This window comes from Fundulus heteroclitus, chromosome 10 (assembly GCF_011125445.2).
Source record: "Fundulus heteroclitus isolate FHET01 chromosome 10, MU-UCD_Fhet_4.1, whole genome shotgun sequence".
Classification (NCBI taxonomy): domain Eukaryota; kingdom Metazoa; phylum Chordata; class Actinopteri; order Cyprinodontiformes; family Fundulidae; genus Fundulus; species Fundulus heteroclitus.
In genome coordinates this window covers 10,279,383-10,423,561 of record NC_046370.1, presented here as the reverse complement: position 1 = coordinate 10,423,561, position 144,179 = coordinate 10,279,383, and the positions used below count along the sequence as shown (strand labels likewise).

The following is a 144,179-nucleotide window of genomic DNA, read 5'->3' as shown; positions in this document are numbered from 1 at the left end:
TAACGTTAATGTTTTCTTTTGGCAGCCATATTTTCTTTTGGCAGCCATATTCACGGCGTACATGTCGTAGTTGCTGGATGCACGTGTGACCTGCGTGTTGCAGCCGTTTCTGTTGACAGCACTGCTGATGCCTTATTTCAGAAAGACGTCAGACCTTAAAAGGGAACTGACCACTCTAGACTAATGTTGATTAAAAGGGATTTAGGTTTAACTCCATTAGCAAGATTAGTCATTTTAATCTTTCTGATGAAAAGATTACGGATAAGGTTTCTAAATTTTAGGAAATTTTTATTTCATAAGTGTTTTTACTGTCCTCTTCTTGATTCTTATGCTTTCTCTGTTGCTTTAGCTTAAGTGCAGCTTCCCCCGACTCCTCCGCCGGCCGCTAAGGAGGAGCGGAGGTGGGCGAGCAGTCACTGTGATCGCCCTGTTAGAGTTCTCCTCAGTTTAACCGTCCTGTTCTGCTGCAACGAAAAGAATTTTGGAGGAAATTACTTTTTATTTTTATTGCATTCAGTTTTTTTTTTGGAAAACAAATAAAATGTTCATAAAAAGGCGAGTGTTTTTCTTTATTTTCGTCCTAGGACAGCTTTTACCAGGAGATCAGCTCATGCTCAACATGTATACATAAGAAGGTTCTGGGACATTTCCAGTAGGTTTTCTCTAGATACTGCAGATTTTATGCAAAATTAACTTTTTGCAAATTTTTGCACTCTCAACTGCTCCTAGTAACAGTCAAAAAAAAAAAACATCCACCTGTTTTGCTGTCTGGAAAACAAACAGTTTCAAAAACCTCCCGATTACTATGTCACAGTTGGTGCTAGCCCCGCCCCTCACTTAGCAACTCAAGCGGAGCTTCGCCCACCTCAGCCTGTTTTACCGCTGTATATGCTGTACAACAGCTGTTCGGCATGAACTTGATTTTTATTTAGCACAAACAAACGCTAAAGGTGCATTCACATGGAGCGCAAATTTGTCAGGCCGAGAAACAGATTTACATGAAATTCCTACACAGGTGCCACATGGGAGTGATGTGTCGCAAAGCTCTAAGCAAGTCCACATAGGCAATTCTGGTGACGCAAAACGCGTGATTCTGGCGTTTAAAGCGAAGTCAGAGCGAAACGAGACCTATGATGGAGGCAAAGTGAGGCAAATCTGAGCTTGTCGCCTCAACCAATCAGGAACTGGATGTAGCTGTGACGTGGTGCGAAGGACTGCCTCAGGGTTTGTATCTGTTTGCAGCTTTTTACGTATAAACTATAAACATTGAGTTGGGGGTGAGGCCAGCTACAGCTTATTTGCATAAAAGTGAAAACGGCTCATTGTGAAAGAAGTTAAAAAATAGGTAGAACTGAGGATGTAAACTCATTTTCTGAGAATTAATTTGTGCAAAAAATGTCATGAACATACTTTCTACAGCCCACAGACCTATCCCTATGTAGAGGGTTGGAATTTTGTAGATGTAAAAACGGGCACCCCATACAATTTAATTTTATTTGCTTTACATAAAATACACAAATATTTATACGGTACCATCTTAACTGAAAAATGAGTGGCCGCTATATCTATGCTTGCCACCAGAGGGCGCACAATACGCAACTGATAGAGTTGACGGTTTTTTGTGCGAGACTTCCGGTTTGTTACTTCCTCTGCATTAGCTAGCTAGCTGAAAAGCGGCTAATGCAACAAGACTTTGTATCTAATTACTTTTCATTGTAACTTTGAGGAAGACCGGGATAGTTTGTACAGTTAGAGATTGTCATATTAACTGGTGTAAAACAAAGGTTTACGTGGAGCAGGAGTGTTTTAATCACTGACCGTGTACAAGAGCTGTGGATGCGAGGCGCCTTACGACCTTTACACCCAGCAGAAGAATGAAAAATCCCTTATCCTGTGGTTAAAATCTTTAAATTTGTAGAAGTGAGCATAGGCTATGTTTGTACTTTTCATTTTGTGGACAAAAAGACCTTCAGAAGACCACACAATACCAGAAAAATGGCTACAAAATTCCAATAAAAACTCCAAGGAGTCTGTGTCAAAAGGAGAGCAGACACAGGTAAGCTAAGGGATGTTTTAGATAGCCAACTTTAACTCTAATTCCATAGTTTGTGCCCATCTTGATAAAACGTATTTCTCACATGAAGCCAGCCGTCTTTTAGGTTTGTTCTCTCAGTATATTATTATCTGTATATTTTTCATCCCTGCTGTTAGGCCTATGGGGCTCCGTATGGAAAGTTATACAATGAAAGATGTACAGTAAAATATATTTAGCCTGTCATAAGAGATAAAAGGCAGGGTTCATTTTTCATATTTTTGTTATTCATAAATTTATAAACAAGTCATAGTTCCAAATTAAATATTTAATTAGCAAGCTAAATATTTAGCTCCATAGTAAACGTTTAGTTTGTAAACTAAACATTTAATTTGGGGCTAAATATTTAGTTTGGGACTATCTGATTGGCCTAAACCGCAGAGAGGAGAGACATTCAGCGTAGATGAACACACAGACCTTAGCTAAAACGAAACATAACCCTTCATTCCTTTCCTTTTCATCACACTCATCACACTGGTATATTTGGTATAAGATCCACACCCAAAAACTTCCAGTTTCTCATAATTACATGCATACTAGTTTCCCAAAGCTTATCTCACACATAAGGGAAGAATTGATTTTTATTAATTTTATGTCTATGTTCTAAGTGGCTTTAAATACTCAAAAAGACTTTAAAACTCTTCAATAATGTTCAGGCTTGTATTGCATCATCTACATTTGTTTGTAGAGAATTTTCCAAGTTAAATATTTAATTATGAAGCTAAATATTTAGCTCCATAGTAAACGTTTAGTTTGTAAACTAAACATTTAATTTGGGGCTAAATATATAGTTTGAAAACTAAAGAGGAAGCATCATGAATCCCCTTTTAAAGTATGATAATTTGCTTTTAGCATTTTCAAGGGTCAGGAAATACTTCTAAGTGTATCGTTATATAATCTGACCCAATCTGTATAATATGATTGAACTTGACTTTGTAAAGTGCCTTGAGATGACATGTTTCATGATTTGGCGCTATATAAATAAAATTGAATTGAATTGAATCGTTACACATATTTGGACAGGTGGAGGTCAACCTGAAATCTTGTTTATGACAAGACCTCAGCAACAGTAACAATTACCTCTCTATGGCTATTGCTGATGTCTTTCCATATTAGCATTGTAGCAACAAGCACCTGTTTCCTCCACATCAGCAAACAGCCCAAACTCCAGCTTGTACAGGGATGGTCAAAATTGTTGGTGATCAGTTAATCATTTCCATTAATTATAAACTTATGTGTAGATATTTTCATTATATGGAAAAGCTCAGGTTAGTCAGATTAGATGGAGATTACTTGTCAACATCAAGCTTCAAATCTCACCATAGATTCTCACTTGGGTTTATGTCCACTACTCCAGGCTACAAATTCTTCAGTCTTTTACAAGTTTTATTCCAGGATTGAGCTGTTTCCTTCAACTCCATGTCCCTGCCAAAGAAATGCATCCCTTTCCTTTACCATGTTTAATGATTGAGGCGATCTGTTCACTGAGTCAGTTTTGATGTCATATAGCATTTCCATCTGAACCAAGAAGTTATTTATTTATTTTATTTTTTTTGTCTGCTTCTTCCAAATACCAAATTTTGTATCACACACCTTAATACAGGTTAACACATATTTTTTTAAAGCTTTACTTTTTGACACCTTGTTTGTAAATCACATTTTAAACCGGCTCCACAACAAATCAAGACGTCGACACCATAGCTGGATTTCAACAAAACCTTTTTTTTTTTTTTATTTCCACATTTACCGTTTATAAAATCAGCGAGTATGACGTGATGCCAACTTAAACACAGTGCGTGACTCGGGTTAGTCGTGTGTTGTGTGGAGGGCGTTTGTGTTTCTATTTCTCTGAAGTGTTTGTGTCTCTTTGTGTGTTTTGAATGGGGGCGTCGTTGATCTGTAAGGCAACATGCAGTCGTCAGTTTCTGTTGACTTCAAATTAAAAAATGCACACACGCTTTTCTGGCTGGACCTCCTCTAATGTGACACACACACACGTACACACACTCGTAAAGCGATGAATGCTGATCCTGGGTGGAGAATTGATGGTGTGATGCTCAGCGATGGGGAAAGGGACTATCTGATTGGCCTAAACAGCAGAGAGGAGAGACATTCAGCGTAGATGAACACACAGAGCTTAGCTAAAACGAAACATAACCCTTCATTCCTTTCCTTTTCATCACACTCATCACACTGGTATATTTGGTATAAGATCCACACCCAAAAACTTCCAGTTTCTCATAATTACATGCATACTAGTTTCCCAAAGCTTATCGCACACATTAGGGAAAAATTGATTTTTATTCATTTTATGTCTCTGTTCTAAGTGGCTTTAAACACTCAAAAAGACTTTAAAACTCTTTAATAATTTTTGGGCTTGTATGGCATCATCTGCATTTGTTTGTAGAGCATTTTCTGTTGAAATGAGCTCATCTATTACTAGAAGTGAGCGCTTTTCTTTCTGCCCATGAGATTTCAACTCATAACCTAGAATATCCTGATTAAAATTCAATTTCTGTTTAAACAGATGAAGCAAATAGAATTTGACGCTCATAAACCAGTCATGATTGAGGTAATATGAGTCTTTTCTTAGCTCAATAGGTCAAATTAACAAAACAATAATAATCCGTATTTTTCATGTTTACTAATCATTGATTTTGAAGGATGAAACTTTAGAAGGCAACTGGCCTTCCTCTCTTGCTTTTTGGAGATGTTTCTCCCTCTCATCCATCAGGATCCTTCAAGTCTGGACCTGGTTGGAAGAATCAATTTATAACTTGCAGTCAGAACAATCCCTCTACGTTAAGATCACTAATCGGGCCACTAAGGTCACATGACTCACTGGACAAACCTCGATTTGGTTCAATGTTTGGTTTGTTGTCGCTTAACGACCCAAACATTTCACCTAACGATGTCAGCATACGTGTTCTGGTCAAAAGCCTTTAGGTGTGAATGGCTGTGAGACTGCTTGAGGAGACACTTAAGATACTTGATTCAGAAGGTCTTCAGCTTCGGGTTCATAGTTTTCCAAAAATGCTCGCTGCCTGCGTACGCTTGATGGTTTTCATTAAAACAGCTCACGCTGAATGTCAGAGATTGTCCAGTTGTACAAGTTGCAGGGAAGCTTCCTCTTCGCCCAAATCTAACCAAACCAAAGCAAACTGATTGTTGAACGCCCAAAGATCTGTCCCTCCCCTGCCCCGACTCTGCAGACACAAACACGTCACGGCATGGACCGACGTCTGAAAGTGCTCATGCATAACATCACATTGCATTGTGCATCACTTCTACTGCGCTAACTGTGTTTCTAAATGCTGAAGCGGACACATACACACAAAGCCGGACTTTGCGACACGTAACAGCCGTCCTATAGAGAACACCATGGGGAACACCTGCTCATGCATTCTACTGACACAAACTGAAGCGCGGGCCTTTAAAGCATGAATCCCTGCTGAAAACACATGCACACAAGCTTGGACATGGACACACGGCCTGCAGCACACGCACACACCCTCTCCTGGTATTCCTTCAGTTTCACAATGACTTCAATAAACTAAAAATTACCTGAAACACAAACTCAACAGAGCAGCTACTGAAGATGTTTATGTTTACCTGATATTTGTTTATAATTAGAAACAAAATGTCTTTTACAATAAAATTATCCTTTTTTTTGTCCCCAAATTTGAAATGATCTGTATCAGCAGCAAATTTACAGCTAAACTAAAACACATGTATACTCAACCAAAAAAAAATCTCCTCTACTGATTTGAATAAGAAGATGATAACACTTTCTTATCAGATACATTTTCTAAATTATGAGCTTAATTGCCTTTTACCAACTGGGTATGTCCTAATAAAGCAATAATAATGATATGTCCTTCTCTTTAATAGGAAATATTTCCACGGTTTCTAGGGTTTAAAATTTTAGCATTGTGACGACCCTCTTTTCTATGCTGCTCACCTTTACATGTTCAACTATTCAAATGATGTAGGACTAATTTCCACAAGTCATAAACCATTGTCCAGATCTGATAAAAGGTTTATAGCTACATTATATGCTTAAAAAACCCATAAAAAAAACCATTCGATCATGATAAAAAAATTTTTATCCTCATAATGTTTTGATTTTTCTTTTTGTAGATAAATACAGCCCCAGCGCTTTTAGCGATTAGCAGATATAACCACTGAGCTATATAATACACTGGAGTGCTGATTTTGCCGAAAAACTGAAGTCACTGGCCGCAATCTTGCTACTCCCTACTCTCACAGAATCCCATAGGATTGGGTTGGAATAACAAGCAGTTTTCTGGCTGAGTGAAAACGTTTCACAAGTAATTCTACAGTCAGTGGATGTACTAACACTATCAGCTACTAGGAAATTAGGTGCTGAAATATTTTACATGTTACTCATATTAAATATATATAAATGTATATATAAGTACGTGTATATGTATATATGTATATATATGTATACACATATGTAAATATATGTTTTTGTATATTGTTATTTATATATTTATAAATTTTAAACATATATATTTAAATGAATAAAATGCAAAATATTTCAGCACATGACTTTCTCAGTACTTGATAGTTTTAGAACATAACATAAAACTATATGGCATTTGACATTTTAAAAGTCTTAAGCCCCCCCTGAACATGAAAAAATCCTCGTTATTCGATGCTGTAGCGCACATATTCCCTAGTTACTGGGGGGAAATAGGGAGTACCAATATGGCGGCTGGTGGCTTCAAAGCGACTCGTTCAAACAGACGGTGATTAGCACTCCAGTGTATTATATAGCTCAGTGGATATAACAGATGTGGCGTCATCTAGCGACGATTTTTGTGTGTTTTTTTTCACTGGATATTGGACCATTCTTCATTCTTTCGCTGGGAGGTGCTAATGGCCATTAGTCGGTAACTTGTTTTAACCACTGCTGTGCGTGCGCAGTATGTACTTCCGTTAAAATCGTAAATAATCACGAAAGGCTATATTTACTTACAAACTGAGCAAAAACAAAGCATAAAGCTTCAAAATTGCAACCAATACGCCAGCAGGATGTGATAAAGTTTCATAAAAGCTTTGTATGCAACCAGAGTGAGCTATGGATGTATAAATAAAAAAAAAAAGTCAAATAATGTGGCTATGCACCTTGAACTGTGCATTAAAGGCTCAAATCCTCCAAGAGGAAACTGAAAGTTCACAGAAGGATTTTTGTTCTGACTGAAAATACTCAATGTTCTGCGCTTTATGGAGACTTGTTGAAATCTGTTCTGTCCAGTTTTCAGTCTGAGGAAAATATTAACCTTTTTTAATGTTAAGAGTTTCTATCAAAAAAGATACAAGGTATTTAAAAATTCATGTCCTGTGCTCTAACATTTGATTTATTTTGGTATAATTGTCAAAGAAAATCAGCAGGCAGGATTTTGATTAAATAGTATATTTTTATTTGTTAACTATTTACTAGAAAGACAAGCAAAGGAAAATAGGCATTTGTGTTTTTATTTACGTATACATATAAACAGAGAGACAAAAGCAGATGAGGGGATTACAAACTTTAACTGTGAGATGTGAGTACATGTTCACTGGGAGCAAGTTTTAACAAAATTACTTTTTGCTCCACGAAAATGAAGAGTTTAAATGTTCCTGTTCACAGTTTACATATTCCAATAAAGGCAATTATTTCATAGAAAAACCTCTTGTTGAACAGTAATCAAATAAAATCCTAAAATACATCTTTAGTTGCAGAAGACAATTTTTTTTCAAGACAATGAACAAAAACCCGAGGTTACATGATGTTTTCCTTCTTCTTACAGGACATGTACCTGAATGCTGGTGGTGTGACCGTATCGTATTTCGAGTGGCTGAAGAATCTCAATCATGTCAGTTATGGCAGACTGACCTTCAAGTACGAGAGAGACTCCAACTACCACCTTCTCAGTGAGTACAAAACCCTCCCCAATCCCCCCATAACTCCCAGAACATGGTTGTGACACAAAAAAGGTTGTGAGAAAAATCAATAAAGTAATACACCAGATATCAAAAGAAGAAGAAAGGTGCGTTCACATTGGCGTTGCAGTGTTGTCACTTTTCGCCGGCCGTTCGCATGGTAGGCGACAGGAATTGCACAGCAGGCGACAAGCCAGAATTACAGCAGTAAAATGGCGCTTTCCTTCACCCCACGTCGCAGCCACATCCAGTTCCTAATTGGTTGCCGTGGCACGACACAAAAGTTCAGCTTTGTCAACTTCAACAACTGTGTCGCTAGAATTGCCTCTGTGGCTTCGCTTAGAGCCGCTTTGTGACGCATCGCACCTGTGTGGCACCTGTGCGTATGGATACCATGTAAATCTGTCGCTTGGCTTGACACATTCACGCTCAATGTGAACGCACCTTAATAGCCCGAAATTCCCTGTGTTTCTTATCTCTACAGTGATCTTAAGGGGGGTTGTTTTTGTGGTCACTGTCTTTCAACTTGTGTCTAATTTGTGTTATTTGTTTGATTCAGGTTTAAAACACGACGCAAAAGCGCTCTAAACCTGTTTGCAAATGTTTGTCTTCTTACATCATTCCCATGTATCTCACACTTATGGTCTGTAGGATACAACATAATTGTGCCTGCTGTATCTGTTTTCCATTTATAGCAGAGGATATTAGGTGGTCCAAATTCCTCTGTTAAACTCTCTCTCCAGATTTCTGGATCTTCAGTGTGAAACATGAGACTGTTTTCACATGTATAAAGAGTTTCTGGGTTCTCTTTCATTTGTTGGGCCCGTTCTTTTTGTTTTCGTGCTTTTGAAGCACCATCAGTGTATTCAAATTCCTGCGGCATCTACATTAAAGGGCAAAAACAAGAAAGACATATTAGAAATGTACTTATTACATGATTAAATGGAGCTAAGGTCAGATGTTTTTTGTAACATAAAGTGAGATGCAGTTGGACATAAGGTTCATATGAAAATGGCCTAAGAAGCTTCACACGGTAGGGAATTGAATCAGCTTTTTTTTGTTTACTTAATCTGGCTTTTGGACACAGATCACAGTAAAAGTTAGCTGTACTTACGTTGGTGGCCATGTTTTGCAGCAGTTTACGTGTCAAACAGAGTGACTTGAGTCAAAGACGTACAGGCAGACTCCAGCTGTTTCCTGGAAGCACAGAGAGAAACCTCAGAATTGGACTCAAAACCTTTTTACGGATACAGTACATCTGAGGTTAACCCTTACCGGGCTATCAACACTGTTTTTGTTTTAAAGAACACAAAGGTTACTAAATATTCCCTAAATATTAATTGGTTCAGTGTTATGTGCCTTCCTAAAACAAATATTTAAGAAAAAAAATTCTGAAAATAGGCAAAAAGGACCGAAATTGACAAACGATGTTTGTTAAAACATATGATAGTCTTGGATCTTTACTTTGTTTCTCAAAAATCCATTACTATTGTAACAGAAAACAAAATAATAATAGTGTAAACATAAACTCAGACATTCTTACCCAGTTGAATGGTCCAGGTGTGGTTCTGCAAGCAGCATCCAAGAGATGTTGGTGTGTCTCCAGCCTTTTCCTCATTATTTATACCTTCTCTGTATTTGATACGCAGCCAATCATGATCAGGTACAGTCATCTTTCACTGTGTATGATAGGATAGGATAGAAATGTACTTTTGTAGAACAAGTTTAACTTGATCCTCTGGATATGAAATGCAAACGTGTAGGTGGTGTTTAGTTCTTTGTTATTTTCTCTCTGCTGGCTTTGTTATAAAAAATGTGACCCAGGGTTGGTTGACCAGATTTTCCACATTGTTTCTATCCAATCTTTCTGTTCCACGTCTGTGATCTAAGAAATAAAAAAGATATCCAACATTTTTATTGGTTATCTTTCAATACTCAGCACTGTGAGCAGACGTTTCTATCGCCCTGCTGTGTAATATATACTCATCTACTGCAGGTCCAGTTTCTGTCTCCTGTAGTTTCTACTCTTTTCAAAGATAAATGCTGCATCTTTCATAATTTTTACATTTCAGCTAATTTCTGCCAACAAGTCTTATGTGTCATGCCTGCCGCACCACAGAGGGATTTAAAACGAAAGTTACGTATGTAACTACGGTTCTATGAATCCCGGATGACCGCCAGAGGCGGTGCTGAAAGCACTGAATGTTCCCTTCGGGCATGCGCAGTTCGAGTAATTATACCAACAGAGTCACACCTGTGACGGCGGATGACCACTCGGAGGCTATATAGCCTGCTGTCATCCTTGGCTCTGTTCCTACAGAATCTTCTCGCAGAATCAAGGATACTGAGTGACAGAGAAGCTCTGGCGGTCATCCGGGATTCATAGAACCGTAGTTACATACGTAACTTTCGTTCTATTTCATCCCTCCTGACCGCCAGAGGCGGTGCTGAAAGCACTGAATGACTAATGCCAACTATGTCACAAGGAATCCTGAGCACATACCTCACTGAGAGGGCCCAGCAGAACCTTGTAAAAGAACCTGACCCAGTGGATGAGGGACAGTCACATTGACGTTGTAGAACCTCGTGAAGGTGGTCGGGGAAGCCCATGATGCAGCAGCACATATTGCTTCCAGAGGGACCCCTCTCAAAGCCGCCCAGGAAGCAGAGACGCTCCTGGTGGAATGTGCCCTCACCCTGACTGGCAGGGAGCGGCGACCTACAGCGTAGGCGTGGCAGATGGCACTCACTATCCAATGAGACAGACGCTGCTTGGAAAGAGGGTAGCCTAACCTCGGACCCCCATAACACAGAAAAAGCTGGTCTGAGCGTCTTAGACTTGCGGTGGCAGAAATATATGCTTCCAATGCCCTTACTGGGCACAATAACTCAGACCCCTCGGTTGCACCTGACTGGGGCTGAAACCGAGCAGGAGAACCTGTGGCCATGGATGAGCCAGCGCATCCTGGCCCAGTGCGCCCCTGACCCCTGTCAGGGAATACCATAGGGGGCACTGGGTTGACTCCTCTGTGGCAAACAGATCTACCTCTGCCTGGCCAAAGAGGTTCCAGATCTTGCGCACTACGTCGCGGTGAAGAGACCACTCTCCCGGAGCAGGTGCCTGGCGGGATAGAGAGTCTGCAACATGGTTCTGCCGCCCTGGTAGATATGCTGCGCGCAGGGTGGACAGACGGGGAAACGCCCATTCCAGGAGATCCCTGGACACCTCCAGGAGACGTGCTGACCTGGTGCCTCCCTGGTGGTTGATATGGTAAACAACAGAGGTGTTGTCCGTTCGAACCAACACATGCCGTCCTTCTAGGTGGGGCAGAAGGCACCTGAGGGCCATGTGCACAGCCCGCAGCTCCAGCACGTTTATGTGCTCGGTGCGCTCCCTTGGTCCCCAGAGACCCCGAACCGCTCTGTGTTGCCACACGGCGCCCCAGCCCTTGGGGCTGGCATCCGTGGTGACCACTTCCCTTCGAGACACCACTAACCCCATTGGAACGCCACAGGACAAGAGGGTCCTGTCCTGCCAATGAGCTAGGGCACGGAGGCACAGCCTCGTCACCATGAGCCTGTGACGTCTGTGCAGCCTGGCATCTAGGTGAAAGCTGTTGAGCCACCGCTGCAAAGGGCGCAGAAGGAGCAAACCCAAGGGCACGACACGAGTGACCGATGTCAGTTTGCCCAGCATTCGCAGGAAGATGCTGTAAGGAAACTGCCTGCCCAGCCTGAATCGACCGACAAACTGGAGTATGTCGTCCACCCTGCGAACAGACGGACGGGCCTTCATGGTAGTGGAGTCCAGATGCATCCCAAGAAAGGTGGTTGTCTGAGATGGAACCAGACAACTCTTTGCAAGGTTGACTTTGAGGCCCAACCGTGACACCTGTAGAAGAAGCCGGGACGTATCCCGAGAGGCAGCTACCTGAGTGGGAGCACAGAGAAGCCAGTCGTCCAGGTATGGCAGAATCCTTACTCCGGAGGCCTGCAGAGGAGAGAGGGCCGCTTTCACGCAACGAGTAAACACCCTCGGGGAAAGGGAGAGCCCGAATGGGAGCACCCGGAATTGCCAATGGCGACCCTGATAAGCAAACCTGAGAAAGCGGCGATGTTCTGCCGCAATAGGTACATGGAAGTAGGCATCTGTCAGATCTACTGACGTAAACCAATCCCCTGCCACGACAGTCTGAAGGACCTCTGCTGTGGTGAGCATGTGGAATGGAAGGACTTTCAGGTACTGATTGAGTCCCCTTAAATCTAGAACGGGGCGAAAACCGCCAGTCTTCTTTGCCACGAGGAAGTACGTGGAATAGTAGCCTCTGGGTTGCCGCAGAGGATCCACAGCCTCGATTGCTCCCTTGGCTAGGAGGGCGGAAAGCTCCTGGTCTAGTGCCAAGGATTTCACCGGGTCAGTGATAATGGTCATTTTGACCCGGCGTGAGAGAGGGGGCCGCCGTCGGAACTGGAGTCTGTAGCCATGGGTTAGGGTGGCAACCACCCATGGATCCACAGAGTGAGCAGCCCAGAAACGTAGCTGCTGATGGGAAAAATGTCCGACGGCTGGCCCGGTGGCGTCATCTTCTATCCCCTCGGCCTCTGGGAGCCCTGGGGGGAGGACGTCCAGGATCTGAGGCCCGGGTCGGTCTAGCTGGGCGGCCGACTGGCCTACGAAAGTCCCTGCTGGGTCTCTGCCGCAGATCACGGGGATAGGAACCACCAGATCCATCACCAGTCTGAGGCCGTGGCCGAACGCTGGGGGTAGTAGCAGGGCGCCCTGAACGCTGAGGAAAGGGGGGTACGCTCCTGCGAAGGCCAGAAAGCTGGTGGCTGGTCTGACGCGCCTGAATAGTCCGCTCCAGTGCCTCCAGGGCAGCTGACCCAAACAACTCCCCTGGCACGACCGGGACACCCCTGAGGGTCCTACGGCAAGCCTCCGTGAGAGGAGACTGTGCAAGCCACACCTGTCTACGAGCTTGGACAAGGAATGACATGACTCGACCGAGCTCTCTGGTCATCAGCGCAAAGGCCTGCAACGCTGCATCACTAAAGCCAACCGCTGCAGCTGCACCACCAGCGTCCTGAACGGATGTAGAGAGGGCGAACATGAGGTGCGCCAGGGAGTTGCCAAGACGTCCCGCACGCGCTCCTGCATTGTATGCCTTACACAAGAGGTCATCTGTAACCCGGCATTGAGTCCGTGGGCACCTGACCTCAGGACGTAGGGCCGCATCTGGTGACACAATCAGTGAAGCAACAGCTGGTTCAACTGCTGGCATACGGTCCAGGCCGGCTTTCACCGACTCGTGCATGGCAGCCAACTCCCGACCGTCTGAGGCGAGCCGTGATAACGCTCTCGGGTCCCGCCAGCAAGCGTGCAACTCCTTAAGGTACTCCTCTGATGGAGGTACAGAAAATGGAGTAGGGGCCCGTCCGCGCCTGAAAAAGGCACTCCCGGAGTCGGACACCTCTCCTTGCGGGAGTTCTAGCTGCAGCTGCTTCAGGGCCATGGACATGACATCCCGCATGGAACTGTCACTGGCCTCCCCAACTGCACTCCGGGATGAAAACGACCCATTGTCAGAGGCTTGAGAGGACCCTGCCTCCTCCTCATCTCTGAAATGAGAAGCAGAGGCAGCCAGAGATATGACGTCCTCCTCCGCAACTAGTTCAGGCATGGGTGGGGAGGAGAGCCCAGCCACTGGAAGAGAGGTATCAGACTGATGTGTCTGCAGCAAGGACTTCATCTCTGCCAACTCCGCTGACAACTGTTCCACCCTTGTGGCCAGGCCCTGGTCAAGTTTGGCCCGTCTCCTCCGAGGAGGGGGTGCTGAGACCGCAGACCCACCACGGCGCTTAGAACGCCTGGGGGGATCCACCTGTCCAGAGGGCGGAAGGTCAGAACCCTCCTGGGGGCACAACTGTGCCAACCGGGCCACCCTCACTGCATGTGGCATAAAACTGCAATTCATGCAGGGGTTCTCGGACAACGCCTCCACAAGGTGCTCATGTCCAAGGCAGGTAGGGCACAGGTCGTGGCCATCCTCTGCCTGGAGGGCAGCCCCACAATCCCTGCAGCTATGGAAGCCATCCATGTCTAAGGTCGGCAAGGCTCAACCCAATTAAATGAAAATGCGCTAAAATCGGGAGAGGGGGCCCGAACGCAGCCGTCACCAGTTATGGCAGAGCCAAGAAATAGGCTGCAAACACAAGGAGGCTGATATTGGGAGAGGGGGCGAACACGCTACCGTCACCAGGTATAAAACCAATAAATCAAAGGCGCTAACAACGTTAGCCGTACTTCGCACTTGAGTAAATCAACTTATTAGTCACACTGGGAGAGGGGGCGGACACGCTGCCGTCATCAGGTATAAACTGGTAAACCAAAAGGAGCTAACAACGTTAGTCGTTTTTTTGACCTCGGTAAATTAACTTATTAGTCACACTGGGAGAGGGGGCGGACACGCTGCCGTCACCAGATATAAACTGGTAAACCGAAATGGGCTAACAACATTAGCCGTACTTCACACTTGAATAAATCAATTTATTAGTCACACTGGGAGAGGGGGCGAACACGCTACCGTCACCAGGTATAAAACCAATAAATCAAAGGCGCTAACAACGTTAGCCGTCTTTTACACTTCAGTAAATCAACTTATTAGTCGCACTGGGAGAGGGGGCGAACACGCTGCCGTCACCAGGTATAAACTGGTAAACCGAAATGGGCTAACAACATTAGCCGTACACAATCAACAGCCCCAGCTGTAGGTAACAGGGTAACGAAAAGCCGTGAGCTGGGAGAGGGGGCGCGAACGCTACCGTCACCAACAAACAGCTTACTTACCTTCCAAAGAACTTCCACAATCAACCCGTTGCAGCCCTGGGAGGGCGGAGGAAAAACCGCAACTCCGCGCGTTGGGGCGTCACACAACGGGGAAGTTAGCGAACCGCTTGCGAGAAGAAAAAAGGAACAGAGCCAAGGATGACAGCAGGCTATATAGCCTCCGAGTGGTCATCCGGCGTCATCCGGAACTGCTCCCTTGTTACAAAGCAGATATTTTTTACTGGATCTGTACCAGAAAGTCCATATAAAAAGCGTCTGTCTGTCACTAAACTCAGTCAGTTGCTCTAAAAGTTTCATATTTCCTTTACAGATTTGAGTCTTGATTAAACGTTTCATGAATTGTTATAACCGGGACTCAGAATGTCAACACGGAATAACATATTAGACGTGAAGTGTAACGTTTCAACAACAGGTGTAATTGTTACTGTTTCCATTGTGTGTTTAATAATTCCTGTTTGCAGGGCGCCTCAGAGAAGGACATCGTTCACTCTGGGCTGGCTTACACGATGGAGCGATCTGCCCGGGTGAGTTTGGCTCCAGTTAGGAAGGCCGATCTGACCAGTTAATATCACGCTTCAAAAAACAAAATCAAAACTTGTTACAGTTCTTTAATTTCTGCAGTTCATGAATCTACAGAAAATCGTTTAAATGAGACTTTTGAAAACGTAATTGAAGGCAATACTAATAATGTGCTGCTTCTTACTTTGTTTCAGGTTATTGAATCCTACATTTGCCGATGATCATTTACTTTTAATAACTTTTAACAACAAAAAGGTTTCAGCTTTCCATTTATGATGTACAGTAAAGGCAGTTTAAATTAAAGCTGTAGGAAAAACGAAACTTCAGGATATGATGTGAAGATTAATTTCTGTTTATCCTCCCTTTCCTCCTTGTAGTGTATTGTTTAAAGCCTCAGCAATGTAGCTTTACCTGCTATAATGCATGTGAACTTGGGTGTTTTCCATTTTTAAATGAGATCTAAAAGAAATCAGGACTCCTTAACATGAAGAATGTGCAGGAACCATGAAAATCAGCCTGTTTTCTAATTACTTGTGTCCCTGAGTCCAAGTTCCAGTAAACTTTACCTTGTCTACTTTTTCCATACAGGAGAGCAGCTTTATTATATTTGTTTGTTTCTAAATATGTGCTGCTTTTCTTGCTGCTTATTGGTTTTGCGCCATTTAAAATGATACAAATATCATCATATTGTAGTGGTGAAATACATATTTTTTCTTTTTTATGTAAAGAAAATCCCATGGGTTTAAGACAAATTAACAATTCCCTCTAACACCTGCCTTCGTCTGACTTTGCAGCAAATCATGCGCACAGCCAGCAAGTACAACCTGGGTCTGGACCTGCGGACGGCCGCCTACGTCAACGCCATCGAGAAGGTCTTCAAGGTCTACAACGAAGCTGGGCTCACCTTCACATAAACGGCCCCTCCTGAACGTGCACTGTTCTCCTCTTCCTCCGCTCTTCCTGCCATTCATCCCTCTCTCCAGCTTCCCTCTACCTCCTCAAACAGCCTTCTGAACATATCACTGTTTACCACACATGCATCCACAACCGTGCGTTTTCCCCTGCGATATTTGTGCAGCCGTAGAGAAGCCGCCCTGTTCTTGTTCCCGCCTGAAGTTAACCTAAGTTGGAGCGGAGACCTGTGTTTGTAAAGAAGCGAAGGACTCTGTCGCTCCTTCCGCAGTCAGATTAACATTAATGTTTTCTTTTGGCAGCCATATTCACGGCGTACATGTCGTAGTTGCTGGATGCACGCGTGACCTGCGTGTTGCAGCCGTTTCTGTTGACAGCACTGCTGATGCCTTATTTCAGAAAGACGTCAGACCTTAAAAGGGAACTGACCACTCTAGACTAATGTTGATTAAAAGGGATTTAGGTTTAACTCCATTAGCAAGATTAGTCATTTTAATCTTTCTGATGAAAAGATTAGGGATAAGGTTTCTAAATTTTAGGAAATTTTTATTTCATAAGTGTTTTTACTGTCTTCTTGATTCTTGAGCTTTCTCTGTTGCTTTAGCTTAAGTGCAGCTTCCCCCGACTCCTCCACCGGCCGCTAAGGAGGAGCGGAGGTGGGCGAGCAGTCACTGTGATCGCCCTGTTAGAGTTCTCCTCAGTTTAACCGTCCTGTTCTGCTGCAACGAAAAGAATTTTGGAGGAAATTACTTTTTATTTTTATTGCATTCAGTTTTTTTTTTTTTTGGAAAACAAATAAAATGTTCATAAAAAGTCGAGTGTTTTTCTTTGTTCTCCTCCTAGAACAGCTTTTATCAGCTCATGCATGATATATATACATAAGAAGGTTCTGGGACATTTCCAGCAGGTTTTCTCCAGATAGTGTAGTAGACCTGTTAAGCAAAATTAACTTTTTGTTAAGTTTTTGTACTTCCATTTGGGTCTCAACTACTTCTAAAAACAGTAAAAAAAAAAAAAAGATCCACCTGTTTTTTGTTTTGTTTTTTGTTGCACTAAGAAAATGTTTTGCTGTCTGGAAAACGAACAGTTTCAAAAACCTCCCGATTACTATGTCACAGTTGGTGCTAGCCCCGCCCCTCACTTAGCAACTCAAGCGGAGCTTCGCCCACTTCAGCCTGTTTTACCGCTGTATATGTTGTACAACAGCTGTTCGGCATGAACTTGATTTTTATTTAGCACAAACAAACGCTAAAGGTGCATTCACATGGAGCGCAAATTTGTCAGGCCGAGAAACAGATTTACATGAAATCCCTACACAGGTGCCACATGGGAGTGATGTGTCGCAAAGCTCTAAGCAAGTCCACAGAGGCAATTCTGGCGACGCAAAACGTGTGATTCTGGCGTTTAAAGCGAAGTCAGAGCGACACGAGACCTATGATGGAGGCAAAGTGAGGCAAATCTGAGCTTGTCGCCTCAACCAATCAGGAACTGGATGTAGCTGTGATGTGGTGCGAAGGACTGCCTGAGGGTTGTACCCATTTGTATCTGTTTGTAGCTTTTTATGTATAAAATTTAATCATTGAATTGAGGGCGAGGCCTCAACTTAATTCTTATTTGCATAAAAGTGAAAACAGCTCATTGTGAAAGAAGTTAAAAAATAGGCAGAACTGAGGAGGGGAACTCATTTTCTGAGAATGATTTTGTGCAAAAAATGTCATGAACATGCTTTCTGCAGCCCACAGACCTATCCCTATGTAGAGCGTTGGAATTTTGTAGATGTAAAAACGGGCACCCCATATAATTTAATTTTATTTGCTTTACATAAAATACACAAATATTTATACAGTACCATCTTAACTGAAAAATGAGTGGCCGCTATATCTATGCTTGCCACCAGAGGGCGCACAATACGCAACTGATAGAGTGTAGAGCTGCGCCTCTCCTCTCGCGAGCTCTATCCGCCTTATTTTCAACGGAAAAAGTGAGTTGACGTTTTTTGTGCGAGACTTCCGGTTTGTTACTTCCTGTCACTGGCTAGCTAGCTGAAAAGCGGCTAATGCAACACGACTTTGTATCTAATTACTTTTCATTGTAACTTTGAGGAAGACCGAGGTAGTTTGTACAGTTAGAGATTGTCATATTAACTGGTGTAAAGCAAAGGTTTACGTGGAGCATGTTGAGAATTAAAAATATATCTTAGTTGGGGTTACTGAGGAAAGCAGAGTTGGGTCTGTCCTTTCCTGTTTCAGCGTAAGATAAACATGGAGTTTTATTGCCCTGAGGGGGTGGTCAGCAGGAGAGGGGGTCAGTCATCCTCCCTCTGAGCCATGCAGGAGGAGTTTTAAAGTTGATAAAAGGAATGTCTTGGTAAAACTTACTTCAGACAGACAGACTTATCCACCGGTGAGAACAACATCTTGTAATGGTATGTACTCTGTCTCCATATTTAATTTCTATGAATTAAATATGTATTTAAACCGTTCTACCTCTGATCAATGATTCCTTATTTTATTGTCAAATTTTAAACCGGGGTAAAAATGGGCCTTTAGTAGCGAAGCAGGATTAGGCCAATAATAAAATATCACAATTTGGTCAGCCGTGACCCGGATTTTGACATTAAAGTGGAGGAACATTTTGAATTTGGGCACGAAGAAGTAATCACTTGCAGCAAAACAGGGTCGACCCGAAAAAAGTAAGGAGATTTTGATTCTCCTATTGGCTAAAGATTAGATGTAGGCTAAATCAAGTGTTGCTGTAAATGAGAAGCTTTCTTCTCAAAATATCAGAGGCTGAACGGTATAACTAGGTTTGAATGGAATTTATGTTGAAACCGAGAAATGACTGAATGGGATTTATGTGTTTGTTTACGTCAGAAAAACTTAGAATTGGATATTAACCTAAATGCCAAGAAGCCTTGAAATGGTGAGGCGAAAAATAAAATAAAACGAAATAAAAAAGATAAAAACATAGACAAAAAAAAAGGGATATGTTCTAGGATTGGCCAAACGACAACCAGACTGACAAACTGGTAATTTTATGGCTGAGGTGTGCGCTGCCTCTTGAGAACTAGGGACACTCAAAAAGTAGCAGGGAATAGGACGGCCGAGAATACGTAACATCTTTAAGTTGAGGCTAAGAGCAGCAAGACCTTAAGAGTGAGCTGTTATAGAAAGATAAGAGATTAAAAAAGGGGCCCCAGGAAAACAATAGAAGTTTGTTTTCTAGTTTTCGAAAAACTGGGTTTTTCGAGAACACGACGATTAGACGAGGAGATTTTAACATAAGGAAACGTTTCGTCGAGTGGAAGGGTATTAAAAGGAGAAGACCCTCTGCGCGCGCAAGGCTGTCTGTCTTAAATGTTATATTTGTTATGTCTTGTCTGATGTTTTGAATGTCTCGGTAATATGGGATCCATGGTTTTGAGAGAAGGAGAGATTGGTTGGACCCTGCAACTCAGCGGAGAGTGTGAGTGTGTGTGTGTGTGTGTCTTCATGAGGGTGTGAATTTCTCCGCGTGCATGGGCCTGAAGATAAGAGCAGTGACTGGGGTGCAGTTTAATTTTGTTAAGTAAAAGTGATAAGTAAAAATATGGGTGAAAATAAAAACTTAAGGGGAATTTGGAAATCATTAGAAAAAAGGTTGATGCATTAATAATGTTTGTTGAAGTACAGGATAATTTCAATGCAGTAACGCGATTTGAGGTATTGGCTGCAAGCTGAATGTGTGAGTTGCATTGGAGAGCATGAACAGCTGCGTTTTGGTGAGTTTTGGAGAAAACTTTTTATTTTGAACTGTAGTCTAAAAGTTAGAAAGTGGTTAGAAGTTTGGAAAAGTTGTTAAAAAATTTGGCAGAACATTGAACATTTGTTTGAGGCATTATAAATTGGGAAAACACAAAAAAGGGAACATGCCTTCTGTTAGAGTGTAATTTTAACTAGCATTATCTATTGCAAAATAGCGTTTTAAAATGCCTAATGAATATATATACTTTCAGACATGAAATATAATTTGCGATTAAATAGTGATTAAATGGTTTTCATTGTTTGATAGCCCTAGTTATAATAAATAAATAAATAAATATAATTCATCAGACTTAAATCTGGCTGATTAATAGGGAGCAGAAAATAGCCACCCTATAAACTTTTGCTCGCTTGCAGGCCTGGGAAAAAACACAAGTAAGCAGAACTACACAGAGTTAGAAGTTAAGGTTAAACGGTACCTTAATAGTGTGTGCAAACTGATCTTGCGGTTAATTTGACAGATTTTGTTAACACTGCATTTAGTCATGAGTCAGTTTTGAAGTTATCCTCAAATGAAGCGGCTAAAATTGAGGAATTTATGACTAATGTTATTGGTTTGCATTGTTTTATTATAGATACTGATATTGCAGAACGGCAGAAACTAGTAGATTCAGAAAATATTACGGGATCATCACAGGACGGTCCCCAAATTATTCATTATATGTAATCACATTTTCATGGTCCCACAAAATGCAGATGCCCTTGTTACACAGTAATTTAGAGCCCGAGGAATCTTTTTTTTCTTTGTTCATTTGGTAATGTGCAAATTCTGGTGAATAAACTTTTCAATATCAGTTGCTGGTGATTGTTTGTGGCCGGCAGTATTTGACTTAACAATTTACTAAACACAGGCGCATAACTGATTTTAGAGCTGTTTTAAAATGTACCTTTGGTGTTTTTTATATTTTTTCCTTGATAGATGGAGTTACACAGCATTTTCTTTATACACTTTAGCAGAAGGTTCCTGAGTTTGACTGGGACTCTTGATATCTTCTGAAAAAAATCAGTAGGATGGATCAAACACACAGGTGTGGATCCTAAATAAATCAGTCCAATTTAGGGGAATTATTTAGAGTAATAGTGTTTAAAAAAACAAAAAAACGTGCCCTCTTCAATATCTCAGCTGATGATTTTATATCTTGATATGCTCGCTCAGACAATATTTGATACACCATTTGCCTGTGACTCAAAGGAAGGGTGATACACAATGTTTGAGTTTGTTAATTACTAAAAGTTGGTAAAATTACAGTTATTGGAAAACAATATAGGAAGGAGTGAGAGTAAGCAGCTGATTCCATCGAGACCTGTCCCTATTTTAATTTAAGGTGGGGGAGCTCCCTCCCCCCTGTTTTTCTTTTTCTATCTTAATTTTGTTACAGGTCTGTTCGTTCTGGAGTATGGACACGTCTGACATGAGACGCAGATCGGTGCCGATTTGGGGTTGGAAGAATAAAACTGAGCATTTACAGCCGATATGTGTGTCGTGGGGCACCCATCACATCTGGGACAGTTGCTTACGCTGGACACTGGGCCAAGGACTGTTTCACATCACTAAATCCTGGCAAGAAGTCCCAATACCACCTCACCTTCAAGAAGGTCAGTGCCCCATCTAGGGGATAACGCTCCCATGAACAATGTTTCCTCACCCTGGAGAAGTGGCCAGCGCTCATGAACAGCGCAGATCCCAAGCTGTCAAGGGAAGTGACTGTATGAATTTTTGCGCACATTGGAGCCACCTGTTTCATCAAACACTGAGTTGTGGACTGAGACTTTGTCACTGAGGTGCTTGCAGAGACGTTGCAGCGACCTACTGCCACACTGGGGGAAGAGATGTACAGTTCCATGCATGGGAGCCTTTGAATATGAAGTCTCACCTCCATCTCGTGTTTGCTTGATCTGTCACATGTCATTCCGGGTCCATCTCAGGTGCCGCAGCCTGGTATCAAACTTTTTTTTTTAAGGTACTTCAGACTGATTTTTCTACCAATATACTTTTGACCAAATTTTATGGAATGTGATTTCTAATATTTTTTCTGTGTCTCCAACTTTTTGTTGAGCTTCTAGGCAAAGGTGCAGGTAATAACTTCTTAAGGCAGCCGATTGAGCAGATACGAACACTACAGGTTTGCGGTTTTGAAAACTATACTACTGTCTCTTAAATTTTTTACTATATAACTGATATGTTCCTTTTAAACATGAGTTTTAATTCTATTATGTCCAGGACCGTATTGCTCATAATTGACAGCAGAAGGTGTATTTTACCATCACAATTATTAGCAGACAATCCACAGGGGTGGGAATACTTTTATGTGCTACACTTATACTTAGGTCTCTCTGAGTTCTGGTTGACAACTGCATGTCATACATTTTCACAAGGGGGGTTGCAACGTCCTGAGGGGACAGGTTTATTACATGGGCCTCTCGGTAAGCACAGATGTGTCCTGCTTGGGACATTCTGTTTCTAAACAACATAGGTTAAACGGATCTGTTAGGTTATTTCTTAAATAGCTCTCAAGTATTGAGATTTTTCTATTGTATAATATAACTGTTGCATGCTAAAACTTATCAGATTTCCACCAGACTTTGCCGTTACCAGGTGTTTTATTCAGGTAAAACCCAATATTTTATCAGTATGTAAGTACCTTGGAACGTTCAGCATTTTCATACCATCAACTTGCTGTGAGCACATTAGAATAATCATTATTTCAATGGGTACACTGATCTTTTTGGAGGACTTCTTGTAGATCTGTGGGATTATGAAATTGCATTATGTTTTGATCTGAATCCGGGATATAGGGCAGTGTTTTTCATACTTCAATTCAGATAATTATTTGCAGTTAATTGATTCCCTGTGGTGACTAATACTATTCTTTGTTAATGTTTTGTAACAAAATTAATTTTGTTCCAAGCAGAGGGATATGACATAAACATTTATATGATAACACTATATCGTAAAGTTATATAGATCTTAAACTTTATATCAACCCTTGGCACAAGTAATTTAAGGGAAGGATTCTTGTGCAGGACACCACGGAGGTATGTAACTGCGTTGTAAATCAGATAACGGTTGTTTAAACAAAAAGAAACCCCCCACAAAAGACCTTACCCATGGCTCTCTGGAATGTTTGTTAAGTGACTCCCAAAACAGAACTATAAATTAGATTTAATTAGCGGAGTGTCAGACACCACGTATCTGCTATAGATAGATTCTATGAGGGGGTTCTTGGATAAAGGCTTAAACAGTTTAAGCAGAACAATAAAGTGAATGTTAAATTAAACAGAAAAACTACATAAACTACAAAAAACTGGATAAACAGAGATAAACAGAGGGTAACTTATTGCATATTTAGTTTACTTTAAAATCATTGGTATGTCAGGTAGGTTTGTTAAGGATTCAAAGCCACGTATATCTGTTGCAGTAAACTGGATCAGGATTTGTAACAACTGGATAAAACAAAATGAGGGTTTGCTTTTCCTCTCAGATTAAAAATAGGAACTTTTTTACAGCATAGACATCTGAGGAAATGGTACAGAAGTGAGGTGTGGTGACTGCTGAAAGGTTTTGTGTGGAGTGACTGCTGAATGGTAATCTTTAATCTTTAATCCAGAGAACATTCTGACATTCTTACAGGAAAATGTACTTTGATTTCAAACTAAATTAACTAATTTTGGATTCCACAGACATGGCGATTCCCACCGGAGGTATAAAGTTTTTGTGCAGGCATTCTTTTGCAGGACAATCAGAGGCCCAGCGTCAGGAAAGAGGAATTGCAATAAAATGTCTCATTAACTATTACATTTCTAAAATAGGTTTCTCATAGGCTGGAGGGGAAACAACAAGAAGGTTGGTTCAGATTAATGGGGAGAATTCTAAACACAATTGGTTAAAGTTCTGTGCACAGACTACATTGAAATTGTGGTGGAAAAGATGTGAAGTGTTTTCTTTTGGGAGTGTTCAGTTAATTTCATTACAGGATATGATTCCATATGACTGAAAGGAGCTTTTCGGGACCGAAGTCAACCTCCGGAATTACAGGTAGCACACGACATTTGATATTTAAACGATTGTCGTGTAAGTTTCAGGTTGTATTGGAGACATTAAATTAGGAGAAACGGGAGGGGAAGTCCACTCACCCCCGACTTCGAAGGAGTGCACGCTAAGGTTATCGACAAGCAGATGTGGTGGGCCAGAGGTCAGGGGCCCATCAGACTCCAGGAGCCGTGTGTACCAGCCACCAGAGGGTTCCAGGGAGACATCACCGGAACAACTTATCTCGCAGAGCCACCCACGGAGGGGCAGCTGGAATTTTATTTTGTTTTCGTTTTTTATTTTTAATAAAGATTAACATACAGTTCTGTGGAGACCGCGGTTGGAACACTGACTCTTTAAACCATCTTCTTTAAAGGCGAGAAGAAGACATCTTCGAGACGCAAGACATCATTACAACAATTGAATGCATTGTGTAAAAAAGAAAAAAGAAAATGAGAGTTTTGTAACCACTGCATATGTCTTATAAGTTCCATATTCATAAGGTGTTCAATATTAGTATCGTTAGAATCTTGGTTTGGCATTGCATGAAAATCTGTTTTTTATTCTGTGGTTTGATCTGAGTGTAGTGCTTTCATGGGTTATCTTTATTTCTAAGAAGACATTTTGTTAATCTAGGTTAGGACTCTTAAAGTCATATTTAGATCATATAATAGTTTCTGGTAGTTGCACATTTATCTTAGCCTTGCACCTCTCGGATAAAGGTGCTTACTTTTCTTAATTCTAGTAGGTTAGAGATTCAGATAGGTTTAGTAGCTTTTTAGCTTATACTTGGGTTATTTTACATTTAAGGGGAACATTTGAACTTCATTTGATTTCATAAGTCGCCAACAGAGGGGACAGTGGGTTACAATATTACATCTTATCATTTACATTTTGTTTAAGGGTTTCAAGACATAGACTTAGTTTAGCCTAGTTATTGGTTTGATCTTTGAGGGATCAAAACAGAGGGGTTGTTGAGAATTAAAAATATATCTTAGTTGGGGTTACTGAGGAAAGCAGAGTTGGGTCTGTCCTTTCCTGTTTCAGCGTAAGATAAACATGGAGTTTTATTGCCCTGAGGGGGTGGTCAGCAGGAGAGGGGGTCAGTCATCCTCCCTCTGAGCCATGCAGGAGGAGTTTTAAAGTTGATAAAAGGAATGTCTTGGTAAAACTTACTTCAGACAGACAGACTTATCCACCGGTGAGAACAACATCTTGTAATGGTATGTACTCTGTCTCCATATTTAATTTCTATGAATTAAATATGTATTTAAACCGTTCTACCTCTGATCAATGATTCCTTATTTTATTGTCAAATCTTAAACCGGGGTAAAAATGGGCCTTTAGTAGCGAAGCAGGATTAGGCCAATAATAAAATATCACAAGCAGGAGTGTTTTAATCACTGACCGTGTACAAGAGCTGTGGATGCGAGGCGCCTTACGACCTTTACACCCAGCAGAAGAATGAAAAATCCCTTCTCCTGTGGTTAAAATCTTTAAATTTGTAGAAGTGAGCGTAGGCTATGTTTGTACTTTTCATTTTGTGGACAAAAAGACCTTCAGAAGACCACACAATACCAGAAAAATGGCTGGGCTACGATGTTCCATTAAAAATCCAAGGAGTCTGTGTCAAAAGGAGAGCAGACACAGGTAAGCTAAGGGATGTTTATGATAGCCAACTTTAACTCTAATTCCATAGTTTGTGCCCATCTTGATAAAACGTATTTTCTCACAAGAAGCCAGCCGTCTTTTAGGTTTGTTCTCTCAGTATATTATTATCTGTATATTTTTCATCCCTGCTGTTAGGCCTATGGGGCTCCGTATGTAAAGTTATACAATGAAAGATCAAAGATGTACAGTAAAATATATTTAGCCTGTCATAAGAGATAAAAGGCAGGGTTCATTTTTCATATTTTTGTTATTCATAAATTTATAAACAAGTCATAGTTCCAAATTAAATATTTAATTAGCAAGCTAAATATTTAGCTCCATAGTAAACGTTTAGTTTGTAAACTAGACATTTAATTTGGGGCTAAATATTTAGTTTGGGACTATCTGATTGGCCTAAACAGCAGAGAGGAGAGACATTCAGCTTAGATGAACACACAGAGCTTAGCTAAAACGAAACATAACCCTTCATTCCTTTCCTTTTCATCACACTCATCACACTGGTATATTTGGTATAAGATCCACACCCAAAAACTTCCAGTTTCTCATAATTACATGCACACTAGTTTCCCAAAGCTTATCTCACACATAAGGGAGGAATTGATTTTTATTAATTTTATGTCTATGTTCTAAGTGGCTTTAAATACTCAAAAAGACTTTAATAATTTCGTGCTTGTTTGGCATCATCTGCATTTGTTTGTAGAGCATTTTCTGTTAAAATGAGCTCATCTATTACTAGAAGTGAGCGCTTTTCTTTCTGCCCAAGTGATTTCAACTCATAACCTAAAATATCCTGATAAAAAGATGAAGCAGATAGAATTTGACTCTCATAAACCAGTCATGATTGAGGTAATATGAGTCTTTTCTTAGCTCGAAAGGTCAAATTACCTTAAGTATTTTTGGTTCAGTACCAAAACAATAATAATCTGTATTTTTCATATTTACTAATCGTTGATTTTGAAGGATGAAACTTTAGCCGTGTTGGAAAATATTTTATCTTAAATCTAATAGTGCTTAAGTAGAAGGCAACTGGCCTTCCTCTCTTGCTTTTTGGAGATGTTTCCCCCTCTCATCCATCAGGATCCTTCAAGTCTGGACCTGGTTGGAAGAATCAATTTATAACTTGCAGTCAGAAAAATCCCTCTAAGTTAAGGTCACTAATCGGGCGACTAAGGTCACATGACTCACTAAACAAACCTCGATTTAGTTCAATGTTTGGTTCGTTGTCGCTTACCAACCTAAACATGTCACCTAACGATGTCAGCATGCGTGTTCTGGTCAAAAGCTTTAAGGTGTGAATGGCTGTGAGACTGCTTAAGGAGACGAGTCAAAGGTGCTTTGATGGCGACGCCTAACATTCATCTTGATAATGTGTATTTTCTCACTGAAGCCAGCCATTTTACAGCAAAATATATTTAGCCTGTCATAAGAGATAAAAGGCAGGGTTCATTTTTCATATTTTTGTTATTCATAAATTTATAAACAAGTCATAGTTCCAAGTTAACTATTTAATTAGCAAGCTAAATATTTAGCTCCATAGTAAATGTTTAGTTTGTAAACTAAATATTTAATTTGGGGCTAAATATTTAGTTTGAAAACTAAAAAGGAAGCATCATGGGTCCCCTTTAAAAGTATGAAAATTTGCTTTTAGCGTTTTCAAGGGTCTGGAAAAAACTTCTAAGTGTATCGTTACACATATTTGGACAGGTGGAGGTCAACCTGAAATCTTGTTTATGACAATTCCTCAGCAACAGTAACAATTACCTCTCTATGGCTATTGCTGAGGTCTTTCCATATTAGCATTGTAGCAACAAGCACCTGTTTTCTCTACATCAGCAAATAGCCCAAACTCCAGCTTGTACAGGGATGGTCAAAATTGTTGGTGATCAATTAATCATGTCCATTAATTATAAACTTATGTGTAGATATTTTCATTATATGGAAAAGCTCAGGTTAGTCAGATTAGATGGAGATTGCTTGTCAACATCAAGCTTCAAATCTCACCATAGATTCTCACTTGGGTTTATGTCCACTACTCCAGGCTACAAATTCTTCAGTCTTTTACAAGTTTTATTCCAGGATTGAGCTGTTTCCTTCAACTCCATGTCCCTGCCAAAGAAAAGCATCCCTTTCCTTTACCATGTTTAATGATTGAGGCGATCTGTTCACTGAGTCAGTTTTGATGTCATATAGCATTTCCATCTGAACCAAGAAGTTATTTATTTTATTTTTTTTTGTCTGCTTCTTCCAAATACCAAATTTTGTATCACACACCTTAATACAGGTTAACACATATTTTTTTAAAGCTTTACTTTTTGACACCTTTTTTGTAAATCACATTTTAAACCGGCTCCACAACAAATCAAGACGTCGACACCATAGCTGGATTTCAACAAAACCTTTTTTTATTTTTTTTTTATTTCCACATTTACCGTTTATAAAATCAGCGAGTATGACGTGATGCCAACTTAAACACAGTGCGTGACTCGGGTTAGTCGTGTGTTGTGTGGAGGGCGTTTGTGTTTCTATTTCTCTGAAGTGTTTGTGTCTCTGTGTGTGTTTTGAATGGGGGCGTCGTTGATCTGTAAGGCAACATGCAGTCGTCAGTTTCTGTTGACTTCAAATTAAAAAATGCACACACGCTTTTCTGGCTGGACCTCCTCTATTGTGACACACACACACGTACGCACACTCGTAAAGCGATGAATGCTGATCCTGGGTGGAGAATTGATGGTGTGATGCTCAGCGATGGGGAAAGGGACTATCTGATTGGCCTAAACAGCAGAGAGGAGAGACATTCAGCGTAGATGAACACACAGAGCTTAACTAAAACGAAACATAACCCTTCATTCCTTTCCTTTTCATCACACTCATCACACTGGTATATTTGGTAAAAGATCCACACCCAAAAACTTCCAGTTTCTCATAATTACATGCATACTAGTTTCCCAAAGCTTATCGCACACATTAGGGAAAAATTGATTTTTATTCATTTTATGTCTCTGTTCTAAGTGGCTTTAAACACTCAAAAAGACTTTAAAACTCTTTAATAATTTTTGGGCTTGTATGGCATCATCTGCATTTGTTTGTAGAGCATTTTCTGTTGAAATGAGCTCATCTATTACTAGAAGTGAGCTCTTTTCTTTCTGCCCATGTGATTTCAACTCATAACCTAGAATATCCTGATAAAAATTATATTTCTGTTTAAACAGATGAAGCAAATAGAATTTGACGCTCATAAACCAGTCATGATTGAGGTAATATGAGTCTTTTCTTAGCTCAATAGGTCAAATTAACAAAACAATAATAATCCGTATTTTTCATGTTTACTAATCATTGATTTTGAAGGATGAAACTTTAGAAGGCAACTGGCCTTCCTCTCTTGCTTTTTGGAGATGTTTCTCCCTCTCATCCATCAGGATCCTTCAAGTCTGGACCTGGTTGGAAGAATCAATTTATAACTTGCAGTCAGAACAATCCCTCTACGTTAAGATCACTAATCGGGCCACTAAGGTCACATGACTCACTGGACAAACCTCGATTTGGTTCAATGTTTGGTTTGTTGTCGCTTAACGACCCAAACATTTCACCTAACGATGTCAGCATACGTGTTCTGGTCAAAAGCCTTTAGGTGTGAATGGCTGTGAGACTGCTTGAGGAGACACTTAAGATACTTGATTCAGAAGGTCTTCAGCTTCGGGTTCATAGTTTTCCAAAAATGCTCGCTGCCTGCGTACGCTTGATGGTTTTCATTAAAACAGCTCACGCTGAATGTCAGAGATTGTCCAGTTGTACAAGTTGCAGGGAAGCTTCCTCTTCGCCCAAATCTAACCAAACCAAAGCAAACTGATTGTTGAACGCCCAAAGATCTGTCCCTCCCCTGCCCCGACTCTGCAGACACAAACACGTCACGGCATGGACCGACGTCTGAAAGTGCTCATGCATAACATCACATTGCATTGTGCATCACTTCTACTGCGCTAACTGTGTTTCTAAATGCTGAAGCGGACACATACACACAAAGCAAAGGACTTTGCGACACGTAACAGCCGTCCTATAGAGAACACCATGGGGAACACCTGCTCATGCATTCTACTGACACAAACTGAAGCGCGGGCCTTTAAAGCATGAATCCCTGCTGAAAACACATGCACACAAGCTTGGACATGGACACACGGCCTGCAGCACACGCACACACCCTCTCCTGGTATTCCTTCAGTTTCACAATGACTTCAATAAACTAAAAATTACCTGAAACACAAACTCAACAGAGCAGCTACTGAAGATGTTTATGTTTACCTGATATTTGTTTATAATTAGAAACAAAATGTCTTTTACAATAAAATTATCCTTTTTTTTGTCCCCAAATTTGAAATGATCTGTATCAGCAGCAAATTTACAGCTAAACTAAAACACATGTATACTCAACCAAAAAAAAATCTCCTCTACTGATTTGAATAAGAAGATGATAACACTTTCTTATCAGATACATTTTCTAAATTATGAGCTTAATTGCCTTTTACCAACTGGGTATGTCCTAATAAAGCAATAATAATGATATGTCCTTCTCTTTAATAGGAAATATTTCCACGGTTTCTAGGGTTTAAAATTTTAGCATTGTGACGACCCTCTTTTCTATGCTGCTCACCTTTACATGTTCAACTATTCAAATGATGTAGGACTAATTTCCACAAGTCATAAACCATTGTCCAGATCTGATAAAAGGTTTATAGCTACATTATATGCTTAAAAAACCCATAAAAAAAAACATTCGATCATGATAAAAAAATTTTTATCCTCATAATGTTTTGATTTTTCTTTTTGTAGATAAATACAGCCCCAGCGCTTTTAGCGATTAGCAGATATAACCACTGAGCTATATAATACACTGGAGTGCTGATTTTGCCGAAAAACTGAAGTCACTGGCCGCCATCTTGCTACTCCCTACTCTCACAGAATCCCATAGGATTTGGTTGGAATAACAAGCAGTTTTCTGGCTGAGTGAAAACGTTTCACAAGTAATTCTACAGTCAGTGGATGTACTAACACTATCAGCTACTAGGAAATTAGGTGCTGAAATATTTTACATGTTACTCATATTAAATATATATAAATGTATATATAAGTACGTGTATATGTATATATGTATATATATGTATACACATATGTAAATATATGTTTTTGTATATTGTTATTTATATATTTATAAATTTTAAACATATATATTTAAATGAATAAAATGCAAAATATTTCAGCACATGACTTTCTCAGTACTTGATAGTTTTAGAACATAACATAAAACTATATGGCATTTGACATTTTAAAAGTCTTAAGCCCCCCCTGAACATGAGAAAATCCTCGTTATTCGATGCTGTAGCGCACATATTCCCTAGTTACTGGGGGGAAATAGGGAGTACCAATATGGCGGCTGGTGGCTTCACAGCGACTCGTTCAAACAGACGGTGATTAGCACTCCAGTGTATTATATAGCTCAGTGGATATAACAGATGTGGCGTCATCTAGCGACGATTTTTGTGTGTTTTTTTTCACTGGATATTGGACCATTCTTCATTCTTTCGCTGGGAGGTGCTAATGGCCATTAGTCGGTAACTTGTTTTAACCACTGCTGTGCGTGCGCAGTATGTACTTCCGTTAAAATCGTAAATAATCACGAAAGGCTATATTTACTTACAAACTAAGCAAAAACAAAGCATAAAGCTTCAAAATTGCAACCAATACGCCAGCAGGATGTGATAAAGTTTCATAAAAGCTTTGTATGCAACCAGAGTGAGCTATGGATGTATAAATAAATAAAAAAAGTCAAATAATGTGGCTATGCACCTTGAACTGTGCATTAAAGGCTCAAATCCTCCAAGAGGAAACTGAAAGTTCACAGAAGGATTTTTGTTCTGACTGAAAATACTCAATGTTCTGCGCTTTATGGAGACTTGTTGAAATCTGTTTCTGTCCAGTTTTCAGTCTGAGGAGAATACTAACCTTTTTTTAATGTTAAGAGTTTCTTTCAAAAAAGATACAAGATATTTAAAAATGCATGTCCTGTGCTCTAACGTTTGATTTATTTTGGTATAATTGTCAAAGAAAATCAGCAGGCAGGATTTTGATTAAATAGTATCTTTTTATTTGTTAACTATTTACTAGAAAGACAAGCAAAGGAAAATAGGCATTTGTGTTTTTATTCACGTATACATATAAACAGAGAGACAAAAGCAGATGAGGGGATTACAAACTTTAACTGTGAGATGTGAGTACATGTTCACTGGGAGCAAGTTTTAACAAAATTACTTTTTGCTCCACGAAAATGAAGAGTTTAAATGTTCCTGTTCACAGTTTACATATGAAAATAAAGGCAATTATTTCATAGAAAAACCTCTTGTTGAACAGTAATCAAATAAAATCCTAAAATACATCTTTAGTTGCAGAAGACAATTTTTTTTCAAGACAATGAACAAAAATCCGAGGTTACATGATGTTTTCCTTCTTCTTACAGGACATGTACCTGAATGCTGGTGGTGTGACCGTATCGTATTTCGAGTGGCTGAAGAATCTCAATCATGTCAGTTATGGCAGACTGACCTTCAAGTACGAGAGAGACTCCAACTACCACCTTCTCAGTGAGTACAAAACCCTCCCCAATCCCCCCATAACTCCCAGAACATGGTTGTGACACAAAAAAGGTTGTGAGAAAAATCAATAAAGTAATACACCAGATATCATAAGAAGAAGAAAGGTGCGTTCACATTGGCGTTGCAGTGTTGTCACTTTTCGCCGGCCGTTCACATGGTAGGTGACAGCAATTGCACAGCAGGTGACAAGCCAGAATTACAGCAGTAAAATGGCGCTTTCCTTCACCCCACGTCGCAGCCACATCCAGTTCCTGATTGGTTGCCGTGGCACGACACAAAAGTTCAGCTTTGTCAACTTCAACAATTGTGTCGCTAGAATTGCCTCTGTGGCTTCGCTTAGAGCCGCTTTGTGACGCATCGCACCTGTGTGGCACCTGTGCGTATGGATACCATGTAAATCTGTCGCTCGGCTCGATACATTCACGCTCAATGTGAACGCACCTTAATAGCCCGAAATTCCCTGTGTTTCTTATCTCTACAGTGATCTTAAGGGGGGTTGTTTTTGTGGTCACTGTCTTTCAACTTGTGTCTAATTTGTGTTATTTTTTTGATTCAGGTTTAAAACACGACGCAAAAGCGCTCTAAACTTTTTTGCAAATTTTTGTCTTCTTACATCATTCCCATGTATCACACACTTATTGCCTGTAGGATACAACATAATTGTGCCTGCTTTATCTGTTTTCCATTTATAGCAGATTGTATCAGGTGCTCCAAATTTCTCTGTTAAACTTTCTATCCAGTTTTGGGGATTTTCAGCATGAAACATGAGAACGTTTTCACATGTATAAAGAGTTTCTGGGTTCTCTTTCATTTGTTGGGCCCGATCTTTTTGTTTTCGTGCTTTTGAAGCACCATCAGTGTATTCAAATTCCTGCAGCATCTACATTAAAGGGCAAAAACAAGAAAGACATATTAGAAATGTACTTATTACATGATTAAATGGAGCTAAGGTCAGATGTTTTTTGTAACATAAGGTGAGATGCAGTTGGACATAAGGTTCATATGAAAATGGCCTAAGAAGCTTCACACAGTAGGGAATTGAATCAGCTTTTTTTGTTTACTTAATCTGGCTTTTGGACACAGATCACAGTAAAAGTTAGCTGTACTTACGATGTTGGCCATGTTTTGCAGCAGTTTACGTGTCAAACAGAGTGACTTGAGTCAAAGACGTACAGGCCGAGTCCAGCTGTTTCCTGGAAGCACAGAGAGAAACCTCAGAATTGGACTCAAAACCTTTTTACGGATGCAGTACATCTGAGGTTAACCCTTACCGGGCTATCAACACTGTTTTTGTTTTAAAGAACACAAAGGTTACTAAATATTCCCTAAATATTAATTGGTTCAGTGTTATGTGCCTTCCTAAAACAAATATTTAAGAAAGAAATTTCTGAAAATAGGCAAAAAGGACCGAAATTGACAAACGATGTTTGTTAAAACATATGATCGTCTTGGATCTTTACTTTGTTTCTCACAAATCCATTACTATTGCAACAGAAAACAAAATAATAATAGTGTAAACATAAACTCAGATATTCTTACCCAGTTGAATGGTTCAGGTGTGGTTCTGCAAGCAGCATCCAAGAGATGTTGGTGTGTCTCCAGCCTTTTCCTCATTATTTATACCTTCTCTGTATTTGATATGCAGCCAATCATGATCAGGTACAGTCATCTTTCACTGAGTATGATAGGATAGGATAGAAATGTACTTTTGTGGAACAAGTTTAACTTGATCCTCTGGATATGAAATGCAAACGTGTAGCTGGTGTTTAGTTCTTTGTTATTTTCTCTCTGCTGGCTTTGTCATAAAAAATGTGACCCAGGGTTGGTTGACCAGATTTTCCACATTGTTTCTATACCATCTTTCTGTTCCACGTCTTTGATCTAAGAAATAAAAAAGATATCCAACATTTTTATTGGTTATCTTTCAATACTCAGCACTCTGAGCGGACGTTTCTATTGCCCTGCTGTTTAACACGTACTCATCTACTGCAGGTCCAGTTTCTGTCTCCAGTAGTTTCTACTCTTTTCAAAGATAAATGCTGCATTTTTCATAATTTTTACATTTCAGCTAATTTCTGCCAACAAGTCTAATGTGCCATGCCTGTTGCACCACAGAGGGATTTAAAACTAAACTGAACGTTTTTTATTCCCGTCCACAGTGTCTGTGCAGGAGAGTTTAGAGAGGAAGTTTGGAAAGCAGGGAGGACCCATCCCCATCGTTCCTACTGCTGATTTCCAGGCCAGAATTGCTGTGAGTAACATCTGTTCTCCAAAAACTAAAGCCGCTTAAAAACAGGAACTGCTCCCTTGTTACAAAGCAGATATTTTTTACTGGATCTGTACCAGAAAGTCCATATAAAAAGCGTCTGTCTGACACTAAACTCAGTCAGTTGCTCTAAAAGTTTCATATTACTTTTACAGATTTGAGTCTTGATTAAAAGTTTCATTAATTGTTATAACCAGGACTCAGAATGACAACATTGAATAACTTAATAGACGTGAAGTGTAACGTTTCAACAACAGGTGTAATTGTTACTGTTTCCATTGTGTGTTTGATAATTCCTGTTTGCAGGGCGCCTCAGAGAAGGACATCGTTCACTCTGGGCTGGCTTACACGATGGAGCGATCTGCCCGGGTGAGTTTGGCTCCAGTTAGGAAGGCCGATCTGACCAGTTAATATCCTGCTTCAAAAAACAAAATCAAACTTGTTACAGTTCTTTAATTTCTGCAGTTCATGAATCTACAGAAAATCGTTTAAACTAGACTTTTGAAAACGTAATTGAAGGCAATATTAATAATGTGCTGCTTCTTACTTTGTTTCAGCTTATTGAATTCTACATTTGCTGATGATCATTTACTTTTAATAACTTTTAACAACAAAAAGGTTTCAGCTTTCCATTTATGATGTACAGTAAAGGCAGTTTAAATTAAAGCTGGAGCAGTGTAGGAAAAACGAAACTTCAGGATATGATGTGAAGATTAATTTCTGTCTATCCTCCCTTTCCTCCTTGTAGTGTATTGTATTGTTTAAAGCCTCAGCAATGTAGCTTTACCTGCTATAATGCATGTGAACTTGGGTGTTTTCCATTTTTAAATGAGATCTAAAAGAAATCAGGACTCCTTAACATGAAGAATGTGCAGGAACCATGAAAATCAGCCTGTTTTCTAATTACTTGTGTCCCTGAGTCCAAGTTCCAGTAAACTTTACCTTGTCTACTTTTTCCATACAGGAGAGCAGCTTTATTATATTTGTTTGTTTCTAAATATGTGCTGCTTTTCTTGCTGCTTATTGGTTTTGCGCCATTTAAAATGATACAAATATCATCATATTGTAGTGGTGAAATACATATTTTTTCTTTTTTATGTAAAGAAAATCCCATGGGTTTAAGACAAATTAACAATTCCCTCTAACACCTGCCTTCGTCTGACTTTGCAGCAAATCATGCGCACAGCCAGCAAGTACAACCTGGGTCTGGACCTGCGGACGGCCGCCTACGTCAACGCCATCGAGAAGGTCTTCAAGGTCTACAACGAAGCTGGGCTCACCTTCACATAAACGGCCCCTCCTGAACGTGCACTGTTCTCCTCTTCCTCCGCTCTTCATCCCTCTCTCCAGCTTCCCTCTACCTCCTCAAACAGCCTTCTGAACATATCACTGTTTACCACACATGCATCCACAGCCGTGCGTTTTCCCCTGCGATATTTGTGCAGCCGTAGAGAAGCCGCCCTGTTCTTGTTCCCGCCTGAAGTTAACCTGAGTTGGAGCGGAGATCTGTGTTTGTAAAGAAGCGAAGGACTCTGTCGCTCCTTCCGCAGTCAGATTAACGTTAATGTTTTCTTTTGGCAGCCATGTTTTCTTTTGGCAGCCATATTCACGGCGTACATGTCGTAGTTGCTGGATGCACGCGTGACCTGCGTGTTGCAGCCGTTTCTGTTGACAGCACTGCTGATGCCTTATTTCAGAAAGACGTCAGACCTTAAAAGGGAACTGACCACTCTAGACTAATGTTGATTAAAAGGGATTTAGGTTTAACTCCATTAGCAAGATTAGTCATTTTAATCTTTCTGATGAAAAGATTAGGGATAAGGTTTCTAAATTTTACGAAATTTTTATTTCATAAGTGTTTTTACTGTCCTCTTCTTGATTCTTGAGCTTTCTCTGTTGCTTTAGCTTAAGTGCAGCTTCCCCCGACTCCTCCGCCGGCCGCTAAGGAGGAGCGGAGGTGGGCGAGCAGTCACTGTGATCGCCCTGTTAGAGTTCTCCTCAGTTTAACCGTCCTGTTCTGCTGCAACGAAAAGAATTTTGGAGGAAATTACTTTTTATTTTTATTGCATTCAGTTTTTTTTTTGGAAAACAAATAAAATGTTCATAAAAAGTCGAGTGTTTTTCTTTGTTCTCCTCCTAGAACAGCTTTTATCAGCTCATGCATGACATATATACATAAGAAGGTTCTGGCACATTTCCAGTAGGTTTTCTCTAGATACTGTAGATTTTATGCAAAATTAACTTTTTGCAAATTTTTGCACTCTCAACTGCTCCTAGTAATAGTAAAAAAAAAAACATCCACCTGTTTTGCTGTCTGGAGAACGAACAGTTTCAAAAACCTCCCGATTATTATGTCACAGTTGGTGCTAGCCCCGCCCCTCACTTAGCAACTCAAGCGGAGCTTCGCCCACTTCAGCCTGTTTTACCGCTGTATATGCTGTACAACAGCTGTTCGGCATGAACTTGATTTTTATTTAGCACAAACAAATGCTAAAGGTGCATTCACACGGAGCGCAAATTTGTCAGGCCGAGAAACAGATTTACATGACATCCCTACACAGGTGCCACATGGGAGTGGTGTGTCGCAAAGCTCTAAGCAAGTCCACAGAGGCAATTCTGGCGACGCAAAACGCGTGATTCTGGCGTTTAAAGCGAAGTCAGAGCGACACGAGACCTATGATGGAGGCAAAGTGAGGCAAATCTGAGCTTGTCGCCTCAACCAATCAGGAACTGGATGTGGCTGTGACGTGGTGCGAAGGACTGCCTCAGGGTTTGTATCTGTTTGCAGCTTTTTACGTATAAACTATAAACATTGAGTTGGGGGTGAGGCCAGCTACAGCTTATTTGCATAAAAGTGAAAACGACTCATTGTGAAAGAAGTTAAAAAATAGGCAGAACTGAGGAGGGGAAATCATGTTCTGAGAATGAATTTGTGCAAAAAATGTCATCATGAACATACTTTCTACAGCCCACAGACCTATCCTTATGTAGAGGGTTGGAATTTTGTAGAAGTAAAAACGGGCACCCCATACAATTTAATTTGCTTTACATAAAATACACAAATATTTATGCTGTACCATCTTAACTGAAAAATGAGTGGCCGCTATATCTATGCTTGCCACCAGAGGGCGCACAATACGCAACTGATAGAGTTGACGTTTTTTTTGTGCGAGACTTCCGGTTTGTTACTTCCTCTGCATTAGCTGAAAAGCGGCTAATGCAACAAGACTTTGTATCTAATTACTTTTCATTGTAACTTTGAGGAAGACCGGGATAGTTTGTACAGTTAGAGATTGTCATATTAACTGGTGTAAAACAAGGGTTTACGTGGAGCAGGAGTGTTTTAATCACTGACCGTGTACAAGAGCTGTGGATGCGAGGCGCCTTACGACCTTTACACCCAGCAGAAGAATGAAAAATCCCTTCTCCTGTGGTTAAAATCTTTAAATTTGTAGAAGTGAGCGTAGGCTATGTTTGTACTTTTCATTTTGTGGACAAAAAGACCTTCAGAAGACCACACAATACCAGAAAAATGGCTACAAAATTCCAATAAAAACTCCAAGGAGTCTGTGTCAAAAGGAGAGCAGACAGGTAAGCTAAGGGATGTTTATGATAGCCAACTTTAACTCTAATTCCATAGTTTGTGCCCATCTTGATAAAACATATTTTCTCACATGAAGCCAGCCATCTTTTAGGTTTGTTTTCTCAGTATATTATTATCTGTATATTTTTCATCCCTGCTGTTAGGCCTATGGGGTTCCGTATGTAAAGTTATACAACGAAAGATTTACAGCAAAATATATTTAGCCTGTTATAAGAGATAAAAGGTAGGGTTCATTTTTCATATTTTTGTTATTTATAAATTTATACACAAGTCATAGTTCCAAATTAAATATTTAATTAGCAAGCTAAATATTTAGCTCCATAGTAAACGTTTAGTTTGTAAACTAGACATTTAATTTGGGGCTAAATATTTAGTTTGGGACTATCTGATTGGCCTAAACCGCAGAGAGGAGAGACATTCAGCGTAGATGAACACACAGAGCTTAGCTAAAACGAAACATAACCCTTCATTCCTTTCCTTTTCATCACACTCATCACACTGGTATATTTGGTATAAGATCCACACCCAAAAACTTCCAGTTTCTCATAATTACATGCATACTAGTTTCCCAAAGCTTATCTCACACATAAGGGAAGAATTGATTTTTATTCATTTTATCTCTATGTTCTAAGTGGCTTTAAATACTCAAAAAGACTTTAAAACTCTTCAATAATGTTCAGGCTTGTATTGCATCATCTACATTTGTTTGTAGAGAATTTTCCAAGTTAAATATTTAATTATCAAGCTAAATATTTAGCTCCATAGTAAACGTTTAGTTTGTAAACTAAACATTTAATTTGGGGCTAAATATTTAGTTTGAAAACTAAAGAGGAAGCATCATGAATCCCCTTTTAAAGTATGAAAATGTGCTTTTAGCATTTTCAAGGGTCAGGAAATACTTCTAAGTGTATCATTACGCATATTTGGACAGGTGGAGGTCAACCTGAAATCTTGTTTATGACAATTCCTCAGCAACAGTAACAATTACCTCTCTATGGCTATTGCTGAGGTCTTTCCATATTAGCATTGTAGCAACAAGCACCTGTTTTCTCTACATCAGCAAACAGCCCAAACTCCAGCTTGTACAGGGATGGTCAAAATTGTTGGTGATCAGTTAATCATGTCCATTAATTATAAACTTATGTGTAGATATTTTCATTATATGGAAAAGCTCAGGTTAGTCAGATTAGATGGAGATTACTTGTCAACATCAAGCTTCAAATCTCACCATAGATTCTCACTTGAGTTTATGTCCACTACTCCAGGCTACAAATTCTTCAGTCTTTTACAAGTTTTATTCCAGGATTGAGCTGTTTCCTTCAACTCCATGTCCCTGCCAAAGAAATGCATCCCTTTCCTTTACCATGTTTAATGATTGAGGCGATCTGTTCACTGAGTCAGTTTTGATGTCATATAGCATTTCCATCTGAACCAAGAAGTTATTTATTTATTTATTTATTTATTTTTGTCTGCTTCTTCCAAATACCAAATTTTGTATCACACACCTTAATACAGGTTAACACATATATTTTTTAAAGCTTTACTTTTTGACACCTTGTTTGTAAATCACATTTTAAACCGGCTCCACAACAAATCAAGACGTCGACACCATAGCTGGATTTCAACAAAACCTTTTTTTTTTTTTTTTATTTCCACATTTACCGTTTATAAAATCAGCGATTATGACGTGATGCCAACTTAAACACAGTGCGTGACTCGGGTTAGTCGTGTGTTGTGTGGAGGGCGTTTGTGTTTCTATTTCTCTGAAGTGTTTGTGTCTCTGTGTGTGTTTTGAATGGGGGCGTCGTTGATCTGTAAGGCAACATGCAGTCGTCAGTTTCTGTTGACTTCAAATTAAAAAATGCACACACGCTTTTCTGGCTGGACCTCCTCTAATGTGACACACACACACACGTACGCACACTCGTAAAGCGATGAATGCTGATCCTGGGTGGATAATTGATGGTGTGATGCTCAGCGATGGGGAAAGGGACTATCTGATTGGCCTAAACAGCAGAGAGGAGAGACATTCAGCGTAGATGAACACACAGAGCTTAGCTAAAACAAAACATAACCCTTCATTCCTTTCCTTTTCATCACACTCATCACACTGGTATATTTGGTAAAAGATCCACACCCAAAAACTTCCAGTTTCTCATAATTACATGCATACTAGTTTCCCAAAGCTTATCTCACACATAAGGGAAGAATTGATTTTTATTCATTTTATGTCTCTGTTCTAAGTGGCTTTAAACACTCAAAAAGACTTTAAAACTCTTTAATAATTTTCGGGCTTTTAATGCCTCATCTGCTTTGTTTGTAGAGCATTTTCTGTTGAAATGAGCTCATCTATTACTAGAAGTGAGCGCTTTTCTTTCTGCCCAAGTGATTTCAACTCATAACCTAAAATATCCAGATAAAAATTCAATTTCTGTTTAAACAGATGAAGCAAATAGAATTTGACGCTCATAAACCAGTCATGATTGAGGTAATATGAGTAATTTCTTAGCTCAATAGGTCAAATTAACAAAAATATAATAATCTGTATTTTTCATGTTTACTAATCGTTGATTTTGAAGGATGAAACGTTAGTTGTGTTGGAAAATGTTTTATCTTAAATCTAATAGTGCTTAAGTAGAAGGCAACTGGCCTTCCTCTCTTGCTTTTTGGAGATGTTTCTCCCTCTCATCCATCAGGATCCTTCAAGTCTGGACCTGGTTGGAAGAATCAAGCTTATAACTTGCAGTCAGAACAATCCCTCTAAGTTAAGATCACTAATCGGGCCACTAAGGTCACATGACTCACTGGACAAACCTCGATTTGGTTCAATGTTTGGTTCGTTGTCGCTTAACGACCCAAACATTTCACCTAACGATGTCAGCATACGTGTCCTGGTCAAAAGTTTCAAGGTGTGACTGACTGTGAGACTGCTTGAGGAGACACTTAAGATACTTGATTCAGAAGGTCTTCAGCTTCGAGTTCATGGTTTTCCAAATGCTCGCTGCTTGCGTACGCTTGATGGTTTTCATTAAAACAGCTCACGCTGAAGGTCAGATAAGAGATTGTCCAGTTGTACAAGTTGCAGGGAAGCTTCCTCTTCGCCCAAATCTAACCAAACCAAAGCAAACTGATTGTTGAACGCCCAAAGATCTGTCCCCCCCTGCCCCGACTCTGCAGACACAAACACGTCACGGCATGGACCGACGTCTGAAAGTGCTCATGCATAACATCACATTGCATTGTGCATCACTTCTACTGCGCTAACTGTGTTTCTAAATGCTGAAGCGGACACATACACACAAAGCCGGACTTTGCGACACGTAACAGCCGTCCTATAGAGAACACCATGGGGAACACCTGCTCATGCATTCTACTGACACAAACTGAAGCGCGGGCCTTTAAAGCATGAATCCCTGCTGAAAACACATGCACACAAGCTTGGACATGGACACACGGCCTGCAGCACACGCACACACCCTCTCCTGGTATTCCTTCGGTTTCACAATGACTTCAATAAACCAAAAATTACCTGAAACACAAACTCAACAGAGCAGCTACTGAAGATGTTTATGTTTACCTGATATTTGTTTATAATTAGAAACAAAATGTCTTTTACAATAAAATTATCCTTTTTTTTGTCCCCAAATTTGAAATGATCTGTATCAGCAGCAAATTTACAGCTAAACTAAAACACATGTATACTCAACCAAAAAAAAAATCTCCTCTACTGATTTGAATAACAAGAAGATAACACTTTCTTATCAGATACATTTTCTAAATTATGAGCTTAATTGCCTTTTACCAACTGGGTTTGTCCTAATAAAGCAACAATAATGATATGTCCTCCTCTTTAATAGGAAATATTTCCACGGTTTCGAAAATGGTGTCGAACATACAGCATTATTCTCAGTATTGTTATCGTTTGTAGGGTTTAAAATTTTAGTATTGTGACGACCCTCTTTCCTATGCTGCTCACCTTTACATGTTTAACTATTCAAATGATGTAGGACTAATTTCCACAAGTCATGAACCATTGTCCAGATCTGATAAAAGGTTTATAGCTACATTATATGCTTAAAAAACCCACAAAAAAAACATTCGATCATGATAAAAAAAATGTTATCCTCATAATGTTTTGATTTTTCTTTTTGTAGATAAATATAGCCCCAGCGCCAGTCACGATTAGCAGATATAACAGACGTGGCGTCATCTAGCGACTATATCACAGAACTATCATAATGCCGGTTTGCTTAATTAATAAATCAATATTAAATAATGCCGGCTCAAGCCTGACCTTCTGCAATGCCTCGCAGTAAAGTGGCAGCTTGGCGTGATCAAAGACCAAACATTATTAATTAATTAAAATGATCTACAGCAACTCTAGGAGCCTCATATCAGAACATTTACTCACGTCAGTCAAGTCTGTGGTCACATCTGAGCCTCGGCAGTTTTAGTGTCCGCTTCAGTGAACACCAATGATCATACAATATTCCCAGAGACATTTCAGTCTTTTCCCTATTTAAATAATTGTTTTGTGTTTTTTTTCCACTGGATATTGGACCATTCTTCATTGTTTCGCTGGGAGGTTCTAATGGTCATTAGTCGCCAACTTGTTTTAACCACTGCTGTGCATGCGCAGTATGTACTTCCGTTAAAATCGTAAATAATTACGAAAGGCTATATTTACTTACAAACTGAGCAAAAACAAAGCATAAAGCTTCAAAATTGCAACCAATACGCCAGCAGGATGTGATAATGTTTCATAAAAGCTTTGTATGCAACCAGAGTGAGCTATGGATGTATAAATAATAAAAAAAAGTCAAATAACGTGGCTATGCACCTTTAGCTGTGCATTAAAGGCTAAATCCTCCAAGAGGAAACTGAAAGTTCACAGAAGGATTTTTGTTCTGACTGAAAATACTCAATGTTCTGCGCTTTATGGAGACTTGTTGAAATCTGTTCTGTCCAGTTTTCAGTCTGAGGAGAATATTAACCTTTTTTTAATGTTAAGAGTTTCTTTCAAAATAAATACAAGATATTTAAAAATTCATGTCCTGTGCTCTACCGTTTGATTTATTTTGGTATAATTGTCAAAGAAAATCAGCAGGCAGGATTTTGAGCAAATAGTATCTTTTTATTTGTTAACTATTTACTAGAAAGATAAACAAAGGAAAATAGGCATTTTGTGTTTTTATTTACGTATACATATAAACACAGAGACAAAAGCAGATGAGGGGATTACAAACTTTAACTGTGAGATGTGAGTACATGTTCACTGGGAGCAAGTTTTAACAAAATTACTTTTTGCTCCACGAAAATGAAGAGTTTAAATGTTCCTGTTCACAGTTTACATATGAAAATAAAGGCAATTATTTCATAGAAAAACCTCTTGTTGAACAGTAATCAAATAAAATCCTAAAATACATCTTTAGTTGCAGAAGACAATTTTTTTTCAAGACAATGAACAAAACCCGAGGTTACATGATGTTTTCCTTCTTCTTGCAGGACATGTACCTGAATGCTGGTGGTGTGACCGTATCGTATTTCGAGTGGCTGAAGAATCTCAATCATGTCAGTTATGGCAGACTGACCTTCAAGTACGAGAGAGACTCCAACTACCACCTTCTCAGTGAGTACAAAACCCTCCCCAATCCCCCCATAACTCCCAGAACATGGTTGTGACACAAAAAAGGTTGTGAGAAAAATCAATAAAGTAATCCACCAGATATCATAAGAAGAAGAAAGGTGCGTTCACATTGGTGCCGCAGTGTTGTCACTTTTTGCCGGCTGTTCGCATGGTAGGCGACAGCAATTGCACAGCAGGTGACAAGCCAGAATTACAGCAGTAAAATGGAGCTTTCCTTCACCCCACGTCACAGCCACATCCAGTTCCTGATTGGTTGCCGTGGCACGACACAAAAGTTCAGCTTTATCAACTCCAACAACTGTGGCTGTGTCAACAACTGTGTCGCTAGAATTGCCTCTGTGGCTTCGCTTAGAGCCGTTTTGTGACGCATCGCACCTGTATACCATGTAAATCTGTTGCTTGGCTCAGATTATTCACGCTCAATGTGAACGCACCTTAATAGCCCGAAATTCCCTGATATTTTATTTAAGTGTTTTTTTATCTCTACAATTATCTTAAGGGGGGTTGTTTTTGTCGTCACTGGCTGTCAACTTGTTGTCTAATTTGTGTTATTTGTTCGATTCCGGATGTTTCCAACACGATCCAAAAGCGCTCCAAACCTGTTTAAAAATCCTTGTCTTTTTTCATCCTTCCCATATATCACACACTTCTTGGTTTTACGATATAACTGAATGGTGCCTGCATCGTTTGTTTTCCATATATAGTAACTGTCAGTTGTTTCAGGGTTTCTTCCAAATTCCTCTGTTAAACTCTCTCTCCAGATTTCTGGATCTTCAGTGTGAAACACGAGACTGTTTCCATATGTATAAAGAGTTTCTGGGTTCTCTTCCATTTGTTGGGCCCGTTCTCTTTGTTTTCGTGCTTTTGAAGCACCATCAGTGTATTCAAATTCCTGTGGCATCTACATTAAAGGGCAAAAACAAGAAAGACATATTAGAAATGTACTTATTACATGATTAAATGGAGCTAAGGTCAGATGTTTTTTGTAACATAAAGTGAGATGCAGTTGGACATAAGGTTTATATGAAAATGGCCTAAGAAGCTTCACACAGTAGGGAATTGAATCAGCTTTTTTTTTTTTTTTACTTAATCTGGCTTTTGGACACAGATCACAGTAAAAGTTAGCTGTACTTACGATGTTGGCCATGTTTTGCAGCAGTTTACGTGTCAAACAGAGTGACTTGAGTCAAAGACGTACAGGCCGAGTCCAGCTGTTTCCTGGAAGCACAGAGAGAAACCTCAGAATTGGACTCAAAACCTTTTTACGGATACAGTACATCTGAATTTAACCCTTACCGGGCTACCAACACTGTTTTTGTTTTAAAGAACACAAAGGTTACTAAATATTCCCTAAATATTAATTGGTTCAGTGTTATGTGCCTTCCTAAAACAAATATTTAAGAAAGAAATTTCTGAAAATAGGCAAAAAGGACCGAAATTGACAAATGATGTTTGTTAAAACATATGATAGTCTTGGATCTTTACTTTGTTTCTCACAAATCCATTACTATTGTAACAGAAAACAAAATAATAATAGTGTAAACATAAACTCAGATATTCTTACCCAGTTGAATGGTTCAGGTGTGGTTCTGCCAGCAGCATCCAAGAGATGTTGGTGTGTCTCCAGCTTTTTCCTCATTATTTATACCTTCTCTGTATTTGATATGCAGCCAATCATGATCAGGTACAGTCATCTTTCACTGAGTATGATAGGATAGGATAGAAATGTACTTTTGTAGAACAAGTTTAACTTGATCCTCTGGATATCAAATGCAAACGTGTAGGTGGTGTTTAGTTCTTTGTTATTTTCTCTCTGCTGGCTTTGTCATAAAAAATGTGACCCAGGGTTGGTTGACCAGATTTTCCACATTGTTTCTATCCAAACCTTTTGTTCCACGTCTTTGATCTAAGAAATAAAACATAACATAAAAAAAAGATAAAAATAAAACATTAGTTATCTTTCAATACTCAGCACTGTGGGGCAGACATTTCTATTGCCCTGCTGTGTAACACGTACTCATCTACTGCAGGTCCAGTTTCTGTCTCCTGTAGTTTCTACTCTTTTCAAAGATAAATGCTGCATCTTTCATAATTTTTACATTTCAGGTAATTTCTGCCAACAAGTCTTATGTGTCATGCCTGCCGCACCACAGAGGGATTTAAAACTAAACTAAACTGAACTCCCCCCCACAGTGTCTGTGCAGGAGAGTTTAGAGAGGAAGTTTGGAAAGCAGGGAGGACCCATCCCCATCGTTCCTACTGCTGATTTCCAGGCCAGAATTGCTGTGAGTAACATCTGTTCTCCAAAAACTAAAGCAGCTTAAAAACAGGAACTGCTCCCTTGTTACAAAGCAGATATTTTTTACTGGATCTGTACCAGAAAGTCCATATAAAAAGTGTCTGTCTGACACTAAACTCAGTCAGTTGCTCTAAAAGTTTCATATTACTTTTACAGATTTGAGTCTTGATTAAAAGTTTCATTAATTGTTATAACCAGGACTCAGAATGACAACATTGAATAACTTAATAGACGTGAAGTGTAACGTTTCAACAACAGGTGTAATTGTTACTGTTTCCATTGTGTGTTTGATAATTCCTGTTTGCAGGGCGCCTCAGAGAAGGACATCGTTCACTCTGGGCTGGCTTACACGATGGAGCGATCTGCCCGGGTGAGTTTGGCTCCAGTTAGGAAGGCCGATCTGACCAGTTAATATCACGCTTCAAAAAAACAAAATCAAAACTTGCTACAGTTCTTTAATTTCTGCAGTTCATGAATCTACAGAAAATCGTTTAAACGAGACTTTTGAAAACGTAATTGAAGGCAATATTAATAATGTGCTGCTTCTTACTTTGTTTCAGCTTATTGAATTCTACATTTGCTGATGATCATTTACTTTTAATAACTTTTAACAACAAAAAGGTTTCAGCTTTCCATTTATGATGTACAGTAAAGGCAGTTTAAATTAAAGCTGGAGCAGTGTAGGAAAAACAAAACTTCAGGATATGATGTGAAGATTAATTTCTGTTTATCCTCCCTTTCCTCCTTGTAGTGTAGTGTATTGTTTAAAGCCTCAGCAATGTAGCTTTACCTGCTATAATGCATGTGAACTTGGGTGTTTTCCATTTTTAAATGAGATCTAAAAGAAATCAGGACTCCTTAACATGAAGAATGTGCAGGAACCATGAAAATCAGCCTGTTTTCTAATTACTTGTGTCCCTGAGTCCAAGTTCCAGTAAACTTTACCTTGTCTACTTTTTCCATACAGGAGAGCAGCTTTATTATATTTGTTTGTTTCTAAATATTTGCTGCTTTTCTTGCTGTATATTGGTTTTGCGCCAGTTAAAATGATACAAATATCATCATATTGTAGTGATGAAATACATATTTTTTCTTTTTTATGTAAAGAAAATCCCATGGGTTTAAGACAAATTAACAATTCCCTCTAACACCTGCCTTCGTCTGACTTTGCAGCAAATCATGCGCACAGCCAGCAAGTACAACCTGGGTCTGGACCTGCGGACGGCCGCCTACGTCAACGCCATCGAGAAGGTCTTCAAGGTCTACAACGAAGCTGGGCTCACCTTCACATAAACGGCCCCTCCTGAACGTGCACTGTTCTCCTCTTCCTCCGCTCTTCATCCCTCTCTCCAGCTTCCCTCTACCTCCTCAAACAGCCTTCTGAACATATCACCGTTTACCACACATGCATCCACAGCCGTGCGTTTTCCCCTGCGATATTTGTGCAGCCGTAGAGAAGCCGCCCTGTTCTTGTTCCCGCCTGAAGTTAACCTGAGTTGGAGCGGAGACCTGTGTTTGTAAAGAAGCGAAGGACTCTGTCGCTCCTTCCGCAGTCAGATTAACGTTAATGTTTTCTTTTGGCAGCCATATTCACGGCGTACATGTCGTAGTTGCTGGATGCACGTGTGACCTGCGTGTTGCAGCCGTTTCTGTTGACAGCACTGCTGATGCCTTATTTCAGAAAGACGTCAGACCTTAAAAGGGAACTGACCACTCTAGACTAATGTTGATTAAAAGGGATTTAGGTTTAACTCCATTAGCAAGATTAGTCATTTTAATCTTTCTGATGAAAAGATTAGGGATAAGGTTTCAAAATTTTAGGACATTTTTATTTCATAAGTGTTTTTACTGTCCTCTTCTTGATTCTTGAGCTTTCTCTGTTGCTTTAGCTTAAGTGCAGCTTCCCCCGACTCCTCCGCCGGCCGCTAAGGAGGAGCGGAGGTGGGCGAGCAGTCACTGTGACCTCCCTGTTAGAGTTCTCCTCAGTTTAACCGTCCTGTTCTGCTGCAACGAAAAGAATTTTGGAGGAAATTACTTTTTATTTTTATTGCATTCAGTTTTTTTTTTTGGAAAACAAATAAAATGTTCATAAAAAGTCGAGTGTTTTTCTTTGTTCTCCTCCTAGAACAGCTTTTATCAGCTCATGCATGACATATATACATAAGAAGGTTCTGGGACATTCCAGTAGCTTTTCTCTAGATACTGTAGGAGACCTATTATGCAAAATTAACCTTTTAAGTTTTTGTACTTCCATTTGGGTCTCAACTGCTTCTAAAAACAGTCAAAAAAAAGATCCACCTGTTTTTTGTTTTGTTTTTTGTTGCACTAAGAAAATGTTTTGTTGTCTGGAGAACGAACGGTTTCAAAAACCTCCCGATTACTATGTCACAGTTGGTGCCAGACCCGCCCCTCACTTAGCAACTCAAGTGGAGCTTCGCCCACTTCAGCCTGTTTTACCGCTGTATATGCTGTACAACAGCTGTTCGGCATGAACTTGATTTTTATTTAGCACAAACAAACGCTAAAGGTGCATTCACATGGAGTGCAAATTTGTCAGGCCGAGAAACAGATTTACATGAAATTCCTACACAGGTGCCACACCGGAGTGATGTGTCTCAAAGCTCTAAGCAAGTCCACAGAGGCAATTCTGGCGACGCAAAATGCGTGATTCTGGCGATTAAAGCGAGATCAGAGTGACACGAGACCTATGATGGAGGCAAAGTGAGGCAAATCTGAGCTTGTCGCCTCAACCAATCAGGAACTGGATGTAGCTGTGACGTGGTGCGAAGGACTGCCTGAGGGTTGTACCCATTTGTATCTGTTTGTAGCTTTTTATGTATAAAATTTAAACATTGAGTTGAGGGCGAGGCCTCAACTCAACTCTTATTTGCATAAAAGTGAAAACAGCTTATTGTGAAAGAAGTTCAAAAATAGGCAGAACTGAGGAGGGGAACTCATTTTCTGAGAATGATTTTGTGCAAAAAATGAACATGCTTTCTACGTTGGAATTTTGTAGATGTAAAAACGGGCACCCCATACAATTTAATTTTATTTGCTTTACATAAAATACACAAATATTTATACAGTACCATCTTAACTGAAAAATGAGTGGCCGCTATATCTATGCTTGCCACCAGAGGGCGCACAATACGCAACTGATAGAGTTGACGTTTTTTTGTGCGAGACTTCCGGTTTGTTACTTCCTCTGCATTAGCTAGCTAGCTGAAAAGCGGCTAATGCAACAAGACTTTGTATCTAATTACTTTTCATTGTAACTTTGAGGAAGACCGAGATAGTTTGTACAGTTAGAGATTGTCATATTAACTGGTGTAAAACAAAGGTTTACGTGGAGCAGGAGTGTTTTAATCACTGACCGTGTACAAGAGCTGTGGATGCGAGGCGCCTTACGACCTTTACACCCAGCAGAAGAATGAAAAATCCCTTCTCCTGTGGTTAAAATCTTTAAATTTGTAGAAGTGAGCGTAGGCTATGTTTGTACTTTTCATTTTGTGGACAAAAAGACCTTCAGAAGACCACACAATACCAGAAAAATGGCTGGGCTACGATGTTCCATTAAAAACTCCAAGGAGTCTGTGTCAAAAGGAGAGCAGACAGGTAAGCTAAGGGATGTTTTAGATAGCCAACTTTAACTTGAATTCCATATTTTGTGTCCATCTTGATAAAACGTATTTTCTCACAAGAAGCCAGCCGTCTTTTAGGTTTTTTTTCTCGCAGTATATTATCTGTATATTTTTTATCCTTGCTGTTAGGCCTATGGGGTTCCGTTTGTAAAATTATACAATGAAAGATTTATGGCAAAATATAATTAGCCTGTCATAAGAGATAAAAGGCAGGGTTCATTTTTTCATATTTTTGTTATTCATAAATTTATAAACAAGTCATAGTTCCAAGTTAAATATTTAATTAGCATGCTAAATATTTAGCTCCATAGTAAACTTTTAGTTTGTAAACTAAACATTTAATTTGAGGCTAAATATTTAGTTTGGGACTATCTGATTGGCCTAAACAGCAGAGAGTAGAGACATTTAGCTTAGATGAACACACAGAGCTTAGCTAAAACGAAACATAACCCTTCATTCCTTTCCTTTTCATCACACTCATCACACTGGTATATTTGGTATAAGATCCACACCCAAAAACTTCCAGTTTCTCATAATTACATGCATACTAGTTTCCCAAAGCTTATCTCACACATAAGGGAAGAATTGATTTTTATTCATTTTATCTCTATGTTCTAAGTGGCTTTAAATACTCAAAAAGACTTTAAAACTCTTCAATAATGTTCAGGCTTGTATTGCATCATCTACATTTGTTTGTAGAGAATTTTCCAAGTTAAATATTTAATTATCAAGCTAAATATTTAGCTCCATAGTAAACGTTTAGTTTGTAAACTAAACATTTAATTTGGGGCTAAATATTTAGTTTGAAAACTAAAAAGGAAGCATCATGGGTCCCCTTTTAAAGTATGAAAATGTGCTTTTAGCGTTTTCAAGGGTCTGGAAAAACTTCTAAGTGTATCGTTACACATATTTGGACAGGTGGAGGTCAACCTGAAATCTTGTTTATGACAAGACCTCAGCAACAGTAACAATTACCTCTCTATGGCTATTGCTGATGTCTTTCCATATTAGCATTGTAGCAACAAGCACCTGTTTTCTCTACATCAGCAAATAGCCCAAACTCCAGCTTGTACAGGGATGGTCAAAATTGTTGGTGATCAATTAATCATGTCCATTAATTATAAACTTATGTGCAGATATTTTCATTATATGGAAAAGCTCAGGTTAGTCAGATTAGATGGAGATTGCTTGTCAACATCAAGCTTCAAATCTCACCATAGATTCTCACTTGGGTTTATGTCCACTACTCCAGGCTACAAATTCTTCAGTCTTTTACAAGTTTTATTCCAGGATTGAGCTGTTTCCTTCAACTCCATGTCCCTGCCAAAGAAATGCATCCCTTTCCTTTACCATGTTTATTGATTGAGGCGATCTGTTCACTGAGTCAGTTTTGATGTCATATAGCATTTCCATCTGAACCAAGAAGTTATTTATTTATTTATTTTTTTGTCTGCTTCTTCCAAATACCAAATTTTGTATCACACACCTTAATACAGGTTAACACATATTTTTTTAAAGCTTTACTTTTTGACACCTTGTTTGTAAATCACATTTTAAACCAGCTCCACAACAAATCAAGACGTCGACACCATAGCTGGATTTCAACAAAACCTTTTTTTTTTTTTTTATTTCCACATTTACCGTTTATAAAATCAGCGATTATGACGTGATGCCAACTTAAACACAGTGCGTGACTCGGGTTAGTCGTGTGTTGTGTGGAGGGCGTTTGTGTTGCTATTTCTCTGAAGTGTTTGTGTCTCTGTGTGTGTTTTGAATGGGGGCGTCGTTGATCTGTAAGGCAACATGCAGTCGTCAGTTTCTGTTGACTTCAAATTAAAAAATGCACACACGCTTTTCTGGCTGGACCTCCTCTATTGTGACACACACACACGTACGCACACTCGTAAAGCGATGAATGCTGATCCTGGGTGGAGAATTGATGGTGTGATGCTCAGCGATGGGGAAAGGGACTATCTGATTGGCCTAAACAGCAGAGAGGAGAGACATTCAGCGTAGATGAACACACAGAGCTTAACTAAAACGAAACATAACCCTTCATTCCTTTCCTTTTCATCACACTCATCACACTGGTATATTTGGTATAAGATCCACACCCAAAAACTTCCAGTTTCTCATAATTACATGCATACTAGTTTCCCAAAGCTTATCTCACACATAAGGGAATAATTGATTTTTATTCATTTTATATCTATGTTCTAAGTGGCTTTAAATACTCAAAAAGACTTTAAAACTCTTTAATAATTTTCGTGCTTGTATGGCATCATCTACATTTGTTTGTAAAGCATTTTCTGTTGAAATGAGCTCATCTATTACTAGAAGTGAGCGCTTTTCTTTCTGCCCAAGTGATTTAAACTCATAACCTAAAATATCCAGATAAAAATTCAATTTCTGTTTAAACAGATGAAGCAAATAGAATTTGCTGCTCATAAACCAGTCATGATTGAGGTAATATGAGTCTTTTCTTAGCTCAAAAGGTTACATTAACTTAATTATTTTTGGTTCAGTACCAAAACAATAATAATCTGTATTTTTCATGTTTACTAATCGTTTATTTTGAAGGATGAAACTTTAGTCGTGTTGGAAAATGTTTTATCTTAAATCTAATAGCTCATCAGTGGTGTAGATTCTTAAGTAGAAGGCAACTGGCCTTCATCTCTTGCTTTTTGGAGATGTTTCTCCCTCTCATCCATCAGGATCCTTCAAGTCTGGACCTGGTTGGAAGAATCAAGCTTATAACTTGCAGTCAGAACAATCCCTCTATGTTAAGATCACTAATCGGGCCACTAAGGTCACATGACTCACTGGACAAACCTCGATTTGGTTCAATGTTTGGTTCGTTGTCGCTTAACGACCCAAACATTTCACCTAACGATGTCAGCATACGTGTCCTGGTCAAAAGTTTCAAGGTGTGACTGACTGCGAGACTGCTTGAGGAGACACTTAAGATACTTGATTCAGAAGGTCTTCAGCTTCGGGTTCATGGTTTTCCAAAAATGCTCGCTGCCTGCGTACGCTTGATGGTTTTGATTAAAACAGCTCACGCTGAAGGTCAGATAAGAGATTGTCCAGTTGTACAAGTTGCAGGGAAGCTTCCTCTTCGCCCAAATCTAACCAAACCAAAGCAAACTGATTGTTGAACGCCCAAAGATCTGTCCCCCCCTGCCCCGACTCTGCAGACACAAACACGTCACGGCATGGACCGACGTCTGAAAGTGCTCATGCATAACATCACATTGCATTGTGCATCACTTCTACTGCGCTAACTGTGTTTCTAAATGCTGAAGCGGACACATACACACAAAGCCGGACTTTGCGACACGTAACAGCCGTCCTATAGAGAACACCATGGGGAACACCTGCTCATGCATTCTACTGACACAAACTGAAGCGCGGGCCTTTAAAGCATGAATCCCTGCTGAAAACACATGCACACAAGCTTGGACATGGACACACGGCCTGCAGCACACGCACACATCCTCTCCTGGTATTCCTTCGGTTTCACAATGACTTCTTCATATACTAAAACAGGCTTTTCTCTTATAATCTCCTACAGCTACTTGTTTGCCCTGTGTGTGGTCTGCTGGTATTTATAGTATGTATTGAATGTGAGTGTCTCATGCTGGCGCCTTATTGAGGTTTGTCTCCTTGTGTTTGGGGGAAAAGGGTGTAATAAATTTCTCAGTCGGGCTGCAAAGACACTGGGGTTTATCTACACGAACACACAGGTGAGGCGACGGGAAGCAGAGGAAAAGCCACGGGCTGCAGGAAGTTAGACGGTGAGGGGACAAGTGGCGCGAGGAGGGGGGTGGGGTGGGCGAGGTACGGCGTCTGGAAGAGTCTGTTCCCATTTTGGTTCCGAAAAGTCACAAAAAAATATGCTGAACATCTGAAGTCTGGTACGGCGAGGCGAGGAAGGCAAGGGGCAGCTGAAGGGTCCAGAAGAGGACTAGTAGCCCTAAAAGAGAGAAAACGTGGGAATGACAGAAGTCATGATTAGTGGAAGACAGATTTAGAGCTTTTCTTGACCACAGGAAAAAACACAGAAATGATTAATAATCAGCCTACGTACAATTTTTGATACTTAAGCCTTTTATTTTACAAAGATTATCCTCATAAATGGTGGATGACATCCTTTTTAGCCATTTCAATTTAGCCATTTCAATTTTGCCAGTTTTTGTTGTAGATGTGGTAAAATTATCTCAAAACCTGGGTGCTAATACTTTATACAGCTTATTTTTATGAATAGGACAGGAAATTTATCTCTATTGTAGATATGCGTATGCTTAAACAGATAACTATTTTCATGTTGCCATTTGCTGACTTATGACATCCATTAACTTCACCTTAGGGTAAGTTTGCTAGTATTTCCCATTTTGGACATGGAGTTGGAGATATGAGCCAGCAGAGGTCATGGATTACCAGTTGTATCTAACTGATTCTACTTACCTACTTTGACACCTTCTTCTGACTTTTGACTATTGAGCCGATGGGACAAGTGAATTTCTCCACTGTGAGATCAATAAAGCGTATCTTATCTCTTAAGAGTTCAGACTCTTTCCAAAGTAAAAAGTTAAGAATATTGTAAAAAATCTTAATTTAGGTAATATAGTAAAAAAAAAAAGAATGCAGTTTCTATTTACTAGTGGTTTTGTTAAAAATAAAACCAAAAAAATCATTATTGTTTAGTGTATATTTATGCTAATGTAATAACAGAAGAAATTATTTTCCTATGTGTTTAACACATCTTCATTAAGGCTGTCAATAGGTGTTGAAAGGAGGTCTAATTCATGTCCCTACTTTCTGAATTTAGATTTCAATCTCTCATCATAATTTACCAAAAACAATTGTGTTGAATGTCAGATTTGGATGAATATGTTGGATAAATTCTACCCAACTTCATTTACCATGTTTACTAAAAACATCTGTATATAAACTGCTTTCCACCTCCCACTTTTACGGCTGTTCAGATAGAAGACGACATTTTGCTCTAAGAGTGATGGCTTTAGTGGACTTACTACGTTCTGTCATTAGATACAGTAACTGTCTTTTGTTTTCCAGATGATCAGGTTTGGATGGAGAAACGGACAGATTTAAGAGGGAAAGGATGACAATTGTTTTTACAGATTTGATATTTTTAAATCAGGTTCATCTTTAGCACCTGATGTTTTTCTCTGGCTCTGCTTGTATATAGTTAAGTGATAATTTAAAGACACAATTCACGGACAGCAAAATCATATCAGTTTTGGATTTTTTACTAATTTTACTGAACTATTAATTTTTTATGGATTTTGTTTAAAATCTATGAAATCTTACAATACTACATTGCAATTCTCCATTTTAGATCTGCTCTGAGTTCCTTGGTCAGTCCAGTGAAGCTGTCAGAAAACTCCTTTGATTCTCGCAAAGAGGGAAGACAACTACTTGCTGTACTTATGATCACTCCCTAAAGGTTAACAGATTAAGACATTTTAGAAACTTTACTACCCCCCTAAACCGTGGTTCTGATATTAATCTGCAGCATTTGGGTGCATTTAGATGTTGGCAAACTACAAACTGGACCTCAACATAGCATAATCTTACGTTCAGCAAGCAAATCATTTATTGTATTCTCTATAAATTCATCTAATTCCCATATAATACTTCCTATTTAGGTTGCACTGTTGTTCATTCAGTTTCAGATCTTCTCCTGTTTTCTTACCTCTCCTCCTTCCCCACCTTGCTCCATTCCTCCATACTCTCCCTGTAGTGGAGAAAACAGGATAAATGGTTTAAAAAACATACCAAAAAAGGTGAAGTACTATTATTATTATTATTATTATTATTATTATTATTATTATTATTATTATTATTTGAAACAATAGAAAAAAAATGAGTTGGCAGCAGGCTAGAAACTTAATCCTCCCAGCATGTCAATACAACTGAGCAAAACTGAAACTTAACCGGCTGTTGATACTGAAAAATCAACACTAAGAGACATGCTTAAGGATACTTAGAGTTAGTTTGTTATAGTTTTTCAGTTTGTGAAGGTAAAATATGAGTTTACATGTCTAAGTGTTATAAACCAGCTGATGTGATAAGCTGGAGAGGACATAGATGGTTAGGAATGAAACATTTAGTGTAATTTAGTAAAACCGTTACCTTACACCAAGGTGAGCAGCAGAAAGGAAAGTGAAAGAAGCGGTATACAGGTTCTTACAAAAGCATTTATGTAGCTGGGAGGAAGTTACACAGGTTTCTTTTCTCTTTGTCCTTTCTAGAGTATGACTCAGCCATTTAACACATGGGTGCAGGGATCTAATCGGTTGTTTTGTTTAAGGTAATTCTTCTTCCGGAGGGTGACAATGAGCTCCAATCTCAAGTCTTGTGCAGCAGGTTTTCTTCCACGTTTGCTGTGTCTCCTACACGGCTGGTGTCAAACAGCGAACAGGAGAGCTTAAGACATTTTTCTACACAGGTACTTTCTTCTTGCAGCTTTTCTACAATAGGAAGGTTTCTGAGGGGTTTTTAATTACTTAAATTTACTGAAATAGGCATGTTATATATATTTTTGTTATTGCTTTCCCATCACTCCTCCTGATGCTCACCTGTGTTGCTGCGAGCCAGCAATACACCGCAGATTTTAAAGGAATAATAATAATAAATTAGACATTCAATGAGCAGCAGCCATCACTCTCCATGCAGGGCATTCCCCCTCCCTGCCACCAAACCAAGGTACACCTCTGACCCCCCCAACACTGCTGTCCCATAGATACCTCGTATACGGGCTCCTCCTATCCGGGAAACACAAGTGAGACACAAACCGCATAAAAAAAAGAAAAAACAAACAAAACAAATGATGAGCACAACAACAACAACAACATCAACAGCAGCAGCTAGTGGTCATTTCACCCTTTCACCGTCTTGTTCTTTCAAAGTTTGTGTACCCAGCTTTTCAGGAACATAAAGCAGCCGTCTATGGGAACATTTTGTATCTGCAAAGCTTCTATTTGTATTTGCCTTCAGGATGTTTCATATCCAATTATTTCAAATAGTTTTTATAACACTATAGGGCGGTAGATATTGGAACGTATTCAGTAGCTGGTAAATAGTTTGGAAACCATGTGAATGGTGGAACACAAGCTGTTCTAGTTTATGTGTCCTCCGGCTCCTTGGTAATTCATGAGGGCGCCCTCCAGGGATCCATATTTGGGTCCTGTATTCTTTACTATTTGCATGAGTGAATTGGGTTAAAAGGTAGAAAACAGCAGTTTTACTTGTAGCTGGGTGATGTGCTTTAAATTTTTTATGCTTCACCTTTAGCAAATGCTGCAGAGAATGTCTGTAAACTGCCGCTGATTTATCAGGAAGCCGTGTATAAATGCTTCAGATTTTTCTTGTAAGAAAACTATTTATTTTTTTTTACTTCAAAAGCAAATGTTTGTCTTTTAGTGTGAGAAAAATAACTTAGAAAAGTGTTTGTTTTGTCAGTACACAGCTATTGGGACATTTTAAACATGCATGCAAATTTATGTTTGTGAATGATTGGCTAAGTGTATCTGCAGCATTAAGATTTGTACCTGACTCTAGTTTTAGTTCTCATTATTGCAGTTTGGACAATTGTACACTGAATGAATGGCTGATTCTTCTTGATATGTTGGGAAGTTTGCCTCCATATTTACGTTTTCTCTTGATTCAGTCACCATGAAATGTAACCTAGGGTCAGAAAAGACACATTTTACCAACCATTCTTCAAATGACAACCGTTTATTTTTTGGGTGAAAGTACCTTTAAACTACTTGCAAACAGATTGTCAGGTGTTCTTTTCATTTGAGGAGGGCGACCCCCTAAAAAAGGCTTTAGACCTTATTACAGCCTTCCCGTGTTTGATTCCCAACCTTGAAGCCTTTGCTGTAAATGTTCCCTCTACTCTCTGCCCATTTCCTGTCTGATCACTGTCAATTAAGGCCAATTCAAGATAAGTCTTTTGTTTGATACAGGGTCCGAATCTGTCATGTATCATAAGAGTCAACTGGGCCAAACATGGACCAGAACTTAATACTTCCTAATATCAAAAACTTAAAACCATAATAACAAATATACATGGTATTTGAAAATTATTTGGATTATTAATCTTCATTGCAATAGTTAATAACAAAAAGAAAACTGATACGCAGTGGTTAAGCACATGAGTACCAAACTTTTACTTTTTAGTACCAAATATTTTCAGGTACGTTATTAAGAAGGGCGGGAACAAAAGGCAACGCTTGGGGGTACGACATGAGAGAGACAACTGACGAAGGGGTGAATTGACTTGAAGTGCAGCAACAACACACAAGACAGAAGCACTGACACAACAAAGAGCTAAAAAAAACTTCACACTCAAGCTCGAAGAACACAAGAGTTGGATGTGAGAACATTTAACAGAGAAATGAACAGAAACCAGAACAGATGATCACATGTCAGGAGTTGCTGTTCACACTTTAATTAAATAGCTGCAGAAATGTATGTATATTATCAACCATAAAATGCAAATGTATATCAATGAACCAGTTTAATTATTTTATTCCTTCTTCAAAAATAACATTTATTTTCACTTTCTGTTTATGGGTTTCTTTAACATTAAGCAATAACTAAAAAATGTAAACCTTCATACTTGGTAAAGAAATGGAGGATTGGCATAGGAAGATCACTAGACTTAGTTCCTGGTTTAATCACAGCGACATCTTAATTAATTAGGTTATACAGAAAATAACTTAAAAATAACTAAGCTTGTGTACAAATAAGTCTCACATTAACATGAACTATAGGTTTTTGTCTCTCTGGTCCATTTTTGGTTAAAACAAATATGTTATTTATTTGTGAGGTTACTCGCAGTGGGTAGAGTAGCCAGAAATTTTACTCAAGTAAGAGAAGCGATACTTATGACTCAAGTAAAAGTAAAAAGTACAGAGCAGTAAAGCTACTCCTAAAAGTACATTTTGTTCAAAAAGTTACTCCAGTAAATGTAACTAGTTACTACCCACTTCTGGTCATAACATTTCTGTTGTGGAGGAGTAATAAACATGAGACAGGAGCTAAGTCTGATCGCCTCGTTTACTAAACTTCCAACTCAGAACACCAGAGGAACAGAAACAGCTAAAAACAGACATATCTATAAATCTGTAGCCTGGGAGTGGGTAGAGCCCTCTAGGGTCTGCCACACTGTATTACAACGCTTTATAAAACTATTATTACTTCAGCTGAAAAACAGGAATCTGGGTTTTCGTTTGCTCTAAGGCAAAATCCTTTAAATTAACAGGAATAAACACTTGAAATGTAGAATTCTGCATGTAAAAAAATCCATATAACATTGGAGTTTCACATATAGGAGTGAAATATCCTTGTGTTTGACATGTCATGCCTTTATTTTAAGAAAATTATTTGTTAGGTCCTAAACCTGACGTTTTTGTTTATGTGCTTTTAGGTGGATTCAGACACACTGGAAGAAAAAAAAAGACCTGCTCTGAAATCTCGAGAACTTTGATGAGGGTTAGATCTCGTCTTCAAAAATAATAGTTCAAAGGCAGATATTTAGAAAAACCTTTTAAACAAGTGCATAATACTGAAACGAGTAATGTTTCAAACACTGTATTTTCAGAGTTGCAGTATTGCAATTAAAATGTTGTCTTTGTGTGTTTTGTGAAAGAAATGGCTCCATCTAGTGGCTATAGACCAAATAGCAGCTAACGATGCAAAAAAAACAACTTTTGTAGGTTTCATCAGGCTCCATTTGTTGATCAACCCAACAAATCGTTCAGAGCCACTCCACGAAAGATGAGGGCGGTGTAACATCTCCATGGTAACTGACCTGACTGACCAGCCCGGTTGATGCGGCGACGTTCTCAACCCCCTCGATGGTCGCCTGTGACACTTCGTTGGCTCCGGCGACTGCTGTTTCTCCAACGATGTTGGTCTGGTCCACGGTCCTGTTGGCCACTGGCACAAGAGAGACGACAGAGGTCAAGATACTGTCCAACTAACACGCACACAAACACTTTAGTGACCCTGTATCCTACTCAGACCCTCATTCTTCTTCACAGTACAACACGGCGCATTTAATATAGTTGGATGATGAATGGGATTCTTTTGTTTTTGCTGTGTGGGGGTACTGTGGCGTTCCCATCAGTAGGAAGTGTATATTTTTTCTGCAGCAGATGACAGTGGATCACATCCATCCTAGTTTGCAGAAATACAGCTTTCCCTGGAGACACTGGCAGTCCAAGGATCAGCAACATTAACAATCCAGATATCGATTTATATCTCACATTCGAGTCACTTTTGAATGTTTAAGAGGTCTCCATCTTTGCGTAGAAAATACTCAAGTTTCCCAGAGAGAAGATTTGATGTTTGGTGAACCCCAGGCATTTACCTGCATCCATGGATGTAGTTTAAAAGCTGCGAAGTTAGAGCAGTAGGATTTTTGGTGAATAGTTTCAAGCTATTCCCTATCAATATTTTTTAAAAAGTGGGCATAAACAAATCTGTCATATGATGACATTGGCATGTTTGAGAATCATTTGAACTGACATTGAAGCTGTTAAAGGTGCTAAGCCACATTATTTGACTTTTTTAAATTTATGTCAGTAGCTCATTCTGGTTGCATACAATGTTTTTATGAACGATTACCACGTCCTGCTGGCATATTAGTTGTTATTTTGGTGTTTTATGGTTTGTTTTTGCTCAGTTCTTAGTAAATAAAGCCTTTTATGTTTATTTATGTCAGCAGGGGTTAAAATAAGGGAGTGGCTAAAGGCTACGAGCATCTCCAGCGACACAATGCAGAATGGTCCAAGTTCCAGTGAAAAAAATGCACAAAGAATATGATACCAAGAGGGAAAAGACTGGAATGTCGCTGGGAATACAGTATAACCGATTGCTGTTCACCGAAGCGGAAGCTAAACCTGCCGAGGCTCAGATGTGACCGCAGAGTTGACTGATGTGAGTAAATGTTCTGATATGAAGCTCTTAAAGTTGCTGTAGATCTTTGAATTTAGTTAATAACGTTGGTCTTCGATCACCCTAGGCTGCCGCTTTATTGCGAGGCGTTGCATAGGGTCAGGCTCGGTCCGGTGTTATTTACAATTGATTTATAAATTAGGCAAACTAGCATTATGAAAGTTATGAGATACTGTCAAAACACTCAAGATGGAGGCTTGGTGTATATAACCCTATTTTATCATGATCAAATGGTTATTTTATATTACGTGTCTATATACCTTTTAGATTTTGTAAAACAGTAAATCAGTGTAGATGTAAACAGCTGAAGAATGCCAGTTTCATGCTTAACGTAAGAGCTTCTGTCCCTGAATAAAGTTTTCCATTCATCTGCCCTGAATGTTAAGTAGAAAAAGTGACAACACTTTTTCTCTGTCCTTAAACACAACAACAAACCACAAATACTTTAAGGAATTTTGTTTTGTTTTTATTTAAATAGGCCAAACTTTAGGGCATATTTATGGTGCAATGTATAAATGTTGATATTTTTGATGCTTCCAATTTTTGTTGCATCTAAAGCTATCTCTTCTATGAAAGTACATATAGCACATTTTGTCTTTCATCATTAATGTTTATTGCCTTTAACTAGTTGATTAAAACAGTTTGACAGTTTATTATTTATTAGCTGGAGTCAGCAGGTCAAATTCAAAATTAAACTGGAGATCGGTGCTGACCATAAAGTAATTGTAAGTAAACTGAGTTTTTCTTACCTGTGTTTACTGATGACACAACTCCTTCCTTCGTCTTGCTCCCTGCAGACCACAGAGGATAAAAAATGTTGTTAATCTATAAAACCTTTGCATTCTGGGGGCGAAAATTGACACATTTCACAGTTTTTGTATTTTTCTTAAAGAAGGACCTTTTTCCAATTTTTATTCCTTAACAAATAAAACCACAAGACTTTTACATAAAGTAGGAGCTTCTCTTTTTATTTAGTTTTTCTTTGCAAAACAATGGAGAAATACAGCGGAAACATGAAATTAATTGAACACAACCAATTTGACGTTTGTACATTTTGTCACATTGCAGGCACACAGTTTGGAGTATTTAATGATGATTTTATGTGATGGACCAGGACAAAGTAGTATTTTTTTTACCAATAAAAATCTGAAAACTGCAGCAAGCATTAGTTTTCAGCCTCCACAAATAATGCTTCGCAGGACCTCCTTTTACTGTTTGCACAACTTAAAGTCATTAGGGGTGCTCTCTACCAGCTTCACACATCTAGACACAAAGTTTTTGCTCATTTTTCCTTGCAAAATAATCAAAGCTCAGAACTCGTGCTTTGGGTTTGGGTTTTTGTTCAAGGTTATTTCCCCCTGGAAGATGCCAGTCTCAGGTTTTTTGTAGCTTCCAACATATTTTCTCCCGAGTTTCCCTGTACATAGCTCCATCAATCTTCCCATCTACTGTGCCTGGTTCTCCCCTCCCTAGTGAAGTAACGCGTCTCCACTGCATGTTGCTGCCACCCCCCATGTACCATGGTGCAGACGTTTGTTCAGGGTCATATATTTTGATGTTTTGCATTTAGGCTGATGGCTTGTAGCAAACTGCAAGCAGCACTTCTTATATTCTTCTTTCAACAATGGCTTTCTTCTTGCCAGTCTTCTACTTTGGCTAGGCTGGATATACCAACTAATGGTCTCCCACCCGAGCTTTGCATCACTGCAGGTCCTCCAGAGTTATCACAGGTTTCTTGGTCATTATTATTTGTTCACTATTGTTCTCTAATAAAACTCTTTGATCTTAATGAAAAAGCAGTGTTTATGCTAAGATTAAATTACACACAGGGGCAATTTGTTTATAGTTGACTTCTGACAGTCTTTATTTAAATATTTTTTTTTTTTTTTTTACAACTACCAGAGTAAAGAGGTCTGGATCCAAATGCACTGCAGTCTTCTGAGAATTTTATTTTCAAACATCTAAAACCATTAATCATTACTATCGGGCATATTCCCGATAAAATACACAGATGCTTGGCTAAATGTGACAAAATGTGAAAAAGATTAAGGGTATGAATCCTTTTTAATGCAACGTTTGAATGTTTCTTCTCTTCTTTTGTCCCATAAATCACTGTTAGGTTTGTTTCTTTTTATATTCCTACTTCAAGATATTGGATGTTTGGGATCTTTTAAAAAAATTGTTGACCTAATAAATTCCCAAACAATTAAAAACCACCCCACACCCTCTGCTCCACAGCTCTTTGCTCACTGCAGCATGAATCCCGAGCCGATTAAACTCCAGTTACATAATCTGCAGAAATGAAGGATGGATCGAGGGAAATATCCACTCTGAAAGATCAGAGGCAACAGTCAAAGGCAAATAAAATATGCAGAACATCAGCAGTGGCATCAGCTTGAGCGCCGTTTCCCTGTAGATTGTCAGAACAGATGCAGAACCTGCGATTTGCCTGCCTCATGCCTCCACACCACATTCCCCTGCCTCCTGCCCCCACCCTGGCTCTCTGCACGCTCTCCGAGGTACGCCATCCACGTGCCTGGGTACGGAGCAGTACTGCAGGACACCACACACACACACACACACACACACACTCACACGCTCACACATTGCAGTGAAACACGTTTTTTTTTTTTTTTTGCTCATTTCAATCAAAGGAACCCCCCTGAGGGCCGTGGCACGCTTTCCATCACCACTGTGCAGAACAAGCTGTGCCACTGACGGACTGTCGAGACCTTTTAAATTATGAATAAGAGCTGGATCTCAAGAGAAGGTGATGCACAGTACATGATTTATCAGAGCAAGAAATAATCCCAGCTATAAATCATAATCTCAATCTAAATCTTGCCTGACTAAATGAAGATTGCTTGGATTAGAGGGAATATTTTATGAAATATTAATGTCTAACGTCTAAATATGGTGCTCTAGTAATATATATATATAGATAGATAGATTGATTGATTTGTGGTTTATTAAGGTGAAAAAACACATGGTTACACATGTTTGGGTCTTTTATTGGAACCAATGTTTTACTTGCAGACCTTTTCACCGCTTAAAGTTGGTTGAATAAAGCGTTGAGTTTGAATTTAGTGTTCTTTATCTAAAAATAGGTAATCAAGCAACTGCATAAAATGGCCAGGGCTGCACTCAGAAGCTTTATTTATTTATTTATTTATTTTGATAATTATTGATATCGATCAATATTGTTTCCATTTTATTGACATGCTTTTTTCGTAAATGGTCCAGTCCTAGTTAAATTTAATTTTTTGTTATTTCACAAATGAAAAGAGAAAATCTCAAACTGTTTCTTATGTTCGGTGTAGAATAAACTAGTTTGAGTTTAATATGGTATTTTGGATTTTAAGCAGAATTAGCCCAGTATGGAAGCACTGAATCCTGCAATTTAGATGTCACCTTCATTAAGCAAAGCTTTACACTCATAATTTTTAAGCTACTTTCACTCTATTTGCTGTTGTTCCATGTCTGCTGGCTGATTTAAATGCACTTATGGAGAGCTAAAGGCGAGAAAAGGAAGCTGATTTAATAAAATATTAACTCCTGACCTCCACTCCTACTCTGAATAGTGCATGTGTATTGGGATCAAATGTGTGGATTTCAGTGTTTTCCTGCAATCATGGCAAGGGTACCTCATTTGTGCTGTGAAGTTACCATCTCATTCCATAAATATTTCCATATTTCAGGATCAATTCACTGTGGGAGTATGAAATTTCAATTTCCCGTACTCCATAATACACCGTTGCCCCGATGTGGCCAGATGGTTATAAGTCAAATTAATCAGAAAGTTGGGCATGATATCAATCTTACTCTGTTTCAATAGCTTTCAGCAGAACTGAAACAAAAGGCAGATAATGTGATGTGGTGTTAAAGTACTCACAGCATGCAAAAACCTTTGTCTGCACCCATTCCCTGTTGAACGGACATGCAAAGAAACAATAGAAAGCATATTTGGATCACCAGCAGGAGATATAACTTTAAAATTAATTCTAAAGAGCTCAGATGCCCCCAAGGCGGTACTGCTCTGGGTAAAAGGCCATAAAGCCCACACAATCAACCACGACTGCTTCTTACTGTTTGTTCGCAGGCTGACACATGTGCACTCAACCGCAGGCGGATACTGTCGCCTTTGTAAGAGACATCGACCCTCCTCACTTGAGCGAGCACATCTTTTCTCCCTTTTTTTCTCTTTTTAGTCTCTGCAGCATTCTATTTCTTCTTTCTGTGTCCGCATGATGGTTTCACGAGCTGGTTGTGCAGACAAACATGACCGGCACTTGCACACGATGCTGAATTAAGACACGATTAAGGAAAGAGCAGGGTGGGTAGGTGTCAGCTTGTTCTTTTTCTCCCATCTTCTGACATTGACTTCTGCATGCCCCTGTTTTAGGGCGCCACCATTAAGGTTTTGCAGCAGCAACCTGACGTCAGAGATGATGTGGAAGGGACGGACTGCGGCCAACAAACCGAGACTCCCGCTAACCTTCTCATCCACCTCCTACTTTACCCACCCCTCTGTCTTGTCTCCCCTCCCCTCCTCTGGTGGTAACCTTGAGATGTGACGCAGTCTCTGCTGGAACTAAAATTAAAAAACGCTGAAAATAGCAGCAAGAGGGGGAAAAAAATGGGATGCATTTTAGTTGTTTTTTTTTTTCTGCCAAAAATTTTCATTTCTAAAAAATAGTTTTAATGAATACCCTCATGTACCGACCTTCAACATTTAGCTGTGCTACATTTAGCATCCCCCCCTGCAGCCTGTTTCACTTGATGGATTGTGAATCCTCTAGACGTGATTAAAGCCAGCTCGTTTTTATATTTTTTGCCCCACAGACACCAGGTTTTCGCCAAGAAATGTCCAGCTACAACTTCTTTACCCCGTCTGAATCTGTCATCGTCACTTTTTCAGTCCCCACACCCTGCGTCCTGCAGCAGTCCTGCAGCAGGACCTCCTCCTCCTCCTCCCCGTGTTTCTCTCGCTTGATTACATCCAGATAGAAAACCCGAAGATAACCAGAGGGGGTGGGAAAAATGCTTAAAATAATTGCACATCAAACCAAAAATCTGGATGCATCAACTTTTCTAAAACATCTTCGTTTTCACGTTACATACCTACATACATCACCCCTTCTTTGGTCTTGGCCGCTGCCTCCTCCATCCCCGCTTTGGTCTTCTCTGCGGCGGCCACCACCCCCTCCTTGGCCATGGAGAACCCTTTCATCAGTACATCCATGGTGGGCGACGAATTTGCTGAGCTCCCCTGCTCTGTACAGGCCTGGCTGGTGCTTAGAGTGAGCGTGCAGAAGAGATGATGATGATGATGTGGGATGTCAGAGAGTGTGCGCGCGTGCCTCTTTTAGCTCCTCCTCTTGTTGCTGCTACGACAGAGCGCCGATAGCAGTGCACAGCGGGGCCACAGCATGCAGACTGAGGGAGAGAGGGGAGGGAGGAGAGAGCAGCTATCGACAGGATGGAGAAAAGGAGGAGGCCAGAGAGACGGCTGGATGCTGCAGCATTTTTCCTCCATGCAGCATCCCCGCCCCTACGACCACCTCTCATTCGTCACTCTCCAGTTATAATCAGTTCAGCCTCTGTGGTTGCATATTGAGACCGACTCTGGTCTGAATGCAAACCCATATTATGTAACCAGCCAACCAGCTGACATTTTGTCATGTAATCTCGACATGTGATGTCATTTCCCCCTCTTCCGCATCGGTTTGTGTACTAATCAATGCACTGCCTTTTCCCGGCCTCATTGCAACCGTTCCCATCTAATTAATGCACAGATAAAGAGGACCGGCAGCCATTTTGTCGTTGGGAAGGGATCAAAAAAGTGCTTCGTCATCTCCACCTGAGTGAGTCACAGCCACCTCCCTCCTCCTCCTCTTCCTCCTCCTTCATCTGTTTTACTCCAACATGCTGACTTGACAGCATTGCAGTTCTGGGAGGACACTGGTGCAACAGCGGAGCAGGATTTGTCTGTTCAGATTTTAAGATGGAGTGATAAAAAAGAGCATATGTGGGATGCAGAAGAAAACCTGCTGCTAGGTCTGAGCATTTTCTGCTGTTAGTGTTTGTACCTGATTCAAACGATGATAACTGCGAGGCCTTCTTGTTTTTACAGCACGTCATGACACAGCATTGTGACAGAGATCAATTAATTTACATAAAAATAACTTTGGCTTCACTAAACACACTACAGTGCCCTGTAAAACATATCCCTTAAACTTTTTTACATTTAGTCAGCCTACAGTAACAAACTTTATTGTATTTTATGGGATAGACAAACATAAAATAGAACAATTGTAGAAGAAGATGGAGCAGTTTTTAAGCTTGCAAAATTAAAATCGGAAAAGAGTAGTGTGCATTTTTATTCAGCTACTTTGTAGCTCCACCATTCACCATAGTTGCCGCTATAAATCTTCTGAGGTATGTCTCTAATATAATTGTCACAATACAAAAATTTCCAACTCGGTACGGCTACCAAGAAAAATACTCAATCCCGGATCCCATTTTGGTACCACTGCATCACTTTCTTTAAAGGCACAGGGTTATTTCTGGTTAACAACAAAAAAATCAAATTAATTACAATATGAGAAACATAACTTTAATTTCCTTAATTAGGGCAAAACCGATAAGCAGGGAACAATTCGGCCATCGTTTAGAGAAATTTGTAATCCATGTGTCGCTTCTTGTTTCGCAACACAGAAGACAAGATAAATCTTTTATGGAAGTATGTGAAATTATTGCAGTTATTTTACTTTATTTATTTTTAATAGTTCATCTTTAGTGCGCAACCGTTTGCTTCCATTTGCTTGTCAATTTGCTGATGATACAAATAAATATTACTTCTGAGTAGGGTAAGCAGACATCTTCTTTTGCCCCGACATGTCTACTGTTCACGTTTTATCTGGGGCATCAGGAGAGGATTTATAGATTCATGAAAACACTTTTTGCCTTCTGCTCTACGTGCAAAGCTGACTTAAGGGTTTCTGAGGCGCTCGTCGGTCACATGCAAGTTAACTGAGTTTGTTGTGTCACCCCAGGAAAGGGTTGGGGTTCGTCATCAGTAGGCAAGGCAAGGCAAGGCAAATTTATTTGTATAGCACATTTCAATACAGAGACAATGCAAAGGGTTTTACATTAATAAAATACAGGGACAAAAAACAGAATGAAAGCAAGTAGGAATAAAATGTAGAAACAAAATAGAACATGAAAAAATAGAAACTAAGCAAACATTAGTAGAAGACCAAATGTTTTGAGACGGCCATTGATGCAGAGCCTGTGGACCAAGAAGAGGAGCTAGCTTCCCGTTGAGTCACCAAAGGTGATTCTGCTCATTCCATACAATTTAAAAGGCACTTCTTGCAAATACTTGCTTATTTGGTGAACAACCAGAAACTGACCAGTAGCACCAACAATTTAGCAAAATGTGGATGGGGAGAAAAGGAGGAGGAAGAAAAAAAAACCTAGACTAAAAGACTAGAGTGCTATACACATTTTTTGTTTAACTGTACTTGTTAAAGACTTCTGCTTTTTATTTTCTTTGTTGAAATACCCAAGAATAGAATACTTGTTTTTGATAATAGATTTTTGGTCATTTAGTTGTCCAGTATGACAATATGGCAAGCTGTTGTTGTTACAGGTTAATTTTCTTATACAGGATTGCCATTATTTCTACTTTTTAATTCCAAAGATCTTACCTTAACTTTGAAAGGGACTTCTTACGGTTTCCTTTCAACAGTGGCTGTATTTACGCTGTTCTTCATAAAAGATAGATTATTTATTTAGTGTGTACATGCACTTCAGCACTGTAACCAGCTTACTGAAAACCTGAGTAAAATATATTATTTATCATGCGTTGTTTTCTCCATTGCACTGTTCCTTCCTTTTTTATGATTGACTGATGAAGAAATGCATGCATTTGGACTGAAGTCTGGAAATTCAAATATTCCCCATCTATTTCTTTCATCTATTTTTTTGCTATCCATGCTCAGACCTTAAAAATACTTTAATAAAATAAACGTTTTTCTGAGCTACCTACTAAATGGAACAGTGACTGCTACGTGTTGCTGAATGGTTCTCTGTTAATCTCAGCTCAGTTCTTTAATTTTCTCACGCTTCATATCAAAACACCGCACTGTCTGTTTAGATTTAATAAAACATTTATTCACATTGATATCAGTACATTTCTGAGTGCATTTTTACATACTGCAACTGTGCATACGGATAAACTGTGTATTATTCTCGTCATCACATCTGATAAACATGCTCATATATTTTTTTAATCCATACATCTGTGATTTATCTCCAGGAGCAAAAAAAAAAAAAAAAAAAAAAAAAAAAAAAAAAACTTTTGCATTTCACTTGAATATTTGTTTTCTTTTGTACATCTTCCCTTTAGTTTAAGAGAACTCCAATAAACAATCAATGAAAAAACCTTTATGTGAGAGCAGGTCTAAATAGGAGACAGATAATTGACACTATAATTTATAAACACATAGCATTCTCATATTATTAAGTAATACACTTTCTACTAATCTAGGCAACAGCAATATCTCGCTTTCCTGAGGAGATTCCTCCTCCTTTTGTTCATTTTCTCATAATTTATCCCCACTTCCTGTTCACTCCTTGGCTTCTTCCCATGTTTACATGTCCTCCGTCCTTCCCTGACTTTTCCCTCTCTTTGGATTTCCTTCTCCTCTTTATTACTGGATGTTGAGGATCTGTGCGGACAATCCGTTGTGCCAGTTCTTCAACTTGGCAAAGCGCGGCCCCTTCACCTCTGACTCGAACCGCTCTCTGTTGGTGGAGATGACAAGACAACAGGTGGTCACATCAGCGGAAGCAGCTTACTTTAGCATTTTTTTTCCTAGAAACTGCATTATTTTCTTCTAACTTTATCTGGGAATTCTTATTCTTATTAAATGCCTTCACTCCAAAAGCCTTTTCCCAGAAGAGAAATTGCAGATGTCTGGAACCTGGTCCTGTGTTGGATACCTTGGTCTCAGTTTTGCTCAGCATTTCTACGTGGCATTGAAATACTGAGAAGGTAACGCTGCATCTTCAATCTCTGTACATGTCTGTTACTCCTGCATGATTTATGTGCAACACAACAAATTAGCAGAAATGTACCAGTCAGAGGGGAAAAAATGGCATATATCTCAGATAGTTGAAACCACATACTCAATGTCTGAACTTAAATCAGACTAAATATTTTTGGTTTTCGGTTACCAACATTATTTCTATTTGACAAATGACAGAGTAACAGGAGAATTTATTGTTTAATCTTTTTTTTTGTTTTATTCTAAAGTTTACTTATATGTCCTTGCTATTTGGTGCAATTGGGTTTTAATCTGTGTCACTTGGGTCAAATGTTCTCAGTTTCCTTCCTAAAGCTTCTTACACTAGTTTGCTGGGATTTAGGCCCATTCCTCCAGTCCGAACTGGGCAACCGAGTCCGGTGTTCATGTCGCCTTTGCTCAGATACACCTTTTCAGATCTTTTTACGACTTTTCAAAGGGACTGAAATTAGGGCTTTGAGATGGCCGCTCCAAAACATTGACTTTGTTGTCTCAAAACAATTTGTTGGTATAATACGGGTCATTGTCCCTTTGGAAAACCAATTTGTGCCCAAGTTTTAACTTCTTAGCTGAAGTTTTGAGATTTTGCTTTAAAGGGCCTAAATTGTGGAAACTTTTTTATTTTTTAGTTTTTTTCTGTTATGATGCTATTCCTTCATCAAAAATCAGGCCCAAAGTGGTATTTTGCGTGATTTATGTATGTCTGAGTAATCCTTGTGAACTCTGCTCCCTGCCTAGCAACTGATTTTCTTCAGTACCATGCTGCTGCTCCTCATGTTCTCAGTAAAACCAGGAAGACAGAGCACATCACCCCATCTAAAGTCCTTACACTGGCTCCCTGTAGCTCAAAGAATAAACTTTAACATACTTCTGTTAGTTTATAAATCACTGAACGACTTAGCACCTAAATACATTAAAAACCTGTTGTTGCTGTATCAAGGCTACAGACCACACAGATCTTCTGGTTCAGGTCTACTCTGCATACCCAGAATCAGAACCAAACATGGAGAAGCAGCATTTAGTTCCTATGCTCCACAAATGTGGAACAAACTTCCAGGAAACTGCAAATCAGCCAAAACACTTAAATCCAGACTGAAAACCCACCTGTTTAGAGTTGCCTTTGACCCATAATAACAGGAACATTGACCAACATATTTGATGTGTGTTGATGTTTTTACTTGTTAAAATGTAATGTTTGTTACTGGTCTCACAATCGGTGACCGTCTTGATGTGTTTGATGTTTTTTTATGTTCATGATGTAAAGCACCTTGTTGCCGAAATGTGCTATACATATAAACTTGACTCCAATTTGTTGATATTTTGTAGAGATTTGTTTACACACAGCTCTATTGAGGTCCTAGAGTCAACATTTTAATTGCACTGAGGTCCGGGCTTAGACTGGACCATCATGGCAATCCTTTTTTCAGTTTTTAGCCATTCGGTTCTGATTTGAAGCTGTGTTGACGACCCACAGATGGCCTCATATTTGACTCCTAAAATACTTTGGTATACAGAGGGGTTCGTGTTTGAGTCGGTCACTGCCATGTGGACAGGTTTTAAAATCTGCAAAACAAGCCCAAACTATCACCCTAACACCACCGTGCTTGGGTGTTGGCATGAGGTGTGTTTTTGGTGTTCTAAAATACCACAGAAAGCTCAATACGTAGTTTCTCAGAAGAGGAGAATAGCCCTTTACCTTGATTTCTGCAGTGCCTCCTCATCTGGATCTTGCACTGTGAAGACAAAAGTTCAGAAGTGGATTCACAAATGAAGGCTCAGAAATAACCAGGGAAGACAAAAGAGGGGAGAGCAGAGAGGCAGGTAGCCATAAAAAGGTTTGGAGGAGGAGCCAGGGTACTGACTGTATTCTGTGCCAGTGATGTGAGCCAGGATCCTGAAGCTTTTCGACTGCAAGTTGGCAGCACGGCGAGCCCATTCAGACATGTCCTGGTTTGTGTCCGCTGGCCTAATCACTGCTTGGTAAACGGGAGATGCACAGTCCACCACAGGCTCCTTGATTGGGAGAACTCCACTGCAAGGCAGAGAGGATACCCAGTCGTCAGAGATACCCATGTAAAGTCTAAATTATGTGAAAACATTTTTTTCTCTAATCTAGAAACTACCTTTTTGGAAAATTGGTCCCGTCTTTTTTTTTTTTCTTTTTTGGCTTGGTTACTGTAAACTTTAGCTACCGTCATTAGAGGGCACTATTCAGTTAGTTTACATCTGTAACAAGTAGAATAAGACCCACTAATTCCAGCAATGCATTACTTTTTTGTGTAAAATGAAACTAAAACAAAACTATATAGAACCAGTTTTGCTGTCTAAAAAAAAAGGGCATATGGTATGTCACGTTGGACTTTTCAAGTCATAATATTTACTTTAAAAGTGATAAATGTGGAAGACATAGAATTTGGAATTTTAGAAACAATCAGGAGACACAAAGTCCGTTTTGACTGTCAAAGTCCTAATCACGAAACACAAAAAATAAATTTAAACTACAGCATAAACTTATCTAATAGTGGGAAATGTTATGCTGTCCCCTGATTGCCTCTTGACCAATGACTGCTGGAAATAAACCCCCAATCCACCCATAACCCTGCACATTAAAGTTCTAGACATGAATGTTTGAATTTATGGAAGGACATTTGCCTCAATTAGTGAGTATAAACTTTCCAAAGCTTTAATCATCCTAGAGTGACATAATCATAGAAATGGTATATTCAAAGTCATGATTACTCATAATTTTAACCTTTAATGCCATAATTATGATTATACATTGTCTTACATTTGAAGTCACAAATACATAATTCTGACTTTTAAATTCCTAGTTATGTCATACTAAAGTATAGTATGACCAGAGGAAACAATTATCAAACAATCTTTATGAGATTTTTGATAGAGTAGCCAATATCTGTCCCTAGAATAATACAATAAAATAGTCATAATTTTGATTTGGAAAGTTATATTTATAAGATGACAGCTGGAGATAAGCACCGGCACCCCTTGCAACCCCAATAGGGATATGAGCGTTGGAAAATGGATGGATGGATATTTATAAGATGGAAAGTCACACATTTTTGATGATTAAGGGATTCACTGTCATGATATCAACTTTGAAATTCAATTGTTTTATGACTAAAATCATGAATATACCATAATATGCTCCAGCTCATTGTGAAAATACAAACAAAAAAAAGGCTCTGCTGCGCCACAACACAAATTAATTGTACCTACATTTTTATTAAGGGACATTACATTTGCTACAGCAGGATTTAAGTTAATTTATAGGCACAAAAAGAGTTAACTATTCTTTTCTTTGCCCCATAACACATAGACAGATGTACTCTTACAGAAAAGAAACTTTAAAGCAACATGACTGATGCTCCTCCAGCATTCCTCAGAGGGTTAGCGAAGTGAGTTGTAGTTTTTGTCATCTTTTAAAAGTACATGATCATAGCATTCCCTTTCTGTTAAATGCCATCGGATGAAATCGGATGATTACGTAACGCTAGACATCTCAAACAAAAGCTGCAGTGTCACACTTTGTCCGAAGTACCTGCAAGTACTTCTCTTAAAGAGTCTATGAAAGGGTCACAGTTTTTAACAGTTTGTCTCTCAAACACAACCCATTATTAATATATACATTCACATACATAAAAAAGTGAGCAAAGTGAGGCTGTTGGTTGCTGTGGGCGATTAGTTTACGAGGCATCTGAAGCAATGCACTAGCTGTTACGGCAAAGAGCAGCCACGGGTTTGAAGAGAGTGGAAAAACTCCGGCGATGTACTCACGCCAAGGGAGAGCTGACCTCCTCGCTGGTTCAGGAAGGATGGGGAGGGACGGGTGGAGGACAGATCATGGGTGGGGATGGTTTGTTGGATGGGATGAGCAGAGGAAAGTGGATGAAAGGCACAGAGGAGTACACGGCACAGACAGACAAGCCAAGAAAGAAAAGCCAAACATATTCTACTGTTGGCATACTATTTTCAGCAGCGTAGGCTTTAAGAGGCCATATTATACTGTTATGCCTTTTCAAACAAGATTTGTTTTTAACAGAAACTGTCTTTGAGTTTCTAAAGCTTATTTATCATCGGAGTGTCTGAACATGTCACTTTAAGGCTTTTATCCATCAACATCTCTTTATAACTGATTACGTCTGTCAGAAGTTTACACTCATCATGTTGTCATTTTGGGCTCTTAAAAATGCATCTGAACCATTCCTTTTTTAAGCTTGGAGTGAAAATATGCTGCAGTAAGTAAGTAAGGCAGAACATTTCTAAAGCAACTCTCATGGATAAAAATCCCAAACTGCTTCTCAAAGTGCATTCAAAAAATCTGAAACATGATCGAGGGACAGAAAAATCTAAACTTTTAAAAAACTATAATTGAAAACACATTTCAATTTATGTCTGATGTTTTCTAATCCATAAAAAAGGCCCACATATATTTACACACTGTCACTAATATTGAGTTACCCTTAGTTGCTTGCTTCTGGTATACTTCTAAAGGAGATTTGACCATTCTTCTTGCCTGAATCGGATGAGTTGTGGTTTATGTCTGATTTTTAGGCATAAACCACAAATGTATAGGATAACTGGGGTCAGGGCTTTTGAAAAAAATAATGTTAAGATCACTTTATCCATTTCAAAACTAGCTTTGATGAGTGTTTGGTGTCGTTGGTCGGATGGAACAGCTAACTGTATCTATGCTCCAACCATTTTCCTGCTGATTCCATGTGAAGTTGTAGAGTTTTACAGCTGTCCATTTCATCATTGCTCCACTTTGTCCAAGGCACAAGTACCTTTGGCAGAAGAACAGTCCCACAGCATTTTGCTGCCACTACCATGCTTTGCGTTTGATAACGGTATTTGGCTTGGAAACATCATCTTGGCTCCTTCGAACATACCTCCTGTGATCTTTGTCTCAACAGATCTTAAAACTTTTCTCCAGAAAGTATCTCACTTGTCCATGTCTGTCGGTGCTAATTTTGGTCAAAGTTTATTCTGTTGATTTTTATTTTTAAATCAGCACCTTTTTCATGGCAGTGTCAATCTTGCTTCACATTGGAGAGTAAAGCAGGTGGTTTCTTTGGTTTAATTTAGACAGTTTTGGTCGGATGCTTGAAACATTGACAAAACTGAGTGTTTCAACTAGCCAGTGATCCCAAACACCACATCTTCACTGCAAAAAGGGAACTAAAAGTAAGTACAATTTTCTTGAAATTAGTGTATTTTTCCTTGATTTGAACCGGTAAATAAGACCATTTGCCAATGGAATGAGTATTTTTACCCCTAAAATAAGATAAATAGACATCCTGCACTTGAAATAAGATGATGGAGATGAATTGTTCTTATTTTAAATGCAACGATCTTATTCCATTGGCAGATAGTCTTATTTAGCTGTTCAAATCAAGGAAAAATACACACATTTCAAGGAAGTTTTACTTACCCTTTTTGCAGTGTTGGAACTGGTCTTGGAAAGGATAAAGCAGCCCAACATTGAACTGTTGGAAGCACTACCACAAATTTAAAGGAAAATTGTGGACTATGGTTAGATTGTGGGTCTCTGCAAAGAAACCAAACAATTTACATTTACCCTGCCAATTCTTGAAAAGAACTATGGTCTCCTAAAAGCGTAGAACTAAGGTACATCTTCCTAAGGGAAACTTAACCAAGCATTAGAGACGATGTATGCATATTTGTAAGACCAGTGGTTTGGTTCTGATTATGTCTAGATAGTAAAAAATCCGGACTGCATTTAAATGTGTGTACTAACTACTTTATTTTAAAATTTGTCAAAGTTGTTTGTTGTGCAAATACATCCTTTCAGTTGTTCGGGGATCTAATCAGGATACCATCTGAGCACCTCCTTTTTCAGGGCAGATGAGCCTGGGAGGAGACACCCAGAACTAATTTTGTATTCCTTCTGATCTGGGAACATCTTGGGATCGGCCACAATAAGTAGGAGAATGTCACATGGCAGAGGGATGTCTGTTTTTTCTCTTGGAAATCTCACCCCTATGACCCCGATTGAGGATAAGGAGAAGACAATAGATGGATGGACAAATCTCAAATCCAAAAATGTAGGAGATTGTTATCCATGATGAAAAAATGCAAGCTTCTGACAGGTGTTGTATTTGCCTTACTGGGGGAGGTTTTGCACAGCTCAGAACCCGTACAACCTGCTTAAAACTACTATTTTTTAAACTATCAGAGGACCAACATTACCCTGGGAGTCTTAAAAGGTACAGAAGCTAAGACGAAATGTTATAAATGGACATCTATCGTAGGTGCTAGCACACCTATGATCAATTTGGTTCTCAAAGGTCTCTAAAAATATACAAACAGATCATATAAAATTCAGCTCCTGTAGTGTACAAACAATAGAAAGGAAACTATTGACAGGTTCCTGGAGACTGAAGGCACCTTTATCACAGTTTTTTTTACTTTAAAATGTAGAAATATATTCCGGCTAATGCCCCTTAAAACCTGTAAATTAGTTTATTATGGGTCCTTTGACATCTCCTCAAAAGCTTCACTGCTTGGTTTAAAGGGCCAGTTCACCCAAACTGTTTAAAACTGAAACATTGACAAAGCAGATTGTATTTAGTTGTATTTGAACAGTTTCATCAGTTTTCTACGACAATATCAGCCAAACATTAACGCATTGTGTTGCTCAAACACATACATTAGATTGCTCAGTTGTAAAAAGTTAGATTGCTAACTTTTTATAAATGATTTCTCTCTTTTTAGGATTTTAACTAATATGCTGCTTTTAACTTAGCTGTAAAAAGCAAGTTTTTTATTCCTCTTTTCAGCTCTTTAAGGTCTTCTTCCAATTTGGATGAACTGACCCAATGTGATGAAATATCAAACCAACGAGTGGAGATGGGAGGTCTCACCTGTCGTGTCCTTTGGCCTGTGACTGTCCTGCAATGGCGTCCATGATGGCGTCCTGTGAGTACATGCTGATTGGTGTGTTGTACTGAGCGTGAACAATAGTGGCCTTTCCCCCAGGGCCCCTCACTTCGATGGGTTTGTGGGTGGAAAGGGCTGAGTCTTTCAAAGCAATGGGGTTGAAGCTGGGGGTGTACTCCACGCTGTCGGGTCACAGGGAGGCGTGGGTTCAGGTCACAGTTCAGGGAGTCAGAGTGGAGGTACTGGTCATGATTTGACCACACCAAAAGTAGAACAAAGATCTAACGTGCTTATACTCAAATAAACTAACAGTCCATCATCATTATCTGCCTATTTAAAATCACTGAAACACAAACATCACATAGCACACAGGGTAAGTAAAAGGGATAAATAGAGGTGCACCTCAAAAAACTAGAATATCATCAAAAAGTGATTCAACCCAAAATGTGAACCTCATACACATAAACATCTGTAAATATTCTGCAAGAAATTTGATGATTATGACTGACAGCTAATGAAACCCTAAAATAATTTTTTTAAAGCAAATTACAATATTAAATAGGACAAAAAAAAGAAGCTTTTTATTACAGAAATTTCACAAAAGTATGTCCATGTACAGTATATACTCGCAATCCTTGGTCAGGGCTCATATTGCATGAATAATTGCAGCAGTGCATGGAGGAGATCAGGTGATGGTTCTGCTGAGGCGTTCAGGAAACCCAGGATGTTTTGATATTGGCCTTCAGCTTGTATGCAGTTTTGGGTACTCATATATTTTTTATGTGGTTTAGGCCCGATAAATTTACCAGTCAGTGAAGCAAACTGATGAAATCATAACTAAATCAGGCATTGGTGCTTTGACAGTGCCAGTGGGTACAAGATTCTGGTGAAAAATTAAATCCTCATATTCATGAAGCTTGTCATCAGTGGTAAACATGAAGAGGTTTGAGTTGTCCTGGTTCTGTAGGATGTTGCTCTCACTTTGGACTTAATAAAACACTCAACCTACACCAGCAGATGACATGGTTCCTCAAATCATGGCTGACTGGAGAAAATTCACACTGACCCTTAAGCAGCTTTGATTCCATACCTTTCCCCTCTACTTCCAGGCACTGGAACCTTGATTTCAAAATAAAATGTAACATTTATTTTCATCTGACAAGAGGATATGGGATGACAGTCTCGTCCTTTGTCTTCTTAGTCCAGGGTAGGCGCTTCTGGCATTGAGTGTTATTTAAGAGTGGTTAAATATTGGATTTATATTGGATAAATTGGATTTAAGTCTTTACTAGCTGATCAAAATTAACATCAATAAATACTCAGAATAGGTCACTCTGTGTGTCAAGGATCTATTTAATATACCACTTTCACTTTTTTAGTTGCATTATTTTAATGATATTGTAAATCATTGAGATGCACCTGTATTATACCCCTCACATGTGTGCACTGGTCTTATCTGCAGACATGGAAAAAGTTTTGGCAATGGCACAAATTTTCTGCTTTGTGGCCTGAAGATTTTTACATTTCCTTAGATGTTTCCACACCAACAGTATCTCTGAAAATGAATCTGTCTCAACCTTATGTCATGCACATGAAAGGTAGAAAAAGGTGATTATACTCACTTTGCAGCTGTGTTTGCAATAACCTGAAACACATCAGAGCAACAAACAGACAAACAGAAACAGAGAGGAGAACGTTACAGGCCGATCACCTGCAGTTCAGTTACTTATTTATCTGTCAGGGACAATGAAGAAAAACATTATTCTCACAATGAGAAAAGATGCTTTGTACCGGTTTTAGGTAAATGTACATGTTTGCTGTCCAACAATATTCTGCTGTACTCTCATGTACCGGTCAGAATAGCAGCCATTTATCATGAGTGGGATGTTTCCCTGCTCCTACTTTATCATCAGGACTGACTGACAAGAGCAGAAGCGTTTCGGTCACATGGTGCGGGACACATTTAGCACAGAACAGACAGAAATACACACAAACATATCACAAACTACCAGATCCATTTAAGTCAGAAACATTTTGCAGTTCTGTTCCTCTACAAAGGGACTTGATAGTTTTTAAGCTGCCTCTACCAATAATTGAGTCAAAACGAGCCCATAAATAAGGTTGAAATTTGACGAAAATATTTGTTAACATTTATTTTTAACTAATTCTTTAGTAGGCAAAAAGTCAAAGGGAAATTAAAGGTAAATCTTTCTTATTTACATTTCGGGGTATATCATTTGTTGCCTGTTGATAGGTAATTTCTTCTTCTACAACCACCTTTGCAACTCAAACTCCATATTAGGTCAGGTTCGCATTGTAAGATTTCCCTCCAGTATAGGCAAAGCTTTTGTCGTAATAACATTGCTAGAAAGTCTTTGGTTGTGCCACAATGCGGGTGCAGCATTTGTCTGTCGTGGTGGAATGGCCATGAGAGATATGGATGTGCTCCAAAGACCGAGGTCTCGTACACAAACAGGATCACCCTAACGGAGCGTCCTCTGCCTTAGAGATCGACACCGTCACCTGTGCAGAGCTCGGCATAGAACCGCTGCTCCTCCACAATAAAAGGAGGCGGCTGAAGTTGTTCAGGCATTCGATCAGGTTGTCGCCTCATTACATCTAGATTTGACTGTTAGCAGCATGGCAATGGTGGCTAACATTAAATTTGAGACCTGGAGTAACCCACATAATTTTCCCCCTAAAAAAAATTTAAATGTTAAATTACATAGGCACATTGGCTTTTTATTTATCTTTAGAAGCTTTAGGGCAAATTAAAACTGTAATTTTAGCTAACTCAAATGATTCACAGTAACAGCAATTGTTGTGTAGCTACTGTTAGATTAAACTACTAATAAGTTTGTCACACATTGTAGAAAAAGATTTAAATAATTTTACTTTACTAATCTTAATTACAGGGTTGGAAATAACAGCCATGCTATGTTACTAAAGGCGATTAATTATAGTGCAAAAAGGGAACTTAATGTAAGTACAATTTTCTTGAAATTCGTATTTTTCCTTGATTTGAGCAGGTAAATAAGACTATTTGCCAATGGAATAAGATTTTTGCATTTAAAATAAGAACAATTCATCTCTATCATCTTATTTTAAGTGCAGGATATTTAATTATCTAATTTTAGGAGTGAAAAAATAATCATTCTATTGGCAAATTTTAAGGAAATTTCACTTACTTTTAGTTCCTTTTTGCAGTGTAAGCATTTAGTGACAACACATTTATAGCTGTAAAAACAAAAATTATCTTTGTCATTTCACATACTAGGGACTTTTTTATGATGACATATTGCCAATCTAAAAGCTCAAATCCAAACATAATACTCAAATTATGTAAACAGAGGACATATTCAATGCGATGTTAAACAACAACATCTTCCTAATAAGCACCCACTCTAAATACAGTTATAAATACTACTAAATATACTATTTAAGACTGAGATTTTATAAGAGTGACTTTTTTACGGAGATAAATAAATAAATAAATAAATAAATAAATAAATAAATAAATGATATTGAATATAGCTTGAAATTCTGCAGTCTTGACAGTTCAGGTGTAAAGTCTGGATGCAAGCCTTAACCTCAACAAATTTATTGTGAATCATATCCGTTATTAAATCCAAAAAAGGACATGCTTTAGTGTTTTGAAATGTTTTGGCTCCTAAAGTAAAAATGACAATAGAATATAACAGCTAACTATAGATATTCTGACAAGACTATTAAAAATGAAGCAACGATATATTTTATACTCCGTGAACCTGTGACCTGAATATACAAAGTACAAAGTAATGCACAGACTGGCAGATAAGTAGTCTTATTTAGTTAAAAACACATATATTTTGTTTTTAATAGATGAGAAAATGTCCATAGGCTGCAAAAATATTTGAGATAATTAAAGATATTACTGTAAATGCATACTGATATTATAGATGTAAACCACGCCATGGATGTTTGCCAGGTACAAGGAACACTTTGTGCTCAATGTCTGGATATCCTGATTGCGTCATGAAATGCGTCCTCTGCCGAGCTATGTGGAAGTTGTAAGTTGGGGCGAACCCTGAATTAGGGAGCAAACCGAAAGGACTCACGATCGCATCAGAAAAAAAACATCCCGTACATGATTATTCTTTCTATACACCAGGGGTGTCCTATCTTGGGGTTGGCATTCAGGATGATGGTTTGAAACCAGAGTGGAAAGTTCCATTACCAAGTGCAACAGCTGCTCTGACCTATAAGTATGTGTGTGTGTGTGTGTGTGTGTGTGTGTGTGTGTGTGTGTGTGTGTGTGTGTGTGTGTGTCCCTGTCCTCTGAGAGGTGGGGCCACTGGTATGAATGAGATCACCGTCCTTAGCTCTGCCTGAGGCTTGATTACTGACGCTTGATATACCTTTGGCTGTCACCATAAACCAGCTCTGCTCCAGAAGGGAAGCGCATTAACAGAGACTGATACCTGGATGTGATATGTTAGAGGTCCAGCACGCTCCACCCTTGATAAGCCTCTTCTCCAGCGGCTTTCTCTGTGCTTTGGACATACGGCGTCTCACAAAAATTCTTTCATTTATTATGTTATATAGATGTATTATATTTACATTTTGTTAGAAACTTCAGTTTATTGTATTGTTACTTTATGTGACAGACCTGCACACAGTACAGAGTAATTGTAAAGTGGAAGAAAAATTGTAATTTTCAAAATTATTTCATAAATATGAAAAAATTAAAAGCGTAGTCTGTTTGTATTTAGCCACCTTTACAGTAATACCACTAAATACAATCCAGCACAACCAAATGCCTTCAGATGCAGCCTAATTAGGGAATAGCGTTATGTATTTTAATCTCAGCGCAAGTCCTATTTTGTAAAGACCTCAGAGGTTTGCTAGAGAACATGAGAGAACAAACAGCATCATGAAGGAGCACAGCAGACAGGCCAGGGAGAAACCAGTGGAGAAGTTTTAAAGCAGCATTTACTCTCCCACTTTCCCATTGTAGTGTCCATATAATTTGAAATTCTCCCTGCAGGAATCACAATAAAGCTATTTACATGCACAAATCAAGCGGAACATTATGGCGAAAGCTGTTTGCTCCACTTGTGAAAGCAAAATCTGTCGAGCTCTATTTGGCATTAAGACATCAATTCTTATTGCCACATTGCTAGACAGGACACTGGGAAAAAATAAATAAAAATAAATAAATAAATAAAGCAGCATTTAGTTCCTACGCTCCACTTATCTGGAACAAACTTCCAGTAAATTGTAAAAGTGCAGAAAGCCTGAGTTCCTTTAAATCAAGATTAAAAACACATTTGTTCAGGATTGCCTTCGACTGTTCTAGTTAAACCGTTTTTACTGAAACATCATTAGTTCAACTTTGTAGTCCAACTATCTTTAATGTTTGCTTTTAGTTTCTATTTTTCCATGTTCTATTTTGTTTTTACATTTTGTTCCTACTTGCTTTTCTCTCTTTTTTTCCCTGTATTTTAATCATGTAAAGCACTTTGCATTGTCTCTGTACTGAAATGTGCTATATAAATAAATTTGCCTTGCCTTGCCTTGCCTTGCCTTGCCTTGCCTTGCCTTGCCTAAATCAGGGGTGGGCTATAAAAAATCTCCCAAGCTTTGAACATCTCACATAGCTCTGTTCAGTTCATCATCTGAAACTGAAAATAGTACGAGACAACCATAAGCCTACCAAGTCACAGCCGTCCAGTTAAACTGACAGGCTGGGAAAAGGGAGCATTAATCAGAAAAGCAGCAACTTTGAAGGAGCTGAAGAGATCCAGGACAGAGGTGGGAGAATCTGTCAGCAGGTTATTTGTCAAGGACTCCATATATATGGCATTTTTTTTCTTTGAAGAGTGGCAAGAAGACGTCTAAAAAGCATCACGCTTTGGGGATGCTCTTCTTCAACAGGGACAGGAAAGCTCGTAATGGTTAATAAGAAGATGGATGAAGCTGAATGCTGGAAGAAAGAACAGCCTGGGGCGGAGGTTCACCTTTCAGCAGGACGCAGTCAAAGTCCAGATCTGTGGCAAAACGGATGTTTACAGACACACTCGATCCAACCTGACCAAGCATTAGCCATCTTATTAAATTCTACGTGAAAGATATTTTGTGAACTCTGTGTTAGAGCCAATGTAGTACAACTAGTGTTGTACTACATGCTGCTATGCCCTCAAGAGGAAGGACATGTCGTCATCCCGTTTCACCGCACATGAAGTGGTCAAGAGAAGAAAATGTTCTCTGAGGGTTCCATACTTGTCCCAGTGTTCATACCGCTCACATGTGACGCTATTTCAAGATTGCACAGAGAAACGTGCCCGGCGTTCAACCAGGTAACAGAATAGCAGCAGATAGAACTACAGAGTCAAACTGGGATCGTTATTACAAGCTGGGCTCAGACTCCATGCTAAAGGTTAAACCTCCAGGTTAGGAGGAAAGGCTCACGGAGAAGCCTTTTTTTATTTGCATTTTTATTAATAGACCTTAATCTAACTAAATGCACCAGACAAAGGCTTAAGTGTTTTTTTTTTTAGTTCAAAAAGAGCCATTTAATTCCCTGTTTTATGCATTTGTTCTCATGACAGTGAGCTCGGGCTTTAACAAGACCAGATGAGTTTTTGTTTATGGTTAAAACCATAAAATTGATTTTAAAGTCTTGCTAAGATACTGAAAAATACAGAGTTTTAATTATTAAAGGTTCTCAGTTGGAAGTGCCCACTTAAAGATAACTTTTTTTATTTGAAGCTGCATTTTGAAACTCGAGGAAGAAGTAAATAAAGGTTAGCTTGAAAACAATATTACTCCCAACTGGACTGCAGATTTCTATAACAAGACATTTTGTCCTAGATGACTCCACAAAGTTTAATAATTGGTTTTACTGACTTAAGAAGCTGGAGTGAGTCAAGATATAGAAATAGAAGAAGCCTTTTTGGTTTGACTAAAAATATCAACTTGTCTCCTATTTGTGTTTGCTGATCTCTGACCTGCGTGCAGAACTTTTTATGCATGCACAGAACATTTTTAACACTAGGGGGCACCACGAGACTGCGGCAAAGAGCAGGATTCATGCTGTTCTCATCAACATGGGAGGACAGAGACACAAACCACACATTACTTGTTGATTTGTCTGTTTCCTTGACTACAGAGTGGGAGCGTTTCCTACCTTCTGGTGTGCGATCATGGGCATCGGCGAGTCCATTCTTGGAGCTGCCGAAGGAACTGGAACGGGACGTCTAGATCTACAATTATACCACACAATTAGTATTTGAAATGTATTGACTTGACTGAGAAACTTGTTTCCTCTGTGACTTTCAGAAGCTTAAGCTGCAGAAAGGAAAGGAAAGGCAAATTCATAGGCTTCCTGAACATTTAAAGATGAATTCTAATGTGCTTTTTATTACTTTTAAAGCCATTAATGCCCCTATCTCCACATTTTTCAGGTTTTTTTTTAAGTATAAGCCAAACAAATCCTTCAGAGCTTATGAAAATGGTATTTTGTTAATACAAAAAGACCAAAAACTCACAGAGAGGTATAATTCTATCTCACCTGTGGAAAAGCCAGCTGAGAGCAACTTAGACCGCCAATGTTTTTGAAAGCAAACTTAAAATTTATTTTTGTCTCCTTTGAGCCGGCATTTATAAATTAATTAATTATTTAATTATGTGTTCCTAATTTTGCTTCTTATTATGTTAATGTTACCTGGAGTTTTATTAAACTTTTAGTCTGGCTTTATTTTGATTTGAAAAAAATTACTTTGCTTTAACTTGTTAAATATAAATGTATATGTTAGTTTACCCAAATGTCCTCAAGAATATTAGACACAGCATCCATAGACATAGCAGAAAAGATGCCTGTTGAGCGTCCTGGCTGTAGACTAAGATCACTTCCATACTGTGTGTGGCAAAGCGTATGCAGTACAAAGTCAGTTCTGTTCTGAAGGTCATCATTGCAAGAAATAAAATGTAAATATTGACATACATCATCAATGTCTGACATTAAATCAGACCAAAAATAAGTTTAAAGTCAGATGTTTCCTGCTGGATTAATGGCTTCTTCCTCCCTGAGCGGCGTTTCAGCCCAAGTCAGAACAGGACTTGCTATTCTCATGTAAACTCCTGTGGCTGTATACTACCTGTATGTAAACTTAAACTGTATTTTTTCTGGTCTTTAGGACCAAAAACAATCTTGGTGATCATAGCCGACCTAAAACAACAAACGTTTAGTCTCATCTAACCTCAGGGTGAAGAAAATATGTTATGTGTCTCTTTTTTGTTGTTGTTGTTGTGATTGCATACTAATGTATACACAAAAATAATTCATAAGCAAAAGTGAAATTTCGTGCTTGTTTTGGGAAAACCCAGTTTCCAAGCATCTTTCTGTTCTTTTGAAGGGAGTTTTACCGCTCCTCATCTGGCAGAAGTACTGAACAACAAAGCCAAGGAAGCGGCGACCCATCTATAATGACAGTAAACTATAGGCACTTGCTACATGCTGCTCCTCTTTTTCTGGGACTGAGTTACTTTGCCACGTACCAACCTGGCATAGCTGTTACATAATTTTAAGTAATTTTTGTATGACAGAAACATTTGTAGTAAATGTATAACTTTTTAAATCGGACAAAAACAAAAGATTGTTTGGAAAAACTGCTTTCCCGTGTAGACAAGGCATAAAAATATTGTAATTTACAGGCCTTACTTTTTATTTTTTATAAAGACCAAAAATTGACTCCAGTTCAGGTACCCAGGTCATCTGTCGAACATCCATACTTTCTTTCATCCTTTTGACTTTTCTCTTAGTTTTCCAAACTGGTTTGTAAACACCTAACATCTGTTCCTGATCATTGCCCTTTAGTTGGTCTAGTTTGGTTTGGGTGGTTGCTTGTGGTTTTTTAGGTGGGTTGTTTACTTACTTCTGCATGGTGAGTGTAAGTTTGTTGATGGCGGACTTGATCTTGTTCTGGGCCTCCATGTGGCTCATCCCCTCGGTGCTGACCCCGTCGATGGCTGAGATGATGTCGCCCTGGGTCAGGCTGCCACCCGCTGCCTTGCTCCCAGGGGTTATCTGTGAAAAGAAGGGTTTAGAAGAGCAGATTACACATCCAGGTAAGGTTTTGTTTTAAATCATTTATATGGGTATACTAAACCTCATAACACCAAACATCTTAGACCTGTACCTTTTTAACAAACTTCATATTCCACTCAAAAACATCCCGTAATTCTAAATTTGTTGTGCCCTCTGTTGGAGAATATGAGTATTACAAGTCCAATTTATTTTTCAAAATTAAAAGATGGCTGCTTTTGTGTGCGGTCAAGAGAGCATCCAAAATGCTCTAATTATAGCTCCTGTTCCTTGACCTTTAAAGAACTTTATCATTGCGAGGAAAGGAGCTTTGGGCCACTGTACCAATTTCGGACAGCCTTTAACTTATACATCATTACATGATAGAAACGCACGTGAGCTATGCTATTCAAATCCGGACCTACAGCCTTCCGAAAAAGAACTACAAAAACACAAGTTACCATATAGACATATATTTCACATAAACGATGTGTACAATATAAACGGAGTTTAAATTACAAGGTAAACGCATGTATGTATACATTATATTTCATCACATCACAGCTGCCGATTTTTTTGCTGCCTTTCATTAAAAACTTTGCCATTACACTGTTACAGTATCTGTCAGATCTCTTCTGTCATTTTCGCTAATTTCCGTAAGGTGGTCTGTGCTTATAAGTCATGTCCCTCAAAGGACTGTGGGATTCTTTGTATCTCCTTAGCACCTGTAAGGGACATCACAAGCTCCCTATACTAAAGGAGCTATGATAGGAAGCATACAGGCTCCTTTCCTACCTCCTTCCTTACTGACTGCACTCTTAAGACAGCACTTATCATGGCGGCCGCTGACACACTTCCGCTTTGGCTAAAGCACCCAGTCTTTTTTTTTATTAAAGGACAAGAAAAACTAGTTTTATTAAAGATAATAGATGATAGAGTCACGCATTGATGATAAAATATAAAATATTTTATAGAAAAGCTATTGTCAATTGTGATATTTCAGGCACACTGGTATGCTTTATGGGTTGGTGCATATGTTTCATTAAGGGATTTCTTGATTTGGCCAATTCTGGCTTTGGCTAATTCAGGGGGACGGTGACGCAGAGGTTAGGGAGTTTGTCGTGCAACTGGCAGGTTGCCGGTTCAATCCCCTGCTAAGATTCATAAGTTTACATATACTTAAATTGGCATTACTTTATAGAATTTGGGAAAGTTTAAAGGGTGATATCGTGGTTGTAAGCTTATGACTAATATACGTCAATTGAGTGAAAAGGGGGACACACCTGAGGATGCATTTTAAGGCAACATGCCCAAAAAGACTTGTGTTACACCATTGGAAAATATAAAGAAAAGAGCCAAGATACCATAAACAGACCTTTGGACCTCAAAAAGCTCAATTCATCATTGGCTACAATTTGTAGGTACCAGAAGATTTCACATATCTGTCCAGATAATTATATGCAAGTACTGAAAAAATGTCCAGTAATCAAAGCGTTCAGAAATGAGACCAGTTCTGTGTCCCAGAAAGAGTTTTGGTGCAAAATGTCTGTATCAACCACAGAGCAAAAAACAAAAGACGTTATGAAGATGTTGGCTAAAGCTCGTAAGGGAGCGTCATTATCCAAAGTGAAACAAGTCCTGGACTGAGATGGGCTGAAAGGCCACTAAGTGAGGAAGAAGACACAACTGCAAAAACTACTTAGAAAACCAGATTGGACAAACATCTTAATATATGGAGACATGTCCTTTAGTCTGATGGATTAGTAATGAAGATGAATTTCCATTTTACACTTAGAAGAAAGGAAGACGCTTTCCAGCCTAGAAGAACCACCTTCCCAGTTGTGAAGTATGGGGAAGGCAGCATCATCTTCTGGGGGTCTCTTGTGGCACCAGGGACTGCTGCATCTCAAAAAATAAATGGCACCAGAAGATAAAATATTATGTGGAAGCCTCAAAATGTCAGCCGGGAAGCTAAAGGTTGAGGACAAACTGGTCTTCAAGTGGAGCCTTAGCCTAAGCATGGCTTCAGAACAGCAAAATCAATGTTTTGAAGTGGCTACCACAATCTCCTGAGCTCAGTCCCATGGACTGTGTGCAGAGCTGAAACCGAATGTTGGTAGCAAGGCGTCCTACAAACCTGACTCAGGTACACCTGCTCTGCTGGGAGGAATGGACCAAAAGTCCAGCAAGCTATTGTGAGAAACTTGTGGTGTCCAAAATGTTTGAACCGAATCATGCAATTCAAGAAGCAAGTCTGTGAAATGCCAAGGCGATGTATGATAAATCCCTCCTGGGGGTAACAAATATACATTATTTTGTTCCTAAAATGACCTAAAATAGGAAACATTTAGTCTGATTTGATGTCAGACCGTGGCAATTTTCAACAGTGCATGTAAATATCTAGTGTCAATTTAAAAAAAACATGAATATGATTGATCTTAAAGTAAAGCCTGAGTTTAAATGAACTCTGAGCTGTACAGTGTTGGTCTAGACTTACAGTCAACTCGTTAAAGAGTTAAAAATAAGAAATGCTGCTGATGCCTATGGCTTCATAGTGATTCACTCTGCTGAGCCCACTTTCATTGCCCTCCACACAAACACCTGCTACCGACATTCATGGAAGGATATCGTGGCTAATAAAAAAAAATAAAAATGAAAATAACCACAGTTCCCTGAAAACAAGCTGTCTTTTTGCTCAATTTCATGACTGTCACATGTCCTTGATCATGCTCTGTGGCGTATTTGCTTTGATCTGCTTTTTGCACTTCTCTTTCATCCGTGACTATTTGAGTTTTAGGGACTGTATCTGTGTGGATGAGGACAGAAAATCGACTCCGGTGGAAAAATGTAGGCAATAGCAGGTAGATAAGACAAAGGATCCTCTGAGGAGTAAAACACATTGGAAACATTATTCCAAATGCACCCGAGTCACATGTACAGTAAAATATACTGTAAATGTGACTAAAGTGTCCTAAGATAAAATGCCTTGTGCTTTTTTAATTCAAAATAGGTTTGGCCGTGATAAATTTTCAAATATATCTTGGATAAATTCAGCAGCCAACCAAAGACAAGATCATTTATTTAATTCAATGGGAGCCTAGAGAATAGTTGTAAACTGAATCAGGTGAAAAGCAGAGATGATGCCACTGTTTTTCAACTGTATTTCAATCTTAAAATAACTTCAAATCTGCGGTTTGTCCACCGGTTTCTCTGCTTCAGCTGGCAGCATGTTAGGAATCCACTGCCTTCCCGTCGCCTTCTTTTCTTGGTTCTTGGCAAAAGCAGACGGAAATCCAACCGCGGTGGAGCTACGTCAAACTGTAATGCCACCCTGAGCTGTCACGTCAAGCCGCAGCGTTTTATGTTATTTTAACCTGCCGGGGGCCATCGCAAGCAGGACGGAGGGGGGAGATCACAGATCTGATGATTCCGTGTCGCGTGGCCAGAGACCAAAACCCCTCAGAGGCTGAGATCAGAGGATAAACAAGCAGATGTCATGCAGCTGTGATCGGTAGCTGGAGAATGTAGACGTGGGAAGGATGGAGGAGAATTGTCCCCTCCACAGGTGAGCATCCCCTTCCTTCACCCATCTGGTTCCTCCACAGGCTCAACTCCAGAGACAGAACATGAAACTGACTAGCAGCGAGGAATTAAGCTTACTAAAGGTAACTCAAGCTGTCATTAGGCTCTAGGCACTCCTTGCTTCTTTCCCGACTCTCCATCCATCTCTCCTCTCATGCTATTTAAAGCCAGTGCTGTTAATACAGCAGGCAGACATCCCAAAGAGTGAACAAAGTCCTGCTCAACTGGGATTTGCTGCCTTATATTACACTTAAATCTGTACCTATGGGTACTGTGGCATTTATTTGTTGGGAGCACTGTTGGTGGCCACCCAGGGCGGCAAAATCTGGGGACGGCAAAGGAATTTTCGCTCCAAAATTGCTTTTTTTTTTTTTTACTTTGTCTGTACAATCCTTCATGTGTTGAGCTCTTGTAACACTTAACTATCTCAGTTATATAATTAAAGGGCTATCTCTGCACATGTTGAGGAGTCTTGACTGTATTCAGTCATTTCAAATTCTAAAATATATAGAGCGATCTGATTTTATACCAAAAACAGTTTGACAAGTTCAAGACCTTAAAACAATCTAATCATTACATTTAGGGTGCAGACGGAGGGTCTCGACCAGGACTGTTTTTGATATATTGTTGAATTGGGTAAATTTTTGCTATTTTGGAGCAAAAAGTATGTTTTGTAATTTAACATAGCAATTCGAAGGTTTAACAGCAGAAATTAATACATTCATATATTACTTAATACATTACTGACTAAACTTTCATGTTTAAACCTAAGCTTAATTCATGATTTTTCAAATCATAAAAAATCATGAATTATACATATGCACCAATTTTTTAATTGGTGCATATGTATATGTACATTTTGTGATTAGAAGTAAAGCTGCACAAACCATCAAACCACAACACCGATGTGTGCAGTTGCAAATAAAAGCTTGGATGCAATATATTTCTAGTACCATGAATTCTCAGACTTTTTAGGTGGATTTGATGTTTGCACCTGATGTAGATTCCAGTGGCCAAGATGCTAAAGCTCACAGAGATCAGTGCAGACATCCCCGTGATGGTAAGGAGAGTGTGGAAAATGGAGGCTAATTGTATTGACATCGCAGTTTTGACCGTTAGTATCGCAATCAGTTGTTTTCCGACTAATTGCAGCACTAATTAAACGTAACAGTTTTGCAGAGAACATCTACACCACTGTAAAGCCAGTCCTGACTTTTCCCCAGTGCTGCTCTATTTTGGAAGTCTCTCCTGAGATTACATCGGAGCCTCCCTACCATCATCCCATATGGTAACATTACATAATCTCTGATTGCCAGCTCCTCCTTAACACGCACACCTTTCTGCATGCACGGTGCACCTGCTTTGAGACGGAACGTGCATCAAAGTGAGTTGCAGGAGATTAAATGAGGGCAAACTTTTGATTTGCAAAAACAGACTGTGGTCCAGGTTACGTTCTGCATACTTTAGATTTAATAGGTAGACCTGACCTGTTTTCAATCAAAACTAATTCACCAAAAACACGTTAAGACCAAAATGAACCTAAAAAAAGTTTTAAAACTTAACAAGGATATTTTGTGTGCATCCAAAATGAAAGGAATTTAGCTTCAGCTCAGAATCAATAGCACGCTGCTTGTTGCTTTCTTGTCATTTCAAACTCTTTTCTGCAAACCTCAACCAGTCTCCCTTTCTTACCCTGGAGATGGTGAGGGGCATGTTGAAGTCCTTTCCTCCCTGTAGTCTGAAGCCGTACGGAGCCGGGCCATTCAGAGTCACTGTGTACGTACTCATCTTCTGTTTAATGTCAGCACGCCTCCTGCTAACAACTCCTTCTGTCGGTTGAACTTTCTCCCCCTTATGCCTTGCTGCTGCTTATCCTTTTTTTTTGCCCCTGTCTTCAGTGCTCCTCTGCCGTCGGTTACTGGCTTCACAGCCGGTCCTCCTCGTCGGTGTCCAGCTCACAGGACAAACACCACGGGTGGGCGGCGGCGGTGGTGGGGTTGGAGGTGGGGTGGGGTGGGGTGGGTTGGTACGTGGGTGGGTCAGGTGCTGTGGAACCTCAGAAACACACAAAGTGGACACACACATACACACACAGGGGCACGCATACAAACAAACACACACACACAGAAACAGGAGGCTGAGCCACAGCGCAAGCCAACTTCAGTCTGACCCTGAAACCCAAAAACAATCGAGAAACACAAAGTCTGTGAGGATTGAAAGCTTTAAACGTTGCTTTTTAACAAACATGCGAGATGGAGAAGAATTTCCTGCCTGCAGGGTTGGTGAGGTTGAGGGACGCACAGACTAAGAATAGCAAAGAGCAACAGAGACATGGGGGCCCCTGGCCCCGTATAAGGTCTGTAACACGAAGCCCCAGAATGCTTCACTGCCCGATTCACATCGCTAATATAGACCCCTCTTACTGCAACACATTCTTTCTCCCTCTCTCTCTTAGTGCTATCGCTCTGTACTGCCAGCACCTTATTATCTGTAATCAGGTTGGGGTTTTTTTTGCGTCAATGTTTTCTGCAGCTTGGGGTTTAAATCTGCTTGAGAGGAAACAACAAACTACCCTGAAGCTGACCCTCTGGAAACACACCCACTGGGCTGTTGTGACCGCCTGCTCTCCATAGCTCTCTGGGTGTGTGTGTGTGTGTGTGTGTGTGTGTGTGTGTGTGTGTGTGTGTGTGTCATATGAAGCGAGCGGTTTAATTAGCAGTCAACCACACTTGAAGAAAAATCGCACAGATTGTTTAATAGGTGGTTGCGCCTACCCTTTTCTAAATGTCAAATCCAGATATGTCAGGGGACCTGTCCCCTGCGCCCACATGTTTAAAATCAAAGGTTGTGCACAGGTGTGATGTTACAAATTTGATTTCTTGTGCTTTTCATTTTCAACTCTTCTGCAAGTTCTCAGTAGGGGAAAAAATTTTTGCAACACCTTTTCATAATATGTTAAACTCCTTCCATCAGGGAAAATGAATTGTACTACTGTATGTGGGTCCTTCTGCACTAACTGATTAGTTAAACACTCTAGTCCTGCACTATTCCTTTTCTATTACACCATGTATCATTTCTGATACATATTGGACCTCTACTTCTTTAATACAGTCAGACGTTTTCCCAGAAACCCACTGATTTGAATAAAAAATCTATCTATCTATCTATCTATCTATCTATCTATCTATCTATCTATCTATCTATCTATCTATCTATATATATATATATGTATATATATATATATATATATATATATATATATATATATATATATATATATATATATATATATATATATATATTCATATCTATACAGCAATTATTTTGCTTCCACCACACCAGAACTAAATATATATTATTCTGCTTTAAAACCAATGTTCATCTCTTATGGCGTTTCTTGCTAAAATGCATATTCTCAGCAAAAAAGTACAATCTTTTTATATGTTACTTATGGCCCACCCCTTTCTAATGCTGCCCTGGGCAATTGCCCATACGGCTCATGTCAGAAACCACTGATATGAGCTACTTTTGTGAAAAATGCATATAATATGAATGAGTCTTAAAGATTAACAAAGTCCCATGAACACACAAAGACTCCAACAACGCTGTAGAATTTGGCATCATTGCTTTTATAGAAAAATAAATAGAAACAGCACAAACATTTTGTACAAAGAAATAAACGCACAGACACCATCACTTCAATAAAGCAGAATTTAAATCCAATACATCTAAAATATTCATACCTAATTTGTCCACACGAGAACAGTTTACCGATAATGTTCATAATAAGTCATTTTCACAGATTTACTGATAAAATTCTTAAAAGAATAACAGGTGGCATTACATTTTGATCATCGTTTCACTATATTTGTGTTAGCATTGTGTCTGATTTTATTTTGAGGTATCAAGAAAACAGTCACAGTACAATCATAGTCAATGATGCAGCAATCATAGAAATCCCAACCGGACCTGTAATATATACAAGTGGACAAAAAGCTTTAAAATAGTGATCCTAAACTGAATTATGAAAAGATTTCTATTAATCTGGAAACTATCATTTTTACTATTAGGTTATAACACAAGTTTGGTCTCACAGAGAAGGCAAAATATACAGTACTGAGTCGTTTTCAGGATGCTCTCAAGTCTGACCCGGGCGACATGATGTCTTTAGAAATAATTGGCTGAAATGGGAACAATAGTTTATATTTATTTTATGCTTTTACATTTTAGTCACTGTGGATTGTCAACAGATTTTACATCCTGGAACTTATGCACAAAAAGTGTATATATAAAAAAAAAAGTTTTTAATACCCCATGGAGTTTTAAGGCCTTAATCCTCCAGCAAATAGCTTTAGATTAAAGTTTGCTATCTAAAGCTATTGGGACACTGACATTTTCATATTTCAATGTTGCCAAATGTATCCTCATGCTTTAAAGAATATTGACTGTGTAGGTCAGTGCCACCAAACACCATGATAGGTTATGTAATTCCCTGCCAGAGTAGATAATTGTTAGAAGGTTCTCATTTTGTTTGACAAAGCAGAGTAATAAAAAACAATTCAGTTATTTATATATTACTGATTCAAAACAAAAGTAGTCTTGAGGCACTTTGCAAAAAAACAAACATTAGTCCAGTCCAATTACAGAAATAGTTTAAAAGTCAGTTACATAAAATTCAAACTTATTTACCAAACAATCCAGTCAACTTGTTTATTATTAAACATGGTAAGTAGTTTTCTGGATAAGGAAGTCCAGCCGATCACATAGGGTCATTGACTTTGCTACATTCCCTCTTCAGGGACTAGCACATAGTGACAGTGGGCAGTTGCTTGCGTTGTATCATTGACTTTGCAGCAGTCTATTAAACTGAGAATGCATGCGGCGACAGCAGGAAGGAAAACTCCCCTTTAACAGGAAGAAACCCTCAGCAGAACCAGGCCGGCTGGGGGTTTGAGAAGACAGGCCACAGTCAGTCAAACAAATTGCCATTGAAAGACTGGCTTTTACTTGAATTTCAGTAATTCTGTCCTATTTAATCTTTTTCTTATTTTATTTATTTGAACAAAATTTCATTTATGTGTTAAAAATGTAACTTATTTTATATTTGCTTTGTTCTATTAAGCTTTTAATTTAACACTAATGCAGATAATATTATTTTTAATCTACATTTTACCACTATTTCAGATTTTATTATAAATAAAGGAAATTTTATGTTTAATTTTTATTTGTTTCAATAATGGAACTTTTTTCCCATTATTAATGTACCATTTCACAACAGCAAAGTTTTTATATTGTCTATACACATTTACATTAGACATTTTATTGTAGTTCTCCAATATAAAATTATAGATATATATTATTCTCACTATGGTTGTTTGCATGTATGATTCTTGCTCTAACGTCTGATAACATTTGAACTCTGTAGTTAAATGACACCTAACAATGTATTTAAAGTACATACTTATATATACCAAACTAGTGAAATGTAAAACTGAAATTGACTCTGAATTATGACAAACAAGAAAACTAGAGTTTGGTTTGATGACATAAATTACTTTTGGGAAATAATTGTTTAGTTTTTCTTAGCAGTTAGGTATATTCTTAGCAGTTAGGTATATAGCTAGAAAATTCATATAAAGTACAGGTCATACATAATGTGCAAAACATTTGATGAGATTTTGTGAGTTTTACTCACCAAATTGTGTTTCCTATCAAAAAACTGCCACAAGAACAATCTTTTAACAACCACTCGGCTTATATACAGGGAAAAATAACTCTCAGAGCAAAACCAGTGGTGAAATACATCACTTGTTAAATAACACCATGTTTTTCAAATAATACAACATTTTTAAACAATCCTTGACCCAGTGGTTTTTAAGGCAAATTTGTTCCTTTCAGCTTTGAGGTAAATACTCTTTTATGACAACGAAATTAAAGGATAAAGCAACTTTCTGCAAACCAGGCATGGGCCAGCGTGTAATTCTGGTTGTATGATAATGAGCAAAAATTCCACAATTTTATAATGGCAGTTAAAAGGAAATAATTAAAATAAATATAAACATAATAAACTAATTGGTTTTACTTAGAGATGGGAGTGAAAGTACTCTTATAGGCTCTTAAAGTCACAGAATCATACAGTCAGATTCAATTAGAACCCATGAGGCTCTTTCGCCAGATTAAAAGTACATTTTGAACATAATCTTTAAACGGTATTAAACATACTTTTTATCAAGCTCATATTTCTGTATTAGAAATGGTTGTTTAATGGACTGATGTAATATTCTCATTAATATTTGCTGCAAGCAGAAAACATCCTATTCAACAGAAATAAGGCTTGAAAGCAAAGTCTGTGTGTAATTAATTTATATGATGTGTTTCACTTAGTGAATTAAGTCACTAAAATGAATACACTTTTAATTAATATTGTAATTTATTGAATCTCACTGTACATTTACCTTTATTAGAGTGTGTAATCTTATAGACATTGTTAAATGAGTGTATACCATCACTGCTAAAAATCTGCTTTTCCTTGAGCTCATGGCAACAATAGTAATTCTGATACAATGCTCAATATTCTCAAGATCAAGGCTGAAATCCTTATTCATACTTAAGTAGTGGAATATATTGATCTGATACAATACCAGAGCCAGCAGACTGTGTAATTTGTTTTCCCCATCAGACGTACATAGTGGAAGAGTTGAAGGCACGTTTGCAACACATTTTCTTAAACGTCCAAACCTTACCAGAATCAAACTTTTCAATGTTTTCTGCAGTTTATACAACAGTATGGAGATTTAAGGACAGAACATTTACCATGAACTGCTTGAATAGAGGTCTTATCTCTTTGTTCGTACATTAATTGAAGCAACACAATGCCGAACCTGGGCTCTGATATAACTTATCAGAGTAAATGTAAATTCAGATATCACAGTTACCTCCAGTACCTTTCTTTTGTTTGTAGAAACAACAAACCATATCAGTCTTATAAAAAATGGGTTCTTCTTTGTTGAAATAGTTAATCTCTTCTCCAGGAGACTTCTTCAGTCTGAATTGCTGCAGGTGAACCCAGCTTTATAAGCAATACGTTTGCAAAGTGGTTCAACAAGTGCTCACATGCAAAAGAGGACCATTAGCCTACCAACCGATCATTAGTGCTCTGATGGTCACTTATTGTAATAAGTAGCCATCAAAGCACCAACGATCAGTTGAGAACAACCCATCCAAAGGACCCACAAATTTTTTTTTCTAGCTGGATTACTGAGATGCATCAGGATATATCAGTTTTAGTTCAGCATTTTAATAAAACCGAAATAGAAAGTGTCCAAAAAAAAATCCCGTTTTAATGTCTGAATTAGTGTGCATTTAGCCAATAGCTAAAAAATCTAAATACAGATGGATTAAATGTTAAAACCATGTAATTTAGTTACAAATCAGAGCACACACCTGTCATATTAGCAGTGTTTTACTTTTGTCCTTTACAAATCTGAAGATGAGAAAAAGTCTGGAAAATCAAATATTTACATACTTTGTTCTTTTTATCCCAAAGTTATCTGGACCTAGAAAATAGTTTTAGGAATTCGAGACTTTTTCAGCATGTTCAACACTCTGTAGGGACCCTGAAAATGAAACAATTGGACAAACACTAAATCTATTTTCAGCTGTAAACATTTTTAGTGCTAAGGATGACAAGTTATGGGGAACATGTGAGCTAGCTGTGTTGCTGACGAAGTTGGTTGCACTAAGCTGTTTATTTTTTAGACACTACAAATAAAATTTAATTTAATGGCATATTATTTCTAATATTAGTTATTATGATATCGATGCAGCGTTAAGCATTTTAACCTAAGTGGCACTCATTCTTAAATCATTCAAGAGAAGCTAATCAAATGATGATATACAGTCAGTAGTCGTCATTAGCTTTATCATAAATTATTTTAGTTATTGTTTTAACTCTGATTAATTTAACTCTTGTTTTTAAGGAAGCAATCTGTTATCATTTGCAGATGTGTGCTGAGACTGCAGCTGGTTTTATGCCTCTGAATAAGCCTTCATTAGTCTGGACCGCATGTTTCCTATTGGTAGATTAAACTAATACAGAACACAAAAAAACGAGTGATACTAACGCAATTGTTGTTAGCTGTTTGTTTCTGGTTTTCATCTGGTTCCCTAATGAATTTCTGCTTTCAGTTTAAAATCTTTAGGATTATCTCATTACTGTCTTCGCACATCTATTTATCACTATCTGATAAATAAACTGGCAGAATTCACAGCATGAGAAAACAATGTGTAGAGTCAGCAATCTCACCTCGAGGATTTTTAGCAATTAAGTATTTGAGTCCCTCAATAAGTCAATTCAGCTGTATTCCACAGAAAGACTCCATTTTGCACAGAATGATGCATTTGGTTTAATTGGACAATGGTCTAAGCAATCTGTCCTGGTATGTAAGCAGCAGACCTGGTCTCTGGTTAGTTTCACAGTGCTGTAATACTTAAATGAATGACTGCGGGTGTTTTTTCACCTCCAGAAAAATGTCACCAAGTCGACGCTTGTACCAAGAAAAGTGAAGGTTCATTTCCCTACTACAATACAACACAAAGAGGTTGCAGCAACAGCTGGGCGCGGGCGAGAGAGCTGCTTAGACTTGCAAGAAGAGGAGAACAGAAAACCCTGCAAGGTCTCCTTGAAAGAGATTAAACAGCTGGAAATGCAAGATGCTGAGTTTTGTGACTTTTCCAATCAGTGGGCTTTACATATTAAGACTGGAAACTGGCCCATGCCTGTAGCGCAAACACACGTCCTCTAAATTTCCTGGGCAGTCACAAACATTTTCTCTGCATGCTAAGGTTACCAGAGTCACCATAACTATGAAACGGCATGCTGGTACAGGTTCCTCCCTAGCAGGGAGACAAGGTGCCACGGTACCGCACACGGTTTACGGTAACGCCGTTGTCTCTAGCCTGGCAATGTCGAGTAGCTCCTTCGTAACGGGAGTGACGCTTTTGGCCACTTTGAGGCTGCCGTGGAAACCAGGAGGACTGTGCAGTATGGACGGGGTGGATATGGAGGTGACGATGATGGACGAATTGTTCTTGGACACGGTCTTCGGTCCAGGCTCCCTCATCATGCTATCCAGCTGTGAAAGCAGATGGGAGGCGGAGGATTTTAGACAATGTTGTTAGGCTAACTCTGCATTATATGTGTGAGTAGGTGATTGGTGGAGGTTTAACAGAAGGAAAAAGAACAGCTCAGGAGTAGAAGTGGTTGCAAAAGTTCACTGACACCTCAAAGATAAAAAAAATCCTCTTAGGATAAATGACAATGTCACATTATATTAATTATAACTGTGTAGAAATGTTCGCCATCTGATTAATTCATTTAAAACTAAAAATGAAACATTAAACATGCATGCGATTGTATTGACATAGCTGTTGTATTAGCAGGCTTTTAATGCACTTAGGGTTAGGGTTAGTCCAACTAACCATATCAGATTTTGTTTCTTTTTCAAACTGAAGCAGTTCTTTTTAATGCAACCACTTCCTGCTGATGGGAAACATATTCATTGTCATGCGCTTGGTTGTAAAATCATGACAAACATGAGAAGATGGTGACAAGTGGGAAATTGAGAGCAATGTTTTCCTAGCAAGATTTTAATAGTTTTCCTATCAAGAATCATAAACACAGCAGACATTTAAGACAAATTAACCTGGTTGGAAGGAGTCTTTGGTTAGACTGGTTGGGAAACGAGAAGAAAAATGACCGCCACTTAATATGATAGCTTATTTCTTTATATGCCAATTGTTTCTGAAAATATCATTTATTATAATAGATATAATATTTTATTAGTGTATTGTTCGATGTTGCTACATCCCTAATTATTGTAAATAATAGATTGTTAATGTCGTCTTAGATGAGGTTTCGCTTATTATTAAATAAATTATTATTGTGAATCGAATAAAAAGAGCAAAGTCAAAAGTATTTACAGACCTTTCTTGGAATTTAAAAGGGCTAATTCAACCAATGTATCTTAAATCTTAAAAGAAAATGTTCCTTTCTTTATTGTATAACAAATAAACATTTTGTTTCAGAAAATTATTTTGTCATACAAGATATCTAATTTGATCTTTCTTATGAGTTATATCATATTATAGAGCTTTAATGAGATCACTTGGCATAAAAGGTAAAATCTAAAATTAAAGACAAAAGCGAAAAATAAAGCAAACTATGTCCAATAAACATTTTTACAGGACCATCTTTGTAAACATTTGCTGATGATTGAGTTATTTTGACACTTGCTGATATCCATTGAAATAAACAGTGGATTCTTACACTAGCAGGCAGATGGCTGGTTGGCTGCCGGCTGATCTCCAACATGCAGATGTCTTCAGGCTCTGTCAGAGTCTGAAGAGTATGCAAATAAAAACAGTTTTAGTGTCTGTTCCCCTCCAATACAGTTGCATCTAAAGATCAGTTTTACCAAAGACAGGGAAATCTGTTTCAACTGGGAACACTTAGAGGAAATTAGCATGTTATGGTCACAGTGTTCCTACAAGCAGGAGATATAAAATATCTACACACTCATCTTGAAATACTTGTTTTTTGTGATGTAAAAAAAATTCTTTATACCTTAAATGTGACATTAATCTTGTTTGTCAACTGGAAAACAAATCTGTTACATTAAAAAAATACTGTATAGCAAACTGTCATAACCTGGTTTTATAACTATTAACACTTATACTAGTACTTTGTTCAAGCCCTTTTGATTCAGCTTTCAGTCGTCTAGGCAGCAATCATCAATCCTAGTGACTCTGATTAACCTAAAGAATATATATTTAAGTTGTCCAAGCAGGGTTTTTGTGATATTTTTTGGTTTAGATATTTTAGTTAAAGCCATAGTTTGCAGAGTTTAGAGAGGATCAAAAATAATCTAACTGTAAAAAGGTATCAGTCAGCAAAAGAAAACAAAAGAAAATCCTACCACATTACATACAGGTAGCTTGGTCAAAATATAAAATAATAAGGATCTTGGAAAGAAATGAATATTTCTCTATAACAGAAAGAAAGAGAGGATGAAAACTGTTTAGGAGAGCAGCTGAGAGCCTGATGGATTCCTGGCTTTGTTCTTCATGTGACAACGATGTCCTGATTTTCCTTACGTTTGAGTGACAGATCAGAATTGAATTGATTTTCTTTTGCTTCCAAATGACATCCAGACCTGACTAAAATGTCCAAAAAACCTTGTGCAAGAATGTGTTACTGTCCAATGAAGCTAAAATTCAAAATTCAAATAGGTAGGTTGAGCCCAAATCAACACAGCAAAGATCCAAAAAGACACCAAAGCCACGGTGAAAAAGGTGGCTGCAGCACCTTAATCTGTGGCTACTTGTCTTCAGGTTGACCTAGGCTTCTTGTCAAAGTGAAAATAATTAATTTTATGTTCTAAATACCGGAAAGTCTTGACCTAAAACCTTCAGGCTGAGTCACGATTTGAAGTGGGCTGTCGACCAAAGTCCTTTTTCCAAGGCAGGACAGGCAAATATAACCTGGTAAAGATGTACAATGTGGGAAGTCTCCCACTAAAAAGGCCATATGGGGAACTTACATTGGAAAGGGATTCGTCAAAGATTTTATTTAGGCATTCACAAATTTACACATTTTATTACTTAAGGATTTGTTTTAGGTTGAAATGTACAGGCTAAGTATAATGTGTAAGGAGCAAAAACATTTTTAAAATGATTTAACGTGGTCTTATTTTATTATGTACAAAAAAAAACCCAGGTATTTTAACAGGGGGAATGCAGCCATAAATAGTCCAGATTTTCCAAGCTGAAACATTGATTTTATAGTGATCAAGCAGTGCAGGTGGTGGGAATTTCGAGAAGCATGGCCAAACTAACATAACTACGATAAAAACATGGAGCCGGGAAGAGATTTTCACAGAATGAAAAAATAGAAAAAGAAGAAAAAAACTGTTTCATGCATTTATCGTATTTTCAGAAGGATTTAAAACAAATATCGTAGTACATGATGTAATCACAATCTTGCAAACTTCTGCTAAAATAATAGAACATTGTCATTATTACAGTTATATCAATGTTTTCAAAATACTAGTTTTGCTTTGATGCATAGCTTTGCAAAATATGAAATAAACACCCAGCAAAATGCAATAGATTAAATCAAGTGCTTAATGTGTAGATATTATTAGAAAGGGAAGCATAAAAATAGTGGTTAAAAAAAATCCAATTCCTCACTTTAGGGCCTTGAAGGCACAGATTTACAACAGCTGGAAGTGTTCTTATTTTTTTAGACTTAAATAACTTCTTCGAAAATGAACTAAAACAGCTTTCAGTTCTGATGTCTCTCATCTATGGAAGGCAAGTTGATATTTATGGTGCCATTAATGCACTGGTTGATTCAAAGTTCCTTAAAAGTAAAACAAAGGGAAAAACAACAACTAATAAAGCACAAAAAAAATCCAACTGAAGCAGAAAACACGAGGCTTTACATTCCGGTACTTATTATATTAGTCTACTTTATGTTTTGTTTAAGTTTGTTTCTTGTTCCAAGTTCCCATGCTCTTTCAATTTTTAGATTTACTTATTTCCATGTCAGCATTTTTACTTCCTAATATATATATATTTTTACTTGGCTCTATTTGAGCCTCTCTACACAAGTTTTTGCTTTAATTTGAAAATTGACGCTTCAGGCTCCCTTCTCAATCGTTTTTTTTTTTTTGACAAAAAACATGTAATGTTACTACGTAGAAGACAAACAGACCAGATATCTTAAAATCAAAAAGTAAAATATGATAAAGGCTATTTACAAAGAAAGCAGGGAGCGGAAAGAACTGGATAATACAATAGTGAAAATGTCCTTTTAAAAGGCCAATCCATATTAACATAAATTCATCTAAATGCGTTACATTTACATCTACATGGTAATTTTTTTATCTAGACTTAAAATGCTTTTTTTTTTTTCAACTAAAAAGCTATTCATTGATCATAAATGGTATTTATTTCCATATGATTTCCTTGAAGGTTGGTGAACAAATACTTTTTAAATAGTGGTAAAATATATCTAGGGTCCAATCCAACCTGCTACAATATAAAAAATAAAGTGGGCTGCCTTTTTCAATCAGGAGTTAATACCAGTCAATCCCAGACCTGATTACTGCCAGCCCTGAAGAAACAAGCAATCTCTTAAGTACAACCTGAGATTCCTCACGGCACTTTAAATCCATTTCATGACAACAACAGGATGTCTAACAGTTGTTACAGATTTCTGCGACAGGATCTTCTCTTCACCATGTGGTCAAAACTGCGTGGAGCGTCACCTGCATCCATCCTCTCTGCAGCTGAAACATCAGTGGACTCAGGTGTCTGCAGGGACCCCAAACAACCTTTTCTCAAGGTGGATTCATGCTGACTACGTCCTTCGTTCAGTCATTGAACTTACATCGACTAGAATGGCTTCTTTTTGCAATGGAGAGTGAAAAAAAGCACAAATGACGGCGTCTGTGTAAATTAGGGCTCAAAACCTCACTCATTTAGGTTTTCTACAGGTATTATCCTGCAGACGTCTCCATAGAAAAATGTTTTTTATTTGTTCTAATGTCTTTTAGCGGCAAAGTAAAACAGAAATTATTATGTTCAACATTTAGAATTTGTGAAAATGACAATCTGGATTTTAAACTCAAAGAAAGAATATACCCTTGTCATCTGCTGTCGAGATTAAAGCACTGGGCACCTTCATCTATCGGCTGCTGCCGAATGCTGAAACAGGAGATCACATCATGCAAACTGTGGATTAAAACTGAAAGTCCCAGATTACTGGATTAGCATTCAGGCTCTCTGTAATGGACTCCTTGGTAAACCTGGCCTTCATGACTGCCAGCCTGTCTGTGGGAGTTTGCGTGTGAGAATGTAAATAGGTTACTTGGGTTTTTTCCCCCTCTGCCAACTGAGATGATTACAGCAGGACGGAAACGCTCCATATACATAGTGTCCCACATATAATGAATGACCTGACACTTTCAGTCATCTATTTTTGTCCAGATACTTTAATTGAACCATTCCTCAGAGTATGGCTGACACCATCTCCAGGTGTTTAGATTTTTCTGTGTGTGTAATTTTGACTATTTCTTTCTTTATGTTGCATTAATCTCGACTTCTTTAGTTATTCCTTCATGCTTAGTATCCATAGGTGTTTGGGTTTTTGCTTTTCCCTGTCGTATTCTCTACTTTCTGTTATTTTAGTTCATATGTTGTGTGGATTAAGTTCTTAGTTCATTTTTTGTATAATATTTACTATTTCTGTTGCTCTTCCCTGTGCTCAGTATTCTCCTCCCTTCTGTTTTCAGCCTTCATTGATTTCAGATGGTTCTCATTTCTTACCAGATTACTTCCAGCTGTGTTGTCATGTTTTTTTTTCCCACTGCTTGCCTGCATTTAAGATGCCCAGTTGTCATTTCTCAGTGCTGGTATCTGCTGCTGACTCCATGCTTCTTGTAGCGCCCTCCCTCTGCCAGATTTATTTATTTATTGCAATTTTTTGGCAATCAGTCCTCATAATTTCATTACCTGCACTGTTCCTTGTACAATGTCATTTTTCTTTTATTCAACAAAACCTTTTGCTGCTACCATGCTTCACACTTGGGTCCTCCTTTAATCCCAGTAATGGCAATGGATTTATTAAAGTTACACAAATATACTTTTATGCAAATCTAACAAGTACTCAGAATATCAGTGCCTGAGGAGTTTTTATTGGATTTATTCTACTGCCTAGATCCTCACGGCAGACTTAAGCCAGGGTCCTTTAGCACAACCTCCCATTGCAGACCCATTTTGTGGATATAACCCAGCGACGCCCCAGGTGCACAGTCTTTTCTGTTTATAAAATAAAACTAGGGAAAAAAACAGGCAAAGCTGAAACTATTGCAAGCAAGCTGCAAGTGTGTTGCTCTAACCACTAGGTCCATCCATCCATCCTATTGTTAAGATATGCTCTGCTAATCTATTTTAATCTGTTCAATTTCTTGCTTAACCTCAAGTAAAAGGAAATAAAAAGCAAATATTCATCTAAATATGACAACATACTGGATTAATTCAGGATGACAGTTCGGGAACTTCCATTCTTTTCAGCTATATTCAAATCTGTAGATTAAAAAGCAGTTTCTCCAGGCCACATGACAGCAACAGCCAAGTCAGCCAAGGCAACAATGTAGCGTGAAGATGGTAATTAAAACCACACACAGCAAGCAATGCATAAATGAAATAAATCTTGAAGACCACCCACTCAAATGCTCTTATTTGCATAGAGCAGGAAGGCAAATACAATTTGAATGCTGATTTATGACAGGGAAATTAATTTATTTTTTTAAATAAAACCCACTTCAAGGAATGAAAGAAAGATGTTTCATGGACGGCTACAATTTTTTTTATTTTAATGGTGATGGGCATAGTACCAAAACACCTAGTTAGCCCTTTAGGTCTAAGGGGATGAGCCTTGTCTTAAATATTTAGATCCAGGGCCTGCTGGCAATCGCATCAATTGCATAACACATTGAAAGTGGGTCAGAAAGCATCCATTGAAGGGATTTTCTGGTTTGTGTGAAGTACTTATGAGTTAAGCTTGACTAAGCAGTGAGGATTTCTGACAGGGCATGGACATTAAAATAAGGATGTTGATATAAAAGTGATATGGTGTTAAAAGGTAACGTTATTCACCTAAAACGTCATAGCACTGTAACTGTATTAAAGTTACGTATATGTTAATAAAGGAAGTCTTTCTTTTGTTGAGTCCACATTTTGAAGAGTGATCAGCTTGAACATCTTGTAATAATTCCTGCTGGTACCCCAAACTGAGAGGCCATTGACCAGCATCTACAGCAGGTAAGATCCACTTTAGTCATCTTGCTTCAAACTAAGCAGAACATCCCTCTTATGTGTTGGAAACAGACGTCCCCTGCTGTTGACCTTTCTCTGGGTAATGGTGGATAAAATACACGTGTCCAGACCTGCTGCTCTGACCCTCACTGGTGGGGCTATGTGGTATTTTGGAGATTGTTTTTGTCTCCCTCCTGCAACCCTTGTTGCAGTGGATGATCTAGTGTTTCTGACAGCTTAAGGCACATTCACACGTTGGCTCTTGTGACTCTGATGTCTCTAAACTGAAGCGCTAGCGGTCTAACCCACATCTGACCCTCTGCTTTTAAGACACGAAGAGGTCTACAGGGGATGAGGTTCGGATTCAGTCTTCTGTTTGTTTTGAATTAGCGCTTTAAACAAATGATCTGGATGATTTCATGGTCCATAAAACTCCACTCAGATGCTGCAATAATACAAACTTGTTGAACTCCTGTGTTTTTGCAGCTCTACATCTGCACACTTTTACATTGTTCACCTCTAAATAAAATATGCAGCGTTAAAAATGTGAAGACCAGTACAGTTGCATGGTGTACACAGACACGCAGCTGCATGTTACACAAAAACCATAACATCTGGCACTATAATGCACTGGATGCTGGATTTTATGGATACTGGAAAAATTTTCTAGCATGAGAGATACAACTCATAAATGGCATATATCATGACTGCTTCAGAATAAATGCATGTTAAACACTGCAGCCACGACCCAATCTCATGCTAAGGTATGCAGAGGTTCTGTCTGGACTCATAAAGATTCAATCTCTGTACCATCCTGAGTTTAATGGTGCGTTCACGCTCTACTAATGGGCTCGACACTTGGAGAGTGACGTCTCTCCCTCTCCATTCATTTTCTATGGAACTTGTGCGATGAGGCAACCATCGCTTGCCCTCCTCCAGCCAAGCGACTGCAAAAATTTTAGCTCGTACACGTGAACGTGAACACGTTAGACACAAGAATGTTGAACAATGTTTAACTTTTGTCGCTGTCCCTCAGCACTTCAGCCATTCATTTGGATCAGCAGTGAGGTTTGCCCTTAAAATGATGATATCCCTGGTGCTGTTTCCTTCTCTGTAATATAGGATGAATTTTCTTTTTCTTTTGTAGACATAAAAGCAAAATTTCAATCAATTCCAGCTAAAATCTTCAGACACTTCATCCTTGTCCGTCACAGACTGCTTTGAAAATATCAAAACCCCTTTAATTTCATAAGCAATAAAATTTGAAATGCTGTCTTCACTGCAGGTGCTGATGAAAGCCATTAGTCACTTTTTTTTTTTCGCTTCCCTTGTGTGAAGCCCATAACAGCCATAACAAAAGCAGCAACACCAGACAAACGCCTTCTTTGTTATTTGTGTGACTCAGGCGCAGGTTGGTTACAGTCAGCAAATTCAAACTGCCAGTCAGGTTGATGAAAAACACAATTACTCAAGCTTCAACAACTTTTATCTTTGATGCGCTATTTTGATTATCTATTGGAAAAAAAGAAATGGATACAGACTGAAAGAGAACGTAGAAATGATTTGCAAGCGCTGTAAGGATACGGTGACAGGCTAACCGTTAGCACCCCACAGTTAGCAGCAACTGCTTAGTAGCTTCTAATCCGTGCTGCAGGAAAATGGGTATTTCCCGATTTAATGAATCTAAAGCAGAGGTGTCTAAAGTGCAATTCCAATTCAAGAGTACACATTTAGCAAGCCAGCATAGTGCGGATGGATTCTTTTTTTAGTTGTACAGTGAGGTATCTGCCAACAAACTAATCTCCTTAAAAAGGAAAATAAAACAAAATTGTGAAAATAAACATTGGGATTCTTAGTCTTCCCTGCAATATGGCTAACATAACAACTTAGGGCACACATAGACTATAAAGGCTAATTTATGAACATTTATATTTCAATGGTTAATTTTTCCACACCATAAAGTGTGGAAAAATTAAAAAAAAAAAAAATCAAACAGTGACTAAACACAAGGTCACCTGCATAATGGAACAACAAATGTTTTATTTTATTTTGTTTGCTTGCTCCTCTGTTGTTTAAGAAAGGTGTAATCTAAACTCAGATATTAGGAGAGTTAATCACAGTAATATGTATTTTCCCAAATCTTCTCCACATTTTGTAGATGCCTTTCCACACACATGTTTACAGGTTTGCTAAATCACATGGAAAAATAAGATTTAGATTAGTTAATTTCAAGCATAACGATTTAAAGTGAGAGTGGTATTGAAATTAATATTTTCATGTTAAGGGAATTGCTTTAATTATATTAACATTCCACAAAATGAATACTATTGTAATTTTTAAATAAAATATATAATATAAAAAAGACATATCATGTTATTTAATGTCTGACCTTTCATATTTAAATCATTAATTTGTGGTTTATATAAAGTGGAACAGCAATGTTTAGGTCTGAATTCGCTATTGGTGCCCCGCAGCCCCTCTTTTGCCCCTGTTCTGTGGTTCGTCTGAGAGCAGCTTGTTTTGGTGCTGTCCCTTTAAATGCAAATAGAGCGTTCCACTCCACCCTATTCGGACATTTTTGTAGTGTGCTAGGGGACAATGTAATGAACTGTGTGTTTTAATACAGCCAACAACCGAACATTTTCACTTATTCACTTGTCGCTTTGCCCTCCTTGATAAAAATTAAAAAAAATGGCAGATTTGTGAAATTGGTTAGCTGGAAGTCCATGACCTTGTTCAAAAGCCCCACGGCAAATGTGACGCGCCACGGGAAAACCAGGAGCAAGTCGTCAGAGCACAAACAGAGATAAGAAAGGTAAATCTTTTAATAATTAGAATATCATGAAAAAGTTGATTATTTTCAGTAATTCCATTCAAAAAGGGAAACTTGTATATCATATTAATTCACTACACAGACTGATATATTTCAAGTGTTTATTTCTTTTAATTTTAATGATTATAATTGATAACTAATGATAACACCAAGTTCAGTATCTCAGAAAATTAAATATTGTGAAAAGGTCCAATATTGAAGACACCTGGTGCCACACTCTAATTAGCTAATTAACTCAAAACACCTGCAAAGGCCTTTAAATGCTTTCTCAGTTTAGTTCTGTAGGCGACACAATCATGGGGAAGACTGCTGACTTGACAGTTGTCCAAAAGACGACCATTGACACCTTCCACACGGAGGGCAAGACTCAAAAAGATCATTGCTAAAGACAGTGGCTGTTGACAGAGCTCTGTGTCCAAGCAGATTAAATAATAGAGAGGCGAAGGCAAGGAAAAGATGTGGTAGAAAAAAGTGTACAAGCAATAGGGATGACCGCATCCTGGAGAGGATTGTAAAACAAAACCAATTAAAAATGTGTAGGAGATTCACAAAGAGTGAACTGCAGCTGAGGTCAGAGCTTCAAGAACCTCCACGGACAGACGTATTTAAGACATGGTTTCAGCTGCTGCATTCTTTGTGTCAAGCTATTCTTGAACAAGAGACAGCGTCAGAAGCATCTTGCCTGGGATAAAAAACAAAAAAAGCACTGGGCTGCTGCTGAGTGGTTCACAGTTATTTTCTCTGATGAAGGTAAATTTTGCATTTTCTTCGGACATCAAGGTCCCAAAATCTAGAGGAAGAGAAGAGAGGGACAGAATCCACGTTGCTTCAGGTCCAGTGTAAAATTTCCACAATCAGTGATGGTTTGGGGTGCCCTGTCATCTTCTGAGCTTTCTTAGGAAAATGGTCAACGCAGCCGTCTACCAGGAAGTTTTAGAGCACTTCATGCTCCCTGCTGCTGACCAACTCTATGGAGATACAGATTTCATTTTCCAACAGGACTTGACAACGGCACACAGCGCCAAAGCTACCAGGACCTAGTTTAAGGACCATGGTATATCTGTTCTTAATTGGTAAGCAAACTCGCCTGACCTAAACTATCTAGAAAATCTATGGGGTATTGTGAAGAAGATGATGTGATACTGCAGACCTAACAATGCAGAAGAGCTGAAGGCCACTATCAAAGCAACCTGGGTTCTCAAGGTTGCTTTATGCTGTATTTTACGCATGGAAATGAAACGTGCGGACAAAATGTCTGCAACATTTAGGCTCCGTGCGGCTCTTCCTCTGAAGTAGCGCTTTTCTCCTAGAGGGCAGCGTTGCGCTCCTACGGCAAGTGTGCTACACCCCACTGCATGTAGAAGTAGAAAACACAGTTGTTTCCAACCTTATTCCAACAGTTAGAGCGATTTTTCCAGGAATAGTCAGCAATTTGTTGACCAAGGTGATCTTTTTGGGCTGAATCATAAAATTTTTTATAATTACGAACCTCCGCCTTGTTTTCCACCCGAGGACTGTCCATGTAGTTACAAAATCTCCCAGGTGCGCGGAGCAGAATCTTTTGGCCTTACAGAGGGGCGTGTTAGCCAAAATGACGTAATGTAGCCGCACGGATTTTGCGGATGCGTCAAGCATAAACCAGGCTTTATAACACCTGAGCATTACCACAGACTGATTGACTCAATGCCACGCCCCATTGCTGCAGTAATCTGGGGAAAGGGAACCCCCACTAAGTATTGAGTATTCATTAGTTCTCAAATATAATCATTAAAACTAAAATAAATAAACACTTGAAATATGTCAATCTGTGTTGACATTCAAAAAGTTTCAAAAGTTTCACTTTTTGAATGGAATTACTGACAAGAATAAACTTTTTCATGATATTATAATATCATGAAGCGCACGTTGGTCGGATTATCAATCGGCATAAACCACCCCTTCTCATTCGGATTACAATTTCATTCCGCCTGAGCTTAATCTGATCATCATATTCGGATTGGCTTGTTTACTTGACACTTCTTTATTCCGATTGACCCTTTACTCCAATTACTTTTGTCCATGTAAATGTAGCTACTAAACTGTGCAACGTGACAAATGGCCAGGTCAGAGGGGTGGAGGGTTAGCAGTTTTCTCAAACTTTCATGCCCACTCACCTTTGATCTCTGGCTGGCATGGCGCACCTGTTTGACATCAACGGACAGGTGACGACTGACAGGCGTCCGAGACGAGCATTCCTCCTCGGTGTCCGAGAAGTGCGCCTGTTGGCGAGACGAAACCCAAATGAGTGACTCACGGTTGGATCTGTTGTGGATTGAGGTGTGAGACAGAGACATACCAGATTAGACATGAGGTACACTCACTGATTCACTCTCGGACTGGGAGGAGTTGTGGTGCCCGCCGTTGCCTCTGCACTCTGACTGGCTGGTGAGGGTGGAGCGACGCGTGGACTGCAGGCTGCTGCTGCTGTAACGGTCCCTGCCTCTGATGCACAGCAACGTGCCCAGATATGGCACGTATCTGCTGATGGCTGATCTGGGAGAGAATGAAATGTAGGTAAGCAGGTAACTTTACTGCAAGGACATGGAAGTCATTGCAATGAGCCAGGGTGAAAATGACCACAATCTAATAAAAATACGACAGTTATTTAAAATTAGTGTTAATTTTGTCACCTATTTTTAATTTAGTCTTAGACTTGTGGCAGATCTCCTTATTAGTTTTAGTCACATTTAGTCATTCACATATCTTTTTTTCTTAGTCAAGTTTTAGTCGACTAAAAGTCTCACCATTTTAGTCTAGTTTTAGTCAAAAGAAAACTCAATATATCTTAAGTCAAGTTTTAGTCAAAACATTTTAGTCTTTTTTAAAATAACAAATTATTTCTGAGATTATTTCTGATAACGATTTCAGTCAAATAGTGTTTCACATATCTGAAATATTGTTTAAATGTCATAATTAAGTTACCTAACAAACTACACTTATTGAATGATTTTTTTTATGCAACTCTGGTTTTCTGATTTAAGAGACACATTCACAAATTATTAACTTGTTCCGAAGAGATTTTTTATTTTGAACCAACACAATGCAAAAGCTGGGGCATAACAGACTCCGACTGACAAGTTAGAAAGGTTTTTAGAACTGTTTTGGTTGCCTTGTGTCTCATTATTCTGTTATAAAATAAAATTAGCATACTCAGAAAAACTGAAAACAATAGGCCCACTGTACTGTAGGTCTAAAATACAACCTAAGTATTTACTAGGTTGGTCTTGAGAAATATCAAATGAGATTTAACAAGGCTTAACAAATTATATTTCTGCTGTTACTACAGCTGCTTAAACTTCCACCTGAGGTTAAACACTCAATTAGACAATCAAGTTCAAAGGCGAGATTTGCAACAGTAAGCAAAATCCATTACAAGGTAGAGTGCTAGAAAAAAAGTGTGTGTTTGAATTGAGGGTTATTAAACGTGAAAACAAAACTGGTTTAGATAAAGAAATGTGTATTTCTTTAAATGCTTTAGGAAATATGTAATCAAATATGTAAATAGAAGATTAAAATTTTCATTTAAATTTCAGTTTATTTTAGATTAAAATGATCTATAATTTTGGAGATTAGTAAACATTTATTAGGGCACGCAGCAGAAGATATATATTTTGTGCCACAATGAAATTCATATCAACTTCAACAAATGTTGCTGCTGTTAAACAATAAAGTGTCATGATTCAGGTTTTTGTTTGTTTCGCTTTGGACTTTTCAGGACTTTTCTTATCAGCCTGTCACCTCTCAGCCACCGGACACTATCCAATCAGCTCAGCGAGTCAATTAGCCCACATCAGCTCCACCTGCTGCCAGTAATTACTGTCATCTCTGGTCACCTGCACACCTGCTTACATATACCTGCTTCAGCCGACCCATTCCTGACAGAACGTCTCTTCTCGTCTCATCTAGTGTGATGAGCCCTTTTGTGTTCAGCCAGCTGGACTCTTCAATTAAAAGTTGCCTATTTTTTTTTTTTTTTGTACTTTATTTAAGGTTGCCTGCTTCTGCATGCTGCAGTTCTGCCTGTTCTGGTGGTTCGCCCCGGTCCACATTGCCTGTTCTAGTTTTTCACTACCTGTAATCTCTGGTCTCCTGTTCATCTCTGCCTGCCTGCACTATCTGCCATAACTCATCTGTCAAGTCTGGTTCTGCTTGCCTGCCTAAGCTGTCACTATCATCCTGACAATAAACCTTTTAAAAACAGAACTCTGTGTCTGGCTGAATATCGGGTTCACCAGCGCCATCCATTACATAAAGTCCCTAAAGATCCACTTTTAAAGGAATGCAAGAAAGTCCAAATGCTTGTTAGGAAAAGGCATCTACAGATTCTTGGAAATGTATTTGTATCCCATTAAACTTTCACAATTTCTGTCTTTACACCCACAAATTAACATATTTTTTAACAAAAAATATACAAAGCTGTGTATACTGTGAAGTAGAGATGTAACTTTATTGTATAATTTATCATTGTTGCGTCTGAAAGCTGAGAGGTAAGTGTTGACTTCTGATCATTTTCTAAAAAGCGTCTACAGAATTACACCCTTAGTTCCCTGAAATTAGACTCCAGGATTCAAAATTAAGTCCAATTCATCAGTTTTTCATTAGATCTGACACCCAACATCACATTATCTTATTTTAATAAACATATCATCCAGTTTCAAACATGTTCATATTGATTGCAATCAAGGATAGACAAAATGGGCTTAAACGTCTACCACGACCTTTTTGTGATATTTCTTGCGATATAACTTTAAAAAGTGACAAGAAAAAGTGCTTAAAAATCCATTGATTTTGTTTTTGTTGTTTTTTTGGCAACAGATTACTGGGCTGTTAGAGCACATCACTGCAATCTAGGCCCTGCGAGCACAAACAATGCTTCAAAAAACAAGACAAAAAAACAATAATATGCTACTGCAGGACCCCCTTTACATTTAGTAGAACAGATTATTGCTTAACAGCACAAGATAACTGCATTTATTCATATATGAATATTTATATTTATTTCTGCTTTCATGGAACCAACAGTGGGAAAAAAAGTAACTACAACTTTTTGTTTAGCCAGCATCCTTATTTAAAAATAAAATCACAATACCAATAAACAGTATGATCATTGTGCCTCCCTGATTATAATATATAGCAGCAACACAATGTTTTCCAAACTCTGTTTATCTGGTAAATACTCATCTACTGGTCTTTAGATATATATATTATTTAAAACAGTGGGATTTCCTAAATAACTAGCAGTACAAGCTAAACATTATTTATTTCTCTAAATTGTTCCTTTCAAATATCGTAGCAACATGTTTAATAATGCAAGATGTGCTGTGAAGCATTTGAAATTTAACATGTCAGGAGTGCAAATATTACTTAATGTTTTTATTTTTTCTTATTGCAGCTATCAATATGCTTTAAGTGCATGGCAGACATGTTGAAGTGTGAGGTCACGGTTAGTGAAAAATGTCTAATTTCTGACTTTTAATTCTGACTTTAGGGTAAGATTTTCAATTTGAAATTTCAGATTTTCAACTTATGCCTAAAAATGTATTCCTTAAATTTGCTGCACCATTCAAACAAACATTCAGAGCCACTTAAGTTTTTATTTTTGTTTTTGGTGTTTATGATAAAAAAAGTGTTGTTTTGACATTTCTGTGCATTATAGAAACAACAGTTTAAGCAACAACACCTGCATGTACATCCTACCTGTATTTAGGATGCGTGATGGCGTATATGATGGGGTTGTGAATAGCTGAAGCTTTGGCGATTACAGCAGGAACAGAATTCATATAAGGAGTCAACAAGTCAGCGTACCTGGGAGAGAGACGGATGAGACACACAGGGTGACAGAAAGAAAAATGAGAGAAGGAAATGAGGCCCATCTGAGTGATGAGGGTATTAATGGGATATTCTTCTACTAATAGACCTAAAACCTGACTTTAATACAATATTGGAAATTCTGTTCCTTTTTTCATATCTAATGTCTTCATAATCGCTCTTTAGTCTATTGGTAAAACTTCTTGAAGCCTGATCTAAACACTCTTGTTGACTGCGCTAAATTCAATGAAACCTTGTTTCTGTCTATTTCACAAGCACAAATGGGGTATTCTGTTATCCTTTGTTTTTCTTTGCTTGACATTGTTTATCTTTTTATTCTCTAGACATGTTTATTGTGGTTATACCTTGGGGCAAAAAATATGACTCACAATACAAGCTTTAAATCTTACACAGAAAAAAGGAAACACTGTACTATGACAACCACACAACTTACACATTTAAAAAGAAAAAAATATATATAAATCTGACCATTTATTGTGATAATGTTCTTTTTCTTTCTTTCAAAAGGACAATATTGCATTTCTCTCAGCGACAAGAGACAACAATAAACAAGAGAGTGCAAGTGCATGTATGTCAACTTTTCCCTTTTATTTTCTTTTGTTTAATGTATTTAGATGTGTTGTTGTGGTGAAGGGAGACCTAAGCGCAGAGTTTGATAAGTATTTAAAGTTAAAAACATGAACCTGAAAATGGCAAGCACATTGGAACAGGGTAGCAGGAGTTATGGTACCAAATGAAAGCAGACTAACCAGGGTCCTGTTTCAGAAAGCTGGGTTAGTGGATATCCAGAGCAATTTCTGGGGTAAATCCCTGCATACCCTGGCTTTTCCGTTTCAGAAAGCGCAGAAGCCGTTACCCTGAGTCAAATTATGACTACAAATTACTCCATGAAACAATAACGTCTGGATTAATATATATTTCAAACGTTACCATTTTGTGCTGCTGTCATTGATTTATTTCAATATTCTCAGCCTACACATCGCTTCTAACACGAGGGGACACTCCCAGTTCTGAGCAATTTCGAGCTACACTTTGTTTTTATGCCAACAGCAGCCTTTTAATAACGTAGGTGATGCAGATGGCAACTGCATGTCGTGCTGTCAGGAATGTTACTGTTGCTCTGTTCCACAGTCTGATACCCACAAGATTAATAAAAGAACTACAGAGAAGGAAAGCAATATTTTTTTCTGTTTGAAATCTTGAGACTACCAGTTCTAATTTTCCATTCATATATTTTATTTTCCATTCAGATATTTTAGATATAGCCTACTTAAATTATCAATATAGCCTGTATGATTATTATAAAGTGAGGATGGCACAAATTACACACCTACAAGAAAATCTGTGTCAACTTGTTTTTAGAAGGATGGGTGAAGCTAAATTCTGGCAAAAAGATGAATGAACATATCTATTATTTTCCTCACACCATCCCATCATTTGCATATCTTACAGCCAATTAATGCTTTGGTTAAACAAGGTTAAACATAAGAAAAACTTATGGTTTAAAAAAACCATACCTGATTATACAGTATTTTCATACTTCATCTTGCCTAGCTGCCTCGTCCTTTTTAATGCCCATCGGGATGCCCTAGACACGTAATAAATGCCCCCCCCCCCCCCCCCCCCCGCCATCCCCTTGGGTGCTGAATGAGTGAAGTGTGACAACACAGCTTTAATTCTCCGTCAATTAACTCTCAGCTCACTCATGCATTGACTTTTTCTGCAATTCTCTGCCGCTAGCTAGCTTTTTCTGCAGCAACAGCACTGTTTTTTTTTTTTGTTAAATATGGTTTTAGTATTCTCTATATGCCTTCCTCAAAGATTTCTAATTCCACTCCCAGGAAATGCGACTTCCAGGCTTCTTATTTTCTGCCGTTGCCATGGTGGATTGCGTTATCTGTGATCCATTGATGAGGGCTTTTTTCGTACTTGTGCTTAACTCAGGGTTGAACACAAAAAAAATGAATCTACTAGCTAAATCCACAAAAGTAAAAGCAAACACTGAATTACAAATATACCAAAAAGGCATGATCCAGGAACTTAATGAACAAGTCCAAAACAAACGCCTGATGATCATCTGAAGTGAGTAGGAACCTGGCTACTAAATAAACTGAACTAAAGAATGTTTTCACATAGTATGACAGAGCTTGAGAAAGCAGAGGCATACATATTTTCAGTTTTTATTTTAATATCTTAATAAATGTTCTTGATCAGATTGCATTTTGCTGAAGCTAGAAGACATATGGAAGAATAAAGATAAGCAGGTAGAGCCTTTCATCTACAGTAAATATTTTCGGCAATGCATTGCCTTCAATTTAGATGTCTGAGAATATCTCTTCGCTTACTTCTTACAGTGTCGGTCAATATAAAGAGTAGGATGATGCATGCATGACCTTTGCCTCAAGCAGCTTTACTGACATCTTACATCTTAAATTAATCTCCACATTGCTTTATTATAAATGGAACCCACCACAAATGTGGCGCTTCACTGAGTTTGAGTCCTTGTGGGGAATTTTAAACTCTGCTAGATGGTAAATAATTTCTCTAAAGCAGTCTTGGGTGAGGTACACATGCTTGGACACTTACCCTGCAAATGCAGTTAGGGCTGCACAAGAGTAAGGGGCCCAGGAGATGACAAACAGCAAAATGACGATCAAGGCGATTTTAGCCATCTTCCATTCGCTCCTCATTTTATGGAACTTTTTTGCAGAGTCTCTTTTCCCTACACAGCTGATCTTTGTTATCGCTCTGCCAACAACAGACACAACATATTGTATGATGAGCATTGCCGCAATTCAAGCGGAGACCTAAAAATCATTGACAAGAGTTTTTCTCTGGGAATATTTTGGGGTTGACTGTGAGGAAATGTTCTGGAAACTGTGCATGTACCAACCGTGTTGTGTGCCGGATGGCTCTGAAGATGCCACAGTAGCAGAAGATGATGATAGAGAGAGGGATAAAGAAAACAAAGGTAAAGAGCAACATGGTGTAGGAGCGCACGGACGGGGTGAAGGTCATGTAGTCCCATGAGCAAGAAGTCATTAGACCCTCAGGGACGTAGGCACCTGTGGAAGAATGAACACCCTTTTAGTTATTGATATTTCATGGCAGTAACTTTAAATTGTAAGACTTGGAGTGCTTTTTCTTTTTAAACAACCTTGAGCCGCATGCATAACACGCTTTGGCTTTTTCTTGAATCTTAAAACTAAGGAGTTAAACCTATTGTTGGTAATGTTGTTCAGAAACACTTAGTTATACTGGGTAAAATCATCCTTCCATCCTGGAAGTAGTTAACACATTATGTGTTCACAATAAGGACGTTAAAGTAGTCAATACATTATGTATTCAGAAAAAGGAGGTTAAAAAAAAGTAGATCTCTGTGGGAGCTGCAGGCCTGTAAAAACTCTAATAAAGATGAACAGCAGGGATTATTCAGAGTTTTGTTTCTGCTCTCACTCCCCTCTGTGTCCCGAGTTCCAGGGGTATCTTCTTATCTATTGGTTGTCCCACATGCCAATCATTCAGACAGACGGTTCTTGTTAGTTTCCACTTGCTGGCTACGCATGCGCACTTTTAGTGTTTATGAGCCTGGTTAGCTTAGCGGTTAGCTTCGGTGTTAGCCATTGATTGTAGCTCCGCTGCTCTCACCGTAAACGTTGAACATGGTCGCAAGAAGCAAACCGCGTACAAGTTTATGAGAAGAAGAGGAAGGGCTCAGTGGAAAGAAATGAGACCTGAGTGGATTTGGGAGATTGTTTTCATGCGATCCCCCTGAAGAGCAGAAGAGCAAAGTAAGACGGTCTTACGCATGCGCAGTTATTCAAAAAGGGATTTGGAAAAATCAATGACCTTGGCTTTAAGGCGTATTTCTGCATCTGTTTATGAGAGGATTCATTAAACTTAAAGTCTAACTCTTGAACTGAATGTATAATAACGCAGATGCATTCAAATAGTCACCAGAGTAAAGAAATGTATATTATATGTGAATTATGTGCGCCGTTTGGAAGTAATTTCGATAAAGCTTGCTGTATAAGCGAAAGAGCCCGAGCATTCTTCAATCGGGCTGCTCCGGAATGTGACGTCACAAACAGAACTAGTACCATGCATCCAGCTGCTAACTCTACGACTTTCGCTACCGATTTATTAAATTTAATTAATACCTCGTACTCTACGTACAAAAAATTTATTAAAAAAAAAATGTTTGATACATCTTCAAACTCCACCTCAAGCACCGGCGACTCCGATACCGAATATATATACGATGAAACGGAGTTTGAACAAGGTGAACCTGAGGAGACTATATCTAACACTGCCCAAGACATAGAGCCCATGCTCCATTATGAGTACCTCATAATGAGTACCCTCACAATCCTCGCTCGTGAAATGTGAATTGCATAAAACACTTTTGTCACTGCCGGCAATCCAGTCCTTTCACGTTTCTTTTACGAATTTATCCCATTTCTTTCAGACCTTTTGATCCGTCGGCCAAGTATGTAGCGCTACTTTCTGGTCTGCACTAGACCGCGGTGAAGTTGGTTTGACATTGGACATTCAAGCTCTGCGGAGTCAGCGGAGCACTCTTGACAAACAAATCAAATCAGATTTGTTGACGGTCCCACCGTGTATGGGAGAAGGGAGCAGCTGAGAGACGCTGGCCGAAATCGGAGTCCTTCAACCGGATCAACCGTGAGCTAGATCCCGCTGACTCTGCAGAGCTTGAATGTCCAATGTCAAACCAACTTCACCTCGGTCTGCACTCGGCCTATAAGCGACACTACAGCCACCAACTACGCACCTAGAAGGCATTTTATTGTGGACTTAGTTCGCCGATTTTTTTTTAAAAGCCCTTGCTCAAAGTAGACGTGGATTAGCAGATTTGGTGTGTGAAGGAAGATACTGGAAAACATCCATATATCCTTGTTCGCCGTACCGGTTGTACAATGTAAACGCTTGTGTGTTTCTATGCAAGTTCGCTTCGCGCATTCTCGGTGTTCTTGAACTGACTTCGGAAATGGCCGATCATAAACGGAAGCAGCACTCAAACGCGGAATACCAAAATTGGTGTATAAAATGCGCAGTATTTCATATTTAAACTCAATTTGAACACTTTTGATACATGAATATTCAAAGTTTACCTTGTTCTGGAAGTTATTCAACGGTTTTCAGGATATTTTTTTCGGTCCAAGAGTTAGACTTTAAGGTCAAGAAGCAAAAAAAAATCCTGCTTTTTATTCCACAAATGTTCTACAAAGATTATACAACTTCCTTGCTGTCAAAAGTTTGACAATAACTTAGCTGTGTGAAAACTCTTTAAAAAGTTTCAGACCTTGTAAAAAAAAAAAAAAAAAAAAAAAAGTTAAATGTCAAAGCAGAAAAGAATCTGAAGGTAAAGCATTGAAACATAACTGAACAAGACGCTTTATTCTGTCTGAATACGTTCTTTGTGGAAAACGTCTTTCCGTGTATTTGTCTAAAGACAAATATGGGGGATCTTTTATCCTCAACAATTCTCCACTTAACTCTTTTGTAAACATCATATATTATGTAGATTCATTCCACACAGAGTTAAGGAGTTCAAACCTTTTCTTGTCATTTTGATGAATATGGTATACAGATAATGAAAATACAACATTCCGTGTGTTGGAATTTTTTTTTTTTGCATGTTAAATACTGTATTCAGTGTTAAGTGGATACCAAAGTGAAGAGTCAGCTGTTCTTATCATAATATAACACTTTTCACTCCATCATCCTCCCTCAGCATGCACATATTTTTGCCCACTAACCGTAGAGAAGCTCCTTGCACTCAATAGTAATTCTTTCGCATAAAAACTGAAAGCTTAAGATGCTATGTGGTTGAAGACGCTGCTCTTGGTTTAGACATTTGTACAGTAAAACCAGATGTTGTTAAACGTTGTTCCAATGAGTGACATTGACCAGACTAGCTGCTGTCTTTAAGCCAACGTTAGCTAAACTAAATAGTTGTAGTATTGGTGCGTTTGTATTCTACTCAGAAACCAGATGTTCTGAGTTTCCACTCAGAGAATCAAACAGTGTGGCTGCTGAAGTCAAGACTTTTGTTTTTGGAAAGTTGAAGGTCCTAGAACAGGGGTCTTCAGTTTCAGTCCTCGAGGTCCAGTGTCCTGGAACATTTAGATGTGTCTCTGACCCAACACACCTGAATTAAATGGCTAAACTCCCTTCTCAGTATGCAGTCAAGTTCTCCAGACCCCTGCTAATGATCTGATCACTTGACCCGGGTGTGTTAAAGCTGAGACACAGACCTGCGGGACACCAGACCTCGAGGACTGGAGTTGAGGATGCCTATTTTTATGCTTATTTTAAATTTCCCAGCACAACCCAATGGGAGGAGACCCGAGGTACGACCCAGAACCCGCTGCAGGGACTATATATCCCGTCCAGCCTGGGAACGCCTAGGATCCTCCAGTATGAGCTGGAGGATGTTGCTGAAAAGAGGGATGTCTTGGTTTCCCTCCTAGACCTGTTGCACCAGCGACCCGATCTCAGATAAGCGGAAGGCAAAGGATAGATATCTAAGCTAACTGTACCAGAGGGGCTAAGGAATGCAGAGAAACAGGAAACAGCGCTCGTAGCTGAGGATGACACACAATTTTCCTGCTCTGATGAAGATTGAATATGAATAACAAAGCTCATTAGTGATAAATGTAGTCTGGGTTTTGGGAAACATTAACCTGAAATTTGTCTTTTTTCGTTGCTATTTGAACAATTGTTTCTTTCGTATTCATAAAGACAGAATGTGAACAGGAGAAATTAATTTATATAGCACAATACTAATAATTTTATGTGGTTGCAAATGACGCACTCCTCTCTAATTTTACAACATTTACATAAGTTTTCACAAAAGTAACACAATTTTGAAAGATAAAGTCCGTTTTGTTTTGGAGCTGCAATTTTACTTAAATTATATGTTATATTACATGATTACAAAATTTATTTTTGTAAATTAAAGGAAAACAGTGACTAGCATAAGTTAATGAAGTTCATAGTTAAATTAGTGCACACGATATTTTGTTTTTTATTAAGATTGTAAATAAATGAAAAGAAAAATGTCATACATTTTGCAATCAGAACTGGACACAGATATAATAATCTTTTCCTTATCCTATAACATAAATATACAAAATAATTTTTCATTCAGGAATTGTTCTTTAATGACATGCCTTTCCAGGACAAAACATCCATGTGAAACTTGCTCAGAGCAAAACTGTACAGCCTTAAAAAACTCAAGACTGAAACAACAGATAACAGGAGTACATACCATCATCAAATGATATTAGATATATTTAATTTTAGCATAAAATGATTTTCATCTAAACATATATTTTTTTTAAGCATAATTACTGTGAATGCAGTGAAACTCACTCCAGCCAAAGAAGGGTGGGAGGCTCCAGCCCATTGAGTAGACCCAGGCGACGGCTACAAAGCAGAGAGCTTTTTTGTGAGACATCGCTCCAAGAGAGGCCAGAGGCCTGGTGATGACAACGTATCGGTCCACTGCAATCACCATCAGTGTCATCATGCTGCAAATACCAAACAGTGCTCCACAGAACGCATACAGTTCACACCCTGGGGAGGATAGACGATAGAAGAGGACAACAAAAGAGGGATGGACACGTTAGAACAAATCCAGGGGAATTCCATGCTGTCTAAATTGTTTATAGTTTTAAATAGTGCATTTTCTCATTTGATGGTGCGTTTGTTGACTTCTGTTAATTCTTACAGTTTTACTTATTTTTATCTCTTTGTATTACTACTTGTTATTCAAAACTGATTTCACAACCAATTTCAGTTTTCTTAAACCACCTTTGTGAACTCATTTTTTAATCTCTCATTGTACAGTCCCATTGAACGTGTCTACATATGTTAATTATGAGCATGAACAGGATTCATTTAGGACTTTTAAAGCCACAATTGAACCATATTTTTCACAGTTGAAAGCTTATACAATCTACAGATTCAATTCCGTTCATTCATTATATAATTAAATTCAATAATGTAATTATGAACCATACCTTCCACACAATATTGACCGTAAGTTTGACTCTCTTCATGATAGAATCGTTAGATTTGTTGATTTCATGGCATGAGCCCTTGCTTTTAAGTATACTTTTTATACTCTTTAAACAGTTCAGGTCAGAGCCCTCGCTGAAGCGTAATGTTTGCTGGCTTTGTCCATTCCAAACCAGTTTTGATTTGTTTTATGGATCATTGTCCTATCGCAGCCCCAACTGTGTCCAGTTTTTAAAGGTCCAGCTTGTTAATTTGAAGTTGAAGTAAAATAGCTTGGAGGTAGTTCTGCTTCCTTATTATTTAGTCCTGTTTATGCAATCATCATAGGAAAACAGACCAATTGCATAATGTTGCCAACACCATAATTAACATCATTCTGAACTCTAAAGCCTCATCTTGACTTCTTGAAATGTGTGTTTTGCAACTGTGGCGAAACAGCTCCATCATAGTTCATCAATTCCTGTTGCCATAAGGGAGACTGCACATTTCAGGTAAACTTTGGGGTGTCTTTAAATCTATTTTGGTGTTAAATACTGTTCATTGTAGACCGTGACACTGGTGTTGCAGTTCAACAGGGCAATATTCAAACCTCTGTCAGAACTCAGGTCTGTCGGTTGTTTACTATAAACGCTTGCTCAACAGCAGGCTTAAATTAAAACAGACTGACTTGGAGGCGGCAATTAACTCAGTTTATTTGCAGTTATTGTTGATAAACATAACAGAGAACCCACACAGAATGCAGAATGTTACCACGACACAACCAGAGATTTGTGCACACTGTGGTAAACCAGAGGAGGTTGCTTTACACTGCGTTATGGTCACTCCTGCTTGGTTAAAGTGTAACTCACCCCCATGTAAAAGCATATTCCCACCCCCAAATAAATTAGAAAAATGTCATCAAGGTGGCCGGAAGACATGGGAAAGGGATGGGAGGGGGCTGTATTCAGGATGGGGGTTGCAAATCAAGCTAACAGCTAGCTTGAGTTACGGTGGTAGTTACGCCATGATTTAGACTTTTGGGGTGGAGATTTTTCACCCCCCTCATCACCGGAGGTTGAGGGAGTCATTGTGGAGGCCAGCGGGCGAGAGCCTTATCATTTTGTGCTGCTGGCTCAGGGTGCTGACTCAGCACTACCAGAAGCCGGTGCTGCCAAGGCAGTGGAGGACAGGATCAATCCAATTATATTATCAGATTTATTTCCTGCTTTGTAATCACCGACAGTTTTGCACATGCGAGATTAATTTGCAATGTGGAAACAGTATGCGGTTGTTCTCCTCTCGGCTCGCTTTGCTCTGACTGACTGCAGAAGGCTTTCAGGACGAGGCAGCAGCTGTCTGAGATGGTGCTATTGCAAGACGATTAACATTTCATTGCTAGACTGGATATTAATTACTGATATCTGCAACATAATTATGCTTATGTTGCAGATATCTTAAATCAAAATTTATTCTAATCACAGAGACATTATGAATAGTCAAAATTACCGTTATAGATATCTATAATGGTAACTACGGATAATTAAATTTACTGATTAAATGTTAAATCGGCTAGCCATATAATCACAGCGGCAGAGCTACTGACATCAGTTTATGCAAATTATGTTGCAAAAACTTTGAACCAATAGCGAGAAGGATTCAAAATTCAATGCAAGACCACGTTTAACCGTATGAGGGCGCCACACTGACTTATTTGTCGAAATAATCAGGGGCGCCACCAGGGGGTGGCCAGGTGTAGCCATAAATGACCCCCCCCCCCTCCCCAGTGTAAATTGTACTAGCATCAGTTTAGCATTTCATCAAATTTTGCACAGCCATTAAGGCAGCCGCCCTTCCTGACTTTCTATCCCTCTTTTATTTGTATCTGCCAGTATCTACTTTCCCCTAGTAACTGTTTTGTTTTCCAAAAAAATAATAAATGTACATCTTATTCTAAATATAATTACAGAATAAAGAAGAATGGTTGTTCAACTCAAAATGTTAGCTGTACTGTTATTGGTCTATGCACATTAGATCATCAGTAACATTAAATATCAAACAATAAACCAAATGATATTTGTAGGCATTTACTTAAGTCTTTAAGATAGTTTTTTACATGCAGTTTTCCTACAACATTAGAACAAAATCCTGAAATTACAACTTTTAGTTTCAGTGCCATTTGGTTTTGTAGTATATGCATCAACGGGCACTAGTGGTGTACAGATGTAACCCTGGCTGTGTGGTGATTTGAGTTAAATTTGTAATTACTGGACAACATGGGCTCAACTTTACCCTTATGTTGATGATACTGAACTATATTTTTTGCTAAAAAGCTTAATGAATCAAAGTAGTTCAGACTACAACCATGTCTTTGTTCTGTCCTATTTTTTTCACAGTTGCTGTAAATCGTGAGCACAACCAATCCAGTTTGGGATTCTTATTGGTGGTGACTGCATATTTGATTGGGAATGACTTTATAACAGATACCTCTCATGGTGCAATGTTCCCTGGTTTGGGGCTGGTACTAATACCCCTGGCACTACTCTCAGTGTGATTTCTAAAAATAGCAACAATTCTAACTTTACTTTTGTAATTTTTCACCCCTCTATCCAAGCTATCAAGCTATTATCTTTCATTCTGTTTTGCTTGGCACATAAACATGCTGGCCTCGGTGAAGAAACAACTTACTTTTTTTAAACCAGATGCTTTTTCTGATTTCTAGCAAACCTTTTAGGCTCAGAAATCTCAAACTACATTAGTTTTGGAATTATACTAAATGACTGAGCGAAACGTGATTGTTGTCTGTGCCCTGAAAGCTGTCATATTTACTGAGTACTGTAATTTAATTGCATGTAATTGCCTTTTATCCTCTGTGCAGATGTATTTCCTAAAGTGTGGCTTTAAAGGTTTAACGCTGTTGGAGGCACTAAAGGATAAAATAAGCCAAATGAAAAAGTGAAGTCATCAGTAATTCTGTTGGAAACAATGAAAATTCTCGTGACAGCAAAGTGTTCAAAGGAGACACCACAACATGGAGAGCCTCGATGTAATTGAAAAGCACCATGATTACATTAGGAAATTTGAATTATGGAAATGAAAAGAAAATAATATTTAAAAACGTTTTCATTTTCAAAATGATAGATAACTGGATAGACACTAGCAGCGGTTATGAAATAGTCTGAAGCACAGCGATGCACCAAGGCCAAATAAGTACTCAGGATGTGACTGATGAGCATCTTTTACAGCCTTTCATATACTCAAATCGTTTAGGAGATGCTACAATATATCCTCTCCAAATAAACTCATGTATATCAAAAGCCTCATGTTTTTATATGTATTTGCTTTTCATGATGTAAAAAGGGTGCTGAAGGAAGTGGACGGTGTCAATACTGATTTGTTTGTGAGTTTGTGTTTGGAGAATATCTATTGAACCACAGGTTCGACAGAAAAGGAGGACGTTTAAGATCACACTGTATGTTCCAATTGAACTTAGATGTCTGTTAGAAATGGTCAATAGAAATGGTTAGAACATGCTGAGGATCTGCTAAAGCAGAGGGAAGAGTGTGAGATACTCTTTACAGCACATTGCATTCGTGTTTTAATCTTTCACTTAAATTTTTCTATTTCTTTTTTAAACTCACTTTTACACAGCAAGAATGCTCTTTATGTGAGTGGAATGGTTGTTCTCGTTTAAGTTTTGAATAAAAAGTGTTTATGAGTAAGGTTACACAGTCTCAGACTGAAAGTACCTGCAGACCTAAGTGCAAAATGTCTGTTGAACTTGATGGGAAATTTGAATGAATGAAAATCTGTTGAAAATAATTTAATTAAATGCTCTATGCTTTTCTTTCATAGACATTTTCTATCAAAATGGTTTCCATGGTTAACCAAGTCTGACGCTAGAGCGAGTTATCAACTGGTGTTTTATCCTTACTCAGATTTCTTTTCGATGTTTGTGGAGGATCACTGTACAGATAGGCATTTAACAACTCAAATTGTATTACTAATTGCAGTGTCCTTTTTTATAGAGGCACTAATATCACAAATATGGAAATGCCATTTATGGATTCAGACAAAAATGTCACCTACTTAGTCTCCATGATGGGTAAAATCCAAATAAAAAGCATGAGGGTAGGTCATTTGTGGTAAAATTGTAATTTCGATTTTCTGTGATGATCTCAGCACTGGTGCTGGTCTAATCCATAACTCAGCACACCTGCCCAACTCCACCCTGCCTGCAAACATCCCTCACTGGTTCCCCCTGTTCTCACCAGCATAAAACCTGCTGTCAGACCAGCCACCAGTGGCAGATTGTCTCAAGCCACCCAGTAAAACTTTCCAGCGTTTCTGATTCTGCCTGCCTGCCTGACTGCCTGTCTGTTACCCGACCTGTTCTGTCTTATCGTTACCGAGCCTCCCTGACCCTATCTTGATTTTGGTTGACCTTCCAGACCTGTGCGGCCTGCCTGTATACCCAACCCTGTCTGCCTGTGAGTACCAGAACCTGCCTAATCCTTGTGAAATCTCTGAGCCCGCCAGTTATTGGACCTGGACCGGACCTGGACCTTCCTCTCACATCTTCCTGTCTGTATTCCTGTCCAGCCTCTCTCACACTTGTCCGTCGTCACCAGCTGATCACTAACCTGTTGTCTCTGCCGCAGGGGATTTTCAGTCCGAGAGCGAGCAGCGCGCTCCTAGTGCCTGCGCTTGTTTACCTTTTATTAAACTTTGTTGAAACGTCATTGACCTGTCGTGGTTTGAATCTTGGGTCCAGTTCCTGTACGTTATATTTTCCGTGTAAAAAGTTTAGGATGTAATTTTTTAGCAATATCGCTCACCCTAATGCGGGCATGTTTTAAACACTATAAAATGTCATATGTTGAATTTCAGTTCAATGTGGTGATCTTCCAAAGTTGTAGCACAAAATATAATTGGGTAAAATAATACATTGTGTATAGGTCCCTCTTAAAAGTAAAATTTGTCACATGCTTTAATATATATATATATATATATATATATATATATATATATATATATATATATTCTAAAATAAAATTTGTGCAGCATCTCAATTTTTGTACATTTATTCCATAGGGGGAAAGATCTACACAACTCCTTTGTTAAGGAGTTGTTAGAACCCCAAATATTCCTCTAAAAATCTAACTAAGGCATTGTTTTAAGATACTACTGCTCGCTAATCTCTAATTATAAGTTTATCTGTAATAATTAATTTTATTGACTTGAGGTCATCACTCAATTTTATTCTCTTCATAGATGCTCATCTGAGGGGGTTGCCAACAATTTTACAGGTGGTCGTTTGTGTAAAACCTTCAATCTGAATATTTGCCCAAATGAAAATTGTGGTTGATGGTTGGAGATTTCTTAATTTTTCACAGTGACATCATGCTACGGCGTTTTAGCATTTTGAGCAGACTTCACCTTTCTTTCCGAAGATCCAGTGTTTATGCATGCTGGTGATGAAGAAGATGGGCGACTGGGTGATACACATGAGGAAGTCTGTAATTGCCAAGTTGATGATGAAGATGTTGGAAGGCGTCCGCAGACTCCGACTCCTGTGTACACACGGATACACACACACAAAGAGGTAAGCTTACAGTTTTAACGATTCTTTTATTGCAGGATATTCATCAAGGAAGATAAAGCCTCAAATACCTGCTGAAAGCGTATATAACCAGGAAGTTTCCCAGCATGCCTGTGATGCCGACAGCCAGGATGACAACACCGATGGTGTAGTGGGCGTGGTCAGGTACGTTTACCGTTGGAAAGGCATGGCCTGGGATGATGGCGCCCTGGTTTCAGACAAACAGGAAACCAGGTTTGGCTTATTCATTCAAGTGAAATATAAAAATGATGGTGAATCACAAAATGATAACAATATATGTAAAAAGAGAAAAATAATTTTCCTTTAATTTAAAGGCCAGTGAAGAGCAGAGCACCGCTTTTTTTTTTTTTTTTTTTGTATTCGCTGTTCATGAAACTACGTCATTCTGCCCTCTGTCCCTTCCCTGCTCAACGTTCATTTTGAGGGTAAACATGAAGGATTTTTTTCTGTATGTTGGTAGAGATTTGTGGCGCGTCTCTGAGGTAAGACCGGAGTCGTTGCCTGACGTTGACTGGGTGCTACTTCAGCATCAGCAGAATTTACAGACACTAATGAAGTTTGTGTTTGGAATAAAAAAAGGCAGTACAACATTTCAGGATTTTCCCCTCGAAACAATCAAGCAAACCAAAATAAGATGTTTTCTGCAGATGATTATTAAAATAGGCCTAACCCCTTCATATCTATATGGTGAGGGTGAGCATTTTCTCAATGTGGCTCAAAAAGCCCCGTTAGGAAACTCGTTTTTGAGATATCTATAGTTTTCTAAACTTGACATTTATGTTCATTTATATTTATTTTGTGGTTAAAAAAACTGTTAAAGGAACTTAACCAAATGGCATTACACAATCAAGCAAATGTCACTGTATTGTATTATAATTTGGATTGACGTGGATTGTATTTTACTGGACCTGTTCAAATGATTATACTGGTATTAATCACATTGATTTGATTCTTTACTTCTTTATAGTGGGAAATGAAGAGGACGTGTTTGTCTGATACTAGGCTTTAAGATGACATTTGCTGGGATTTGGTGCTGAACAATCGAATTGAATGCCACTGCTTCGTATGTTTTCAGTTTTATTGTGTTGTTAACATGATTATACGTTTTGAGGTAACAGAAAAAAAGTAATTATTTCTGTTATTGTGGCATCTTATTTTCTTAGTTCTTGTGATTAAAATCCTAAATCATCTGTAATGACGACAAGCTTCCCAAAAAAATTGTTGATGCTTTTTGCACATTTTCCGTTCGTTTCTCCAATTTCTTCCATTTTACTCCTCAGGAACACTGCAGTGAACAGACGGCCTAAATAACAGTTCAGTGCTTCCAATAAGTTCAGGTATCTGTGCAAACAGTTTTTGCCTCTAACCTGTAGAAATTGCATTTGTTATAATAATATTGAGAAGAATGGTTTGAGATGAAATTCAAAAACAGTAATGGCCCAAAAAACAGATTTCTTTCAGTCCTGTGACAGAAACTTTCTCCCCGTCGAGTCGCTGCACCTGCAGGCTCACAACTTTTGTCCTTTACGCATTCCCTGCATGCCGGCTCTTCCTTTTGTCTCTCGGTGAGCGTGTTTCAGGCAGATGCTCAGCCACCCACACATCCAGTCACACTCAGCGCACATCATCACCAAGACTACCTCAGCTGAGCCCAGTGTGTTTAACAGCGACAGACTCGCACACAGGGGTCAGGGATTTTTTCCTGGTTAATCTTGGACGTGGCAGCGTTTATATCTGTGACTTTGACATCTGTTTCAACAGTCCTACTTTTGTCGGCTTTTACTGTCACACAGCTAAAAAAAAAAAGGGGGGGGGGGTGTTTAGAGGCAGATTATGTAAACAAGAAAGTAAAAAGGTCACTGGGACGAAACGATCATCTGGTTTCTGTACGTGGAATTTAAACAGCTTTGGGTCGAGTCTCCTTCCTCACATCCACTCGTCCTGCTTGATCTCTTGATCTTCTGGTGTTCCAGATGATTTCTAAGCTTTCCTCACATTCTTTCCACTGAAATCTCTCACTCCTTCTCTTCTGCCTCTGCTTCCTCTCCTGTCGCCTGTCTGCGAGCTCCAGCAGCTCAGGACCGGATTAGTGCCGATCACACGGCAGACAAGGCAGAAAGTGGGAAATTTTCTCTCTGTTTTCTGTAGGATTTATAGAAAATAGTGGGCGGTATTATCTATCTCTGTTTCTCTGGGTATATATTTTTTTTTATCTCTTGTAATTTGAATATAAATGGTCTGATGGCTGTAACGCACAATAATATAAAAACAGACAAAATCAAACAAATAAGATAAGAAAGACGGTGAAGATTAGATATTGACAAAAGCTTGAGAGAAAATGTGATTTGAAAATAAACAAATATCAGGACACAGGTATGCATAAAAGCATGTCTTATAGAGGAATACACACAGGACAGATTTAAAATACAGGTATGCCTAAAAAAAGTGTAATATTTTTATTTTATCGTGATTCATCACACATAGAGTAAAATATTTCTAGCTTTTATTTCTTGTACTTCAGATTATTATGGCTTACAGGTAAATAAAACCCAAAACTCTGTGTCTCAGAAAACTAGAATATCACATTACACCAAACAAAACGGGACGTTTAAAGCACAAATGTGAGGCTTCTACAAGTACGTCCATTTCCATGCACTGAAAACCTGGCTGGGCCTTTACTTGCATGAATTACTGCATCAGTGCGCGGTGGCATGGAGGCGATCACCCTGTGGCGCTGCGTAGGTGTAATAGAAGCCCAGGTTGCTTTGATGGTTGGGTCTGGTGTCTCTCATCTTCCTCTTGACAACAGCATAGAGATTTTCTATGGGGTTCAGATCAGGGGAGTTTGCTGGCTAATCAAGAACAGCAACACCACGGGTCATTGAACCAGCTTCAAGCAATGTGGATTCTGTACCTCTTCACTCTGCATTCAGACTCTGGGAACTTGATTTCTTAATTAAATGCAGAAATTACTTTCATCTGAAAGCTGGACTTTTGACCATTGAGCAGCAGGGCAGGTTCTCAAAGCAGCAGTTCTCCCCATGGCTGATGCAGACTTTCCCACCGCACTTCTTCCTTCCACTAAATTTTAGTTAGTGTGCTTGGATACAGAACTCTGTGAACAGCCAGCTCACTCAGAAAGGATGTTTTTCCTCCCTGTGGAGGGTGTCGATGATTGTCTTCTGAACATCTTTCCTGTCGGCAGTCTTCCCCATCATTGTGTCGCCTACTGAGCCAGAGTGAAGAGACCGTTTAAAGGCTCAGGAAGCCTTTGCAGGTGTTTTTTTTAGTTGATTGGCTGATCAGGGTTTCCAACATTTTACTTTTTCAGAGTATTCTAATTTTCTGAGACACAGAATTTTTGGGTTTTCATTATCTGTAAACCATAGTAATCCAAAAATTAAAAGTAGCAATGGCTTGGAATATATCACTATATGTGTAATTAATTATTCTAGATAATATCTGAGTTTCACTTTCTGAGATGAGTGGCTAAAAATGTTGCACTTTTAAGCAACATTTCGCATTTTAGTTACTATGAATTTGTCTGTATGATTCTCTATATAAACTAGATCTGCTTGTCTTCTTAAGTGTCTTGAATTCAGTTTTGATAAAACACAGTGAGCTGACACCAGAAGATGACATGAAACCCGAAATCATCACTGACTGTGGATGATTTACTCCAGACTTCCAGAAACGCCGATTCTGAAGCTTTTCGCTCTTCCTCCAGACCCTGTGACATTGATTTCTAAATAAAATGCAAATTTTACTTACATCTGAAAAGAGGAATTTGGACCACTGAGCTAAAGTCCGGTCCTCCTTTCCGTTTGCTCAAATAAGAAACTTCTGTAACTCTCTGTAAATGGTTGAGGAATTGCTCAATGCAAGCTCTCACTCCAGCCCTGAGGGAGGCTAAGAGGGTCAACGTTCAACGATGTTAAGAGCAAGCTAAAAATACATCCTTTAAGAAAGGCTTTTGTTCAGAGTTCATTAATCATGTCTAATTCTTTTTATGTTTTTATTTTGATTTGTTTCTGAAATTGTAAGTCAGTTTTATTTTTGTGTGGTTCTATTGTCCACCCACCCATCCATCAATCTATCCATCCACCCATCCATTATCTTTACCCACTTATCCGTGCAGGCACGTGGGGGGTTCTAGTACAATCTCCCGCACTCATTGGGTAAATGGCAGCGGCAACACGGGACAAACAACCGTTTATGCACACACTTGCAGCTGAAGCCAATTTAAAGAGACCAATTAACCTTGGAGTCATGTCTATGGACGGTGGGAGGAAGTCCCTGAAAGAGAACCCAAGCAGACGCAGAGTGAAACTACATTTTCATTTTCAAAACTATAGATTTTTTTTATATTGTTCTACAGATGGACAGAAATGCGTGTGCGGTGTGTCTTACAAATATAATTGCGTTTCTGTTCTACTTTCATGCAATAATTTTCATTTGTCTAATACTGTAATTATTAGCATCCAATTTACTCTGTTTGGCAGTTTTTGTGTGATGGCTGCCTGCAAGCGTGTTCCTTTTGTTTTAAATTCTGTAAAGCACTTAGTCTTACATTTACATTTGCTTTGTATGCAACGCACTCCAGAAGTAAAATCTGACTGAGTGATTGATTCACAAACGCTAAATCACTGAGCGGGGGGGAGCCAGGGATCACTGTGTGACAACTATCTATTAGTTTGCGTCTTTCTTTTGTACATGTTTGCTTTAATTCTCTGTTCAAACTGATTTAAATGTCACAAATGCTTCGGCTCTGTTTGGAATAAATAGTGCACCCATACTTTTCAAAGTCAGAGGTCTTCATTTTACGTAGCCACAAATAAAAAAAAAGTGCACTCTTATTAAAAAAGGATGTTAGAAATGATTGGATCTTTACAGGGACTGGGATTACTTAAATCTAACCTCTAGTTAGATTTCGATAATCACACATTACACATAATTATTTAAGTTATTTGTGAGCGAGGCTCCCGTCAGCAAATGTGTATGTAGTTCCTAATAAAGCCACTAGAGGTCGCTTAAACTGGTGTTCTCAGTCTAGCTGCTTGTTTCAATTGGGAGGACAGAGTCATGGGGAAGTATGCAGACATTGGGTTCAGTGGAGGGCTCAAAGGTTGGTGGTTCGAAGCTCAGTCTGCCGCTGGTCCCTGAGCAAGACCCTTGACCATAGATCGCTCCCTGTGCGTCTCTCAGTGTTGCTGCACGCTGCTCCCTAAGGGATGGCTTAAACGCACAGACACATTTCCTCTTTGTGTGACTACAAAGGGAAACATTTATTTTTATTAAAATATAATAGAAATGTCCATGATTGTCCTTTAGTGGGGAAATTCAAGTGTGCCGATAGCATTACTGGATGTAAAATAAAATGTCTGATAAATGCTTTGTTTTAACTTCATGTTTGCAGATTGAGGTAAAGCACCTCCGGCTCTCTTTCACTCAAACGGAGAGCCCTGTTCTGTCAATTATTTAATTCTTTAAAAACATTAAAGAGAAAACGGTCGTGTTATTCTGGATATATGTTACAGGCAACCCAGCAGTTTCGCTCCAGTTTCTACCCAGCTTTATGTCCTCTCCCAGTATTAATCTCCCATTTTCCTCTCTTGCTCAGAGTCTCCTTTGGGCTGATGAATACTGTATAAGCTGCCCTCTCGACGACCACAGAACCAGCCACTCCTTGAGAGCAAAGCCTCAATAAGCCAACCTGTATGCCAGGAAAAGGGACTGTGGTCTACAACAGAAATAAACTGTTTCATTAACAAACTAACAGACCAGTATAATTTATGGGCCAATCACAGAATAAATAGGCAGAAACAACCCGTAAACTCCATATCTTTCTCTTTCTAAATTCAGAATTCATGATGGTTAACCAGCATTTTGTGCACGGCCCATCAGAGCTATTCATATTATTTCTACACCGACAACTAAATTGACAGCATAGGTGAATTAAAGCATGTGTTGAGGGGTAATTGATGGGTCCTAACCCAGTGGTTCTAACTCTCCCTTGTGCTCATGAGACAGATAATGACCAAACAAAAAAGGTCATGGATGCAAGCGGATGAAATTAGCTTCCTCTGTAGCGGCGCTGGGCTCAGACCGAGAGACAAGCTGAAGCACCAAGTCATCCTGGGCAAGCTTGGAGTGGAGCCACTGCTCTCTCAAACTAAAGACGTTTTCTGGACCCTCCTGCAGGTTTCCTGGGCTCAGTCTGCAGGACCTGGGAGACCCAGGGCAGGTTCGGAAAAGCTTTAGGATTCCCCATCACTGTTTGCTGGAAATGGGGCTGTCTGGGTTTCATCCTGGACCTTTATTTTTGATCTTTTGCTCGTTTGCTATCTGTATAGACAAATGGATAATTGCATTTCTGAAGATCTATTCAGCCCCAGCCCCAGATATGTAATAAACGTAAAACATTTTGTAGGTTCAAGTTAAGTATGAAGTCTCTATTACTTTCTTTAGCATTGATATGTTGGCTGTATGCCACAAATCCATTTTCTACTCCCACTTTATATATGCAGGGTTACTGGGGTGTCTGCTCCTGTCAGCATGGGGAAAACGGTGAGATACAGACACGCGAGACAAAATATACATGCACACACTCAGACCACTGGGCAATTAAGACCGGCTAAGTAACATAATTAAATTGTGGGAGGAAGTCGGAATACCTAGAGAAAACCCAGGGACACATATGAAGAGCATGCAAACGCTTTGCTGAAAGGCTCTGGCTGGGATTCAGACCTTGGACTTCAACAGTCTCCACTGTCGTACAAACCAGAAAAGCAGAACCTGCCTATATAGGGAAGGCCTGGCACTTGCACTGTATGACCTCAATCATCGAATTTTTTATCACAACTTTATTTACAAATATATATTATACAACCATAGACAGTGCTCGAGTTAAGATTGTTAAATTCTTCACATAAAGCTTTAAGCTTTAGAGTTAGTGCAAAGTTTTAAAGAGTCCAAAAAGCAACTCAGACAAGTCCTGAAAACAGTAACGTTAGGCTTTTGTTTTGCAAATTTGCAAACATGTATGTGGAGTTTAGCTAACACAATAAGAATGTTAATGACATATTTTGCCCCAGATGTTTTAACACTAGAAACACCAAATAAAACATGTTTAATATCCAGTGTAACAAAGATATCCCATTTGCTGTTAATGAAAATATGAAGGTCACACCAAAAGGTTTTACACATAGTGCATTCCCAGAAAAGGTGGGTTAATGTTTCGTTTTCAAGATGACATCTGTAAGGACAATTCCCGAACCTTATTTGACAAAAAAAGAAATTTCTTGGCAACAGCCATGTTTCTTCACAATCTATATCAGAATCCAGATTTCTCCAGAATCAGTCATTGAAAATGAAGCAGGCAGCGTTGTACAGCGTTGTCTAGCACACTGTCTATTTCCCCTGCATTGTTTACATTGTTACATTGTTTTACATTGTTTACATTTCTATTGTTTACATAAATCGCTGCTGCATCTTTACCTTTATCCTGAAAATTAGTGCAATTTACTGTGATTTTTCAAGCTGTATGCAAACGAAATTTCGTTCTGTATGCACTTTGTGCATACAAAATGACAAATAAAGCTGTCTAAAGTCAAGTCTAAAGTCTAAAAGTCTAAATGCATGTTTTTTTAATTTTTCAAAGGACATATCGCCTACTAGTGGCGTGACAGGGAAGTGTTTATCCCGTGTTTAATGTATAATTGTTGCGTGCACGCAAGGCTTAAAACACAGGCTTGCACGTTATCTTTAATACTAATTTAATTTATCTACATGAAACAGCTTTATCTATTACCAATAATTTAATTTGAGATGTATAAATGCAACCTAACCAAAGATTTTACCTCATAAAATTTGTAGAATCTGGTTAACATCTGTTTGTGTTAAATGTCGGAATTAATATAAAAGAAAGCGCTTTTATCTTTAACAACCATTATTGTGCTTTTAACTCGTGCAGGTTGACACTATCAAAACATATTACAGAGAATCTATACGCAGTGTACCTAACATTACCGGGACAATTATTCTTTGTATAGACCAAGGGTGTCCAAAGTGTGAACAGGGGACCACCTGTGGCCCTAAATGATGTAGTGTGACCTCCTAGTGACAATTGTAGGGTTAGAGCGCCCTTATTTATCTTTTACCATTACATTTTCACAGCCAAATAAGATGTTCTAATAACACACACAAAACAATGTACACAACAAATGATCACTCACTCATTAACTAGGGTTCTGCACTTGTCTTGATTTTGTTGTAAACTGAACCCAAAACATGCAGCAACTTTTCAGAAGAGGAAAATTGGCCAAAAATCTGAAAACTGAATGCCTGATAATTATCATGTTTCAGATCTACAATGATTTGTGGATCCCTTTACTACAAAAGTCAGACTTTTGTGTTGTTGTTTTGATCAAATCTTCCATGTTTAGTATATTGTTGAGCTGCAAAAAAGTTACAAAAATTTTATTTTTCTGTTTTACTTGATTGAAAAACAGCCACAACAGTTTTTTTTGGTGTTGCACAATGGATTTAAACTTCCTTCTTGTAGAATGTTTGGACACCACTGGTATAAACTATGATGTTTCAGAGTGGACAACAATTATATCTGGATTCACTGGCTTGCTCTTTCAGCTTCTTTCAGCCTTTCAACATGATATAGATTGTAGATCCGACTCAAGTCCAAGACCTCGAGTTGTTCTGTTCAAACTTCTGTTAGCAGACGTGGTAAACCAATAAATGCTCAAAAACATAATAGTACAGTGTAGTTCAACCTGGTGATTGAGCATAATAATCAACAAATCTCTCTGGTTTCCTGATTCCAGAGTCTGAGATAAATTTAGATTTTAAAAACCTTGTTTACCAGGTCAAACCCTCCATTTGCTCCATGATTCAAAGTACAATAGCAAAAGGAACAATGACTAAAGTATGCTCTAACATGAAAAAAACCCCACATGTACTTGTCTCAAAACAGGCTGCAGTGACAGCATTGATGAAACCAACTGTGTGTCTTTACAACTGCTACATCTACCGCAGATTATTCTTATCTGATCTTTGTCTGGGCTCCTGCATTGCAAAGGCAAATGCATTTTGTTTTTTACACTTTGGGTGCACACTGCTGGCTGCACAGTTGGTAGCATTGCTGTCCTGCAGCAAGAAGGTCCTCGTTTCAACTTCAGCTTCCTCCCACAGTCCAAAAACAAGACAGATCCCCCAGAAATATAAATACACCCCCAGTCTCAGACATGTCGGAGACATTGAACTGATTCTTAGCATCAGTTCAATAACATATTGACTTCAGGGTATATGTTGAATTTACAGGTCTGAATAGTGCACTTCCATATATAAATGTTTCAGGTTTAACGGTGTTTTTCTTATCCGCCAATCAGGCATAAAATTAAGACCAATAAAATGGGGAAGTGAATGACACTTGCTACCTCTTCATCATGGCACTTATTAGTGAGTGGGGTACATTAGGCACCAAGTATCCTCAAAGGTAATTTGTTAAAGGGAGGACAAATGGGAATTCATAAAGGTTTAAGTGAGTTTGAAAGGAGCAGAGTTGTGATAGCTAAAATAGTGAGTCAGAGCTTCTCCCAAACTACAATATTTATGGGGTTCTCCCAGTCTGCTGTGGTTATTATGAAAGGTGTCTCAAAAAAGAACAGGGTTGAATAGACTACAGACTTAAAGGTTAATTGATGCAAATGGGGATTGAAGGCTGGCCTGTTTGGTCGGATGCAACAGGATAAGGGAATGCCACTCAAACTGCTGAAGGCGTTAATGCTGGTTCAGATGGAAAAGTTTGAGACTACACAATGCACCACATTTTGCTGTGCATGTGACGCAAATCACTTAGGATAACCCTGCTGTCCCCTCTGCTCCACCTAAAAGCACCAATAATGGGAGTCTGAGACTTAAACCAGGGAAGAATGGAAAAGGTGGACTTGCTGTCTTAATAATAATAATAATAATAATAATAATAATAATAAGTATTATTATTATTATTATTATTATTATTATTATTATTATTATGTCAGGAGGAAACACACAGAGGGAAAAGCATGATATGTCAAGCAGATGGAGGCCGTGCAGTGCTTTGATTTTCTGTAGGAAAACACCATATCAGACCGGTGGTCATAATGTTGTGCTTGATTGGTGTATGTTATAAATTGACAATTTTATCAAACAAGATCTTTCCAAATTCAGCCTAAACAAAGATGTTAAAACTAAAGAATCATTTGCCTGCTGCATCTATGGCTCCATATCAGTTTCCCTTTTTAGATCTCCAGGTTGTTATTATGTAAATTTTGTCCCTTCTTATTTCTATTTCTTGCCCGCAAACAAAATATTTCGTACCAATGAACTTAAACCATTGTGTATGGGTTTACTTTTATTTGTAGCCAAGTATTTTCATGAAATATTGCAATTAATAGTGATGAAAATGGTGTCAAAAGTCTCACATCTATGCCTTAATGAAATTGCATAATTGTTTTCTGAATGCTTTGCATTACAGTCTGTTTCAAACTATTTGGGTTGTGATCCCCATTTGAACCTATTAACTCTCATGAAATGTCAGGGATTAAAATGTTGATTCAATCCAAAATGAGCTCCAGTTATTAAATTTTACCTATTGGTGTCATTATTTGTTTACAGCGAAATCTGAAAAATCAAAAAAAGTCAGATCGTCGGCTGGCAAAGAGCTTTAAAATGTCATCTTGGTTATTATATGTGGAAAAAAATCTGGCACAAAGAAAGATTGTGACTCAAGTTTTGAACTGAGTCTCAAGTTGCACTTAAATCTCAAAAACAAAATCTTCAGATTTGACTTAAAATTTCTGATCTGAGACTCTAGCCTTATAAACGGGGGTTAGGGGACTAGGGTTAGCAGTGAAACCAAGCTGGTAACAGTGCAAAAATGGAACTATAAGTAAAATTTTCTTGAAATGAGTGTATTTGTCCTTGATTTGGCCAAATAAGTTTAAATGATCTGCCAGTGAAAGAAATGTTTGCACTTAAAATAAGAACAACTCATCTCCATTATCTTATTTCAAGTGCACATTATCTAATTATCTTATTTTAGAGGTCAAAATACTCATTCCATTAGCAGATAATCTCATTTACCTGCTCAAATCAAGGACAAATACACTCATTTCAAGAAATTCTTACCTACTTTTAGTTGCCTTTTTTCAAGTGAAGAAGGTGACAGAGTGCAGCTCTGACAGGCGAGGTTTGCATATATTTTACTCTGAATGGCTCATACTTGAATAACTGCCTTCCACATCCTCGCTGTTATGATAGCTGCACAATTTCAAACACATTATAGAAATAATGGCGCTACCTGTTCTGTTTATTCAGATGTTTGACGTTTTGTGCCATTTAATCACTATAATGTACCTCGCTCACTGTGTTTGAGATTAGAACATGTTCAATGCTCACATTTTTCAACAGAGCTTTGTGTAAGAACAGGGTTTATTAATAATATTAAATATCATCTGAATCAAATGAAGAAAAAAATCTGTGTGCCTTGGTATAGAGTGATATTTACAATCTAAACAAATTGATTAAAAGGTGCTTACTAAATCATTAGAAAAACAAACAAAATCTCTGTTTGATTTATTAAGAAATTATTCATTAACATGTTTTTTTTTTCTTTGAACATAAATTCAATTCACGCAATGTGGAACCTTACATCTTGATTTTGATGCCAAAAAGATATCTGTTGATTAAAATAAAAACAAATATATATCAAAACATAGTTTTGAAATGATTATGTATTAAATAGCCTCTAAGGAAAACCAGTACATGTTTGAATACAGCATTGGAGTCTTGTTGGCAGACTAGAAGGGATGCACTTGATGGGAAAATGTGCAATTTACTGGTTCTAGTCTTGAGACGTGACTAGAGCAAAATTACTTGTGAACATTTGGGTTAAAACAAAAACTGTAAAGGCAGCAGTTGCTGAACCGTCAACTTACCAACCGCATTAAAACAACAATGTAGATTTTCTCATTCAGCCATTAGTTCCACCTTTCACCTTCATGTTTATTTAAATGAAGGTGGAGTTGTGCTTTCTATCTATCTTCAATAGCATTTTCTTCCTCTGGGAAGAGGCTTCAGAAATTACAAACAACCAATAGGTTATCATTTTTACAGCAGAGAGAACAACTACAGGTAATTGTAAACTCAGAAGGACTCTTAGATTTGACTTTTTGTCCACCAATTCCATTTGGGGGGAAAAAATGCTGCTGCTTCTGTTAAATGCTATGCTGAAAAAAATGCGACCAACATTTACCATAGTGGAGTATATTTGGATAATGCCTTAATTGAGGCACACGGGGAGACAAAAAAAAGACGCTCTTTGGGAGCGTCAGTCACGCCTAACTGCATGAGCGCATGTTTCCCCCCCCACTAGACAAGGAAACACCCGCACTCCTGCCTCCATTCACGTGTGGTTATGAATGAAAGGAGACCCAGGGAAAGATGCTGTCAATCATTCATGTATCCATTCATCCACTCCTGGACAGTTGACACCTCAGTCTTCCCACGGTTAATTTCAAGTTATAATAATCTGATGACAATGTTGACATGAGGACATTAAAATAAACGAAACGTTATACCGGATTATGGGGAATAATATCAAAAACCAGCATTTTATCTCGTTTCCTCCAGCTGTGTTGAATCGGATTTGGCAGCTGTTGGATCACATGCGCATTGCCGAAGCGCACACAGCTCTCCAGTCACGCAGAAAGCTGTTGCGTTAAAAAAAAAAAAAAAAAAAAATCGCAAACAGAGGCGGACACTTACAACTGGAGCCACCGACGGCTCGATGAGCCGGTGCCGGTCGATGGAGCTGATATTCCACGGTGCGCTGTTGGTCGGATCCGGCGTCGGAACCACCGGTTCGATCTGGAGCCTCGAATCCATCAGCTTGACCGAACGGCGCAGAAATGCTGAGCGTGCAAGAGAAGTTTATGTGAAACGTTCTTGAGCCTGTCTGAAGAGGTTTAAGAGTCCGAGCGGCCGGTCATCCTCTCCACCCTGCTCCTACATCCTCCTCGTAGAAAGTGTAGTAGAACAGCTGTGCAGCGGTGGGAAACTCTCTCTCTCTCTCTCTCTCTCTCTCTCTCTCATCCAATCCCTGCTCCGGGGAAACCTCTGACTGTGTTAGTGGGTCTAACTATGCATAGATGACACCTTTGTTCTGTTTAAATGGTTCCCTGAAGAAGTCAAGAAGTCGTTTTTTCTTCTTTCTGACACCTCCCATTCTCCCAATTTTACAACCCATTCTGACCAATTTACAGTAGGCTCAAACCACATACCTTCATGAACAGGATAATGGTGATGGGAAATTGTGAAACTGAAGACAAGTTTTCTACAATAAGAATCTGAAAAGTATGCAGCGCCTGCGGGTTTGTTTGTGAATGTGAGCGAGCAAACCACATCATGAAGACAAAGAAACATGCCTTACAGCAGGGGTGTCCAAACTTTTCGGTACATGGGCCAAAATTCTCAATTCAAAGGAACTCGAGGGCCAAAAAATGAACACAATTTTTTTTTAAACCAAATCAATCATATTAATTTTTCACCTGCTCTATAAAATATGCTAATTGTAGATCCAAAATAAAAAAAAGGGTTTTACTCATTTGTTGTATTCTTCCAGTTTGGAAATTATTTTGAATAATTTAATTTAACAATAATAAACTGAACTCTTTTTGGTCTAGTAATATAAGAACAGTATTTGGGTCAGTTGTTCTTTGAAAACATTTGCTCTAATTAGCCAATTTTAATAATTGAATTCAATGCAGATTATAATGCACCAAAGTGTAAATTTGAGTAATTAAATATCATTGGATAGATGTTACTATGAAATTAAAGAGAATGTCAAATGTGTGTTTATTAAAAGACGAATACTTTGTGTTATACTTAACATTTTCAATTGTAGGATTTTAACTTTTCTGCAATAATTTTGCCCTAATTAAAAACTAAAATCTTCCATCTTCATCAGCCACTTGAAATGCAGTTGAGGGGCCACACAGAATCAGTACAGGGGCCACAAATGGCCCCCGGGCCGCACATGCCTGCCTTACAGGTAGAGCAGGGGTCTGCAACCTGCGGCTCTGGAGCCACAAATGGTTCTTTGGACCTTCAAAAATGGCTCCTTATACCTTTGGCTAAAAGTGATAAAGACCCAACTAATGTTTTTAAATGCAGATATAACAACAAAGGCGGGTTTGAGCAGTTTTACAAGTTCTTCATGGAACATTTAGCAGTAAAAATGAATTCTTCTTGACGTTAGATTTAAAACTATGTTCTGTCTGTCTGTTTTGTTTCGTTTTCAGATTTTCCTCAAATATGAATATTCATAGAAAACAACGTATCCATCCTCTTTTTGCAAAAGTATTTGGTTTTTGTTCCTAAACAGCAGTGCAACAACAGATTGAGCCACCCGAATTGACAAAAACTCCTGGATAGGTGTCGAAACGTTCTCAGAAAGAACTGAACGAAAGTCCGGTTGCCTCCGATTTAAGCCTGTTTGCTGCTGCGATAACCCGGAAAACTGAGAATTTGCACAGGCAGACTCATAACGACAGTGAGAATTCGGAGGTTTTAGGTGCATCTGCAGTGAAAGGTCACAGCCTAAGAAATGGATTTTATTGGAAGGATTAAAGTTTTTATTTTAGGCTTGATTTACCCAGATTTCGAGAGGATGTGCATCTAATATCCTAATCCCATGCTACGACAGACAAAAAGAGGGATGAGGGGAGGATGAGTGAGAGTTGGAAAAGGGATAAAGGACTGAAGGAGGTATTAAGAGAATTGCAGAGATTGTTTCCATGTTGTCTAATGATTGTGTCTTTCTAACAATGAGCTAACAGTTTAAGTTGGAGCAGATTCCTGTGCAGCTAAATGAAATGGCAAATGGAGCAGGGGAATTTCTCTCTCAGAAAACTTAGTTTCAGTGCAGTTTCAGTTCATTCTAAACACCTCTCATAATTTTATGCAGTTTAGTGATTCTATTCATTCTTAAAACTTTTAAAGTGTTATTGATAAATAGTTCTTCAGATGTTCTGAGGGTTTTTCAAGCCCCCCCCCCATTCTTAGACCAGTAGCCACCTGACCTTTGTCCCAAGACTGTTATGTGTTTGTTAAGCATCTTAACTGTGACCTATAAATAATTCATGCAAATAATTGCTACTCAACCAAAGGGGTGAACCGTTGTTACATCAACACATCAGAACAGACCTCTTGCAAATAACTACTTTTAAATTTTTATCCTTTGGACACTTTGTTTCAAGCAGCCTCTAAGGAATAGACAACTCTTTTGCTAAATCAATAAAGAAAAAAAGAAGAAGAAGATATCTTGGTACCAGCAAGATTTTTTTTTGCTGTTTTATGACCAAAGTTAAAACACTGAGAATAAAGTGGAAATAATATCTTAAATAAATATAATTGGGATATAATGCTCAATATACTACTGATATAATACTGACAATCTACAATTTAACAAGATAACCTTGTGAAATTTGGTGTTGTGTTGTCAAACTGAACAACACAGTTTGTGTAACATCTTGCAGCATTTCAGTTGTGAGTGTAGGAGCAAATTCAGAATAATATCCCTCACGGCCCCGCATGACAAAAAGAGTTACAAGCAATGGTGGCTTGTAAATAGGGGTGCTAGGACATTGTTAACATAAATTACAAAATAAAAAGTAAATATCTCTTCGGTTCTCTCTTAGAATGTGTCTGACTTTTGTTTTTTTTAGCATTCCCATTCCAATTTGGTTTTATTTCAGGGTTTTTGTGTGTGTTATTCTAAATAAAAAACATAAACACCAAGGGATGCCAGCCAGACGAGTGTCTATGGATGTTTTTAAACATTTGGCTTCCATGTAACTTCATGTTGAACTCTAAAGGGGCTCTAAAGGGCATGCATCCCGCAATGCATTGTGGGATGTGGTCACCATTTTCTGGGGCAATGGGTTTTGTTTACGTTGCTTATTCGGATGTAATGCTGCACTGCAAAAATAGAACTCAAAATAAGAAATTATTTCTTGAAATTAGATAATTTTTACTTGATTTGTGCAAGTAAATAAGATTATTTGCCAATGGAATAAGATTTTTGCACTTAAAATAGGCACAATTCATCTCCATCATCTTATTTCAAGTGAAGTATATCTAATTATCTTATTTTAGGGGTAAAAATACTAATTCCATTGGCAAATAATCTTATTTACCTGCTCAAATCAAGGACAAATACATTCATTTCAAGAAAATGTTACTTATTTTTAGTTCTCTTTTTGCAGTGTGTGAGAGATAGAGACGCAAAGTGCTTGTAAATTGACCGTACTAATAAAATC

At 38.6% G+C, this 144,179-nt stretch overlaps 6 protein-coding genes and 2 long non-coding RNA genes across 13 annotated transcripts in view; 3 read left to right on the top strand and 5 right to left on the bottom strand.

The window, feature by feature from the left end:
- Positions 1 to 556, top strand: part of LOC118564350 (glutamate dehydrogenase, mitochondrial-like) — a 4,567-nt gene extending 4,011 nt beyond the window's left edge. The window contains exon 4 of the mRNA XM_036141987.1: positions 1 to 556. This exon is cut by the window's left edge and continues 395 nt beyond it. The gene's annotated coding sequence lies outside the window, so the exon portion shown is untranslated.
- A 31,753-nt stretch (positions 557 to 32,309) lies between these two features.
- LOC118564348 (glutamate dehydrogenase, mitochondrial-like) lies at positions 32,310 to 36,843 on the top strand. Its single transcript, XM_036141985.1, has 4 exons — positions 32,310 to 32,452; positions 34,624 to 34,715; positions 35,037 to 35,099; positions 35,901 to 36,843. Exons 1-4 carry the CDS (start codon positions 32,332 to 32,334, stop codon positions 36,018 to 36,020), a joined length of 396 nt encoding a protein of 131 aa, XP_035997878.1. The 5' UTR covers positions 32,310 to 32,331; the 3' UTR covers positions 36,021 to 36,843.
- Positions 32,762 to 45,737, bottom strand: LOC118564351. 2 transcript variants are annotated; one of them, XR_004931789.1, is made up of 3 exons: positions 45,117 to 45,737; positions 44,357 to 44,882; positions 32,762 to 32,827 (listed from the first exon to the last, which is right to left on the bottom strand). It is a non-coding gene; the product is annotated as an uncharacterized LOC118564351 (long non-coding RNA). The 2 variants fall into 2 exon arrangements; XR_004931788.1 differs by lacking the exon at positions 32,762 to 32,827 and having other exon boundaries at positions 43,976 to 44,882; positions 45,117 to 45,199; positions 45,546 to 45,737.
- LOC118564352 lies at positions 33,234 to 34,616 on the bottom strand. The gene is made up of 3 exons (XR_004931790.1): positions 34,004 to 34,616; positions 33,575 to 33,657; positions 33,234 to 33,344 (listed from the first exon to the last, which is right to left on the bottom strand). It is a non-coding gene; the product is annotated as an uncharacterized LOC118564352 (long non-coding RNA).
- LOC118564349 (glutamate dehydrogenase, mitochondrial-like) lies at positions 43,843 to 48,348 on the top strand. Its single transcript, XM_036141986.1, has 4 exons — positions 43,843 to 43,963; positions 46,175 to 46,266; positions 46,588 to 46,650; positions 47,454 to 48,348. Exons 1-4 carry the CDS (start codon positions 43,843 to 43,845, stop codon positions 47,571 to 47,573), a joined length of 396 nt encoding a protein of 131 aa, XP_035997879.1. The 3' UTR covers positions 47,574 to 48,348.
- Positions 48,349 to 51,517: 3,169 nt separating this feature from the next.
- sncgb (synuclein, gamma b (breast cancer-specific protein 1)) lies at positions 51,518 to 66,286 on the bottom strand. Of its 2 annotated transcripts, XM_021317943.2 has the most exons (6): positions 66,038 to 66,286; positions 61,666 to 61,707; positions 59,769 to 59,896; positions 56,695 to 56,712; positions 55,641 to 55,682; positions 51,518 to 53,897 (listed from the first exon to the last, which is right to left on the bottom strand). In XM_021317943.2, exons 1-6 carry the CDS (start codon positions 66,156 to 66,158, stop codon positions 53,889 to 53,891), a joined length of 360 nt encoding a protein of 119 aa, XP_021173618.2. In that variant the 5' UTR covers positions 66,159 to 66,286; the 3' UTR covers positions 51,518 to 53,888. The 2 variants fall into 2 exon arrangements, with proteins under 2 accessions (XP_021173618.2, XP_012720829.2); XM_012865375.3 differs by lacking the exon at positions 56,695 to 56,712 and having other exon boundaries at positions 66,038 to 66,283.
- A 2,786-nt stretch (positions 66,287 to 69,072) lies between these two features.
- ldb3b (LIM domain binding 3b) lies at positions 69,073 to 91,545 on the bottom strand. 2 transcript variants are annotated; one of them, XM_012865373.3, is made up of 9 exons: positions 91,268 to 91,545; positions 85,845 to 85,996; positions 84,098 to 84,173; positions 78,552 to 78,574; positions 76,914 to 77,111; positions 73,804 to 73,827; positions 71,871 to 72,040; positions 71,705 to 71,741; positions 69,073 to 69,727 (listed from the first exon to the last, which is right to left on the bottom strand). In XM_012865373.3, exons 1-9 carry the CDS (start codon positions 91,361 to 91,363, stop codon positions 69,634 to 69,636), a joined length of 870 nt encoding a protein of 289 aa, XP_012720827.2. In that variant the 5' UTR covers positions 91,364 to 91,545; the 3' UTR covers positions 69,073 to 69,633. The 2 variants fall into 2 exon arrangements, with proteins under 2 accessions (XP_012720827.2, XP_012720828.2); XM_012865374.3 differs by lacking the exon at positions 73,804 to 73,827.
- Positions 91,546 to 95,170: 3,625 nt separating this feature from the next.
- Positions 95,171 to 140,895, bottom strand: LOC105928261 (melanopsin-A). 3 transcript variants are annotated; one of them, XM_012865432.3, is made up of 11 exons: positions 140,626 to 140,895; positions 127,857 to 127,993; positions 127,623 to 127,756; positions 121,560 to 121,763; positions 117,052 to 117,223; positions 116,745 to 116,906; positions 114,027 to 114,134; positions 110,651 to 110,822; positions 110,444 to 110,548; positions 99,903 to 99,974; positions 95,171 to 98,709 (listed from the first exon to the last, which is right to left on the bottom strand). In XM_012865432.3, exons 1-11 carry the CDS (start codon positions 140,743 to 140,745, stop codon positions 98,509 to 98,511), a joined length of 1,587 nt encoding a protein of 528 aa, XP_012720886.2. In that variant the 5' UTR covers positions 140,746 to 140,895; the 3' UTR covers positions 95,171 to 98,508. The 3 variants fall into 3 exon arrangements, with proteins under 3 accessions (XP_012720886.2, XP_035997874.1, XP_035997875.1); XM_036141981.1 differs by lacking the exon at positions 99,903 to 99,974; XM_036141982.1 differs by lacking the exon at positions 114,027 to 114,134.
- Between the last annotated feature and the right edge of the window lie 3,284 nt (positions 140,896 to 144,179).

Excerpts from the sequence above, each read along its gene's own strand:
- LOC118564348 (XM_036141985.1), top strand. The coding sequence starts at position 32,332 with ATGTACCTGAATGCTGGTGGTGTGACCGTATCGTATTTCGAGTGGCTG. Across the intron at positions 32,453-34,623 it reads CTCCAACTACCACCTTCTCA|TGTCTGTGCAGGAGAGTTTA; the intron begins GTGAGTACAAAA and ends TCCCGTCCACAG. Across the intron at positions 34,716-35,036 it reads ATTTCCAGGCCAGAATTGCT|GGCGCCTCAGAGAAGGACAT; the intron begins GTGAGTAACATC and ends TCCTGTTTGCAG.
- LOC118564349 (XM_036141986.1), top strand. The coding sequence starts at position 43,843 with ATGTACCTGAATGCTGGTGGTGTGACCGTATCGTATTTCGAGTGGCTG. Across the intron at positions 46,267-46,587 it reads ATTTCCAGGCCAGAATTGCT|GGCGCCTCAGAGAAGGACAT; the intron begins GTGAGTAACATC and ends TCCTGTTTGCAG. Across the intron at positions 46,651-47,453 it reads CGATGGAGCGATCTGCCCGG|CAAATCATGCGCACAGCCAG; the intron begins GTGAGTTTGGCT and ends CTGACTTTGCAG.
- sncgb (XM_021317943.2), bottom strand. The coding sequence starts at position 66,158 with ATGGATGTACTGATGAAAGGGTTCTCCATGGCCAAGGAGGGGGTGGTG. Across the intron at positions 61,708-66,037 it reads AGAAGGGGTGATGTATGTAG|GGAGCAAGACGAAGGAAGGA; the intron begins GTATGTAACGTG and ends TGTGGTCTGCAG. Across the intron at positions 59,897-61,665 it reads TGTGTCATCAGTAAACACAG|TGGCCAACAGGACCGTGGAC; the intron begins GTAAGAAAAACT and ends CTCTTGTGCCAG.
- ldb3b (XM_012865373.3), bottom strand. The coding sequence starts at position 91,363 with ATGAGTACGTACACAGTGACTCTGAATGGCCCGGCTCCGTACGGCTTC. Across the intron at positions 77,112-78,551 it reads ATTGCAAACACAGCTGCAAA|CGTGGAGTACACCCCCAGCT; the intron begins GTGAGTATAATC and ends GTGACCCGACAG. Across the intron at positions 72,041-73,803 it reads GAGGTCAGCTCTCCCTTGGC|TGGAGTTCTCCCAATCAAGG; the intron begins GTGAGTACATCG and ends TCTGCCTTGCAG.
- LOC105928261 (XM_012865432.3), bottom strand. The coding sequence starts at position 140,745 with ATGGATTCGAGGCTCCAGATCGAACCGGTGGTTCCGACGCCGGATCCG. Across the intron at positions 117,224-121,559 it reads CCCACCCTTCTTTGGCTGGA|GTGCCTACGTCCCTGAGGGT; the intron begins GTGAGTTTCACT and ends ATTCTTCCACAG. Across the intron at positions 110,549-110,650 it reads CCCAGTCCGAGAGTGAATCA|GCGCACTTCTCGGACACCGA; the intron begins GTGAGTGTACCT and ends TCTCGCCAACAG.